The following is a 125,865-nucleotide window of genomic DNA, read 5'->3' on the forward strand; positions in this document are numbered from 1 at the left end:
TAAAAACCTATTTTTAAATCTTTTTATGATTCAGATTCATAGACTAGATCCAAATTACTGTTTATGAATTATAGTTTTCTATCTATTTTTTTCTTATTCATGTTTAGATTTTGATTATTTCTGGATTTATCAATTGATAATCAATTTCTTTTCTATTTCACCTTTAGTTTTTTAGAGCATATTATTTTAGGTATGTTTTGGCTTTTATTATTGAATAAAAAATTATAAACTTAAAAAAAATTTCTATAGTTTTGTTGTTATTCTTGTTTTCAGGGTGTTTAAAAACTAACAAACCCTATATGTTGTTATAACATGCATTATTTGTGGATCAATTATAGAATCTAGACTTGATTAGCATACTCCCACAAAGTCTTATGCTTATAATATATGCTATAGATAGCTAACAATTCAATTCTCCATGAACCTACCCTATATAATAAGAAAGATTATGGTTACATTTGAGGGGAAATTAATCTTCTAACTATATATCATAATCTAACTAAAAAGGTAACTATCTAATTAAACAATGATTCTAATAAATTAGTCTAACATAAATATTTTTTTACCAGGGATTTCTATCTACACCGGGTTACAACTAATATCTAACAATTCATCCCTTAAATTAGTATCTTTAAACTCTCAATTTAACAATGAAGGATTTCCATTTAACCTTGTCTTGAACATCCATTTTACACCAATAATCTTTCATCCTTTTAGAAGCTTCGTCAATTTTTTAGTATTGTTTTTCTTAATGACATCAATTTCATCATCCCTAAACCTTTGCCATTTTATTTTTTTAACAGGATCTTCAAAAGTTACATGATTACAATATGAGAATAGAGCAAAATGAGTAAGTAAATTATTAAATTTATTGATTCTAGTTACCTCATAATCATTCATCCATATAGGTATTTTTCTAACATGTGATCGTTGATCATTATTTATTGATGTTATTAATGGAATTTGATCACGTACTAATTGTGTTGAATTTCTTATAGACCTCTTCTGCTTCTCATCATTAAGTTTTCTTATATTTAAAGCAACTTGTTCCAAAAAAAATTTCCTCTAAGAGAAGCAATATGTTAAGCTCGCTTCTATTTCTAGCTCAAAATATTTCTCTTTATCCGTTAAATAGCCTCCAATCTCTTCACACCTTTTATCAATATTGTTATTCAATTCTTTTCCTTCTTCTTTTTTTTTTTTACATCTCATTGCCCAATAAGAAGTCTCCATGTTTCTTTTGAATCCTGTTAAACCATTCAAAGTGTTTTTGCACAATTTTATTCATGAAATATTCACGCTCATGATTGAATGACTCAACATCTTACTTATATTGATGTTGTATTGCTTTCTTCTCTAGTTTAAGGCTATCACTCTCATCTTTGAGTAACCTAAAAACACTCTCTCTCTTTCCAACTACACATTCGACTTCATACATTAGCTCTTTCAAATTCAAATTTGCCCTTCTCATTTTTCTTGTTCATATGACAAGTCATCAATAAAGACACTTCTTTTTTCTTATCTATAAAATTAGATTTTCCACCACCACTCCTATTCAAATTAGTTTGACATTTAGATTTATATCCAAACTTATGACAATTGAAGCATTCAACAGTAGATTTGTCCACTGGCTTTGGCTTGTAAAAAATTGAATGATTATTGTCATATCCTTAATTTTTTGATATGGTGAAAATCTATGATTATTGTTGTTTGTACTCCTTCCTCTTATTTGTCCACCTCTTTGTAAGGTAGAAAAATGATTATTAGATGAAAATTGTAAAACTTGCTCTTATTGTATTATCGACTTAACTTTTGCTTATGAATTAGCAAAGAACTTTGCAATTCATCAATATCTTTAATTTCCTTTATTGAACACATAAGAAAATTAAATTTTGGAGTCAATGATCAAAAACATTTCTTAATGATGGTAATATCCTTTATGTTAAATCTAAACAATCAGTTTGATAATTAAAATGAAGAGTCAAAGACCACAGCTTTATTGAATAGAAAGTTGGTTTACATAATAAACCATTACAACAAAAATGAGGGAAATAAGTAACCCATGTTTGGCACTCCTACAGACGTGGTAAATGAGCAAAGAATAAATCAAACCTAGGATATTATTAACTGACTTAGTTCCAACAATTCCTCCCTTAAATTGCATTACTGGTAGCAAACAATTTATTTGCTTGGCATCTCACATACGCCCAGCAAGCTTCTCAGTTTCTCAAATGTATATTCATATCTTTTGTCACAATATCAACAATTTGATCTCGTGTATTGCAGTGCTTCAACTCAATTACTCCTTCTTTGCAAAGTTCATGTAGAAAATGAAATCTAACATCTATATGTTTACTTCTGCCATGCATAACTAGATTCTTTGCTAATTTAATTGTGAAAATATTATCACAGTATATGATAGTATATGTACCTTATTTACAATTTAACATTTCAAGCACTCTTCTCATCCACACTGCTTGATATGCACAGTGAGGAGCATATATAAATTCTGCCTCAGTTGTTGACAAAGAGACCACCGATTGCTTCTTCGAGCTCCAAGCAACTACTCCTTCACTATGCATAAAAACATATCCAGAAGTACTCCTACGATCATCTTGATCCTCGGCATAGTCACTGTCGGAGTAAGACATTAACCTCTCATCACTTGCAGCTTCCTTTTTATAATAAATTTCCAAATTCATAGATCCCCTCACATATCTTAAAATTCTCTTAATAGCCTGCATATGTAGATTTGTAGGTTTCTCCATGTATCTACTAATTAGACCAACTACAAACATGATATCTGACCAAGTCACTGATAAGTACATAAGACTTCCTACCATTTGTTTGTATCAAGTCATATCCACTTGCTCTCCATCTTCATTTTTCATCAGTTTCATACCCGGTGTTGTAACCCATTTTCGGGTCCCCATAATTGAAATAAATTAAATAGCTGAAGGAGGTTAGAAAAATAACAGGAGGCAGAAGCGCTCAGCAAATGGTCAGAAAAATCGGTCAAGGAGGTTAAAAATACAAAGATGGATTTTTGACAATATATTCTTGAAGGATGAGAGCCTTGTTGAAAAGGAAAATTTGAATTTTTGGAGGAGAAAAGCCCAAATTTGGATGTTTATGGACTTAATTGGATTTTTATTTGAATTTATAGAGGATTTGATTGCAAGAAAAATCGATTTTTAAGTCAATTTGGGCTTTAATTAGAAGAAATTTAAGTTCTGGGGCCAAAATATATTTTTTAGAAAATTTATTGGGTCAAATCAGGGGCTTAATTGCATAAATATTGAAGTTTAAGGGTCAATTAGGGACTTAATTGTGAAAATCCGAAACCGGGGACCAATTTGGAGAAGGCGCAAAGATAGAGGGGGCTGTTTAGAATTGTTTCAGGGGCTTAATTGAAGAAATTGAAAGTTTATTAATCAATTGAGGGCTAAATTGCATAGATCAGAGGCCAAGGACCAAAGTGAAAAAGGCGGCCAACAAGAGGGACGGAGACCGAAGGTGAAATAATGGAGGACTGATCTGGATTTTGGCTCCTTTAAATGAAACGGCGCGTTTTATCCAAAACGACGCCGTTTCATATATATATTATTAAAAAAAAAAAAAAAAAAGGAAGCCCAGAACGGTGTCGTTTTGAACGACACTGTTCATCTTCCTCCTTCCCCCGAAGCAGAGCAGCAGAAGAAGAAAAACCATTTTTGTTTTTTTTTAAAAATCTTCCCGCCTCTCTCCCTTGCATCTCCATCGAACAACCCGAAGCCCCCACACCGTGGGACCACCGACCAAAGGCATTGGCCGACCACCGGCCGAAAGTAGAGAAACGGCCTTGCTGTCGCGGGTGGTGGCCGACCAGCCACCCGCGAAACCCGCTCCAAGGCACACTAACAATGGTCCCCCACACCGGTTCTGCCCCTATAAATAGAAGAGAAAAACCGAAGAAAAAAAAAAAAAAAAAGGAAGGAGGAGAGACCCCGAAGGGAGGAGAGAGAGAGGAGACCGAAGAGAGAGAGAACCAACAAGAGAGAGGGAAAGAGAAAGGAATAAACAGAAAAACAAAAAGAAAACAGAAAACAAAGAGAAAGGAAGGAAAAGAAAGAAAAACCGAAAAACAAAGAAGAGGGGAAGAGGAAGAAAATCTTTTCTCTCCGCCGCCATTCGAACCGCCACAGCACCGCCCGGAGTCGCCGTGCGCGAGCCACGCCACCGCAGTTCCACCAACGACCGCCTCCACGCCAGGTACCCGTTCCTTCTTCCCTGCATTCCTTTCGTGGCAGCCTTGCCTCCTGCATGTTGCATGCAGGAGGCGGGGGGGGGGGAAAATAATTCTCCCCCCCCCGGGCTGCTAACGCTGGGCCAGCCCGATGCTGGCCCAGCCCATGAACGTCTGGCCGTTTCTGGCCCAGACCGAAGAAGAATTTACGGTTGGGCCGAGTTCGGCCAACCTTTCCTTGTTGGGCTGAGTCCGGCCCGTTTATTTGGGCCGGCCCAGCCCGAATTGTTTTTTATATTATATATTATATAATATGTTATAATATATATGTGTGTATATATATAAAAAATATAATAATTAAAAAATATATATTTTGAAAAATCTTAAAAAAATATTGTTGATTTTGCTGCATATTTTTGTCAAAGTGGTTTAATGTTGGTTTGTATTTTTATACCGTAAAGATACAAAACCAGTGTTAAAAATACCCGGTTTTCGTCAAAATATCAAAGATTTTCAGAATAAAAAATGTTTTTGCTTTCAAAAAAATTCTAAAAAGTCCCTAAAAATGTTGTTGATTTTTCTGCATATTTTTATCAAAGTGGATTAATATTGGGTTGTATTTTTATATCGTAAGAATACAAACCCAATATTAAAATACCTAATTTTTGTTAAAACATCAAAAAATAAATATTTTCCAAAAAAGGTTTTGTTTTCATGCATACGGCCTAGTCTCTCCAATATATATATATAAATATTATAACATCATATTTTCACACAACAAAGGAAATTTTCAAAACAATATATGTATAATCATGCATTTTGGCTTTAATAACCAGTTTATTCAAGCCATGAGAACTAGGCCAATATTTTCAAAAATTCTAAAAAATCTTTTTGGTGCTATTAGTAGTATTTGGGATTACGAATTTATACGTAAAACGTATTCCTAAATATTATTAATAAAGTTTTGGTATAGACATTAGAACGGTTAGGATTTTACCCGATAAGATAAAGACCTTCTTACCGAGGAGGATTTTTCTTGAACCATAGACAGCCCAACAACTAGAAAAACACGAAAATACCTTAGATTTTATCAGACAATAAAACAATGCAGCTTACCTTAGGTAGGGCGTATTTGGGGTGCTAATACCTTCCCTTTACGCAACCAGTCCCCGTACCCGATCTTTGAGACCAGTTAGGGTTCCTAGTGACCAAAATACTAGGTGGCGACTCCCATTCCATTTTCCACCCACAAAAGACAATATTTTCTTGTATCCCCATAGATATAGATAGATTTACATTGTAGATAAGAAAATGGAACAAACAATACATTTTTCGCCGCGACGTCGCCACGTGCGACAGAATGGCGACTCCACTGGGGACCTTGTAGACTAAGCTTTTGTTTTTTGTCTGATTTGTTTGTGTTTTTTGTGTGTTTATTGTTAATATGCCTTTCCGTTTATTTGCATATTTGTTTTTTATTTTACGCATATTATTTATGCATTGTATAAAATTATCTCATGCATCACTTGCTTTTATTTTGAGAAGCACACACAAGCCTTAAGTTAAGTGGGGAATTAGCGATTTACCCTAAGACTATTGGTCAGGGTTTAAATGCGTGAAACACCCAACTCATATCTGAGTGCCTGCTTGGTAATGGTGGGCATACGTGTCTTAACTGTTCCTTGCAACGCCCCCATACTGTCTTTACGAAGAACGTCACTGGGCAGATATGAGACCCTTCAAGACTAGATAGAAAATCTACCCACTCTCACTTAATAAATAGAGCTTGTCCTTAGGTTATGTATCTTTTTTGCAATATTATACTCATCGCGCACCACTTATGCATCACATTTTTATCACGCATTTTATTTTTTAAATTATCATATGCATTCCAGATCGTGAAACATAGGTCCCACATCCAGAGTCCACCAAACCCGGTCCAGATCAAAAATGGAAAACGAAGAAGGAGCTCACTTAGAGTCGCACTACCAGACCGAGTTGGAATCTGTGAAAAATGAAGTTTCTCGACTGACCAATCTGCTTGAGCAACTTTTAAGAGCCAAGAACGGGGAGGGAACGTCTACCCAACCACCTATAGGAGCACCGTCAGTTCATGTCCCCGGGGTATCTCAGAACTTGGGGGCAGATTCAGTGACGGAACAGCACTTTGCACCTGCCAGTCCCATTCAGCCCCCTCGAGCTCACATCACTGTAGATTTAACAGCAGATGGGCCTTCCGATAATAGGTCCACTGGTTTTATGAACGATGACAAGATATCAGCCTTTGAAGAAAGGTTAAGAGCAGTCGAGGGAAATGACTGGTTTAACCCCATGCGAGCGTCTGAAATATGCTTGGTACCAAACATCACGGTACCAAAAGATTTTAGGATACCGGAGTTTATAAGGTACACTGGGTTGGAATGCCCAAACACTCACCTTCGATCTTATTGCAATAAGATGGCTGAGGTGATTCATGATGATAAGTTACTGATCTACTTTTTCCAAGACAGTCTATCAGGGTCGGCGCTAAGTTGGTACATGAGGTTGGAAAATGCCAGGATTAAGAAATGGAAGGATTTAGTGGAGGCTTTCCTTAAGCAATACAAGTACAATTTGGAAATTGCTCCAGATCGAACAAGCCTTATGTCAATGGAAAAGAGAAGCCAAGAGTCAGTAAGGGCTTATGCGCAAAGATGGAGGGACGAGGCCACACATGTGCAACCCCCTTTGATAGAAACGGAGATGGTGACTTTGTTCGCCAATACATTCAAGGCAACCCTACTATGAGCATTTAATGGGTAGCTCAGCTCAGCATTTCTATAATGCTGTACGCATAGCGGAAAGAATAGAGCAAGGGATTAAAGCTGGACGCATAGTTGAGCCATTGGAGACAAAGGGTTTTATTGGAAGAAAAATGGAAGGTCCCGTTAACAACTTTGAAGATGGGTCCAATGGCAAGATAACGGATTCATATAACCCACAAATACCTACCTCTCATGTGGCCCACATAAACTTTAACAAAACTTTTTCCCCTAATCGAGCAAATAACCAGTCCAACAACCAAAACCACCACCAAAGACCGAACACAAGATACATTTCAGAACAACTACCGCCATTACCCATGCCTTTGAAGGACATGTATGCCAAACTACTGAGCATTGGACAAATAGCTCCTATCCCCACATTACCACTACAACCACCATTCCCCATCTGGTACAAGCCCGAGTTGACTTGTGAGTACCATGCTGGTATCTCCGGGCATGGTCTTGAAACGTGCTATGCTTTCAAGAAAAGGTTGTTGGAGCTCATCAAGGTAGGATGGGTGTCATTTGAAGACCCACCCAACATCAATTCAAAACCATTGCCTAGTCATGACGCAAGTAATAGTGGATAAAGGGCTGGAAAACCTTGGTCAAGAATTGTCAATAATGAGAAGGTAAGATCGAAAGAGATGACAAGGAAACACACGTAGGAGAAGAAGATGAAGCGCTGCTACGGTTGATTGTCCACACACTAGAAGAAGTCTCTGCCAAGACCTTTTTACGCGAGTAGAGAAGTTTCAGAAGGGGGTGACCCAAGAAGTTCCTGTAGTTTTCAAAATGTTAACCGACTTTATTTGCCTTAGCATGCTTTTGTCATTGTTTTTTATTTGCTTTTATTTTCTCTAGTTGACAATCAGGGCTCATGATGTCAGCCAGATTTTGTATTTGTCTTTGAGCCCACCTTTTCTTTAAATAAATGATGAGATTATGCACCTTTTTAAACAAAGTTGAGTGGTTACAAAGAAAGTATCATAAATCGGTCAAAGATGAAATTTAAGAAAAGCTAACCCTAAAATACAACCCTATCTCTGATAGCATGGATAAATGTTTAAGTGGTCACTTTATAATCATCTGTAATTGTCTTTTAAAGAATAGAATTTGTCAACCATAACAATGTGCATTTTGAAATTTAAAAAAAAATCATTATCCCTTCACTCACTAAAAGGTTTATCACTAGCTGAATGAATTTCTTCTCTATATAAAAACCCAGACTAGGATCACACTCCATACTGGGGGCAATAAAAGATATTTCATGAAAAGTTTTACATATTTTTCAAAGCAAGATGAGAGCCCGTAGATTTGAAAAAATAAAGCATTTGACAAAAGCATGACAAAAAGGCAATGACAAGTCATACATTTTGAGAAAAGGACTACTTGAAGAAAGTCAAAGATTTCTTCTCCAAGAATATGATCAATAAAAAGAGGCAACACGAGAGATGAATCCAGCATACAACTTCAAAAGCAAGCTCGTGTTAAGAAAGAGCTTCATGAACTAGAAGAAGATGATGAGGCCTATGTTTCAAACCAGGTATGAATGCATGCATTGCATCTAATCATAAATCATTGCATGTTTGTTTTTTATCGTTACAGGAGGAGATCTTAGCGCATTCCAACAAGATTGTGGACGAAGAAAGAATCATTGAGTTGATTCTAGAACAACAAGAAGAGAAGATAATAGCTTCCAAACCCTGCCCGTAGGAAGAACGACATATATCAGCTTTGGTAATAAGGAATCGCCAGATGGGATTCCAAGCTGTTTGAGATCGCCAGAAGGGATCTCGTATTTCACTATTGTGGAGGTCGCCAGATGGGACCTCATATTTCGCGTTTGTTAAAAGGAATCGCCAGATGGGATTCTGAGTTGATTAAAGGAGATCGCCAGAAGGGATCTCGTGTTTCGCTATTTGGAGGTCGCCAGATGGGACCTCATATTTCATGTTGGTAATAAGGAATCGCCAGATGGGATTCCAAGCTGTTTGAGATCGCCAGAAGGGATCTCGTATTTCACTATTATGGAGGTTGCCAGATGGGACCTCATATTTCACGTTTGTTAAAAGGAATCGCCAGATGGGATTCCGAGTTCATTAAAGGAGATCGCCAGAAGGGATCTCGTGTTTCGCTATTTGGAGGTCGCCAGATGGGACCTCATAGTTCATGTTGGTAATAAGGAATCGCCAGATGGGATTCCAAGTTGTTTGAGATCGCCAGAAGGGATCTCGTATTTCACTATTGTGGAGGTTGCCAGATGGGACCTTATATGTCATGTTTGTTAAAAGGAATCGCCAGATGGGATTCCGAGATGATTAAAGGAGATCGCCAGAAGGGATCTCGTGTTTCACTATTTGGAGGTCGCCAGATGGGACCTCGTATTTCATGTTGGTTAAAAGGAATCGCCAGATGGGATTCCAAGTTGTTTGAGATCGCCAGAAGGGATCTCGTGTTTTCACTATTTAGAGGTCGCCAGATGGGACCTCATATCTCATATATTTCATATAGGAATCGCCAGATGGGGTTCCAAGTTGATTAAAGGAGATCGCCAGAAGGGATCTCGTATTTTGATAGTTGTCAAAGGAGGTCGCCGGAGGGGACCTCATATTTTTTCATTTTCAGGGAATCGCCAGATGGGATCCCAATGTTTTAGGCTGAAGAGGTTTGCTGTAAAGAAAGAGTTTCAGATCGATCAACCTTCGACCAGATCAGTTTCGAGAGTTCAAATTGGATTATCTTTATAAAACTTACTGCGCAAAACCCTTGCTCCGTAAGCATTATAAAGAGGGGGCATCTGTTGTAACCCATTTTCGGGTCCCCATAATTGAAATAAATTAAATAGCTGAAGGAGGTTAGAAAAAATAACAGGAGGCAGAAGCGCTCAGCAAATGGTCAGAAAAAATCGGTCAAGGAGGTTAAAAATACAAAGATGGATTTTTGACAATATATTCTTGAAGGATGAGAGCCTTGTTGAAAAGGAAAATTTGAATTTTGGAGGAGAAAAAGCCCAAATTTGGATGTTTATGGACTTAATTGGATTTTTATTTGAATTTATAGAGGATTTGATTGCAAGAAAAATCGATTTTTAAGTCAATTTGGGCTTTAATTAGAAGAAATTTAAGTTCTGGGGCCAAAATATATTTTTTAGAAATTTATTGGGTCAAATCAGGGGCTTAATTGCATAAATATTGAAGTTTAAGGGTCAATTAGGGACTTAATTGTGAAAATCCGAAACCGGGGACCAATTTGGAGAAGGCGCAAAGATAGAGGGGCTGTTTAGAATTGTTTCAGGGGCTTAATTGAAGAAATTGAAAGTTTATTAATCAATTGAGGGCTAAATTGCATAGATCAGAGGCCAAGGACCAAAGTGAAAAAGGCGGCCAACAAGAGGGACGGAGACCGAAGGTGAAATAATGGAGGACTGATCTGGATTTTGGCTCCTTTAAATGAAACGGCGCGTTTTATCCAAAACGACGCCGTTTCATATATATATTAAAAAAAAAAAAAAAAAAAAGGAAGCCCAGAACGGTGTCGTTTTGAACGACACTGTTCATCTTCCTCCTTCCCCCCGAAGCAGAGCAGCAGAAGAAGAAAACCATTTTTGTTTTTTTTTTAAATCTTCCCGCCTCTCTCCTTGCATCTCCATCGAACAACCCGAAGCCCCCACACCGTGGGACCACCGACCAAAGGCATTGGCCGACCACCGGCCGAAAGTAGAGAAACGGCCTTGCTGTCGCGGGTGGTGGCCGACCAGCCACCCGCGAAACCCGCTCCAAGGCACACTAACAATGGTCCCCCACACCGGTTCTGCCCCTATAAATAGAAGAGAAAACCGAAGAAAAAAAAAAAAAAAAAGGAAGGAGGAGAGACCCCGAAGGGAGGAGAGAGAGAGGAGACCGAAGAGAGAGAGAACCAACAAGAGAGAGGGAAAGAGAAAGGAATAAACAGAAAAACAAAAAGAAAACAGAAAACAAAGAGAAAGGAAGGAAAAGAAAGAAAAACCGAAAACAAAGAAGAGGGGAAGAGGAAGAAAATCTTTTCTCTCCGCCGCCATTCGAACCGCCACAGCACCGCCCGGAGTCGCCGTGCGCGAGCCACGCCACCGCAGTTCCACCAACGACCGCCTCCACGCCAGGTACCCGTTCCTTCTTCCCTGCATTCCTTTCGTGGCAGCCTTGCCTCCTGCATGTTGCATGCAGGAGGGGGGGGGGGGAAATAATTCTCCCCCCCCCCCGGGCTGCTAACGCTGGGCCAGCCCGATGCTGGCCCAGCCCATGAACGTCTGGGCCGTTTCTGGCCCAGACCGAAGAAGAATTTACGGTTGGGCCGAGTTCGGCCCAACCTTTCCTTGTTGGGCTGAGTCCGGCCCGTTTATTTGGGCCGGCCCAGCCCGAATTTTTTTATATTATATATTATATAATATGTTATAATATATATGTGTGTATATATATAAAAAAATATAATAATTAAAAAATATATATTTTGAAAAATCTTAAAAAATATTGTTGATTTTGCTGCATATTTTTGTCAAAGTGGTTTAATGTTGGTTTGTATTTTTATACCGTAAAGATACAAAACCAGTGTTAAAAATACCCGGTTTTCGTCAAAATATCAAAGATTTTCAGAATAAAAAATGTTTTTGCTTTCAAAAAAATTCTAAAAAGTCCCTAAAAATGTTGTTGATTTTTCTGCATATTTTTATCAAAGTGGATTAATATTGGGTTGTATTTTTATATCGTAAGAATACAAACCCAATATTAAAATACCTAATTTTTGTTAAAACATCAAAAAATAAATATTTTCCAAAAAGGTTTTGTTTTCATGCATACGGCCTAGTCTCTCCAATATATATATATAAATATTATAACATCATATTTTCACACAACAAAGGAAATTTTCAAAACAATATATGTATAATCATGCATTTTGGCTTTAATAACCAGTTTATTCAAGCCATGAGAACTAGGCCAATATTTCAAAAATTCTAAAAAATCTTTTTGGTGCTATTAGTAGTATTTGGGATTACGAATTTATACGTAAAACGTATTCCTAAATATTATTAATAAAGTTTTGGTATAGACATTAGAACGGTTAGGATTTTACCCGATAAGATAAAGACCTTCTTACCGAGGAGGATTTTTCTTGAACCATAGACAGCCCAACAACTAGAAAAACACGAAAATACCTTAGATTTTATCAGACAATAAAACAATGCAGCTTACCTTAGGTAGGGCGTATTTGGGGTGCTAATACCTTCCCTTTACGCAACCAGTCCCCGTACCCGATCTTTGAGACCAGTTAGGGTTCCTAGTGACCAAAATACTAGGTGGCGACTCCCATTCCATTTTCCACCCACAAAAGACAATATTTTCTTGTATCCCCATAGATATAGATAGATTTACATTGTAGATAAGAAAATGGAACAAACAATACATTTTTCGCCGCGACGTCGCCACGTGCGACACCCGGTACCATTGGATTGCGAATTGAATTCGCATTTTCTAAGCCAAATCTTTCTAGAATTTCAAGCGCATATTTTCTTTGGCTTAAATAAATTCCTTCATCATTCTACACAATTTCTACTCCAAGAAAGAACTTTATTTTACCTAAGTCAGTCATATCAAACTCTTGTTTCATAGAAGCTTTGAACTTAGCAAACATCCTTTCATCACTTCCAGTGAACACCGAGTCGTCTACATATATGCATATTATCAAAATTTTCTCTTCATGATTTTTGATGAATAAAGTATGCTCACTTGGACATCTAACAAAACCTTCCTTCAGAAAATATGATTCAATCCTGCTAAACCATGCCCTTGGTACTTGTTTCAAACCGTATAATGCTTTTTTCAATTTGAGAACTTTGTGTTCTTCTCCCTTCTTCTCATAACCAAGCAGTTGCTTTACGTATACATCTTCATTTAATTCTCCATGAAGGAATGCACTTTTTACATCCAGTTGATATACATTCCATTTTCTCTGCACTGCGATTGCTAGAACCATCCGGATTATGTCCCATCTTGCCACTGGTGCAAATACCTCGGTGTAGTCAATCTCATGTTGCTGTGCATATCCCTTTGCTACAAGTCTACCCTTGTATTTGTCAACTTTACCTTTTCATTTAGCTTTGTATTGTATATCCATTTTACTCCAATCTTCCTTGAATTAATCGGCAGTACAGTCAGCTCACATGTGTCATTCCTTTCTATTGCAGCAATTTCATTATCCATGGCTTCCCTCTATTTTTTTTTTTTTTTTGGCTTCTTCATAGGCATGTGGATCTCCAACAGCAATGTAGAAGACCATATTTTGTGTTTCCTTTTCTTCAGACAAACCTGCTCCTGTGACATAATCCTCCATCCAGTGTGGTGTCCTTTGATTTCTGACAACAGCAACTTGAATAAACTCATCAGGTTCTTCAACTTCATCTTTAGCATTAGCTTTGTTGTTACTCATTTTTGAACCCCCACGTGCTAGAGACGGTGTATACCTCTTTTGAATAAAGTGTAGGAGTTTAGCTCATGTTCGCTAAAAGATTGACAAAAGCACATAAGAAATATTTTTTTTCCAAAAAAAACTGATGTGAGCTATTTTCTGCTCTTTTTTAGCCTTTCCCTTTACTATCAAAATCATCAGGTTTTCTTAGGTTGATCAGGAGTCTTCAGAATGCTAAATTCATTCCTTCATTATCTTGCTTTTAAGGTTGAATAAATCCTTCAGAATTTGCACTAAAAAATGGTTATGCTGTTGTCGTAATTATTTGTTCCAACTTAGGCTCTGATTTTGACTCGGTTTCGTACGATATATGACCATCATAGGAATATTCTGTCACTTATTACATGTTGAAAAATTGACGTACACCTTTATTAAGTCCTAGGGATCATTGTTCTTAGAGCAGATTCTTAGTCAGATTTGGATGCTCAACATTGTCAGATCAAGAACCTTTTTGACCAACTAGATTACTACCAGATTTTGTTCTATAAAATGATTTTATTTCACTTCGACTCCTTCATTAAAGTTATAGTCCTAGATGTATAGATGAATTTGGGCTTTTTGATCGCTTGATTTCGATACCAGAAGCTTAAGATATTCCTGTTTGAATATCTAACGTGAAGGCAGAGAATTCTACTGCGAGAAGGATATTGACCTGAGTCTGCACTAAAAAAACTCTATTTTTGGCCTAGTTTTTGTGATTTTTGTTCTTAGTTCATACTTTCAGTTATATTAGGATGCTCGGCATTCATCAATTTTTGAGTTAGACCTAGAGATCCCTTTTGACCAACTAGATTACTGTCAGTTTCTATTCTATGAAATGATTTTATCTCACTTTGACTCCTTCATCAAAGTTGTAGTCCTAGACGCGTAGATGAATTTGGGTTTTTGAATCATTTGATTTCGATATCAGAAGCTCAAGATATTCCCATTTGAATATCTAACGTGAAGGCAGAAAATTCTGCCGCAAGAAGGATATAGCCCAAGTTTGCGAGGCTGATTCGAAGGATTTTTTGGACGAAGGACTGAATCGAAAATTGTGAAAATAAGGGAGTTGATTGAAGATAAAATTAGGAGAAATTTTACTGGGTGACGAAATTGAAGAACATGAATTAGATCAGAAAAGGAAAACAATGCCTCCTCATCCGCAATTCTTTCTTTCCTTTTTCTCTAAACAGCTACCCCGGTTATCTTCTTTCCTTTTATCTGCAAACCACGTTTTTATTGCTTCATTTTAAAGGGAGCAGCTGACTCTATGGAAGGAAAGATAAGAGTCGCACCATCCTCTAACTAGGAAAGAAATCACTGCTGATCACAGAATCAAAATCAAATATTCTGGTTTCCTATTTCTGCTCACTCGATATTACACCATAGAGTTAATGTAATATTTGTTTCCTCAATAAAGCCATGTATAGGCTATATAGAAGCCTTCAGCGTCTTTGCTTCGTCTGTCATTTTCTAGCAGCTAAGGAGGCATACAGAATAGGGGAGAAAGAGCTGGAACGGACGACAACACTGATCGTCTAATTAACCAGCAGCCTTCAACAGCGTTGCAGCTTTTTTGTCTGCCTCCAGCGTGGCCATTGTTTTTTTTGCGCCAGAATCAGTAGCCAGCGACCGGGTGCAGCAATTGTCATCTCCTTTGCCTGTTTCAACGCCAGCCTTCAACAGCGTTGCATCTCCTTCGTCTGCCTCCAGCGTGGCCATTGTTTTTTTTTTTTGCGCCAGAATCAGTAGCCAGTAACCGGGTGCAGCAATTGTCATCTCCTTCGCCTGTTTCAGCGCCAGGTAAGTCAAACATTCTCTTTGCTTTGCATTTTAATGATATATGTTACTTTGTAATCTTTTGTGGTTACTGTTCAAGTGAATTAAATTCACTTGAACAGTTTGTTTAAATTTTGTGTCCTTCTGGGTCCCCTGCTGAGGCATGTGACCCGGCCGGACCTAATTCTTTTTTAAAATATATATATAAAAGAAAGAGAGAGGTTTATTTTTTGGAATAATTATTTTAAAGACTGAATTTTTTTTCTCGTATTTAGAATACCTGGTTTTCGACGAAACTGCGGAAAATATACATATATATCAAAATTTGTTTTCTTGTGTGTTGCATACGGCCAATACCCTAACATGTTTTGAACGTTTTTTTATATACAAAAAAATATTGGAAGTTTTAAAAATGTGTTTTTGCATGGATTTCTTAAACATCAAAAAATTTGTTTTCTTTCATTTCTGGATTTTACAACATGTTTGTAAAACTCCAAAGGGTATTGGTCAATATTCCAAAAACTATAAAAATCTTATTTTGGGGGGAATTCATCTATTATTCACCGCTAATGTTTGGATAAAGAAATCCTTAAAGGACGAATATCCAAATTATTATTGGGAGTAATAAATCCGCACACATCCTTGAGAGAAGCCTTGATTATAATTGAGGACATTTCAAAATTTCAAAATTTGACTCCACGGTTTACGAGCCGTGAAAGTATGAAATACTAAGGCAAAAGGAGGCTTTTAAAGTGCTTTGCATTTCCTTAGATTTCTAAATCTTTGTCCTTCCTTCTTGCGATTTACGAGTCGCAAACTCTTAAAATACTAAGGGAAAGATGAGCTTTTACAGCACATGTAATCTCCTTGGATTTCTATCTTGATAAATTTAACTTGAATCAAACACAGATTTCAAGAGATCTGCATTGGTTCTCCTTGGTACTTTGTAGACATATCTAAGGGTGTGATCCACATTGACCAAGGGTTTTTTTTTTTTTTAGACTTTGAGTCCAAGTTTGTTCATCATAGCAAACCTATCATAGGAAAACTGATGGGATTAGAAAACACCAACACCATAGCAATTATAGAGCAAACCAAACACCAAGCAGCTTACCTTAGGTAGGGCGTACTAGGGGTGCTAATACCTTCCCTTTACGCAACCAGTCCCTTGCCTTAGAATCTCTGAAAGACCAATTAGGGTTCTTAGTGACCATAATACTAGGTGGCGACTCCAAAGAACCGAATCAAGCAAAAACGCATAACGAGAAAAATCACCATCGAAAGTTACGCAGGGTGACATGCGACAAGCTTCATTTTCAGTTTCCTCAATCTGCTCTTGTTCTCGCTCCCCACCTTCATTTCCTTCAAAGTCTTCTTCACTTGTACTGTTATCATCATCTCCCCAACGTAGCAGTATATTGGTACTGTCTTCTGCCCAGTTCCAAATTGTATTTTCTTCAAAAATCACATCGCGGCTAATTATCAATTTCTTTGTGACTGGATTATACATTTTGTAACCTTTTGTTTCTTCACTGATGCCTAATAGTATACATTTTGTGCTTCTTGGATCCAGTTTTGTTCTTTTCTCATATGGAACATATACATGACCAATACATCCAAACACACAAAAATATTCTGGGAATGCATTTTTCGGACAATATGCTTTTAACTAGATTCATGATCGTCCGATTTTTCCTCTCAGCAACGCCGTTTTGCTGAGGAGTATATGTTGCCGTTAATTGTCTCTTAATCCCATTCATACTGCAATACTCATTAAACTCTTTTGAAGTAAATTCTCCACCTCTATCAGTTCGTAAACATCCCACCAAAGAACCAGCCTCTTGTTCAACTAGATTCTTGAATTTTTTGAATATATTAAAAGCTTTTGATTTTTCTGAAATGAAGTAAACCCAACACTTTTTGCTAAAGTCATCAATGAAAGTGATTAATACCTTTTTCCACTGTTGGATTCTAGATTCACAAGTCCACAGATGTCCAAATGAATGAGCTACAATTTGGATGATGCTCTCCAGTGGCTTTTCTTTGAAATATTCTCTTTGTGTTGTTTGCCAACTAAGCAATCAGCACACACTTTAGTAGGAGCTTTAAGTGGTGGCAGCCCTTCAACCATCTTTTTGTAATACAACGTCCTCAATCCTTTGAAGCTAAGAAGAGCAAATCTATTGTGCCACAATCCTTTGAACCAGCCTGGAAGAAAGTTACTAATTCATTGAGAGGTAATGTTGCAAACATGATGAACATTCTGTTGACTGTCATAGCTATCTCCATGATGAGACCTCTAGTGGGATGAAATAGTTTTCATGCATTGTGTTGAATAAGTATTGCTAGTCCTTTCTCCTGTAGTTGCCCTATGCTGAGTAAATTGTTTTCCAGTTTCAGAATGTAGTAAACTCCATAAATCTTTTGTATTACTCCAGCTACATTCAATTTTACACATCCCTTTCCAATTACTGCCATTCTCGAATTGTTGCCTAGCTTGACAGAATGCCTAAATCCTTCATCTAATTCTGTAAACCACAATTTATTTCCATTTATATGATTGTTGCAACCGTAATCCAAAAACCATACCTCTTCTCTAGTTGAGTTATGAAGTTCCACATATGACATGAGCAACATTTCGTCTTCTTCATTCAATTCTGCATAATTAGCTGTTTTTTCCCAACCAGGACATTCATAAGAAAAATGTCCCGGTTTATGACATCGAAAGCACTCAATAATAGCTTTGTTAAAAGATTGTCTTCCCCGACTTCTGCCTCTACCTCTGAAGCTGCCTCTGAAGCATAGTTATTAAACCCGGCCCGGGGATTGACCCGGCTGAGGGGCCGGGTCTCGGGTTTTATGGGTCAACCCGGGTTAACCCGGGTCAACCCGAAAATTCACTATTTTTTTAAAAAAAAAAGCTGTTGATAACAGCTTAACACAAAAGTAACATTCCCACAATTTTATAATTTACCTTTCCTTGTCAAATAGCTCCAAAAAGCAAATGCTACGTGTAATGCCCCACATTGCAATGCTCCACACACAAAACCTAAACTTTTCACTCTCTGCCAAATAAAATAAGAAGCCGTCGCTCCCCTAGCTTTTAGATTTTCTCAAACCAGCCTCTCCCAAAACCAGCCAAAGCTTCCCTTCCCTTTTTGCTTGGCCAAAACAAATACCATGCCCGACTGCCTATCAAAAATTGGAAGATAAAAGACATTCTCTTCCCTTTTTTCTTCACTCTCGTTCTAGAAGGCATTCCATCAAGCAGCAGGAGACTAGAGAGCCATGACTTCCTTCATCCCTCTCTCCAACGAGAGAGCCCCTCCTTCTTCCCCAGCCGCCTCCGTCTCTTGGCCAAACCAGAACCGCCGCCCATCGACACAGGAGACCAGCCCGACCAGCCTCCAACGACAACGTCCCTCACTCTCCTTTCCTCTCTACTGCTGCTAATAGCAACTCAATGTAGAAAAGATGATGAAATAAGAAGGGAGACCGAAGGACAGAAACCACATTTGAAAAGGGGGAAAAAACCGGGTCTCGTCCGGGTTTGCCCGGGTCGTCCGGGTCATGGTTCGACCCGCCGGGTCGACCGGGTTTTGCCGGGTTGTTGCATCAGCCGGTCTTTTAACAAACCCGAACCGGCCCAGGTCCCGGGTCGGACGGGTCCCGGGTCGACCCACCGGGCCGGTCCGGGTTTAATAACTATGCTCTGAAGCCTCCACGACTTCTACCTCTTCCTCCAAATCGATCATCTTCTCTTGCTTCAGACATGACCTTAAGAACTTGCTCTTCCTCTTTGTGTCCCTTCATTCTCTGCTCATGCACAAGTAGACTACTTTGAAGTTCATTAATAGTCATTTCAGCTAGATTGTTTGATTCTTCGATAGAGCATACGACATAGTCGAATTTTGCTGTCATAGACCTCAGAATCTTCTCAATAATGACAATTTGTTCCATGCACTCACCATGTGACTTTATTTTGTTGGCAATGGTAAGAGTTCTCCCAAAATAATCATCAACATTCTCACCATCTTTCATTCCAAGCAGTTCAAATTCTCTCCGCAGTGCTTGTAGTTAAGCTTATTTCACCTTAGTAGACCTTTGATATTCTTGACGCATTGAATCCCATATTCCTTTTGCAGAGTCTCTGTTCAAGATTGTTTCCATAATAGTATGATCAATGGATTGAAAGAGATAATTTTTTACTTTCAAATCTTTCAATCTCATCTCCTCCGCGTTCCTTTGTTGAGCCTCTGTGTGTTCTATGCCAGTTGTATTTATAGGAACTCCAATCTCTATTAAACTCCAATATTCTTTGGAACGTAAGAAATTTTTCATTAGCATGGCCCAATGGTTATAGTAACCATCAAATCTAGGAATCACTAGTTGAACAAAATTTCCTTCAGCCATGAATTTGATCTCCTGAAAGTCTCACCTCTCCTCACTAGAACTCTCATTGTTTTCTTTTCACTCCTCTCGGGTTCACTAGAACTCTCACTATTCTCTCTTCACTCCTCTATGCTTTCTTGATGGTCTCACAAAAGAAAAAACTCTCAGTATTTCTCTCTTCACTCCTCTCTTCTCAAGAACTCTCACTTTTCTATCCTGATCAGGCTCTGTTAATGAAGCTCTGATACCAATTGTTAAATCTAAACAATTAGTTTGATAATTAAAATGAAGAGTCAAAGACCACAACTTTATTGAATAGAAAGTTGGTTTATATAATAAACCATTACAATAGAAATGAGGAAAATAAGCAACCCACGTTTGACACTCCTACAGACATGGTAAATGAGCAAAGAATAAATCAAACCTAATCTTGTAATTCTATAAGCCAGGATATTATTAACTGACTTAGTTCCAACACTTTATTCTATCACGGTAGATTCACATCTTGTTAATGATTGTCATTATTGATGAAAAATATTAGATAACAACTCTTATTCTTCTTTTCTACTGATAGATGATAAGAATTTATTATCTTTTCTTCTGATACCATTCCCAATCCAAGAGGATGATTTTCACAACACCATACATGTACGACAATAATTATCTTTACAGTTTAACCCTAATTTTAAGTTTGTGGAATATATTGTTTTTCTCTATACGCTACGTCAGTGATGATCTTCAAGTTTCCTCAACTCTGTTTACTAATATTTAAATCCAACTGACATTCATATTCTAGATTGCTCTGGAAGGCCAGGCCACCTTCTTCTTCTCTTTCCTGATAACACTTGAATAAAAGTCACCATTGGCACATATACAGATGGTCTGAATCCTACCATTTTGCTTGAGAATACGTAGTTGAAACTTTTATAGGAAGCATCAATTAGTGGCAAAATAACTGTTATGATTGTGGACTTCTAACACGCTATGATGAATGGCATATTGACTACATAAATTCCACCACCATTCACGAATTGAATGTGCTGCCCACTGATTATATATATATATATATATATATATATATATTTCAGGTCTCTACTCGATCGGTATCCATTCCATGCATGCAACTCTGAAATTAGTGTGCACATCAGTGCTTATTAGTGCTCATGCAACTAAAATCGCAAGATTTTCTAAGCTACATTTAAGAGAAGGAAAAAAGAAAATAAAATTCTTGACTCATAAAAAATATATAAAAAAGATAGAATATCTTCACCTAAAACTTATTTATTTTCTATGTATCATTTTCTTTCTTAAAAGTGAATTCTAATTAATAATTATTAATTACTCCCAAGTAAAACAAAATTTCTTTAAACAATGATTCATATTCCGCACTCGCTGGCAACAAAATTAAAATCAATAAAAAATTGCAAAGAATATCTCCTAGTAGATTTTGAGTAGGTGTGGATTGTTCTTCTAATATTTTTTTCTTCCTTTGATTAATAAATGACTTCTTAGTCCTTTTTTTTTTAGCCGTTATTTATGTGATATTATTGACACTCCACAAGACATTTTGCCAACACACACATACAAAATCTTATATAATTGTAACGTAATTAAGATCAATAAATAATTAGCAATTCAACAGTTAATTTCCAGTCAATAACATGAATCACAACTAATTTGGTCACGATGTCACAATCAGAAGCCGTATCCCATTCTAACAAGGACTAAAATGCTTGGCAAGTACAGGTTGGTGATATAAAGAATTCAATGAACCAGGAACAAGAACTATATATATATATATATATATATATATATATACATGCGCGCGCGCGAAGATTATTCAAAGATTCATAACACTATATTCTGGCTGTCTGCATTTTTCACATTATAACATGTATACGTCAATATGGAGCTCATGCTTACGCCTTCTACATGAGGATTTATTGTATCTCTTGAAACTTACTGAGATAACTAGAGAAACAAAACGTAACACAATAAGAGAACATGCATGATCTCGCTGCTTTTGTTTACAGAGGTTGACTGAAGGACACTGAAAAATATTAAACATATATATTTGAAGATAAAACAAAGAAGAAGAAAGAAAGACGGGGAGGGTTTTCCTTTGAATAATATTGTGGCAAGGAATCGCGTGTTCTAATGAGAAAGATCAACTGGTTTAACCGAAAGCTAAAGCCAATGTTGAAGGAGTCAAAAGCATTTCTAAATGAAATCCTTTCGGTAGGTAAAGCAAAGGCAAATTGCATATTCCTTCATCAAAATCCCAAACGTATCGACGACTCCATGTTCAATAGGAATTGGGATTTGTGTGTTTCCTTTAATGGATTGGATTCCATTAAAGGTCAAACTAATAGAATCATTATTACCTCTTTCTTTAATTTTATGTATTCTTTGTCGGTGAAAATATTGAGTTTTTTTTTTTTTTTTTGCTGATTAGTATTGAATTTCTTTTATATGATCTGGAGAATGTATTCCCATATTAATTAATTTAGTGCATTCGACAAAATTATTGGTTCTAAAATTCAAATTTGGAAAATTAAAGAAGAAAATAAGCTTCATTGACAAATTCTATCTAGTGGCTTTTCAACCTTATTATATTTATACCACTCGGTTGGTTGGTTTCATACTGGATTAGGCTCCTTCGCACCCAAACTCCCAAAGTCAAATCTTATTTCCCCTTGATTTTCTATTGGCTATCACTGGACTACATTTCCATGACAGCTAACAGTGATTGTAATGTTTTAATTGTTTTTATGGCAATTAAATGACAGGGATTTACCAAATACAGATACAATTTAATTTTTTTTGTGGCCATAGAATATGTAGTTTTAATTTCTTTTTAATATAAAATATATATTTTTTAGCCAAGATTGATATATCATGATTAAACCCATTTTAAATAGGTCATCCATAATTGAATTTAGAGCATTACCTGAAAATATGATCAATTTTAGCCTAGCTACCACAAATCACTCGAAATGATATTTCTTAGGGTTAGCTTATACGTGAGAGAAAAAAATTAATTAATCACCTATAGCTAGCCATAGTGATCATATGTGGTGTCTTTTTATCATTCTGAGAAATCATGAGCAATCTATTCACACTTTATTAAAGAGTTGTGAAAGTTGAATGGTAGGGTACCTCGAAGAACTGGCTTCAACTATGAATTTAATCTGACTAATCGGTGCAAGTAAGAATGAAAATATGGTCTTCCATATCATGTTATGGTCTTCCATATCATGTGTAATTGCCTGGGAAGTGGGCTCCATGATAGAAATTATTAAAGATAAATCTTTGAACCTGTCCTGCAGATTTCCAGTTATATGAAACCAAAACAGGAATTGACTACACACCATGACAATACGAGCACAAATTAGGGCTGCAAAGTCTACCCTGGACAGTGCTTGTACTTTATGTTAATATTTCTTGCTATGAGCAAAACCTATATATGTTTTACAAGTTGCATTGTTTCTCTACTTCATTTCACATGTCTTTCAAGGATGCAATTGTCAGTGGAAATATGAACATGGAGTTGCAATCAAACAAGAGTGCTACAAGAACACTCTCTTAAGTGACCAAAACATTGCCCATCAAATGATAGGATAGTCAGGAAGCTGGTCGATGTAATTAGGCAATCACCATACAATAATTTGTTTGAACTTGTTCCTGATTGAGGTTCGGACAGGATATTGATGCCTAACTTTTGCAGAAAGATGGTCAAAGGGGCCAAATACATGAGTGTGGAACGGGGGCATCAAATTGAACCAAGAAAAATACGCTTCTTTGATGCTAGGTCATAACAGCGAAAAGGGCATCCCAAATATTATCAAAGAAAAGTCATTATTGGTGTTAATTAAGAATTATTGCGACATGAAACTGAACTTGCCAGTAGCTTCCCACCACATTTATAAATCGGCTGCAAATTTACGATGAGTCTTTTGTCTTATCTTTTTTAATTAATATGAATATTCAAGTTAGTTTGCATGTATCTATCTAATCAATAAAAACTACTTATTTATATCCTGAAGGAAAGGGTTCTTGATGTGGGAAGAAATTATTAACGAAGTGTGAAGCCATGCTTATGCAGGCCATGATGTCAAGGATGGATATATATCAAGCCAAATACTGATTCTCATAAAAACCATGGTGTCCTCTAAGATGTCCTTCCGTCATGTTAAGTGGTCTCAAAATTAAAAATATATTTGGGATTATAATAATAGTTATAGTTCAAATTATTTTTAAAACAATATATGTATTAAAATTATTTTTTTTATTTTTTTTAAAATTATTTTTTAAATCAGTAATTTGAATATATATATATATATATATATATATATATATATATATATATATATATATATATTAAAAATTAAAAAAAAAAAAAAAAAGTGATTTCAATCACATTCCCCAACTGTCTCTTTAAGATGAATAGCATTAACAAGCAAACTCGGGGAAGGGTGGTCGGATAAATAGTAAGAATGATCATATATAGCATGGGCCATTCCGGTGTGGTTGTCCTCACCTTGGCCCATTTGATCCTTGTTGCTCCCAATACTTAACTTTGCTTATTTTGGATAACAAAAACAAGAAGAAGAAAGAAATAGACATCTATGACTGGACTTGACCCAATTATGTGGTAATAAGGGAATAAATGAAATAATGTCAAATTATCTTATATATGTTGAAATATAATATAAGCTCTATTTGCTTGCTGAAAAGTAGTTTTTTTTTTTGGAAAATAAATTCCGGGAAAGTGAATTATTTTTCCGATGTTTGGTAGTATAATGAAAAATAAGTTGAAAAATAATTTTCAGTGTTTGGTTATTTCATGGAAAATGAGCTAGAAAATAATTTATTAATTTTTTATTTTTCTTAAGTTTATTAAAATAATAAGGAACAAATCTTACAAATTAAAAAGTTGAATGAGAATGAAATTGAAAAAAAATATAATTTCATAAATTATCTTAAATAAAATAAATAATAATCAAAATAATAGAGATCAAATCTAAAAAATAAAAAATAAATAAAAGAAGAAGAAATTAAAATAATAGTAATTAACATTTTATAAATTATTTCAAATAAAATAAGTAACAATCAAAAGAATAAGGATCAAATTTCATAGATAAAAAATTTCAATAAAAAAATGATAAGGAAAAAGCAAATAACAATTATAAAAATAATGATCAAAATTAATATAAAAATTAAATTTTAAGAGATGAAATTGAAAAATAAATATTCAAAACTAAAATATATATAGCAATCAAAAGTTTGAGGACCAAATTTGATATAATCAGCAAATAATATGATATTTTTAAATTTTTCACAACTTCTGAAAAGTGTTTTCCACCTAACTTTTTCAGGAAAATACTTTCCTAGAGACTAAGCCAAATTTTTCTTTGACCGAAAAGTGTTTTCCATTGACCAACTTTTCTAACTGGCAAACAAAAACAGAAAAGTTTGGAAAGTGGTTTTCGGAAAACCACTTTCCAAGAAACAAACATAGCCCATAATGTTCAAGGATTTTGTCTCCGTTCTATCTTACTTTCTCACTAATACGCTCTTTTTCCTTGGTTTTTCATATGCTGGAGGGGGAAAAAAGAGATGATTTTTTTTTTATTTTCCTAAAAAATATATAGCAAAATAACATGATTTAAAAAAAACATAAAAATAATATATTTTATACATATCTTGATTGGAAAATATGAAATTTATGTTTATCGTTATTTAAAAACATGATATTTAAAAGAAATTATGAAATGGACTGTATAAATTATAGTTAAAAAAAAAGATGAAAAAATAAAAAAGGAGCTTGAAGGCATAATGAAACTCTTATTATGACATCATTGATACCATCACAAAATCTTGATGAAACGAATTTAACAATACCAAAAAAAATCACCAATGGTGACCCAAGTGTACTATATTTGTCATCTAAAAATGACAGGTAGCTCACTTGCATTTGGTTGTAAGTGTGTTTCACTTTATTCATCATTGATGACTTTTTTTTATATCATTGAATTTATCTCGTCAAGATATTTTTAATTGTAATGGTAGTGTCATCACTAGAGCTTTGATATGACTCCAGAGTCTTTTTTTCTTTTTTTCTTATTTTTCATCTCTCCTCTCTCTTCACAAAATATAATAATGAGAGAGGAATTAGAAAAAAAATAAAGAAAAAAACTCTAGAGACACACCAAAACTCCAATTATAATGCCACCAGTACCATTTAAAAAATCTCAAAGAGATGAATTCAACAACACCAATGAGGATTATCAACGATAAATATAATGATTCACACTTATCGTAAAAGGTAATTGTGACACACTTAGATTTTTATTGGTGATCTTCTTTGGTGTTATTAAATTAGTTTTATTGAGGGTTTTTTATGATACCAATGGTATCTTAATCAAAGCTTCAGTTTGCCTATGATATCTTTGTTTTTTTTTTGTTTCTCTCTTTGTTATAATATGTGCTAGCTCATTTCAAACTTTTTTGATATGACATGTTTTTTTAATATTGATAAGCTTGAATTTTGTATTTTTTAATTGCAATATGTATAAATTATGCTATTTTGTTAATTCTTTTTTAAATTGTATTATTTTACAAGTTGTTTCCTTAAAAAAAAAATCATGCTAATAAGCAGAATTAGCTATAATTTTTGTGAGAAAAATAATTCTTCACTCATAAAAAGAAAAGGGCATCCATCACTTTCTATTGATTAGCGTGTAAGAATTCTTGGTGAAATTTTGTTTTAACTCGAGTAGTCAAGATCACTGTCGAATATTAGATTGACACTTGAAACAATCCTCACACAATTTAGGTAAAAAAATTCTAATTAGAGTTTAAGGTACATTCAATTAAACTCTATGCTTTTTCTTTTACCTTTGTAAATTTATATTCTCATCCAAGCTGGTTTAGATTGTTTTTGTATTCATGTACATATAACTTTTTAAAAGAGTTTTTTCATCAGATCAAATTTATATAATTAAAAATTAATGAGGTCAATTATTTAGTTTAAAAATTAAAAAATATTAATTATATAACCATCAGTAATATTTTCTTCGAATCTTGGGGGTGTCAATTAACTCCATTCCCATACACGTAGATCCATCACTGAGTCCATATATATAAAACTAAAGATGCACAAAAAAAAAAAAAAAAAAAAAGCTTTAAAAAGCTCTAACGAGGCTACTTGTTAATGGCCCAACTGATGCATAAATTGGAAAGAAAGAAGACTGGAAGGAGAAAAGAACAATGAGATGTTGGGCTGAACAGTATGGACAGATGAGATTGTGGGCCCGAACACTACCAACAAAAACGAATCAATAGAAAATAGAAAATTTTAAGATGTATAACTTTATCATCAGATTATAAATTTATTTTTTATAAATCACTAGTTCAATTCTTATAAATTTTTAAAGATATTAAAAAATTATATAGTCATTAATTTTATATCTTCATTTTTAAAATTAATTAAGATATATTTAAGTTAGTTCAAATATCACATTAATAAAAAAAACAAAAACAAAAACAAATCAAAGAGACCACAATAGTAGTAGAATTTTGCTGGTAAATAGGATCCATTAATTGTGGAAAAGGAAAGGAAACAAATCTTAGATAAAAGCTTTATATCAAATTAAAAAAAAAATTAGAATAGTATTTATTATAAAATAGAAGGCTTAACAGCAATCCCCCTCTGTCTTTCTCTCTGTGTATATATATAGATATATTATTTACTATCAAAATAACTCTATATAAGACAATTACAATATTTACTATCAAAATATTTATATTTATCAATACAATTTTCTTTGTCGGTATTTATAATATTATTTCATTGATAATTAAATTACCAACAAAATTACATATAAGAATACTTCATCAACTCAATAGTTTTTTATCTGTCGATATACAGAATTGTTGATGGTAACCTAGAAGCTATTATTGTGAGCTTCATGTTTTAAAATTAAATGAAATCATCATCTGTTTTTATTAAACTCTTAATTAATGTCAGAATGGTAGCACCTACGATCGATTAAAAAACCCAAGAACACGAAATGCATCTCAACAGCTAACATCAAAATTTACTTAAAGAAATATCAATTATTCTGTCCCATTCTCCTAACTTTTTCCTCAAAGAATCCTCCAACTCCAGCCAAGAATATTTATACTATATTTGCCAGTTGTGTTTCTCAATGTCCACAAGGCATACATGGCATCTCCATTCTAGAACATTATTATTGTATACAAACCTCAAAGACAAGCCTGTTTAGCCTCTAGTTAAACCCTTTTAACAACTGTCAACCTCTTTAGCCAGGCGATAATTCCCTTTTTAAAAGAATGGATGCCTCTTTTATTTCTTAAAGGAAGGAGACGCGTCATCGAGCCCAAGGTTAAGCCACCAAGGAGTCCAAGCTCATGCGTTCCAGCCTGTAGAGTGCTAGATGGCTAATCGATGGTGTTGCCAGAGTCTTCACTTCTATGGAGCGGTTCTCTTGCATCTACATTGACACGAGATGATTCTGACGCTTCTAGATGTTCTCGGTATAAACTAACCCATACGTTAATTTGTATACAATTTTATTTTTTTGTACAAATGAAAATATTCAAGACGTTTTTGAAGGATGAAATTCAAAATTTCAAAAAAAAAAAAAAAAAAAAAACTAACCCATACTTTAATTTGTATACAAATTTTCTTTACCAACAGCACCATTGGAATCTCAGTTGATATACAATATAGCTCTATATAGGCTATGTTTGTTTTCATTGTAAGGTATGGCATGGCCTGTATTTTCTCTAAATTATGGATTTTAAAGTGTTTTATTAATTAATACATGTTATGATTTTATACGAGTTTCATTAAAAATTATTTTTTAAAATTTTAATTAAAAAACATTACTATTTATAATTTTTCTTAAATCTGCCTTTTAAAATGTAACTATAAAAATCATCACAATTCTAAATACATACTAAACTAAGCATGAACGTTGACCCTTTTAAAATACAAAAAAAAATTGTGCTAGATGAAGCCTAATGTTGGTCAAATTAAAAATCATAAAATGAATTAGTATAAAATTAAATTAAAAGTAATTATCTTTTATAGATAAATCATGTAAAATATCCAAGATCTTTGTGTCATCAAGATGGAGGCAGCTAAAATAATCTAATAAAATAATATAAATTTGCACAAAACGACTATCCAGAAGGAGAATATAAGACTAGTACAGGAATATAGCATTATAATTTGTTTGTAGCATATACGAAAATTAATTAAGAAACAGTCAACTGTGTCTTTCTTCACTGAAACCACGCTTCATTTATTTATATGGTCTGTTATGATGAGATCTGAATTTTACTTCAACTATAAATTTTAAAATATTTACTGTTATATATATATAAGTTCTTCAATGCTAAGATATTGGTGGTATAAAAGGTGAGTGAAACAAATGAAAAAAACAAGAAAAGGCATTATTTTGCCCACTTCTGTTTTTTGATCGCCGGGCACCACTACGCTTACTATTTATCCAGCTAGAACAGATCATCAGTTTATGCTCTGTTCTTTTTTTTCATTGAGTTTCTTCTCGGTTCTCTAATTACGGTTCTAGAAAGCTAAAGATTCTTTGCCTCTAATTTGGTCCTTCAATTTCTTTTAAGGGAAGCCCTCAATATATATTTACTCTCAATTGTATTTATCTAAATCGATCTATAAATTTTATCACTTATGTTCCAAAGATTCTCTACATTTCTTATTTTTGTCCCTTTGCCTCTTTCTTTTAGTATAATTATATATGTATATGTATTTCATGCACTAAAATAGTGCCAATTTGAAGAAAATTAATTGAAAAGTTCATGAATATTAGTATTTTTAGTATAATTAATGTGTTTATTATGCATCTAAACAACGATAATTAACCTTAAGAGGTATCGCTCAACTGATCAGATTCTAAGTTTATATTTTAAAAATTATCAATTTGAGTCCTATAAATTTTAGGATCATTGAAGGTTTATATAATCATTAATTTTAAGATATTTGAAATTAGTTAATGTATGTATAAACTAACTTGAATATACATATACAGATTAATAAAAAAAAATGACAATAATTTAAAAAACAAATGTTGATAAACATGAACGAAGATACCTGGAAAATTAATTGATAAAAAAAAAAAAAAAAAAAAAAACCCTTTTGAGATGATTTGGTAGCTGCCCCTCAACTTACATACGCCCTTTTCTGGCCTTTCGGAAAAGACAGCACTTCGACAAGTTCATTGAAATTGAGAGGCAGGTATTAATCATAAGGTGGCACGTCACTCTCTTTCGATTAATCATCTCCTAAGTTGTGTCCAAATGTCAAAATATTTCTGGGGACAGGACGTATTTCTTAGGTAACAATTGGGAAAAGCAAGTAATAATTAAATAAACAGGATAATTATGATTTTTGCTCTACCAATTATAAGTGATATAAAACGTATTGTTTGGAAAGATATAAATTAATTAATTAGATTTTAAATTTAATTTTTAAAAGTTATCAAGTCCTATAAATCTTAGAATTATTAAGAATTTATATAATCACTAATTTTAAAATATATAAAATTAGTCAAGTTCACACGCCTCCATTTATCTTAAAAAAAAAAAAAAAAGTGCAGTGTTAGGGCACCAACTCCCGCAGAAGTACCTTGATTTTGAAGCTACCTTGATATTAACATACTTTAGTTTAATATTTGAGATCACTCACATTAATTTATCTCATTGCCTGACTTTGAGTGAAGGCTAAAAAGACAAAATAAAAAGATATAATATGATATTATTAATTTGCTATTAGTTTTGATGTGATATAATTAAATGCTCATAATTAATATAAGAAAGCAAATGTGACATCACGTAAAAGTGATCTACATTCATTTTTAATTTTTAGTTATGAAGCTGATCCATTACCATTTCATTATTAAATAATTTTTTTTAATTTTTTATTTGATAATAAAACAGTAGTGTTTGACACTGCAATCGAACAAGTATTAAAAAAATAAAAAAAAATTTATTATTTTTATTTTATTTTAAATTAATATGTTTTTGATGTTTTGAGATCATTTTGATATGTTACTATTAAAAATTATTATTTTTTAATATTATTTTAATATATTTTAAAATAAAAACACTTTAAAAAACAATCACTATAACACTTCCAAACATCTACTAACTCTAAGATTTATATAAAGAAATCAGAAAAATAAAATAATAATATCTCTAAATTACATTATTAAACAATTAGAAACCACCTTGCTCTCTTTGATCAGCCATGACATCCATGCGATGCCACCCAATTTCTCTCGCGGCTCAGGCTTAGCTAGCAAGAGCCGTATAGCCAAGCCAAACACTTGGCTCCTCGTCAGTGACCTTTCAAACGATTAGCTCCATGCACACGGATTCATTCATATTGGACACGCGTCAGCATTGGAGCCGATTGTTTTGTTTCTTGGTGGCTAAGCTAAATCAAAAGCCAATGTTTCCGTGGACCCCATCAGCTTATGTCAGCTTCAATTTGCCTTTAAAAAAAGCAACAAAGTTTTGAACGCCATCATAGTGCCCGCTGACTGGAAAGCCAATCCCTGTACACATACGGTATTTTACACATAAACACATACGGTTATGGACGAATACACCCTTGAACAGGCATTTTCCATGCCCATGGTGGGTCCCACCAATTTTGCCATAAATATGAGCCCCCTACGCTGCAACTCTTCCGTTTCCTCCTCCTCCTTCCTTCCTCCCCTCTCTATCCAGCAATTTCTATAGCCATGCTGTCCACAGTTTCGGCCACTTACCCATTGGTTGAACCGATGCTCGACAACCCATTTCAGTTCTTTGAGAATGGTTTTACGCCTTGGGACTGTTTAGACGCCTTTCCAAGTGCTCCTCCATCACCAAAACCTTTTGGTTCGAGTTCCGGTTCGGATGAGTCCAACCGGTTGGGCCAGAACCCTGACAATTCAAACTCAAACTCCGGCTCCGATGAACCAAACCCTCCGGTTCCGGCCATAGATGAAAGGAAACGTAGGCGGATGGTATCAAACCGGGAGTCGGCAAGGCGGTCTCGGATGCGAAAACAGAAGCACATGGACAACCTAAGGAACCAGGTGAACCTGCTTAGGGTTGAGAACCGTGAACTGACGAACCGGTTGCGGATTGTTTTGTACCATTGCCACAGTGTACGAACAGAAAACGACTGGCTCCGGTCTGAATGTAGTATGCTCCTAAAAAAGCTGTCGGAAACGCGCCAAATCTTGATGATGAGGCACCTCCAACAATCCACGTCCGCATGGCCATGCAATAATATTATTTCTGCCACCGAACAAATACCTCCATCATTAATCACTTATTCATAAGCTATTTAATAAAAATAAATCATGAAATTATTCACAGTTAAAACAGGAAGGAAAAGAGGCTTTATTCGTAGTTGCTGCTATAAAGCAAAGAAAAAACATAATGGAGGGGCTTTCGGTGATTTTTGGTAAAGGGTACTGTTTTCCAGGGCAAAATACTTGGCTTGTTGTCTTGTAAAAAGGATAGTACTTAACTAGTGTTTGATTATTTTAAGCAATATCATGCTCTCTTTTGCTGTTGTTTTGAGTTTAAATTTAGCACTACTTTTTAAGCTCCACTTAATTAGATTATGAATGGCATCATATATATATATATATATATATATATATATAGAATATAATTGGCCGGCCATATGTGTAATGATGGCCAAGATCTAATGAGCTTGTTTTTTTATTATATAATTAGTTATTTGAGGGATAAGGTTCATTCCAATTTCTAATGAGCTTGTTTTTTTATTATATAAAGGATGAGAGGTATACATTCAAGATTCTTTAGAAAAGAGAGGAGATTAATTGGCTTCTTTTTTATACCCATTTTATTTAATCAATCATTGCTACGGTATGCCATAATTAATTAAAAACAGGTATAAATAGAAGCTTAACCTGATCATAAAACATTTTTTCCCTTTTAATTTTTGTTTCAGCAATCCCCTCCCCCTTTCCTCTCTCTCTCTTTCTCTCTAGTGACTCGTTTCTATCGTCTCTCTTTCCCTTCTTCTCTACTTCTCTTTGTTCTCTTGCAAAGTTAGAAAAGGTGCTTCTACATTACAAAGTCAAAAGGTGGGGGCACTGATTTACCCTTTTGTTTTAATAACAAAAAAAAATAAAATTTGGAAGAGATCTTATTAGAAGGGGGATGGATGCATGATTTATATTCAGGGCCCTGCATCTTGATTTTAAAACTTTAAATTAACAAACCATTAATTTGAAAGTGCTTCTGTTTCTAATGAATTTGTCTAGCTTGTGATTATTTAATATTTATTGTTAGATTTATGAGTATAAAATGTTGATTCTTTGGGTTTTGCTTGTGTCAATAACAGGAACTTTCAAGTAATCCAAAGCCTTATGTTGGTGTTTGTTTGATTTGCTCTACTGAACCAAGTTATCTGAAACTGAACGGAATCGCTATCACCAAGCACTCCTTCCAGAGCTACATCGAAGAAAGCAACTCTCGGCATTGAATCATGAGCGAAAAACCCATAATTAAACTCTCTTCAGAGAGCGGCATACAGAAAGCCTTTCTTTCTCTTTCCATACTATTGGATTTTTTTCCTTTTTTTCCCTTTTCTTAAAAAAAAAAAATGATAAAGTTATAAATTTTAATATATAGGTATTGAATATATAGTTTATAAAACTATGAGCACTCATATAAATTAATTTTGCTTAACTACATATATTAAGTTATAATAAAAGATATAAATGTATTTATTCCAATATTTAAACAAATACAAAGAAAATTATACTTGCTAATTTCATTGAAATTACAGTTTGCGAACTTCTCTTTCTAAAATCTACATTTTGCATTCCATCACTGTTTTTTTTTTAAGATTAATATGGGTGTTTTTTTAAAAAAATTACAGTTTACATCTATCTTGATTAATTTTAACCTGAAATTAAAGATCATTTAAGCCTCTAGCAGTCATAAGTTTTTGGAACTTAAACTGATAATTGGTAAAAAACAAACTTAAAAGTCTAATAAATTAATACCATCTCAAAATTAACTCGTCATCGTTTTTATTATATTATTATACAAGCAGTTTGCTTAGACCGACAAATAGCTATTTTACCTATGAAATTGGTATGGACTGAAACAAAAACGAAATATTACATATATATTTGTTCACGCCAAGAATAAAAACCTAATTAACAAAGTATCTTGAAGGCTGATAGCTGAGTTCAAAGTTAACATGAGGAATTTGAAAATTTATATACTCAAATCACAAAAACAGAAGTAATACACATAGATTAAAAAAATAAAAGTTTGCAAACTAAAATGATAATAGTTGTTTTTGAAAACAAATAATTTATTTAGAGTTTATCTTCAAGATTATCTAAAGATAAGATATATAAACTAGAATGAAGACATTTATTATATCATTAAATAAATAAAAAACTCTTAATAATCACCCATTTCAACAATTCAACAAATCTTCTGAACTTTGAAACAAACCTAGGAATGTGTAAGAAAAAATCCTATTAGTGGACGGTGTTCAATTCAAAAACTGAGTTCCAGTCCGGTTGCTCATCGTAGAAAATCAAAAGATTTTTTGCCAACCAAATAACCCACAAAATGCCTTGCTCCAAACCTTTTTATCTTCAAGTTGCTGATGCAATTCAACTCCTTCCAGATTTGAAAGAAGCAGCCAGACTTGATGTAGATCGATCAGAAGTTCTTAGTTTTCTTTCCCAATTAGTAAGATTCCAAGACCAAACTTCATTGGTCCAGCACCCCATTCAATAATTCTACATGAAGCCGACGGATTAGATATTTAAGAATGCCGCAATGCGGCCATCGGTCACTCCAAAAAACAGGTATCTTTCTCGTTGTCCATTTCGTATCTAATACTCTCTGATTGGAGCTGAACTGAATTCTACTGTATTGCTTACAAAATGAATACCTTGCCGAGTATCAGATAAAGGAAGATTGAAAGAGGGGAGCCAGTTCTCAAAGATCCGTCTATGCTTCCGGATTATGAAATCTTCCCAACCTTCCAATCTTTTATGCTTCTTGATTACGAAAGCCATTTGAAATATATAATTAGAAGGCACTAATGGCCTTGCAATTTAAAACGATGATATCAAGGGCCTAGAATTGTCGTCAAAGAGGTAATCCAGCAAATTTAAATAAATAAATAAAAAGGCTCTCGTCACTCTCCAACTTGGTTGCCTTTTCATTTTAAGGACAAATTAAAACTCTATTATATGCTGAATTTTCTAATCCTCTGGCTCTTGTTGTTTGTTGTTAATTGTTAATGGTTTGGTTAAGAAATCATGTTAGGGCGTCATGGATTCCGCTCATAATTCTTTAAGTAAATGGAGCACCGATCATACCTTTCTATCCCCCAATTAATTACTCCTATAACTTTTGTAAATGTATTTGCGTGCGTATCCTACTACTAAATTCTATAGTGCAAACGTTTTGGGATTGCAATCATAACATCAATGACTAATTAAACAGTGCTTCTCCTGAGTGCTAGGTGAAAAAAAAATTAAAATACTCAATAACCAATCATCATCAATACTTATTTAATTATAGATCCTTTTCAAAGAGAAACATGCATAAAGATGAAAGGGGAAATCATACGTACCCTAACTTATCAAAAATAATAAAAATATCTCGATTTAAGTATGAAAAATATACAGTTTTATTTTTTTCCTCCCTGCTACTTATTTTTATCTAACTTCTGTTGAATTAGTATTTGCAATTACTTTATTAATACCATAATAGTTTCTGGCATTTTCTCCATATTTTTCATCCGATATATCTTTAGGTTTGAATTAGATAAAGAGTTGCCTTCTCTTCCCAGTTTCTGACAAATAAACATGCGTGGGGGGTTATTATCAATGGGAAAAGGTACTGATTATAACCCGTCTCAAAAAAACCCTAAACGCCATACTTGAGGTTATGAAGGTTTGGCTCTGCTCGTCTCTTCTTTTCTTCACTGGTAAGTCGTAAAGACAAGCACATTGTAGCGTACTGGGGCATCTCATATTTGTCACGCTTTGCCTTGAAATATCATCTACTGATCGATTTTTCTTTCTTTTTAATAACACACTAGGGTTCGGGTGTTCCTAAATCAACAATTTAAAGAAATTTATGGAATAATTAACATCATGACCCAATCCAATGGAAAAGATGGATCTTTCTCTTCATTTGTTTGCTGCCATTTCTGCCATTCATCAAAAACAAATAGCTGATACCGAATTTGCATAATTGTCATTGTTTATTGGGTCTTGAAACTACGTGTCAGTAAATTTCGGATAGTCCATGGAGATAAGATGGACAGGCAGACAGAAAATATAGCCAGCACTGAGCTAATTATGGTGACAACCTAACCACCACCTTATGGCTTCCCTTCAAACTTTCGAACTCCATTTTATAGGGAGATTACCATCTCTATTCACTTATCTTGAGAGTACAAATTTATTAGCATTAAAAATAAAAATTTTTATTATCATTAGAATATGATTAATTGATATTTTTATTTTTATTTTTATTTTCATGGGATTTTTTTTTAATTTAAAAATTAAAACATGAACAAAATAAAATTTTGTATCAAAAACTAAAAAAGACATAAAACAAAGTTAAAGTAGAATATAAGGATTAAAAATCACTTTTCCAAATAAATTTAAGATAGGTCATTTAGGATTTTTTTAATTATTTTTTAATATTATAAATTTAAATCATATTTTATTAAATTAAACCGCAATCAAGTTCTAAATACCTTCACATTTCAAGGGAATGCAAAGAATAGAAACCGGTGGATTAACAAAAATATGAAATAATGAAATAAAAAAAAATAAAAAAATACTATTGAAATCCACAATTAGATACGAGAGGCATTACAATGAATATACTTCAATAAAATAAATAAGGTTTTGTGTATTGATAAGGGTGTTTTTACGATGGATTGATATTTTTGTGGTCTTGATTATTGTATATACATTATTATTTGCAATAAATATTTAGCTAAGAGTGAGGACAAAATCTCCAGTAAATCAGAAGATTAAGTACTGTGATCATGATGAATAACCCGAAAGTTATTGTTCTTGGTAGAAAATCTAATCTGATATCCAATCATCGCTGGAAGTCGAGAAATCTTGTTGTTATCTGCCATTAAACAAGAAGTTCGAAAAGGTCAAGTTATTCAACGTCCACGTTATCAAGAACAGGAAAGTTAAGCCTTTTATTTCCTTTTTCTGATAGGACTTGACAGAATTACGCTACCCAGATCATGATATTGAATGTCCATTCCCTTGACTTACCATGTTTTCCCTTGCAATCGACTCCAAAAAAGTTGCTTTCATTACTCTAGCCATCAACCAAGAAAATATTTAACAAATTTTGTGTGGTTAAGTGGTTGTAGTCATGCCCCCAATTCTGAATTCGGCGACTGCAAGTTTAGCACAGCCCTATCAGAAAATCTGGGCTATGCTTAGAAAATACAGATTGTTCTTTTCATAGTTTGATAAAAAAAAGCCTTTGACTTTCGAGAGTTCAATTATTTGATTTCTTGGTTTACAATCATAAACAAAAACATCGAAACTCCTCCATTCAGTAATTTGATTTCTCAAGCATTTTAGAAAAGTGGGGAAAATTAAGAAATTAAACGTTAACTTTGTGAGGGTAGAGCAGGAAGTGGTTAAAGGGTGGGATTTTTGGAGGTTGTGGAAAAACCCTCCAAAATCGATCTGTGTCTGTATTTAAGAAATTAAATGATGGGGGGTTTTATAATTTGTTTAAGTTTTAATAGCTAAGTTATTTTGATTTTTATTCATAAATATTTTATAAAATTATATTTCTTCTAAAAAAAACTGGTTTCTAATATTAAAATATAAAATATAAAAAAATATCATTTTAATATATTTTTAATTAAAAATTACTTAAAAAAGAATAAATCACCTGCGCTATAAATCAGACACTTAATCTCTTGACATTTAAGTGCCACTCTCAACCCCAAAGCAAATGCAAATACATCATAATTCGCAATACTCAAAAGACGAATCCTAACTCAGTTAAGAGCAAAACAAAAACTAGTTCCATATTTTTCAGGAGGCTCCCCCTGGCTGTTCCCGGCCGGTGCCGCACCTACCATTAATTCAATTCTTCAAGCTATGGCCGCCATTAAGTTTGTACATAAATTCTTTTATCTCCTTAGCTAAATTATGGCCACCAAATACCTATGAACCTGATTTTCCTTTTCTTCTCCTTCATCACCTAATTCTTTGAATTGGTTTAAAAGTTAATAGCAGCTTCCCTTTCACGTTTCCCTTGCTTGCCCTTTTGGTTTCTTTGCTGTTAGAGAGTGTAGAATGTATGATAATATCTCTTGTGACCCTCTCAATATAAGGACACCCTTTCTTCATTTATGAAAATATCCCTTCACAAACAATGAGCCATAGGAAGGTTTACTCACAAGGTAGCATACCCTTTTCATGGGAAGACTCACCTGGAGTCTCCAAGGTCATCCACAAAGAATACACAATAGATTTAGGGCTAAATGCCGTTAACACATCATCCCCTACATCCCCTATTTTGTTTCCTCGTGACTCCGATACCTCCTACAAGGTCTTAGGCAGTCATGGCATAAAAATTCCTCTCCCTCCATGCGTGAGCGCGAAGATAGAGCCTCCACGAAGAAGCAAATCAGTGAAAGGGTTCAGGTGGTGGCAAGAAGACCCTTTCCTTGCAGCTTACAAGGAATGCACGAAGAATGCGAGAAATGGCAAGTTGTTGAGTGAAAGCAAGAAAAATGTCAGGTCTAAACTAAGGAAGAGCAGACTTATCTTTTCGTGCAAGAATTCATGTGATGTTCAGGATGATAATCTGGTTATGTTAGCTAATCTTCCTGCTATCCCTAGAGATAGAGTTCGAGGAAGATGAAATATATTTGGATTGGACTAGGATTAGTTTCTCTAGTCAAATTAAATTCTTAAACTAATATATGAAACTGTATTATGTCTGCATTCTTACTTTAAAGAGATTTAAACCCATTGCATCTGTGATCCATCGATGATGTTGATAATATTCTACTCTTAAGTTACACTACTAGAAAATCAGACAATGCTTTCTCGACATTTAAAGAAAATTCTGTTGATATTATAAATTGTCAACGGAATATCATCGTTATAAACTCGCTCATCATGGTTTTTATTTTATCAATAATTTCATTAATATCAACGAAATATTCCATCAAAGTTTTCAAAAAATTTTCTTGTTATGATTCCCTACCCAACAATTACTCACAATAAATTCATAGCCACATCAAAAAAATTATTTGAACATCTAATTTTACTATCACTAATATTCATATAATTCTATTATTGTTCCTACAACAATTCTACAATCAAACTTCATATCATACTAACAAGAAATGTATTGTAAAAACAAAACCTTTTTAGCTTAATGAAACACTTTAAGACCTATGAGTTTAGTGCCGCACTAGCCTTTAAGATCTATGATGAACTTTTTATCTAAATAAACTATGTAGATTTATGAGTTTTCACAATTGAAAGATTAAGTGTCAAATTAATGTTAATATAAATATTGCATAACAATGACATAGGCAGAATTCCATACACAACTTTAAAAAATAGAAATAAACAATAGATTAAAATTCCATCAAGAAACCATTAAAATATAATCAAATAAATAATGTGAAGTATATATATCTTGCACTTCACATCGGAGGTGCCGGAGAATTTCATTGTTGGTAGTTAGTAGTTTTTACTAGAAAAATTGCACTGGTTTATTGATGATTTTGATTCTTTTTTTCTCTGTTTCTTTTCTCTTATAAAAATTCGCCAAGTTACCAAAAACTTTATATAGCTAATCTCTTTTAAAGATTTCTCTATTATGGAAGCCAACCTGCTCGCCGGACCCAAGATATTACCCAATCACAAATAATCACAACTTGTGGATCCAAATAAATACGTGGGCCGAGGTGATCAAAAGCCCAAAAACTAAGGATGGTAATGTAATTTCCAGCCCTCCATGATTGCTCTGTATATATAACGCTGTAGAGTTAGGGTTTGAAAGGCATGGAGGAGCGGCAGCTACCTCTATAGTCTGAAGTCTGAACTCTTTTAAAATCCAGGCGTCCCGATCTTCATTTATTTGTGCTCCTTAACTTGTATTTTCTAATCCTTTTCCCTTTAGTTTTTGCTGCCTGGTGGAACCTCGAGAATGATTGCTCATTTTTGTGTCTGATAAAACTTTGAGGCTGTGATGACTGATTACGTTTCTCGATCCTGAATATCATCATGTTAGCTCTTATGCGGACCAAATTGAGAGCTAGTTTTTCATTTGTTGACAGCATTTGTGCGTGTCTGAGCCTTTCTTCTGTTGATTTCAATTTATTTTTTCTATATTTTTATCGGTTTTGGATTTTGAAATTGTGAAGGCTGTTTGGTTTTGGGTTGCAATGATAATAAGATCAATTCCTCGTACTGAATGATGCTCAATTGGGCATGACAGACTCTTTGCACCCATAGAATCTGAGCTCCCATTTCCGTTCCTTCAAAATCAAAAAATTGTTTCTGTGTTGTTTTTGTTTTGGATCATGTACAGTATGGAGTTAGTGTTTGTGATTATGTTAATTGTTTTTTAAATGTTTTTTTATTTAAAAATATATTAATATAATATTTTTTATTTTTTTTAATTTATTGTTAACATAGTATATTAAAATAATTTAAAAATATTAGAAATTTAATTTATACAAAACTCAATCATAGTTTTAAAATCAGACAAAAAATCTAAAATCAGACATTAAATTCGGGCAATATGTAGGTCTACCCATTGCAAGGGCAAGGTAGGTTCTGGGCATGGAGAGTGACTCTAAAAACAATTTTTAAAAATTAAAAAGATGTTTTTTATGAAATTTTATTTTTAAAAAAAAAAAAATAACGGGCCGATTGTTGGTTTTGATCGTTAAGCTTGGATTGATTAGTTCCTTGATTCGACATGGTTTTTTATTGGAACTTATTTTCCTAGGAATTTGACAATGAGTTTCAATCTTTCTTTTTCTTTGTTAAAATTTTAAAAATAATAATAATTTTTTTTAGTTATTTTGCATCGATTTTGTGTTAATAAAAAAATTAAAAATTAAAAAATATTATTTTAATACTTTATATAAACAAAAATAATTTTAAAAAATAACTACTACTATATTTTTAAACACCTACCTTACCTAGAGTTTTTGTAACATTTCACATTGGCAAATAAGAATTTGAGAGCTATTTATTGATATTATTGGTTACGAACTTGTGAGAAATTTAAAACCTTGAGGGAGTTCCATGGGTGGAAGCCTTGAGAATGGGTGAATTGAAAAGTCCAGAGCGAACAGTATTTAATAGGTTTAGTGTGCTATATTATTTTGAAAAATATGTTTTAGGATCATGCATAAACATTAAAAAATAAATTTGTAAAAATCGATAAGGTCCAAAATAAATAATATCTAGCAGGTTGAGTCGGAGCTGTAAAAATTCTTGTACTTCATTTTTAAAATAAAGAGTAATTACTCTATAAAAAAATAAACAATGGGAACATTTTGGAATTATAAAGAGATAAATTTAATAGTCATGAGATGCTAATTAAGAACAACAATCTTTAATAGTAATTAATATATTCTTATATGATTTTATTTTTTCTATTGGAAAATACGAATCAATCGCAATTAATATCTTCTCGTATAATTGAGGAAAAAGTTATATTTTGCAGGGGATTTTTCAAGAAGAATTCTCCATCGATTAGCGGTCAGGTCATAACTCCTTAGGCATGTAATTTGCCTTGTAGACGAAGAGCTCTCTATCATATATTATTAGATGATAATTAAGAGTGCTGTCTATTAGTATTTTATAAAATAAACAAAATTAAATTGATTTAAATCAAATCCATTAAATCGACTGTTGTGTTTTTGATTTAGTTCCAGGTGTACTGAACTGATAAATAATTTCTTCCTTTTACATATCTGGATACAGCTAAGTTCATGTCCAATCAGTAATAATTTGGCAAGAAGGAGCCTCAACAAAGGTCCGGTCTCAACAATTTGTCACCAGAATCGGGGTCCCAGCCCTTCGAAAAATCTACACAGGCCAGTGGGGAGGCTAGGACCGAAATTGTGAAATTAGGCAGTGGCTGGGCCAGAGCTGCTGAGTTTACCTTGAAAAATAAATAAAAATAAAAATTTAAAATTTAAAAAGAAAAATCAGTTTTTATTAAACACCGCCCAAGGAACTTGCGGGGTCTGCCGGGTGGGCAGGCCACAAGAGTTGCTCCTGTCTGGGGTCCGGGGAACTCCATCTCAATGTTCAATAGTAATTTCTTTTACGTACATATCCTTGAAGCAACCTACCAACTGGGTCTGTAATGGATAGGACAGTGCATATCAGATACTGGCCTACAAAGAATCAATGATCGATATGTATTTTTGAAGTTCAAGTATTATTATATTTTGCTTTTGCTAGGGAAGATGATTCATCATCATCATCATTGACTCTTCTATCCCCACTGTTTTGATGTCTTGCCTGCATGTACCATTCCCGTGGTTTCCCTCTTCTCCATTATTTTTCTTCGATTCAACATCCTATCATTGAAACATGCATGTCCTGACCCAATCTTATAATGTATTGTAAGCTTGCGTGAATGATGGGGTATATTTATATACTTGTATATCGCAGAGATGCAGCAAATTTAGAAGGTTGACACCATGGGAAAATAAGACATTCAACTCAAACAAAGCAGGAGAAAAATTACTTTAATTCACACATTAGAGAGCCCTACAGATCCATATGTGCAAGAATGGCCGATACCTGTTCAATTGGAATCAGCCAAGCCTTTACATTCTAGATTTGAGGGGAAAAAACTAGCAACAAGGAGAAACAGTCTGCAGAAATTAATAAGATAAATAACTCCAAGCTTCTTCTTCACAAGTTTCATCCTAACCATTTTCTTGATTACAGGGATGGAATAGGGAATCACTTGCAATTATCGAACCAACCACATCCTCATACAGACTAGCACTTCCATTGTTTTTCTTGCTCTCTGCTCTTGGACTGCTACCTGAACTGCTATTTGAAAGTGAACCAAAAGTCGATTTCTGCAAGACTCCTGTTGGAGAAGATCCCAGCTGCGGGCTGCCATCCCAACCCTCTCTCAAAAGGTTAAGAGCTGATGAGCTTTTGCAGGAATCCGCATGGCTGGTGCTGGTGGTCAAGACCTCTCCTAAAGGGCCGCCAATTGAAGTCCCCCAAGATATAGGTATCCAGTTGGCTTGCTTCTGGCTTGATTCATTATGGTCACCGCTCACCCTTAAACCCATTTGTATAGGGTCAGACTCGCGAGATAACCTCAACGGTGAGAAGGCAAGTTTCTCTCGCAGAAGTGAGGATGATGACGACGAGAAGTCTGACGAGACCATTGAGATTGACATTGAGAGCTGGGTACAGTCAGATTTCAACTCTTCTGGCCAGCTAATGACAGGACGATTTGATTGGTCCTTCGGGCAGTCATCAATGAATTGACGAAGGGGATGCTGATCATGGCTTTCTTCATCACTAAAGTTTAGAAAAGACTCGTAGGGTTTAGAGTTAAAGTAAGAGCTCTTCTGCGATGGATTGAGGAGAGAATCATAGGAGACAAGTCCAAACTCTGTTTGAGAGCACTGTTCAAATAGGATATCTTGTCTCGGAATACAGAAAGTAGACTCGTCAGATTTCCGGTTGATAGTGGAAGACATCATAGAAACCCTCCGTGCATCTTGTGCTCTGCAAAAGACATTCACTTTTCTTAAGACCAAACCGATGAGTATAATTTACTAATTCGGTGAAACAATGAAAAACGTTTCTTACAGTCAAATGCATCAACAAGATGTAAACAGGAACCATAACCTCCACAAATACATATTTTTCTACAAAAGAGCCTTCAATCCAAATGTACAAAGCAACCACCAATGGGGAAGCTATAATGAAACCCATTGAAAAAGGAATCCTAAGTGTCAACTACCAGGACTAGTCACTGTCACCCAAGTAAAGATGAAATAATGGGGTCACCTTTATGGTAAAGTAAAAGGAAGAGAGTATGAATATACATGCTTTTAGAGAGAAATGCCATCTTATAAAACTTGAAATGGATAACAAAAGGCAAATAAAACAAACAAGCAAAAGGAAGCCCAAATGCACATTTTTTACCCGTTGACACGAGCATCTGCAGAAGAGTTGGAAGCAGCAGCCGGCTGCAAATTTTTTAACTGTTGCTGTGTGATCACTATGCTGTTCGAGGTAGCGCCACTGGTTGTAATCGAGGTTGACATGGAGTTGGACATTGGCACCACCTTTGAACTGGCAGTCCCGGTAGCAGCATGGCCAGTCTGGCCTTCCACAGGCTTTCTTGAACGATGGCGGCCTCTGTTTATGTGCCTTTCACAATATTTTTGGTCAGCTACAGCATCCCTTGAGCACCGCCATTTCTTGCCATCAGTCCGACGACACCTTCCAGGCTCCTGATCAGTGTTGTTGCCAGGGTAAGCAAGGTGGAAAGTGCCCCATCCCACTATGTAGATTGGGAAAGATGCATGAAAAAGGAAACAAAAGGAAATCAGAGAAATGAGATAAAGCAGCCAAAAAGAGGGGAGGAAGGGGGAAAAAAAGACTATTTCACTTCAAACAGAGTATTATTTTATATTTATAATTCGTGTGCATATACATTTGACATCATTTCAAAGATCATAATAAATTGAAAAAAGTAGGCTATTAGTTTCAGTACCAAACAAGAAAAATAAAACTCCAACACACAAAAGAAAAATTAAAAAAGGATACGCAGTGTTCATTCTTCTAACTATTTCAAAGGAATAGAAGAAGCTTACATGAACTGGGAGGGAATGATCCAGCAGATGAAAAAGGTAAGCCATAAGGGTTGAGAGATTTCTTGAGAGGAATGATTAAATTGGAAGGCACAGGCACACGTGCAGTGATGTATTTGTAGATCAAGGCCTGGTGTTCAAGCTCCATCCACTGAGATGGAGTAAATGGTCCTCTAACCCCAGTAAAAGGACCATGCATGCTTGCATTCAAGTTTCCAGTGCCATAACCTGCAACATTAGATTAAACATTTCTTGCCTGTAACATTCAAAGAAGCTATATGTATCCTTGATTATATTCCTATTTTGACATAGAGGAAAAGGATAAATTATTGCATAAGTTTTGTCTGTGTACTGTTGATTTTCCTAATTTTTCTAGCTCTTCCCCTCTTTTGTAACTAACATGTTCTAACACTGAAAATTAACCAAATCCAAAGCAAAAATACCTGGCTTATAAGGGTGGGGGAATCAACTTTTCCCTTTGACAAGACTCAAAATGTGAAATTTCTACTAAATGCCCATGAAAAGACCATCACCAGTACATGGAAACAAAGCCATACGAGGATAATAGCAAAATCAACCTTTTAGATATGAATGTAACTAAAATCTGTCATTTCCCAAAAACCCATTTCTTAAAATCAAACATCAAACAAAATCTTTATGCCAATTGTAACCAAAAGATGAAAACTTCAACCCCAACAAAAGAAAAACTTGTGTACTTACCTGCACTTCTGCTAGCGGAAAGAGGTGCGTGCTGGTAGTAAGGAAAACTCAAGGCAGTGTGGTTTTGTGTGTTTCTCTCAACCAACCCAGCATCTTTAACGAGAAATGGAGTAGCTTCTGGTTTTGGAGAAGAGAAGCTTAGCATGTGCTCTTGTTGGCGAGAATCATTAGAAAGCATGGAATTAGGAGCGGGTTGGTGCAGTGGCATTGTTTTGGTGGAAGAGAAATCATCAAGTTTTGGCATCTTTGAAGCCCTCCAGTAATCATCCTGAGCAGATGCAGATGAAGATGATCTTTCTTGCTTAGTTAACACAGATCCAAGAATCTTTGGTTTGGTCTCAGGAAGTGAGACATGAGAAGGAGCGTGACTACTACTTTCAGGACCCACAAGACCCTCCAAACCAAGAACCCCAAAGTCCATGGCAATAAGCTACAAAAACTGTAAAATTAAAGCAGGAGTTCATGGCAAGAAAGTGAGAGTAAAAGAAGAATAAACTTTCATGTCTTGAAACAAAGGGAAAGAAAAAGAGTGGCGCATCTTAAGGGTGGGTTTTGCACTGTCTAGAGAAAGACTTTAGATTTAAAAAGAAAAACAAAAATAAAGGATTGAGCTTTGAGAAGGAAAATAAATAATTGGAGAGAAGAGAGAGGGAGAAGGAGTTGAAACTTGAAACTGGGGAGCAGACAAGGCTTTAATAAGTACCAAACACTCTCCACTTCTCGGACATGCTACCATTCATTGTTTTATAGCTGAAATTGAAATTTTTTGGTCATCTTAAGGACACTTCAAGTTACCTAAATGTCCTTGTAATTGTAGTATTTGATTTATTTTATTATTTTATTTTTACAGGAATGAGATTTTTTTGGTCATCTTCATATTTTAAAAAGAATTTAACAAGTGAAGATAATTGAGTTCCATATGAGAGACCATAGCCTCCAATTTATGGCAACAAAAACCTTTTAGCAGGAGAGGGTTGAAATTAATTCGGGGTGTGATAGTAATTATTTTTTAAAATATTTTTATTTAAAATATATTTTTATTTTTAAAATTTTTTTATTAATATAATTAAAAAATAATTAAAAAATTATTAATAAATAATAATTTAAAATTAATAAAAACAAATTTATTTTAAAAAAATATATATTTTTTAAAAACATTTTAAAAAACAGTGAATATTTATATTTGCATGAAATTGTAGGAATTCAAATTCAGCTCAAGAGAGATTCATTTTTAGAAAAGGGTATCTAAAACTAATAGGAGCATCGTAGCTGCATCTTAACCTTGCCTTCCTGACATATACATTTCAAAGAATTAATATTAATACATGCGAAATGCTTATGTTCTTGCCTCAGATGCCAACAAGATTCATATAAGTATATATTTTTTATTTTAAAAATAATAGGCATAAACTTATAACATATCAACTTGAATTAGTCAATGATCGGGCTAAAATAATTTAGAAGATTATACGGCCCGAACTTTGTATCTAATAAAAAAAAAATTAAGCCAAGTCTTTTTTTAATGTAAAAAATGAATTGGCCATGTGAAAACTTAGCCAAGTGCATAACCTTGAAATCTTCCAAACCAATTTTTTATCTAACCTTAACTTTAAATTAGACAATATGAAAGTTATCATGATATTACCTAATCAATTTGACAAATTCAAGAGAAATTCAAATAAACAATAAAAACATGATTTGTTTTTTTAAAAAAATCAGGATAATATTAATTTTTTTATGTTGAGATGACAACTTGTTATATCGACTATAATCAACCTAAATTAATTAACTTTTCAAGTTCATAACTTGGGTCATTGTTGTGATCATAATGAGCTAACTCGATTGATCATTTGTCTTTTTTTCTCTTTCCCTCTTCTCATCTTGATAGGCCTTCATTAGATTTAGATGGAATGAAATTTAAGACAAAATTGAAAAGTTTTTAAATAATTAAAAATTAAACTAAATGAAGAGGACATAGAAGTGCTTGGTATGTGTACTACACACGACGCAAGCATATGAAAAGGAGTTGTTATATTGGAGAGGCACGTGTGTCCTTCTTCGAGCTTTGATGATGATTTTTATTGGAAGTGTCTTGGTCGAGGATTTCGCATTGTTGTGATACAGCTCCTGTGTGGTTTTAACGATCAATTCATCCTCTATTTTTTATTTTTTTTAATCTTAATCTTTGTTTCTTCTTGGATTTTACTCCCATTTCTTCTTTGTCCAAAAATAGGGTTTTTTTTTTCAATTTCAATTATAGTCCCTTGATTTTTAGTTTTTAGTAAAACAAAAATTTTGAATTATTTTTTATAAAATTGAGCGCCATTTTAACATCCAAGATATTTTTTTGACACTGCAAGAATCTTAATCAAAGCTCAGTGAATCAAAATATAGAGCCAAGGAACGGTGAAATGATTGAATTGAATAACAAAGAATTACGGTAATGGAAAAAATCGAAAGACCAAAAAAAACTGAAAGGATGAAGAAAAGAAAGTAAACAATAGTGCAAGCATCAAATCGAATATAACAGGACAAATAAACTGAAAGGGCAAACAGTGAATAAACAGTAAAAGAAAACGTGAAACACCAAGCCGAATTAGTTCTTCACTTAATTATTTATCGTATGTAAACCGTGTTTAATTAGGATGTAAAAGGGGTGACGTAGTAATAAGTGTCATATTTGCCTACAAGAGTATCTTAACTCTACAACCAGACAGGACCATTCTATCAAAGGAATGGATAGCACACAGCGGCCATATACCCAAAACCAGCACGATGATGGTAAGTAGATTTATTAGGAGCCTGAGTTCCTTTTCTTTTTTTCTTTTTTTTGAGAAAAGAAAGGGGAGAAAGAGAGGTTTTTCGTGGTGTTTGGTTAGAAAGGTCTCCTTCTAGCTTGGACACGAAAAGATGTTAATGTTGGTGAATCAATAAAATATGTATTGTATTCCTCTCAACATCAGGGACGACCAAATCCACAGAAGGAGACGAAAAAACAAACAAATCAGACAGACACACCATTACACTTTCACTTTCACAAGATTAGAATGTTCCTCCTCCTCCCTGTAGAGTTTGGAGAAATTTGCGGCAAGAACATGAAAAGAGAAGTCCATTACACTTTCACTTTATAAGCAAACGTCTTTGTAATTTCAGACAACAGCACCTCTTTATCCGAGTCTGAAATGAGTGTTTTGTGATGCTTGCCATTGTTTTTCAATGGAAGAATAGTCCTCTTTTGCTTCTTCTTGGCTTCCTCGTTTTTTGGGTCCAGCAGCCGTTGTTTAAGCCGATGTAACCTGAGGTAATTTTGTTGTTTGCTCTACGTTTCCGTTTAGAATGTTTGAGATTGTGATTACAGTAATGATTTAAAATTTTTTTATTTAAAAAATATTTTTTTATTTTTTAAAAATAATTTTTGAAATCAGAATATTAAAATAATAATAAAAAATATTAAAAATATTTATTTAAAAAAAATTAAAAATTTTTTAAATACCATTTGCACCACGTTTTCAAACACTCTCTTAGTATCGATTGAAGTGCGGTTGTACTGCATATTTCTAGATTTTTAATTAAAAAATAATAAAAATATTATTTTAATATATTTCTAAATATAAAACACTTTGAAAACATATAATTTGAATTTAGTTCATAACTTATTATAATATTTTATGTTAAAGTAAAATAAAAAAATAATTAATTGAATTGAAATATATTATTTTAAATAACTATAGAAATGAATTTCATTAATAATATTAATTATTTTATTCTTAAATCATTTCTTTTTAATTAAAAAAAAAAGTAGACATGCCTTATTGTTTTCTTTGATTCCTTTTTTCCCTTCATTTCTTTCCTTGCCCATGACATGATGAGTTCCTTTACCTCCATGTTGTCCTTCTTCTTTACCCCACGCATGGTGACAGGAAAAAAAAAAAAAAAAAGGAATTTTATAGCCGTGAAGGATGAATGAATTGTCAACAACATGTTTTATTTTATTTTGACACAATAATAACTTAACACACTGTACTTACTTTGGATATAAAAATGCAACCAAGCATCTTTCACCAAAAAAAGAAATAGAGAGAAATGTATTGTAAAGTGGTGAAACAGTTGAAGGAAGGAGATACAAACATTCAATTTTGAAGGCCGAAGAAGAAAAAGATTTCATGTGAACGGCACCTGCATATGAATTAGTCGATTTTAAGAGACGGGGAAGCATGTCTGACAAAGTGTTCGCACGCAAGTTTCAAAAGAAAATCATGTTAAAATTCCTGAACCAGGATGTAACAGCTTACAACAACATTAATGAATCTAAAAATGTCAGCAGGGCCTCAAGATTAGAAAAAAAAAAAGAAGGGAAAAGACAATGGAGGATTTAGTAAAAAATAAAGGTTGTGTTGTTAAGGGTATTTTTTAAATATTATTTCTAATGTTAATTCTAATAGAAATTAACTTAACAAATCAGAAAGTTCTCCAATCTGATTTGTTTTTGATAATTTTTTAACAATTGAATTCCATTTAAAATTCAAATCAATACTATTAAAAATGTTAAAAACTAAAAAAATAATTTAAATCTTGAAATTGAATTCAACTCCAAGCTTTCCAAACAGCCGTAAGAGATTTTAGATTTAGATTATTTTATTTTTTTGGCAGGGGAATGAAGCTTTTAACAATTCATAATATAATTAGCTAACAATTGGGGTCGCCACACACATGGCTATAGCTACGTACCATAAGGTAGATCTTCCTATAAAATGCATATGTTTTACTGTTGCATATAGATAGATTAATAATAAACAACTTGAACCTATAATTAAGTTCAAGAGAGGGGGGATCAACTCTTAAAAAGAAATATTGCAAGATGTCTAGGGGAAAAAAGAAAAAAATCACCCTACAATCGTGAATCCTAACTAGAAAAGTAGAGATGCAACGCGGAAAGTAGGAATCGGACTAGCTAGCCTATCGACTTGTTATAAATTTCCTGAAAAAAGAAACGTCCAAAGAGCATGAAAGTCCTCTCCAAGCTCTTCGACTGACCTTTCCAAAGGAGACCAGTAAAGAACTCTCATGCTCAAACCAATATTGAGCTCCAAATGTTCGTCCAAGACAAGCTGGATTGCATTCAATATCTCGGGCAGCAGGTGTGAAGATCATAGCTTGAAGATGACCATAAATGATCTTGATTCAAGCTCTTTGGTCTTAGTAAATGCAAGAGCAAGAGTCTAGGTTGTTTTGGGTGCTATAGGGCGTGGAAAACCAAAAGACTAGGCTTTATTAAAGTGGAGGAGGCACCCTTAGAGCTGCTCCGAGTAGATGATCAGGCGTGGGTGGGTCATTAATCTCCAACGAATGTGATGTTTGTCTCGTGTCCATTTCCTATAATCCTACTCTATTAATTGTGCATTAATGTGCCTTTGAAAATTCGTAACCTTCCAAGAAATGTTCTTCGTCTTCTTCTCCTTATTATTTTTTTAAAAAAAACGACCCTCCAAGAGAGAGCTCTCTCCTCTTTTCTGAATGAGAGGTAGGAGAGGCCGTGCTATTAATGTACAACCACAAAGAAACTTCAAATTTAAGTTTGTAGCTAGTTTACAATTAACAAATACACCATCTCCAAGAAAGATAGAAAAAATGATGAGCCAAGGAAAAATCCAAAAAAATCGATTCTGAGAAATTTAACAAGTTTCATCTTCACACCAAAGCTAGTCAATGACAGAAGATGTCTAGTGTGTACACAGGCCATGGAATTCATTTCCATCATCTCCAATGCTCTAGAAGCATACTCATGTATATCGTGTTAATTATGGAAGTGGAAATACCAACTCAGTAATTTACTTCTTTTATATACATACAACTAATTTGTCATGTATTGGATACATTTTTTTAGCAAAAAAAAATACAAGCTTTTCAAATGTGATTTTTTAAAATTTTAGTTATAAAAAATATCTATGCATGCATCTAATTATATACACCGAGAGCCATTTGCCTTAGTAAATACAAAAAATAAAATGTTAACACGACTATTTGACTCATCTCGCTGCGGGTTAAGTAATTGTTTTTCAATGCAAAATAATTAATATATAGGTGTTATTAGTATGTTATCGTGTAGAAAAATATAACTGTAAATCAAAAAGTCGATATTTACATATAATAAAATATAATAAATGTTATATGTTTTAATAAAAACATGTTAGATCTCAAGTTAATTTTTAACATAGCAGAAGAATAAAACAATGTTACAATTACTACAATAAAACAATATTTCATTAACTTATTTTCTCTAAATAAATACCTGAAATTAACAATTTTATTACCGCTACAATAAAAACAATTATCAAAATTTACAATTATATCATTTCTACATGAAAATACTATTTACTTGTAGTACATGTATAATATAACGTACAAGGAAGGATTGTAAACAAAATTACAACCTCCCAATCAAATATATTCTTTCGATGTGTTTCAAAATTGTTGTCTCTTATTTGAAAGTCAAATCATTAATTGTCTGGTTTTTTTATGTTCAACCACTCTCTCCTTCATTTATAATATCATATACTCCGAATCTATCGAATAAAAGATATAAAATTCCAAATAGTCATGCTGTGTTATTAAATTTAGACTGTCAAATTTATTTTAAAAAACAATAAAAAAAGTAAAGGACCTTATTTATTGCCAATTTCTTATAAGATATGTTAGCATCCATTTCCATCTCCCCAGCTCTCTCTTTTTATAAACTCTCAACTATAGAAATATCACTGGTCCAGTTTTTACATATCACTTTCATTTTCATATTGGGCTTGTGGGGGTCCAGCTCCTGCCCATGTGATAGAATCATCTAAAAGATTTTTTCACCATTCTATAATCACGAGAATGCTAAACAAGTGGGGGGTTGGGTTTCGTACCGTTTTTAACGGGAGAGATATAGTACAGTTTTTATTAAAAAATATAATTAAATAAGTTTTTTTAAAAAAAAAAACTAAAATCGGTTCAAACTGACCGGTTTCAGTTTGATTTGGCTTGATTTTTTTTAGTTTAGCTTGGTTTGGATCAATTTTTCCAGTTTGGCTCAGTTTGGATCAATTTTTCCAGTTTAACTCGATTTTTTCAGGTTTTTTCCGGTTTAGGTTCGGTTTGGTTTTTTCGGTTTCAAGCTTATAAAACCGAAACCAAACCGGTTGATTTTTTTAAAATTTTAATTTATTTTTTTTATAATTTGTTTTTTTCAATTGTTTTTTTTTCCAGTTTTATGAATTTAATCAGTTTTTTAATTTTTTTCTCACTCCTAGTTTTTAATACCTTTTGCTTCTAGTTGGCTGGGTTTTATTAGTGTTTTAGAGCAAAAATTAAAAAAATTAAGTTGGAGGTATATGAACAAAGATATAAAATAAATATATATTTGGAATAGTTTTTAAATTTTTTAGAAAATAGAATTGAAACCTATGTGAAAAAGAAGAGAATTTTAAGTCAAGGTTGTTTCCTAGAATTTATTCCGAATTAGCCCTTCTACCATTTGTTTTTTATATGAATAGGGACAGAATATTGTGTAACTAGGCTCATAAATAATTTATTCCATGCAGACGACAGTTCAATATACAATATATGGATTTTAAATTCACTTCCACCGTTTGCTATCTTGTTTTGTGCTGCGTTTTCAACTGTTGTTAGAATGTATTTTAAAAGCATGTTTCTTTTTTAAAAATAAATTAAATAAATGTTTTTTTATTATTTTTTTAATAATTAAAAAAAATTAAATTTCTTTAGTGTTCAATTTAATTGGGTCAACTTTTTATTTAATGAATAGAGGGAAAACTTGACTTGGGTTTCATTCATTTTAAATCATTAATAATTTATTTGACACTGTGATTGTGGTTGCTTTTCAAATAATTTTTCAAGCTAAAATACATGTCAATGATTTTTTTAAAAAAATTATTTTTGACATCAACACATCAAAATAACTTGAAAATACTAAAAATATATTAATTTAAAATTAATAAAAAATTAAAAATTTTTTAAAAATATTTTTAAAACACAGAAAATTAACCTCCCCTTCTTTCACGGAGATCATCATCCATCCCTCGCAAAAAAAAACAAAATAAAAAAACCAAGACACTTGTCTTGTAGGGGAAGGCGAGGGACGTGGAAATCTTCATTCCTTCGGCCATTAACTATTTCATAGGGGCTGATCCGATACGTTGCCCTCGAACATAAAGTTGTGGAGCCTGAAAAGGAAGTGCTTGAAAATCAAAGCAGTTAATTGCAGAATTTAGAAGTGAATACAGACTTTGAAGTCAATCTTGCCGTCTTTCCATAATAGCTAGCATGGAGAAAATAATACCAAAACATAGATAAAGCCTCCACGGACCAGGAAAACTTCTCAGCCTTTTTAGTGGAATCCAGTGCGTTTACCTTCTAGGACATGATCTTGACCCTTCAATTCGCCTTCATCCGTCTCGGTCTTTGGGGTAATTTGATTCATTTTGACAGCTGCAACAAGTTGGCTTTTATAGGGGTTTGGTTTTAGTGAATCTCAGGCACCACGCAGAGCCGTTTGCTTGGTGTATCTGTGTTGTTTTGAAGCGTTGGAGTTTGTACAATGGCTAGAGTTATTGTCTTTAATGGTGGCTGTAAAGGGGCTTGCTTCCGTTCGACACGTTCACAGCTATAAGTGGGTGCTTGGGAGTAGAGTAACGGTTGCTTTTCAAATAACTTTTCTTGTCAAAAAATATGCTAATAATGTTTTTTTATTTTTAAAAATTATTTTTGATATTAATACATCAAAACGATTCAAAAGATATAAACCACTCAATTTAATTTAAAAAAAAATTTAATTTTTAAAAAAAACAGATTTGATCGCAATGCCAAAGAAGCAAAGTTGAAGGGTGCAAGAGCGTGTGTAGTTCGTCTAGCTTACGCGGGTGTGGTTTTGTCTCACTTGTGTAAACAAGGGTTTAAGGGAAAGAGATTAGAGTTGGTGTTTTGTCCTGTTCTTGAAGAAAAGGAAACAATAGCGTTACAGGACATTGAAAGGTAATTTTTAAAAATTTATTTTTAAATTTTTTATAAGTAATAATATTTAATAATATTTTTAAAAAAATTTGAGTAGAAAATATTTTCTGAAAATTTAAAAAATTTAAAAATATCATAATATTTAATAATTATATCAAATTTGTTCTTTCAAACTTTTAATTGCTATATATATTTTGTTTTTAATATTTATTTTTCAATTTCATCTCTTAAAATTTAATCTTTATATTAACTTTGGTCCTTATTTTTATAATTGTTATTTGCTTTTTACTTGTCATTTTTTTATTGAAATTTTTTATCTATCAAATTTAGTACTCATTTTTTTCATTACTTATTTTATTTGAAATAATTTATGAAATGTTAATTATTATTATTTTAATTTTTTTATATTTTATTTTTTTTATTTTTTAAATTTGATCTTTATTATTTTAATTATTATTTATTTTATTTGAGATAATTTATAAAATTATATTTTTAGTAATAGTTTGGAAATGTAGAAGATGCAATCCCCTTTTCAAACCAAAAACAAGCATTGGTGTTTTTGATTTGAGAAACCAATCGTATTCCAAACAGGTTCTAAATAGGATAAAACATTTGGAGCAGAGCAGGAGGAGCTATCTCCCAAGTAAACGACTCTAGCGTCTGAAGTTTGTTTCTGAAGCCCAACATTGGGGCGAGGTTCATTTCTACTTGACAAAAGCCCGTCCAAGACAAAATTAAGCAAACTACTAGTGGTTCTAAACTTGATTGTTAGCTTAGCCCATGATTATATTTTGTCTTGTTTAATTTAGGAATTTTATAGCTTGTTTTTGTTGTTTCATAGATTTTTTATTTTATTTTTATCACAGAGATTTATCTGTAAAAACTAGATTGGGTTATTAAGATTGATACCTCTGTAGCAGCAATTGTTGTTTTCTTTCTGTTGTGGGATTATGCTTATTGGGGGTTTGGATAGTTTTAGACAAAAAAAAAAAAAGTGTTTACAATTGCCCCTCTTCGTAAATTTTCGTGGTAAAGAAAGTGTACAAAGAAGTTGCAATCAATTTTCCTAAAACGATCATGGAACATTTTCAATTAGATTGGACTTGAACACTGTCAATTTTCCTAAGAAATTTGATTCAGCTGGCGTCAAGCTAATTGCAATCGGTGTTGTTACTCCAGATAAAGCTGCTATGCTGGCCGACCGGTGTGTTTTAGATTGTGCACTTGATTTCAGTTCGTGTATGTCTTCAAGAATAATCATTTGGCAGGCAGCATTCATTAAGCTGCTGGTGTTTCTTTAAAGCATGTCTTCTTGAAAAATATTAAATATTCGAAGTAAACATTCTAATGGATTCTTCGACACTCGATGTTGCTCGATTTCGGATGCAGTAGTATTGTGTCATGATGATTTCTTGCAACAATGGCAAGAATCATAACACATGAAAAGAAAAATATCTGTGATTTTGTTGTTTGATTTGGCATGTTGCTTTCTGCTCCAGAGCTGCAGTAAATCATCTTCCGCAGCCATCTTTCCCAGGACTGGAGATGCTTACATTTCTTTGCTGTGCCATTTATCATCAAAGAACAGTTATTCAATAAACTAAGATTTTTTTTTTTTTTTATCTTAATTTACCTGTAGGTCTTTTCATTTTGATTTTAAGAGAAATGAGCAACTCATTAAAAGAATGAAATTCACGAATAAACAGAACGAAAAAACTTACATAAATGATTACAAATTACAGACATATTAACAGTACTAGGTTCCCTATCAACCTGTTCATGGACCTGTGAAGTCAACTTTGAGGAAATATGTGTTTGGCGAAGTGAATCGATGATATCCTGAAATCAGTCCGGAGCTTGGTTCGTTTATCAAATACACATGCTGCAAAGCCATCTGCCAATCCCAAGACTGAACTGCTTATGACTTGGTTCTTCTGCAGCACTATCTGCCCTCACTATAATTCCAGCAAGTTCTGCTCCGTTCTTCTCAGGGAGGAATGTTTGTCTTCAAAGGGAAGCAGTTGTTGTTCCAGTTGCATGAAGGTTCACTGCATAGCAAACACCAGTCTTTCTCTGGTTAGTTGCCCTGCTTTTGTTAATCTGCTACCATGGAATAATAGTGGCAAAAATACATTGGTCTTCAGTTGTAAATCAGGAAGCACTGGCTAATGCCTGTCGAATGTAGTTATCAGAGCTCGTCTGTATTTCACAATGTATATCTGCTTCAATGTGTTGATTTTCAAAAAAAAATGAAAATAAGGAAAGTTAAATCAGCTAGGTGGGTGTCCTAATCAATCAAGCTTTCTAAAGTAAAATACGTATGGCCCCTCTTTAGAAAAATACCCAAATGCCATGAGCAAACATCCCTCTCTGCTGTCATTCCTTGTGATGTTGCAAATAAATCCATATTTCCAGGGCCTTTGTCATCTTCAACACCTTGTTAGATATTCACTTCTTTTCCCTGCAGAACTTTCTCTGTTTGCACTCTTTTAACACAATGTAGGGGACACGGGAATGTGGGTAGCTCTGTCAATGGCATTCCGATGGCATCGGCAAGTGAATACTCAATGTAGGGCGGGACCATGGCTTGCTTTCCTTGCACATCTCCCTCAATCTTGTAGGGTCTCTCTTCTTGAGCAGCAGGGCTAGGATGATCACAAGAAAATATTCTACCATTTTGTCGAAAAATAACTTTTCCTTGGAGAAGCCTTCATTTATATCCATTCTTTATTATTGATTGCATCCAAAACTTATAAACTTGTGATGATCTAATGTGCATGCTACCACTAAATCGGTGTAAATTTAAAGAGTTAGCAAAAATGTTAAGGAACGTTAATAGAAAGACTTCATTGAGAACTTTCTGAAACATTTGGGATCAAATTTATAAGTTTTTTATTTAATTGAAAATAAGCATACATGTTTGAGACTAAATTGAGATTTTTTTAGAAGGCCAGTCTTTCTAAAAAAATTTTGATTTTTTTTAAATTATTTTTTAAATTTTTTTATTGTTTTAATGTCCTGATATTAAAAATAAATTTTAAAAAAATAAATAAATATATTATTTTAATATATTTCAAATAAAAAATATTTTAAAAAATAACAACTTCCATATATTCTAACACTGCTAAAATAAAACAAAATGCTAGCAAACACTAGCCTTAGATCCTGTTTGTTTCATAAAAAGTGGTTTCTTGAAAATTATATTTCAAACTTTTTTATTTTTGTTTGTCATTAAAAAAGTTGGTCAATGAAAAACATTTTCTAATAAAAAAAAAAATATGGCTTAGTTTTCAGGAAAATATTATTTTTTTTAAGCCGAAAACACTTTTTAGAAATGGTGAAAATTTTAGAAATGTCATGTTATTTGTTGATTATATAAAATTTATTCATCAAACTTTTGATTACTATATATATATATTATTATTTAGAATTTGATTTAATTTGATTTTTATATCAACTTTGGTTCTCGTTCTTTTGATTTTTATTTATTTTTTTTGAAATAATTTATAAAATTGTAATTATTATTATTTTTTAATTTCATCATCTTTCAATTTTGTTATTAGTTAGATTTGATCTTTATTATTTTAATTGTTATTTATTTATTTGAGATAATTTATTAAATCAGATTTTTTTTCATTTTTATTATCATTTAACTTTTTAATTTTTAAGATTTATTTCTTAATATTTTAATAAATTTTTTAAAAAATAAAGTTATTTTTCAGTTTATTTTTTCTTGATATAGCTAAACATTGAAAATATTTTTTAATTTATTTTTTATGGTATTACTAAGCATAAAAAATAATTTTTTTTTCATAAATTTTTTTTTTCAAAAACAAAATTACTTTCGAAGCAAACATACGGACATTAAAAAATGTGGGGAAAAGAGAGACAAAGAGGGTAACGACGTTAACTTTGGAGGCTATAAAGAGCAGGCAGGGATCGATGGAAATATCACTTTTTTCGGGAACAAGTAAATACAATTGCAATTTCTTTTTTTAAAAGTAGAAGCAGAGCCCCAAATACTCTTATGAATTTCCATGCATAATTGCATACATAAAGCAAATAAAATAAAATAAAATAAATCCATGCTCTACTTTATTTGTTCCGAGGGTTGACCTATTTTAGCTATATCTGCAATCCTCTTATTTCTACTCAAGTGTTAGTTCTAGTTACTGCATTCCAAAATTTTTTTTAAAAAAAAATTAGCTTATATATCTTAATTAATATCATAAATCTTGAAATTAATAATAATATAAGTCTCCAGTGACCCTAAAATTTATAAAATTTAAATTGGTGATTTTTATAAAACAAATCTAGAACCTAATCAGTTGAAATTACACCTCTCAAAATTAATTTTTTTCATGTCAAAGAAGATGCAAAATGAGGTTATATTTTGGAAGAGGAAAGTAATTAATCTCCATAGGATATTAACCAGTTATTAAATGTTCATCCACATATATTTAATCTAATCATTTTATTAGAATACGAGAGTAATTAATTTCCAAAAAACCACAAACCAATTCCCAAAGGTTTCTTAAATGGATAAACTCTAGGAGCCTGGTGAGATCTTTCTCAAAGCCTGGAAGGAGATTTGGTGTGGCAAGATGGGCTTCAGATGGCTTGCGCTTCTTAATGATATCTGGTTCCTGTCGTGTAAGTTACTGTGAGCTAATCCAGGCTTGAAAGAAGACGCGTAAGCTCTTTTTTTGCCATCATTTGGCTGATAAAGAACAATCTGATCTTTAGTAATAAAGATCCTCATTATGAAGTCATGTTCCTCGTTGTTTTCACCAGGCTGTCTCTGGATTAAAGCCATTCACCATGACTTCCCGTATTGTTTATAAAAAAAAAAAAAAAAAAGGGTTAGAATATCAAACCCGCAACTAAGAAATGAATGGTAGGGAAAGTTACAATGTCTATTGATGATTCAATGAACTCGGCAATTGAGTTTGCTAACAACTGAGTTTCCATTGCTGCTACTCTTTGTTCTCTAATAGCAGAAGTGAGTTCTGAGCATCAGATGGAAGCTACTGTGAATATTAACGTGTGATGAGAGATAAGATTTGGGGGCTCAACAAAGACAATACTCTTTGTTCTCTGATAACACCTGCATAAGTGAATTCTGAGTTTTAGTTGGAGGTTACTATAAAAACAATACTCTTTTAAAGTACAAAAATAACCAGATTATATGAATATTAATGTGTTTTAAGGGATAAAACTTGGGTTTCCCTTCAAAATCCCCTAGATTAGACACGGGCACTTACAGGATTGGACAAAGACGATATTCTCAGACTGACCTCCACACACACACCCTTTTTTTAGTGGGCTGGCCATGTCATTTCATTTTTGGGAGTCTGACTATGCATCCCTTTAAATAAGGCTTATAATCTAAAATGAAATTGCTATAACTAGATGATGCACTACTCCTAATTAAACTTGGTTTACTCACCACTGACTCCAAATATAAAATGTATATGTATTAAATGCTTACATGTTCTCCTCCCATAATAGAGTTGGATAATAATGGTGAGGCATGCTAATTACCAAACCAATCCCTCAGATTTGTGAATTCCTTTTAGATTGAAAATCCAAATAAATTGATCACAATGAACGAATTTTGCAATGTTTTAAAAAATTAACCAAAAATTTGGTGCTCACATGTCTTTTATGGCCTCGTCCGTATATGGGAGACATATTATACATTGGAAACAGTTAATACAAGATATAAGAAATGCAAAATTGACCAACTTTTTTACGCAAGGCCACAAGCTAATTCCAAGTGATGGGAAAACAATATGGAAATGCGCTCAGAACCATTTAAACACCTGCACTGAGTTCGGTACCCCATCTTTTTAGGGTACATGAATTGAAAAGGATGCTCCAAAAACTATGCAATGTCTTTTCATTTATATGCGAATGATTCGACACCAAATTTGTGCATGATTATGAGAGTATAATAATCTAATGACGCATCTGCTATATCAACAAGAAAATTCTAGGAGCATGACAATATCCAAACAAAATTACTAAATTAATCTGTGAAGATCCTAAGGATATTTCCGGATCATCAGATGCTGCATCCTTGTGATAACCCCCGGTTTGCCTTCTAAAAGCATCTGGTGAACTTAGCTCCTGCAAGTGACGCAGGCGCATAATGAGCTAGCTTGACCTCTTTGTCGTGGTTTGTGGGACATGTTGGTGCAAGAAGCTCAAGAGAGCTTGAACTCGTGGTCAATGGCTCTCGTGGGGACGAGAAGCATCAACATGTGTAGGTTAGCGGTTTGCGTTCATTCTAATATATGCTAGCACTACTGGCCCCGAAGGCCTGGGCAATAAGATCAAATTTTGGTTCTGCTAGCGTGGAGAGATTAGGAAATCATGACTGGAAGCTATACAAGGTCTTCAAAGAGGCTATCGTAGAACGAGCAAAGGCATCTCAAGGTGGCAAGGCAACGGATGCGACCATATTTGCAAGACATGTAGCTAAGAAAGTGTTGAGCCCTAGACCGCCAAGGCAAATTATGTTCGGTCATATGACTGGTTTGTTTGCCATGCTTTCTTGTTCTCCTCTTTGGGTTCGAGACCTTTTCTTTTCAACTCGATTTAACCTAATTAAAAAGGTGTAGTTGAGGGAGAAATTAGTTATCTTCCTCGGTCTATTTCACTACTCACAATTAATTTCAGTCTTTTTTTTACTTTCTCTTTTTTATTTTGACAAACTATTGTTGTCGTCTTTGGAAGGGGTCTTAACATTTTTTATTTTTATCGACTGTTTTGGTCTTTTTTTTTTTTTTTTTTTTAACAATAGACCTGTTTGTCTCTTTGGATTTTCTCAATACAACAACCTTAAGTGTTTTTCTTTCTTCAAGTTCTACAACTTATCATATTAGTTGTTGTTGAACTTTGCTTGTTAGAATTTAAATCAGTTATTAAATGAATTATCAAGATCTTATTGTAATATTTCACTAGGTATATTATCTTTGCATGTTGATCGACGATATATTCATAAGATATAGAAATAAACTGGCTATGTTGCCTATGTATTACCGTTGGCAGAATAATTTTTTTTAAATGTAAACGAAGTAATATTAAGAAAATTGCTCAAATGTTTTAATAAATAAAAAATTCAAAAATAATTTATCTGCGAGTCTATTTAGTATTGTGGTAGCAGTATTTTTTAAAATATTTTTCATTTAAAACTAAATTAAAATAATAATTTTTTATTTTTTGACATTAAAACGATTTAAAATTATTAAAAAAATTAATTTTAAATAAAAATATTTTTAAAAAACAATGTTTTGGTCACCATGCCACATGCCAAACTCCCTCTAATTCTTCATGCTATCAAATGGTTAAAAAGATACAGAAATAAAGTTATATTTTTAAAAAAAATCTGATTCAAAGTTTTTAGTTAATTTTTTTTTATTTCTCTTTCTTCAACTTTTAGTTAATTTTTTAAAATATATTCTTTCTTGTCAATTTTGATGTTTTATATTTTCGTAAGTGAAAAAAGACCATTCCCGGTATTTGAGTACACCGCATCCACAAGGAAATCCTCATGACGCCACCCTCCATGGAACACCCCAAGAGTTCGTTCCCTTTTCCTAATATAATTAGATTAGATTTAGACATTTTACATTGCTATCACGCATGGTGACCTCAAATAAACTTTTTCAAAACATGTCAGAATCACAACGCACAAAAAATCAAACCAGTTTTGAGCGAAGGAGGCCCTCTACTTGTTTGGTTCCATGCCATTTTGCTTGTAAGGTTATCCGGTCTCTTGTACCGATGACAACTTTTGTAGCAGGAGAGGAGACGACGGGACAAGGCAAGGACAGTCAAGAGTTTGACTTGGCAAAGCTTGATGGTCAGTAAAATACGGCGTCGTCTTCACTTCACCTGTCCTGCATGCAGTAACCCCACAGAGAGAGAGAGAGAGAGAGAGAGAGAGGTGGAAGAGAAGATGCCTCGTTCATGCCTCTTTATCTATCTACCTATCTATCTTCTATCCCTATGAGTTGGAAATAAAGTAGGGCCAGAGAGACTACATATTGAAATGACTTGATGGAGCGCTTTGTTTTTCTGCTCTGTGCTGTGAAATCTACTGGTGCCTGCTGGCCTGCTGCTGCTACTCACATTAAAGCAAAAGCAGTACCTGGTCTGGTTTTTGTTTTATCAAATATTATTACCTAAAAAAATATATATATTATTAGCTAGCGGTGATTAATAGAGTTCAAGGACACACTAAGATTTATATAATACTCCAAGCTATTCTTAAAATATTAATTGGGTGTGTGGTAACGAGATATAGATGTTTTAATAAAAATATGTTTAAATTTAAGATTTTTTCTCAGGTTTTTTTAATATTTTTATCACCATTATCATGTTCAAATGATATAAAAATATTTAAAAACTCAACCGTACTTTAGAAAGTATTTCTATTGAAAAATTCTCTCGAATGTATATCAATGATGTAAGACTATTTTCAAAATAATTTACATGTTAATCAAAATTGAATAATTAAAAAAAATGCATCCCTCACGTGAAGAAGATGTTTTCTGGAAAAATAGCCAGGCTTTCTCAATCAAGGTAGCAATCCTCGAAATTAATTGATGGGATTTGCTGGGTATTGAGCAGAAGTCGTACGTATCCACTTGAGAAAATGAGGTTTCTTTGCTACTAAAAATATCTTTGTCTTTGGTGTAACTGTAGGTTTTTCGTCCAGGATTTTTAATGGTATCTTGGGATGTTCGATGGGATGGTATTAATTAAAGTAAAGAAAAAGAAAGGCAACAAGGGGAGCGTAGGGTTAAAGTAAAAGAAGAGGTCTTTCTCATACACAGATCCCTATGGAATGCAGGCAGGATGCCCGGCATTGCTTGCTGGAGCTCATTCCTTTTGTTTTAGGTTAAAGGGTCTTGCTTTGTTCTCTTTAGAAATCTTTTCAGAGAGAGAGAGGGTATGGATTCAGTTGCAGGAGTTTGGATTTGTTTCAGGTCTTTAGATGAGTGGTTAGATTTGGTCCAAGCCCAATATATATCCACTTCTGCGACTAGCTAAAGGAAAAAAAAAAAAAAAAAAAAAAAACCCCTCTTAAAATATTAGTGGAAGGAAAAGGAGAGATACATACCATGTTGTTACTACATTCTTAGTAGTATATATGTCTTCACCAATCATTGTGTTTGCCCTTGCCCTTGCCTCTGCCCTTGTCTAAAAATTCTTTTCTGATTAAGTTAGAATTAAGTGACATCAGAAAGCACAAAAGAAATGAAGTCCATGAACAATGATGATGGTAACAATAACCATAATGCTGACTGGTTAGGCTTCTCTTTGTCCCCTCAAATGAACATGGAGGTTCCATCAGGTACTGATCATCATCAACAAACACGGTCTGCCTCTGCTGCTGTTCCTACTGCAATCCCAACAAACCTTTTCCACTCCCAATTACCACACCTTAACTGTGGTATTTACTACGGTGTTGAAGGTGAGAATGGTGGCTTTTACTCTCCTCTGCATGTTATGCCACTGAGGTCCGATGGGTCGCCTTGTATGATGGATGCTCTCACCAGGACACAGCCTCAAGGTTAGCCTACTTCAGCTGAAACATAACTTATTCTTTGCTTCTTGGCTTTGTTTTGTGCTTTTGGGTAAATGTTGATTATCAAACTTCTGGACACTTCTGTTTGACTTTCTATGTGAAGCAACAATGGTAACAACTTCAACACCAAAACTTGAGGACTTCTTTGTTGGTGCAACTATGGGGACCCATCACTACGAAAGCAATGATAGAGAAGCTATGGCTCTTAGCTTAGACAGTAGTAGTTCTATGTATTATCACCAAGACACAGACCATGAGCCCAACAACCAAATTTGTCTAAACCATCTTGAACAAAACCCCAGACAGCAACACCATCACCACATTCAAGTTCAACAGTACCCATATTACTCCAACTTTAGGGACAATGAGATGTCAGTAGGAGAGGATGCTAAGCAAATGACTCAGGCTTCAGATTGCAATCTTCTTCTTCATCCAAATATGGGAGATGATGGGATACCTGGCATGAAGAATTGGGTTTCGAGAAACCATCAAAGCAACCATGTCATGGAGCAGAAGATGCTTAGATGTGTGGTTGAAAATGGAGGTGAATCTGGGCCTAATATTAGTGCAATGACATACGGGGATTTGCAGTGTTTGAGCTTGTCAATGAGTCCTGGCTCCCAGTCAAGCTGTGTTACTGGTACTTCTCAGCAAATCTCACCTTCTGTGACTGACTATGCAGCCATAGAAACCAAGAAAAGAGGACCCGGGAAGGGGGATCAGAAGCAAATTGTTCATAGGAAGTCCATTGATACATTTGGGCAAAGAACTTCCCAATATAGAGGTGTTACAAGGTTACTACTTCTTTTATCCTTAATCCCTTTTCTATATCCTGCTCTTTTATTTAATGTGATTTTTCTTTTTTGAAACAAGTCTATTTTTCATAACCATAAAGTCTTTTTGCACTGCTCTTTCCTGTCTTGTCTGTGCCTCTGATCTCCCTTCTTTTATTTTGTTTTTCTCTCAATTTGCTTGCATTATATTCCTAAAAACAGATTATTTAATGGATTTTGTTTAATCAGGCATAGATGGACAGGGAGATATGAAGCCCATCTATGGGACAACAGTTGCAAGAAAGAAGGTCAAAGCAGAAAAGGAAGGCAAGGTTAGCAAATAAATGCATAATCAGCATTTGCTCTTTATGTTTTTCTTGCTTTGAATGCTTCAGCATTTTTTCATTCTTTTTTTTTCTCAATTGACCCGACTAATAAATTTATGTCACTGGTTTTTTGTTTTTGTTTTTTGCTTGCCATTTCAAACAAATGATGACTCTCAGTTTATCTGGGTAAGCCTTTTTCATGTACAATGATCAGAATTTTTAAAATTTTGTCATATACAGTCAAATTTATGAAGTAAATCCAAAATATAAATTTCAGGGGGTTACGATATGGAAGAAAAAGCTGCAAGAGCTTATGATCTAGCTGCACTCAAGTATTGGGGACCCTCTACTCATATCAATTCCCCTGTAATGATTTTGCCCTCTATTTTTATTTCATTCCAAATTTTTTTATCATCTGAAAGGGAATTTTGTTGTTGCTTTCTAGTTGGAAAACTATCAAAAAGAAATTGAAGAAATGAAGAACATGACCAGACAGGAATATGTTGCTCATTTGAGAAGGTTTTACATCTTTTGCCTTGGTGTGTATCCATGCATTCACATGGTTTCTCTTTTGGATCTAACTTTTGTATATTTTTTTTCCTCTTTATTTGATCAGAAAAAGTAGTGGGTTCTCCAGGGGAGCTTCAATTTACCGAGGAGTAACAAGGTCTTGATATCCTACATTAGTACTTAGCAACATGTGAATACTGCTCACTTGCATTTTATACAAAGAAAGTGATTGTTTGGCCCTGAAGTCTCTGTTCATGTTTTAATTTTTAGCAGACATCATCAACATGGAAGATGGCAAGCTCGGATTGGAAGGGTTGCCGGAAACAAGGATCTTTATCTAGGAACATTCAGTGAGTTCGTGGGCTAATTATGTTTCTGTTTATTGAATTTGTGTCTTAATGTTCTACGGTTGTGCTCATGTATTTATTTGCCTCTTGTTTCCACTAAAGTCTTAGTGCATGCTTATGCTTGTGCTTGTAAGATTGCCTTGCTTCTGCCAGTTCTGATCTTTATTCAAACCAAAACTTCAGGCACCCAAGAGGAAGCAGCTGAAGCCTATGATGTAGCAGCTATAAAATTTCGAGGAGTTAGTGCTGTAACCAACTTTGACATAACGAGGTATGATGTGGAACGAATCATGGCTAGCAATACGCTTCTTGCTGGAGAATTAGCCAGGCGAAACAAAGACATTGGACCTTGTAATGATGCAACTACCAATCACAATCCTTCTACTCATAAGAGTGAAAACGAATCGGATTGGAAAATGGTCTTCTGTCAGTCCTCCCAGCAACTGGATCACAAAGCCTCAAATGCTGTGGATAATTACAAAACTCAGGCTTTCTCGTTGTCCCCTGAAAATGTAATCGCAAATGACAGCATTTTCTCACTGCACCAGCAACAGGTAGAAGACTCGTCCAAGATGGGAACTCACATGTCAAATGCGTCGTCGCTGGTGACTAGTTTATGTAGCTCTAGAGAAGGAAGCCCTGATAGAGCAAACCTACCAGTGCTCTTTGGAATGCCTCCCTCAGCAACATCCAAGTTTTACACTAGTCCAATTTGTGATGTGAATTCTTGGATCCCAACAGCAGCAGCAGCACAGTTGAGGCCTGCTGCTGTCTCATTGCCTCACATGCCAGTTTTTGCTGCTTGGACAGATGCCTAGGGTTAGTGTTTTAGTAAAAGCGCGCTGCAGAGCAGCAGAAAACACGAGAAAGAAAGTTAGATTCGGTTTTTTTGTTTGGGATTTTCTTTAGTTAATGGAGAAAATTGAGGGGGTTACTGGACACACTTGGATGCATGCATATGGGACCATGTTCATGAACAAGAGCTTCAAATTTTAAAACTCATCCTTTTTTTGACCTCCTTGCGATGATCTTGAAAAGTAGTAATGGTGGGAGAGAGCTTTTAAAAACAATATGATTGAAGTCCGTGGAATGATTTTTGCAATATGGGATGGCCATTCTCATAATTAGGCTCAGCTTTTATCGCCTCTCTCAAGTACAGAACAGAGCACAAATATGGGATATGGCCATTCTCTCTTTTGCTTTGAGCCTTTGACCATAATGTTTCTGATCTCATCACCACTTATGGCTCTCCATGCACACAACACCATGATTACCACCCGCCTTTAACATCTAACCTTTCTCTAAAGATGACACCACAATCTACATTGCATGCCAATAATTCCAAAAGTTGAGAAAAAAAAGAAAAAGTGGGAGGGGATGTGAATTGTGATGGTGGAACTTGATTCTTATTTGAGGGTTTTAACTGGTTAGTTATGTCAGCTACGCAAAGGAAAAGCACTTGACACTAGAAAAAACCTCAAAGCTCTTTCGTTCAAAGCACATCTTACTCACCACTACAAGCTAATGATGATGACCATAAAAGCAATTCCATGTCCACATGTACGTAGATTTCAATGAACAGTCGGTGCTTCACATCGCGTGTGAGTTAACACACGTGCTTTCATGTTCATTATCTTCGTTCCTCGCATTTCTCAAACAGTTCTTGTATCATTATTATTTGACCTTTACATAAAAATAAAAAAAAAAAATCTGGTTCCAGGTTATGCTTAAGAAGACAGAGTCGAGATGGGATTTCAGTGTAGAAGCCGTGATATTTCTCTATTGTTTGTTCATGCATCAGCTTCTTGGTAATTAAGAGGTGGAAAAGCCAATATTTCCTTCGATTTTCAGAAGATATAAAACGAATATTTTGCTTCGAAAGTTTGGTGAAACAGGTTCTGCTACATGGTCAAGATTATATAGATCGCCAGCAACAAGCACATGACTAGATTATCTTGCAAAGAACACGATCGGTATGGATGGGCTATGAGTTGGCAAAGACTGTTCGTGGTCTTTGCTCTATAGTACAAAGACGCAGTTATTACTGATCTGTAAGTTGCTCTACAGCTTGGACGACATGAAGATTCATGTCAGCGTAATGATCAAAAGAAAAATCTCAACCACCAAGTTGGGCACACCCATTTTGACTTTTCTCGACACCCGTTTTCTTCTGGCAGAAGGAGCTGTATATTTATTATTATTATTATTATTATTATTATTAATATAAATATTCCAAACTAATTTATATATATTAACTAATCATAAAAACTTTAAAGTTAATAGTCAAGATAAATTACACAACTTTAGAAGAAATTGAGATTTGTAGAATTCAAATCAATAATTTTTTTTTTAAAAAAAACTAGAATTTAATCAATTAAATTAATTATTTTAATATTAAAAAAAAAACTGAATTAATTTTAATAATCAAAGTATTTTTTAAATTATTTCTTACAGGGAAAACAAAAAAAATGCAAAAAACATATTTTCTTGGATACAACTAAAGTGTATATTGTGCTATATTATTTTGAGAATAATTCTATAGATAAATCTCATACCCTATGTATTATACTTCATTAATATAATGTTTTTTACGATATCAAATGAAACCAACATAGTTTAAATGAATAACAATTGATGTATCTTATCGAAGAAAATGAGAAATCCAACTTTATTGTTCTTATTGTAAACTAACGCAAAGAATCTTGACAAATATCATGTGCCCTTTGGACAAAGATTCAGTAGCATTTATTTAGTAGCCAGCTAGTTTGATGGCTGTGGGTCCACTAATTTTTTTATTTTTCAATCCAAATTTTTTATTTGATTAATTCATCCTTATCTTTCCTTTAAATTCCCTTCACCCAATAATAATTCTTAAATAAAGAACTATAATAATTTAAAGAGAAGGTTTAAAAAAAAAAAAAAAAAAACGTTTTCATAAGAATGTATCGGAAAAATAAAGTAACAGTTAATTTAAAAATTATGTAACTAATAAAAAATATTAATTATTTATGAGATAAATGTTTTTGGAAAGTATGTACAAATGGTTTATATATTCGCTCACAAAATAATCAATGATATTAACAAAAAATATAATCTTACCTGAATAATATAATCATAGAATGATTTTTAAATTATTATTTTATTTGAAGAGAAATTGATTTAATAATATACAATAAATAGTAAGTTACTAGTGTTTTTAAAAAGTATGCACTTTAGAAATATATTAAAATAATATTTTTTTAAATTTTAAAAATTATTTTTAAGATCAGCACATTAAAAAATTTTAAAATAAAAAAAATAATTTTTAAAAAAATACAAATTAAACCACATTTCTAAAATTTCCATTGTTTTCCAATAAGACCCATGATTAATAAAATGATATCAATATTTTATTTTTAATAATAAAAAATCCCTGCTATGTATTTTAAAAGAAGGGAGTCCCCCTACTTCTAAAACAAAGCAGCATGCATGGTGATGGGTGATGTCAAAAGTAGTGGGCTAAGACCAAACTTGTGTAAACAATTGTCCTTAATGGCTTAAAGGCGTACGTCAAATTGTAATCAATGTCATGTCAAGGAAATACGCCATGATGGTGTCTGGCACTCATGCTCCCGGGGATCAACTAAGGTAAAATCACCGAATCATGTGAATTGTCAAATGTAATAAAGGACGTGTTTAGTGTGGTTGTAATTTTAGAAAAATTAATCTTTTTTATTTTAAAATTATTTTATTTTGCTAACATGAGAAACAAGTGCCTTTAAAAAAATATATATTGTTTTAATATATTTTTAAATAAAAAATACTTTAAAAATAATATATATCACACTCAAGTTAGCTAAGCTTGGTTTTATATATATATATTCAATAAATATAATTTAAATTTAAGATAAATTAATTATAAATTATGCAATATAAATACAATATCAAAAAAATATAATTTTAAATTGTAAAATATTTCTAAATGGTCAAGATTAAATAGATTTTTAACTTAAAATAATTCAACTTAAACAAAATATCAAAATATTATAAAATTAAAATATTTTAAAACAAATATTTTAAATATAAAGCTAGACCAATGTTGTAAAGGGTAATGAGATCTAAAACATCTCTTATCTTATTCAAATTCTTATAAAGTATAAACTTGAAAAAAAAAACATGAATATAAACCATATATATTAGTTATAAATCTAATTTTTAAAAATTAATATCATTGTTAATGAAAATAATAATAATAATTTTCAATATTATTATTAATATCATTGTTATTGAAAATAGTAATGAAAAAAAGCTTTTTATACTTGGGTGATTTAATTAATTAAATTGAACCATGTTCAATTTAATTCAATAGCTTTTCAAGACCGGAACAAAACACGCTGAATCGAAAACCGAAATATTCCGGATAAAATCAAGTTTGAAAAATCTGAAATATGTCGGATATTTAAGCCGAAAAATTCAAAAAGGCCGATATTTAAAATGAGATGAAAATTATTTTATTTTATTTTATTATTAAATTTATATAAAATATTTTGGTTATATTGAACAAAACAGAATAAAATTAACAACTTTTTTTCATGTTGAAAGATATCATGTATTGTTCACGTGATCGTTAATTCTCGATAAAAACAGTTGATAAATAAAGTATATTGCAGAATATAAATGGTTATTTGACGAGTGGGTTTACGCGCGCGCGCGAAGCACGAAACAAACAGCCGACTACTGCAAGGGCCGACGACATCATTAATTGGAGGAGCAATGGCCATGATTGATCAAACAAAGCAGAGCTCAAGATTGAGTGGCCAGACGCAATCTCCTTGAAAGATGATCATAGGAGTCACTTCATGACAGCATTACAGCCAATCAATACGGGCTGTTCGTTTCCCTAAGCCTTTAATAATAACGATATGTTGCCATGCACTGTGCATCCATAATTACAATCCGAGCTTCATATAATATCATTAGCCGACGACATCACACTATATATAATCATTCTATGATCACCTTACGGGAGAGAATGTGTTTGATCTGAGATCAGCCATATCTGCCTCCGTTCAAGATATCAAGACTCAACCGCCGCTGCCTTTCTTGGCAACAAATGTGTTTGGGAACAAATGTTTTAACTTTTCATGTTAAGCTATATGAGGTAGTGTTTGATTTGAGAGCATGCTCACGTTTTTTTAACACAACAGCTCTTTTTTAAGCTATATGAGCGTGTTTAATTAAATTTTGTTAACTAAATAAACCTTAGAGAAGTAATTTTTTGCCCTGAACTTCCAATTATACCAAACTAGCTGGGATGCGGGACATCAATGTTTTTATATGCTAGGCTTTTTGGACATTCTCTCATATCAGTACCACATTTTATTCCCAAAAATTGATATTTGTGTGTTAGGCTGATAAATCACAACCTAGAAAAAGATATGGTTTGCCACATTTTCCCACCAAAGTCTAAATCAGACCAAGTTGAACGAGCATGTGTCTGTTTGCCCCACCCTGCTTTCTACAAATCGTGGACATTGTTGTGCCAAGAACAAAGGGCCCGTTTTGCTGTCAAGGCTGGGCTTTGAATTCGATGGCTGCAACGAAGCAGCAGAGGTTAAAACATCCGGACCTGCTGGTTCGGAAAGGGAAAAGGAAGGCGGTGGATAGTTACCGGGATGATTTCATTGATAATGAAGCGACAGCTCTAGGCAAATAAAAGGGCATGAAATCCTAAATCACCACGAGTATTGAGATTTCAACAGTAATGTTTTCGTTTTTTAGCAAGGACTGTTGGATGAAACCTCTCAATCTAAAACTGTGTATTATATATGCGTTTGCGCTCACCAACGTAAGAGCCTAGGAGGTACAAAGAGATAATGTTGCAATAATTTAGGCTGACGAGGGTTCTTCATCTCCTAGCGAGAGCCAAAGAGCAAATGTCACATCCAGTTCTCGTGCGCAAAAGATATTGTTGTCCAGCACACATCCACGAGAGGTTGGACGCAAGCAATGAAAAGTTGGACCGATCGTAGAGAGGAGGACATGGTGCTGTCTGAGATAGGGACCATAACTGGGCTACAGATTGGAATAGTGAGAGGAGGCGGGAAAAGCCATGGAAGCAGAGGGCCTCGAGATTTGAGGTTTAAGGCCCTCGTTTTCACCTCACAAAATCTCCTGGACCCGTGTAGTCCCATGGTAAGACCTTTCACTTTCACTTCTTATCATGGTGTGCAAGTAGAAGATTGCCCTTCGAGGGCATGAGAGTGCAGCCCCAACAAGGTGTTGGTTTGTTGGCGCTCATGTTCTGTCTGATGTAACTTCAGCCTCGAAACCCAGAGGTAGATATTGGAGATTGGACCACTAGTTGAAAATGAAGCCCAGCAAAGTCCAGCTCCGGTGTTCATATAGAGAGGAAGCATTACATTTCAGGTGACAAGAACCCTTCTTCGTTCTGTCTTGAAGAGTTCTGGTTGGTGTCGTCAACAAATCTCACCACCAATTCAGATGAACTGTCGCCCAATTCAGACCACATGATTGATGGTACCGAGTGATAATTGTTTTAATCAATGAACAACGATGAATTATTGAATATATTAAGGTACTATATGTGTCTATCCCCTTGTAAATCACTTTAATAATCCACAACACCCTTGTTTTTCTATTATTGATTTTATTTTTCAATTTTTCAACATTGTGGAGTTTTGCTCATTTTTTTATTTATTTAATTTTAATTTTAATCTTCAACCTTTCATTAATTTTGAATTAAATTTCTTAATTTATTTTGATTCGCTTTCCACTAATTTATAGTTTACTCAGACAAACTTCATGATATTTAGTTGTGTTTAATTTTATAAATATTTTTTTTATTACCATATAATTAAGTTAAAAACAGCTTATAAGTTTTCTATATGTGTCTCTCTCCTTCTAAATCACTTTAATAATCCACAACACCTCTTTTTTTTTTTTTCAACATTAAAGTTTTCTTGATTTTATTTTAATTTCAATCTTCAATATTTAATTAATTTTAAATTGAATTACATAATTTATTTCGGTTTATTTTTGATAGGGTTATTTTTTACTCGAACAAACTACACGATATTTTGATTGTATTTAATTTTATAAATGTTTATTTTTATTATCATAAAAAATAACTTATAAGTTTTTTGTTTATTAAACCCAATAAAATTCAAGATCCAAGTCAAGGATTTGATGGGTAAGTTGAGGAACCCAAGCCGATGCATCGTCATCTCAATATTTAAGAAAAAAGATGTATCTTAATTTATTTTTTATAATGTCAAACCATGCTTTTATCAGTTATCTAGATTATTTTTAGACTTGTCAAATTAATTGAGTTATATCGAGTCACCTTACATATAATAAATTAATCTAAAGTTCGAGCTAGATAAGAAGTTGGTTCGAGAAATTTTAAAATTGACTCATTAGATAAAGTTTAATAACATAGTTAAATAATTTTTCATAACTTATTTTTTTTTTGTATTCAATTTTTTTTATTCAATCCACAGTATATCAACGATAGTTATTTAATGTTTATATATATTAATATTGGTGTCCGGATTAATTTATGCACATCTCAACTAATTATACAGGTCATAAAATTAACGATTATGTAAATTTTTAATAATTCTAAAATTTATGAAATTCAAACTAATCATTTCTAAAAAAAAGCTCACAAGTTATATATATATATATATATATATGCGCTTAAAAAAAACTTTCACGTGTGAACAAAATAACAGCTTTTAGAAAGTCTAGTCTTCGAAGCCAAAGAAGCTAGCAAAATATCGATCATACCTAATGTTTATAAAAGAAAACAGTTTTGTAATCTTGATCATCATGACTTGATTCTCTAGTTTTCAGATCTGTTTCCTTTTCAGGAAAGAAAAATTTGAGGGGAAAACACTCTCCGGAAGTTGTGAAAAATTTAGAAATGTCATTATTTGCTAATTATATCAAATTTGATCCTCAAACTTTTGATTGCTATATATATTTTGTTTTGAATATTTATTTTTCAATTTCATCTCTTATTTTTTTTTTTTATATTAACTTTGGTCCTTATTTTTATAATTGCTATTTGCTTTTTCCTTATCATTTTTTTATTGAAATTTTTTATTTATCAAATTTGATCCTCATTCTTTTGATTGCTATTTATTTTATTTGAAATAATTTATGAAATGTTGATTATTTATTATTTTAATTTCTTTATTTTTCATTTTTTTAAATTTTTTAGATTTGATCCCTATTATTTTTATTATTATTTGTTTTATTTGAGATAATTTATGAAATTATATTATTAATTCTCATTCAACTTTTTAATTTGTAAGATTTGTTCCTCATTATTTTAATAAACTTGAGAAAAATAAAATATTAATAAGTTATTTTCCAGCTCATTTTTCATGACATAACCAAACACTGGAAAGTGTTTTCCAGTTCATTTTCCATAACACTACCAAACATCGAAAAATACTTTTCCGGAATTCATTTTTCCCGGAATTCACTTTTTAAAAGGAATTTATTTTCCTCCTAAGTATTTGTACTGGGATAGGTGGACCTTTGCTTGTAGTGAAGCAACAACAGTTGGTGGCAATCAAATTATTGCCACTAAAACCAAATTAAGCTGCTGAAGTGGAGCCTTTGCCTTAGATTCCAATTTGTAGTGGGGAAGTCTACCTTGTACCGCTATGCCTGTGAATGAATGTTGACTTGTAGCTGCTAAAGGGGGTGTTTTTTATCACAACTTTTTTAAAAAAACACATTTAAAAGTATTTTTATTTTAAAAAACAAGAATAGATATTTTCTAGTATTTTTTTTATAATTTTAATATGATAATGTTAAAAATAATATATATATATATATATATATATGCATGTGTGTGTATTTTAAATATATTTTTAAATGAAAAGTTATTTTAAAAAATATACAATCTCAAATATCATCTAAACCTGATTAATATAAAAAATTTAGGATTAAAAGCCTGGTTTGAGGTTGGATTTTTAGTTCAATTAGATAAAATATTCATCCAATTAAACTTATTTAAACTAGATGGATTTTTAATGAGTTAATTAACTTGGGTAAATTTAATCCAAACATAAATTCATTAATATCTTAAAAGAAAAAAAACAAAGTGTTATCGTTTTGATAAATAAAATTGATTCGAGTTAATGTAATACTTGAGAGTTAATATAAAGATTCAATTGACGAAGGCGTGACGTAGTCCAAGGTTAATTACAAATAGAACAAATTGACGAAATCAAAAGGTTTGGAACTCAATTGATCATGAAATTATACATGAAGGACTAAATTGAGGTTTACTATTAACTTATATCCCGCTCTTGTGCATCGCCCATCATTCAAGAATCGGCAAAACGTGATGATGTTTGCGAAAGTATTTTCTCCTCAAGTCAGGTTTGTGTCAACGATTACTCTGTAACTTGGAATTTGTCTGTAAATGTGGTTTAAACGTAAAAAAAAATTTAAATTTTTTTATTTAAAATTATTGTCGTTATGTTTTTAATTGTTTCTGTGTGAATATAAAAAATAAATTTTAAAAAATAAAAAATATATTATTTTAATTTATTTATGAAAAAAAAAAAATTGACCATGTCCTTCAACTGTAGCACGAAAAGGGATGTAAAGCAAAATAATGAGGACACACCGCACCAACAACAATGTTCAAACTTGCTTTAGAATTCCCATTCCTTTTCAAATTTGCGGAATGTAATCAATCTCATGTGATGATTACTGAAACCAACATTAATCCCTTTCTTAAGCACGCCGTCTAAGGTATCTCAAACCAGGCATGCCATGTCTTCGTCTTGCATTCTTCGCTGGAAGATCAAAGTGCCTCTGCATTATTGAGACAGCCCACAAAAAGGAAGTCCTTTTGAGCACTGGTAGCTCATGAGCCTCCCGTCTCCAAGGATTTCTAAGCATTTGCACTGCCCGGACATGTGATCCCGATTCATTGCAGCATCCGCCTGCCCTGGACATGGACCCACTGCTATTCACCATGATTTCTCACAGAAAAAAAGGGTTCCTTTTTCTTATTTTTTTGATGAGTTAACAGTTTCTCCCATTCTTTAGACATTCATCTCTCATTACACTTTCAAATGAGTGGTCAAAGAAGCCAAAAATCAATCCCTGAAAACCATGATTACATCTCCTTCAATGGCTTCCGCACCAAAACACTGCCTGCAATCGAAGTCCCCACATGGTAACTTGAAGAAGAAATTCCACCATTGGTTCTGTTTTTTTCAAGAAAGAATGTTGACATTGGACAGCCATAGCTGCTTGTCTTGTGACCGGCTAATTGCTGTGACGAAAGGGAAACAGGAAAATGAAGAAGAAGAGGAGATACCAGAAGATTACAAGAAGAAGATCATGTGAATGGTGACGAGTGGTGTCAATTATTATAATAAATGACGGGAGAGAGTTATGCAAGATCAATGGCAGGGAGTCCTCTTTGTGTGTGGGAATGATGTGAGGGCATTAAAACTAGATCATAGATATTATTCCTCGGTCACGGATATATCCATAAACTCTTAAAAACTCACCTCTTCACAGGACAAGCATTTAAGTGATGTGATTGTATTTTTTAAATATTTTTAGATGATTTGGATATATTAAAATAAAAAAAAATTAAGAATATCTAAAAATTAATGCTAATAATTATACAAATTTTAGATTAATTCATGAATCAAACCGGGTTTCAATGCAATGCTAAAAACAAATTATATAATATTATCTTTCAATTAAAAAATAATCTTATAAAACCCTAATATCAAACACATATTCAATTCCAATTCCATGTCCTTTTTCATTTTTCCTTGAATGTATCGACGGATCGACAACAATGCTCCCTTCTGGTTCCCTAGGATTGGAGCCAAATGACCAAAACGACCTCAATGCTTCAAGAACGTGGTGTCACTATCTTGCACTTCGTACGTGCAGGTCACCACCCCACACAAAACCCCCACCTTAGCTTTCCTCTCTACCCTTTCATTCTCACCAAGCCCCATCGTCCCTCTCCTCCTCACTCTTCACTGCCAATGTCTTCCCCTCTCTTCCCTTAAGCCTCAAACCTAACCATTAACCAACAATTAAAAAAAAAAAAGTCCAACTACAAGAACAGGCCCTCCTTTTTTGTTATAAATAAAGGAGCACCCACTCATTCTCTGTCCTTTGAAACTAAGCCAAGAACTGAAGAAAAAGAATTGCAAGTAAAGTGTCTGCTTGTGTACGCCAAGAAAGAATCAAGTTCTCTGTCTCTGTCTCTCTATCGATCTCCAGATGGGTTTTTGGTCAGTGGTGTTGTTTACTTTGTTAGCCTGCGCATCTGTCTCAATATCAGATCCAAGTGATGAAGCGTGTTTAACCCACTTAACTCAATCCTTAAAAGACCCAACAAACTCACTTCAAAACTGGACAAAATCAAATTTTGCAAACCCATGTTCTGGTTTCACTTCTTATCTCCCTGGTGCTACTTGCAACAATGGTCGCATCTATAAGCTTTCTCTGACAAACCTTTCTCTTCAAGGCTCTATCTCTCCTTATTTAGCAAACTGTACCAATCTCCAGTCTCTTGACCTCTCCTCTAATCAAATTACAGGCGCTATCCCCGCAGATTTGCAATCCTTGGTCAATCTTGCTGTGCTCAATCTCTCCTCTAATCGACTCGATGGAGAGATCCCACCACAGATTACAATGTGTGCTTATTTAAATGTTATTGATTTGCATGATAATTTCCTCTCCGGTCAAATCCCACAACAGCTTGGTCTTCTAGTAAGGCTATCTGCTTTTGATGTGAGCAATAACAAGCTGTCTGGGCCAATACCTGTTTCATTAGGGAATAGGAGCGGTAATTTACCAAGATTCAATGCCTCTTCTTTTCTTGGAAATAAGGATCTTTATGGCTACCCTTTGCCTCCAATGAAGACCAAAGGTTTGTCAGTTTTGGCCATTGTTGGGATCGGTTTAGGAAGTGGGTTTGCAAGTTTGGTCCTCAGTTTTACTGGGGTTTGCATTTGGTTGAAGGTTACTGAACAAAAGATGGCACTCGAAGACGGCAAGATTAGCCAGCTCATGCCTGATTATTGATATTAATCAGGTTTGTTTAGGTTACTACAATTCAAGATTATTACTAAGGTTGGGCTAACTGATGTTCTTAATTTTATTTCCTTTTTTTTCTAAAGTTAGCAGTTGTATTTTACTAATGTTTAGAGGGCTTTTGTTCTGTCCCCCCCCCCCCCCCATCCACTCTCTCTTTTTCTCCTGAAACCTTTTGGTACCTTTTTTCTTTACATTTCCCTTATAGTAGTAAGTATTTATTTTTGTCCAAAATGAACAATGTATAAATTAATTCAAAGGAGAAATACTGCAGTTTCTTTCAGTTGTTTAATCTGAATTGGGAAGTATCGATGCAATGTAGGTATGTGTGAATGTGTCTGTGCACCTTGAAATTTCGTCTGCAGTGGGCTCAAAATTACGCAGAAAAAGAAGATAGCAGCGGGCAACTTCTCTGTACATGATGTTCGGTATTTTGATAATGGATGTTTTTTAAAAAATATTTATAAAATATACTGAAATGATAATTTTTTTTTTTATTTTTTAAAATTTATTTTTAATGGTAATATATTAAAGAATTTAAAAATAAAAAAATAAAATTATTTTTTAAAAAAATATATAAAAATAAATATGGGACGGGAGACCTGGGGCTGGTCTCTGCATTTATAAGAAAATGGGCTTTTATCTACTTCTCAGCTTTTAGTGCTCTGTTATCGTGAGCTGAGAGGAGACCAGCCCCTCCACATGGATTGCAGAATGTGATTGTCTGGTTGAATGATCAATATTTTATTTAAAAAGTATTTGATATTAAAGTATTAGTTTTTTTATAAAAAAAATTATTAAATTTATGTTTCCTTTTTAATTTATTTTTTTATATTAGCATATCAAATTAATTCAAAATCATAAAAAATAATTTGAAGAAAAAATCAAAAAAATTTAAAATTGTTTTTTGAACTTAAAAACAAATAAATTCTTATAAAGTGTTTGGAAGTGTGGTAGTAATTAATTTTCAAAATATTTTTTTAGTAGAAAATATATCAAAATAATATTTATTTTATTTTTAAAAAATTATTTTTAATATAAGTATAAATAAAAAATTTTATTTTATTTTTTAAAAAATATTTTTAAAATATAAAAATAAATGGACTCTCAAATGATATTGAAAGACTTATCAAAGTCGAGGTTGCAATGGGTTAGTGTTTTGAATACCTATTTGGGGAGTGTTGTCATAACTTTTATTTTTGAGTATTTTTAAAAAATATATTTGTTTTTTAAAAAATTAAATTAATATTTTTTTAGTATTTTTTATAATTTTAATGAGTTAATGTTAATAATAAATAGAAATATAAAAAAAAATATATGTATTTTTAGTTGAAAAGTATTTCAAAAAAAATATAATGTATCACAATACTAAATAGGCACTAAAATAAAAATAATTGATAAGAAAAATTAAAAAATATTTAATTAAAAAAATAAAGTCAATGATATAAAATAACTATTTTAATGATGATTTCTATGTTTTATCATTAAAAAAGATAGCTTTCATTATCTTCATCTTTTGTGTTCAATATACTAACCACGCGCTATTTTATACTTAAATAATCTTGTTTCCACCTAATTATTGTTGATGTAGTCGATGATTTTGATAGGCTTCTTCTTGGCCAACATTCTGCTCAGTTTTTCTGGTGATCACTTACCATTTACTTTGGATTATTTAATTTTATTAAATTAAATTAAAGAGGCAAAATTATAATTAACTATTAACTTTTTATTTGGTAGGTTCGTTTTAAATTTAGGCAAGTGCTAGAACTAGCCATGGATTTTTTTCAAGTTCTTTATAAGTTAACTTTGATTTCAAGATCATATGCAAATTTGGATGATTTCTTTTTTAATTGTCATTGACATGAGATAAAAGGGTGATATTGTCTGATTTTAATTATGTTCGGGGCATAGTTGATATATTTAAAATGTTTGGGACTCAATTGATAATAAACGCAAAACATTAAGGATTAAATTGAGATTTTCCAACAACAATTGTCGAAACACAACGAATTCTTGAAGAGTAGTCATACGCAAAAGTGCAATCCAACATTTATATGAAAGGTAAAGTTGCCACAGCCTGCCTGGAATTGATAGCCACTTGGACTGGGACTTTCTCAGGGATGAAGGGAGGAGAGTCTCAGGCGCATCCTGTTCTAACAGTCGCTGCTGCCGCCATGCTTCAATTCTACTGCTCCAAGTTCTTAAGCTTTGGGAAGGTAATGGCTGAGCATGCTGACCACTCAAGGCCCACAGCACAAGCATCCTCTGTCTCATCGGAGTTTGTTAGTAATAGAATCCAATGGCTGTGATTGCAAATAGTCAAACTCAAACCGAAAGTAAAAGATGGTCAAATGAGCTCTCATTCCCCTAGAAATGGGATGCATGTCATCATGCTTGGTCCCTCCACCCCCAGGCCCCAAGATCATGTTATTATTATAAATAAATAAATAAAAAGTCGATGGCTGGTCGAAAATCAAAACAAGTTCTTAAGTTAATTTTTTAGCGGTTTAACATGCGACTTTCTTTAGAGTGTGTTTGTCCGGTGATAACCGAGTAAAAGTGTTAAATGATGGTTTTTAATGGTTGAAAACTAACAAATTCTTATTATGTTTGTGACGAACATTGATATATCTTTATATGTTTACCAATAAATATTGGATTAAAAAACATCTGGGTATAATTTTCTTGAATTCTTAATTGCGTTGGGCTAACTCATGTCAACACCTAACACATTCTAATGGAGGCATGCTAGGTTTGATGTTAGCTAGACCCAATCCTAGGTGAGATTGGTAGTGTGCCAAACCCAGCTAATCTAGGGTTTAACAATATGTGAATAACATAATGTGAAGCTCAACCCTAAGTGAGCTTAGGAGAGTGTTAAGCCCAGCCATGCATGGGTTTAAGGCCTCATTTGTTTATCGAAAAGTAGTTTTTTTTCAATTTCAATCATAATTTTAACCAAACATGTATAAAATACCAAACCAACCTTAACTAAAATTATTTTTTATAAAAATAATTTTTTTCAAACCACAATCACAAAAGTTACCACAATATCAAACACACTTTGTCATATGATCTATAAGGTGTCCACGACTTTGTGTTTGTCATGCTAGCTTACCATTTATCTATAGAACTTATATATGGTACAATTAACTAGTTCACCATCTGTTGTTTGGTTTTTTAAGATTTCTGTTTGAGATTATGATAATTGTTATAGTTTAAAATGTTTTTTTAAAATATATTAAAATAATTTTTTTAATTTTTAAAAATTATTCTTGATATCAGTACATCAAAATAATCTAAAACCATAAAAAAATATTTTTTTAGCAAAAAGAAATTTCAAAATTTAAGAAAATACGTTGCGGAACAGGCTTTAAAAATCTTAGGATATAGGTCTATTATGATAATATAATTTACTAGAGGTCTTACTTACTTGATTTGAACAAGAAGTGTTTCATGGTGTTTTGGAGCTAAATTTTCAAGGTTGTTTCTTAGGATAGGAAGTTGATTTCAAGGGCTAGATTTTATTTGTTTTTGCAGCAAAAACCCTGTATATTTAAAAAATTAAAAATATTTTTTGTTTATAGTTATTTTTTTAGTTTTTTTTATTGTTTTAATGGACTAATATTAAAAATTAATTTTAATATATATATATATATATATATATATATATATATATATATATATATATTCAAGCGAAAAATAATCATTATTAAAAAACTCTAAAACGCGTAGGATTTTCACTGTAGCAGCAGTTGTTTTTTTTTTGTAGCAGGTTTTTTTTTTACATGTTTTTTCTTACTCAAAATACTGTAGCATTTTTCTTCTTCTTCGTATTTTTTCTGTAGCAGTTTTTTTTTTCCGCTTTTGTTTCTTTTTTTTTTTTTACATGTTTTTTTTTTCTTTTTTTTTTACCCAAAATTGACTTCTTCTTCTTCTTCTTCTTCTTCTTCTTATTTTTTTTCAAAATTATCTTTGCTAATTTTTTAAAATATTGAGCTGGTTGAAAATTTAACTATGTAAGTTTTTTTTCTTTAAAACATTGTGGATTGCTATAATATTCTCATACATTGTTTTTTTTTTCTTTTTATGATTTATTTATTCCTTTTTTCTTTTCAAAATGGTCTTTATAGATTTTATTTTTTTTATATTAAGTTGGTTGAGAATTTAGCCTTTGTATTTTTTTTTAAATATGGATTGCTATAGTGTTTCCCTTACATAATTTTTGTTTTGCTACAGTATTTCTTCACATATTTTTTTAAAAAAATTATCTTTATCGAATTTATTTTTTCTATATTGAGCTTGATAATCTAGCTTTAACTTTCCCCACATGTTTTTTTATTTGTTTTTTTTTTTTTCAAAATTTTCATTTTTTACATATTTTTTTTTTGTTTTTTCATAATTATTTTTGTTGATTTTATTTTTTTATTATTAAGCTGGTTGAATTTTAGTTTTTTTAGTTTTTTTCTTTAAAACACTGTAGCTTTTCCTATGTGTTTTTTTTTCGCTTCTGTTTCCTTTTTTTTTTTACATTTTTTTTCATTTATTTTACCCAAAATTGACTTCTTTTTTTTTTTAAAAAAAAAAAATAGTCTTTTTGTCGGTTTTTTTTTTATATATATATTGAGCTGGTTGAGAACTTAGCTTTATATCTTTTTTTTTTTTAAAAAAAAACACTATGGATTACTACAGTATTAGCTTTTTTTTTCTTTTTAATTTTTTTTTAATGATTTAGTTTGTTAATGTTAATTTTTTTTTATTTAGTTATCAGATTTTCATGATATAGATCTCGGGTTTGATGGGTTAACCTGCTTTGACGAGTTATTTTTTTCATTTAGTTTTGTTTGTTAAAGTCAATTTTCTTTCTATTTAATTATCAAATTTTCAAACTTTCATACTTTTATGACACGTATCCTGGGCTTGACGGGTTAACTTAGTTTAATGGGTTAACCCAGTTAGTTTTGGGTAAACCCGTCATTTTTTTTCTATTTAGTTATTAAACTTTCATGACACGAATCCCAAGCTTTATAGAATAACCTGGTTTAAAGAGTTAACTCAGTTAATTCAATTTTTTTTTCTTTTTCTTCATTAGTTTTTTTTCCTTCTTGTTGATTTTTTTCTTTGTTTTTTTTAATTAATCTATTTAATTATCACACTTTTATGACACGACCTTATATCCAGGCCCACATCCAATATTCTTGGAATCCGGTGTTGCAGTCAGGCTCACTTAAACTTGGGTCATGCAAGTTTAATTTTATTATTAATATTATAAATATTACTCTTAGATCAGACATTACAGCCACATCCAAGATTTTTGGGTATGGCTTTGCAGAAAAATCCAAGATTTTTAAATTTTTATTTTTTTTAAATATTTTTTATATAAAAAAAATGACTCGTAACATCGCGCGGGTCATGTATCTAGTTATAATATATAATACGCCGGTATATTAGTTCGTCAAAATTATTGAGTTACATTAAGAAACGAAGACTAATTTTGAAGCAAAATTCCTATCAGTGTAAATATGAGATTCACGCATCTTCAAGACTTCAGAGATCTTTGAAGTAATATAAATGATAATAAAACCTATATCATCACAAACTCCGTAAAAAAGTAACAATTAATTAATTATTTATTAGATTCATTTAATGGTTATAGCAACTCCAATGAATCTGCTAAATGGATAGTCAAAAAAAAAAAAAAAAACTTGTTTTTTATTTTTCAAGAAAAAAGTTAAACAAAATATTAAAATGCTTTTTTTTTCTTATAAATACTATTTCTATGTATATTTTAAAAGGATCAAAACTAACAAAGTGAAGCCAACAAAAAAATAAACCAGTTAAATCTAACCTTGTGGGAAAAAAAATAACATCAAAATCATTAAAAAAAATAAAATATTTATTTATTCTACTCTAATAGAATTGGTTTTTTAAATAATTTTTTTTCCATTGATATATATAATAATAATAATAATAATAATAAAAACTATATTTATACTATACAAAAAACTATTTTATTAATTTGCCTCCAAGCTGAGCACCTGTATTTAGGCGGTGCTGAGAAGTAGTATCAAATTTAAAGGGCTGCCTGCCATCACCGGACTAATTAATAGATCATTTAATGCACTTCTCGAGTTGTTGAGAAACTTGTTGCAATGACAAGCAAGCTTTACCTTACAACTTTTATGATGCAAGTAATTACATCTCAGAGTTAGATCTTCGTTAAATGAAGCAACCCTATTTCATCATGTTTTTCCTTGAACCATGATCATATAATTCTGGAACACGAATACACATGTTTTTTTAAGAAGACCTTCTTGAAGAGATGAAAGAGTTTTTCCTTACATGCTACCATCTCATGGACAGTAAACGGTTTTCTGACATCTGGGAACTTGTCTGGGTGGTCGATAGAGGGTCTATGGAACGCCCTTCATGTAATAAGGACATAATTGGGAGACTGTATATGCGTTTGTTTTCAATATAATATACAATGTGGGTATGATATTATAATAGAATCATTGAATCCACAATAAAACAAAATAGGAATCGAGTATAAAGTTAAATATTAAAGACTGAAAGTGAAGGAAAAAAAACAAAAAAAATAACTTGAGTAAACGTAATTCAATTTTATTTTATTTTTCAGAAAAATCTAGGCACCACTCCCTAACACTTCCGCACGTGAGACAAGGACAATTTTCAACTCACATAAAAGTGCCAGAGGCCGACCACATGCTAGAGAAAAAGTCATGGTTTATAAGTGTCCACGACTTTGTGTTTGACATGTAGCTTGTCATCTATCTTTAGAACTTATATCCGGTACAATTAACTAGTCCACCATCTGTCGTTTACTAAAAGAATATTTGGAAACACAGTATTTTTAAAAAATTTAAATTTTTTTATTTAAAATATTTTTTTTATATTTTTAAATTATTTTGATGTGTTGATATTAAAAATAATTTTTTAAAAATAAAAAAATTTATTTTTAATAATTTATAAACAAAAAATACTTTAAATCGTTATTATTATTATAATCCTAAACATGCCCTAAAAATCCTAGAATCTGCGTCTACTATGATTATATGATTTACTAGAGGTCTTATACTTTCTTGATTTGAACACGAAGTGTTTCATGGCATTTTGGAGCTAAATTTTCGAAGTTGTTTCCCAGGATAGGAAGTTGATTTCAACAGCTAGTCTTTATATTGTTTTTACGGTTGAAATATTGTTTTTTCTTTAAAATAAAATAGTTTTTGTTTAAAGTTATTTATTTTAGTATTTTGTATTGTTTTAATGAGCTGACATTAAAAATTAATTTAAAATATTAAAAAAATTATTTTAATATATTTTTAAATAAAAAATACTTTAAAAAATAATCACCATTACAGTGTCTTAGTGTTCATAAATCAAGGCAAAAAAGAGAAATGAAAAGGGGGTAAAATTAACACCAAATTGGATAAAATTATCATATAACAAATAAGTAGAAAGAAAACACCAAGACACATCAAATAATATAACAAGGTAAATTTTTTCGCCATTAAAGTTAGTCATATGGGGCAATCAAAGGTGATAAAGTAGCTAAACTGACAATAAATGACACACATGTATTATTATGAGCTTTTCATATGTTTTTTTAATTTTATGTATGAAAAGATAACATTGTTTTCAAGAAAAAAATTATTATTATGAAAACATTATTATGAAATGATGAATTAACCCTTATAAATATGCTTTAAGAATTTTAATTTTAAGAGTGATAAAATCATTATACTATGCTTTTTATATATAAAAAAAAAGGTTCTAGGAAAGGACAACGATACCCCGTAACAATTCTTCAATGATAAATAAAACATATAAAAATAAGAATCTACCCATTAGACCAGTTCAATTTTTTTTTTTTAAAGAGTAAATACATGAATCCACTGTTATAATCATTATAGAGGACTTTAGGCACGAGGTTGAGAGGCTGTGTTAATAACAAGCACCCCAAAAGAAGAGTCTGAGAGGGGACAAAAAGGTCACAGGGATCATTTGAATAGGAAAAAATAGAGGAGCACAAAGTGATTCCTTTGCCGTTTGGGGGTGAACAGAGAAATCTCTCAAAGGTTTCCACCAAAGAGTCGAAGAAGTAAAACAATCCAGCAAATCACCATTAATAACCCCACAATAAAAGTTATGAGTTTGGAGCTCACCAGGGTACCACGACAACTCCCACTCCACCACAACCACACGTTAAAAGTCTCTCTCCATAAAGGGAAACCTTCCCCTAAAATCTCTATCTACCTTGCCTTCTCCGTATCCTCTTCAAGAAGCAGCAAACTACAAACACCCCACAGGAGAAGAGAACCTAAAGAACCAATCTTTGTTTTCTCTTCTTCTTCTTCTGTGCATCAGTGTCATAATTATCATATAAAGAAGATGACGGTGGTGATTGATAAGCACAATGTCCTTGTGGGCACTTTCTTTGCCTTTCTTATCTTGTACATTTTGCGCCAAAATATCTGGAAAAGAGAAAAGAACAGTAAGAGAATAACATTGAAGATCCAAAACGATAGTGCTGTGTCTGTCTTGAGGCATGAAAATGGAGGAGGCTTCTCCTCTGCTGATGACGTCATTGTTGTTGGTGCTGGTGTTGCTGGTGCTGCCTTGGCTTATACTCTTGGCAAGGTGCTCATAACTCTTAATTTCATGGCTTCGGTTGCTTTTTAAAAGTTGGTAATGATGGAGCCTGCATCTGGGATTTTTTTTTGTTTTTTTGTTTCTTCTTTACTGAACTTTTAGCATTTGCTTTTATTACGGGATTTTAGTAATTTATTACCTCATACAAAGAGGTGAAGACTGAAAAATGTTTTTAGTTCTTGAGAATTTCACTCGCCTTACTTTTCTTTTGTGTGTGTGTGTGTGTACGTCATCGTGTGCTCGGTGCTTTGCTTGTCTTATGGTCATGCTAACTTGTTGGGTTGGAGTAAGATTAACTTTCTGTTTTGTAGTGTGATGACGCACTCTCTGTGAAAAGCAGTTGTGGGTTAGATTAGTTTATGGAATACATGGTTACTTCTTGATGATAGTGATGGTTTTGAAAATCTTTAATTGTAATAAAAAAGTTACGCTCACATTAAAGTTGACCGATATCAATTCTATGGATGCAGCTGAGATGGTCTAGTGGATTTGCAACTCAACTTTAATAATAAGTATAGACTTTATTTCTGAGATGGTTAAGTTTCAAACTAGTTTGATTGCTGGTTTGACATTTTCAGTTGAAGTTGTTGCTCAAGTAATTCTGTTTAATAGAAATTGAAATAAAACCCCACGACCATTCAATTAGACTTTGATTTGCCTTAATTTTGCAACATTTTCTGAGACTATATATATATACTGCTATCAGGGCAAAGACCTTGAACTAAAAGCTCAATTCCAACACTACAGGATGGAAGACGTGTTCATGTGATAGAAAGAGACTTGAAAGAGCCTGACAGAATTGTCGGTGAACTGCTCCAACCTGGGGGATATATCAAATTAATCGAATTAGGCCTTCAGGGTATGATTCTTAAAGTATATATAAAAACTTCAATCTCTGTGTTATCTTTGTATGGTGTGTAAAAAGAAAAGAAAATAGAGATTATTTCGGATGTTGCAAGCTATCTGCTATGCAATACAGAATTAGCTGGATTTGGGTTAAAAGGTTCTAGTTTTTGAAATTTATATTTGGTGTTACAATGTAAAGCATTCTCTCTGAATGCAGATTGTGTGGAGGAAATTGATGCCCAACGAGTGCTTGGATATGCTCTCTTCAAGGATGGGAAGAATACTAAATTGTCATACCCTTTGGAAAAATTCCACACAGATGTTTCTGGAAGAAGCTTCCATAATGGACGTTTCATTCAGAGGATGAGAGAAAAGGCTGCTACCCTGCCCAAGTATAGTTTTTTTGTCAGTCATATGAATGCTTTCCTGGTTTATACGATGTTTGAAGTTGTCCTTGTGGATGTTCCAGATTTTTCATTCATTCAATCATTCTGCAACTCTTACATTTCACTTAACAGTTAATGAATGATTTTGTATGTTTCTTTTCACTGTCATTCAGTGTAAGACTAGAACAAGGAACAGTCACATCTCTGCTTGAAGAAGATGGGACTGTTAAGGGTGTTCAATACAAAACGAAGGATGGTCAAGAACTTAAAGCTTATGCTCCTCTTACAATTGTGTGTGATGGCTGCTTCTCAAATCTGCGTCGCTCTCTATGCAACCCTAAGGTGAAGACACCATCTCATGAATGCCAAATTTGAATGTGATCCTATTTAGTTTGAATGAAGTATGTGTTGAATAATCATTAAGGATGAAGCAAATCATAGAATTTTTACTTTGAATAAAAAATTATAGCCTCTCAATCTGGCATCAGCTTTTCTTGCTTCAAACTTCTCTAGTAAGACCAACACATAATCATTTTGACTCATTTGCAGGTTGATGTGCCTTCATGTTTCGTGGGTTTGATCCTGGAGAACTGCCAGCTTCCATTTGAAAATCATGGGCATGTCATTCTAGCAGATCCATCACCAATTTTGTTTTATCCAATTAGCAGCACAGAGGTTCGCTGTTTGGTTGATGTACCAGGTCAAAAGGTGCCTTCCATTGCTAATGGTGAAATGGCTAATTATTTAAAGAACATGGTTGCACCACAGGTATATATTTTTTTCATTTTTAACGGTCAAGGTAAGAAGTTTGATACCAGTTGATGTCATTGCATGATTTTGAATCATCAAATATGATTAGCAACCATATTGTATTAGCGTACTAAGAGGTATTCCTTGAGTTCCCTACATTATCCTTGTTATACATTTTTGTTTGAAGAAAACATGTTTTGCCCGTTAGCCTTTGTCTGTGTTTAACTAAGAGACTCTATTTCAGATTCCATCTGAGCTTCGCAATGCCTTCATATCTGCTATAGATAAAGGTAATATCAGGACCATGCCAAATAGAAGCATGCCAGCGGAAGCACATCCTACTCCTGGAGCGCTTCTGATGGGTGATGCTTTCAACATGCGTCATCCATTAACTGGTGGTGGGATGACTGTGGCATTGTCTGATATTGTTGTACTTCGTGATCTTCTTAAACCACTTCGTGACCTTAATGATGCAGCTTCATTGACCAAATATCTTGAATCCTTTTACACCTTGCGCAAGGTAAGCTAAATATGTCTACCATAAATATCATTATAGCCAAGAATAGTGTCCAATTAACGTTCTTTTTAGTCATCTGAAGTTATGTCTAAGCTTTGCATCATGAATGGAAGTAATGAAGAAAAAATGTTATGCTGTGACGACTCATTCCTTGAAATTTCATGCTGTAATAATTTGCACATTAAAGGGGCAGTTATCCTCATAATTTAAAAAGGTCTTTGTTATTTTTTTCTCAGACATGAAGTAATAGGCTTGAACATGAGAGAAGTGAAAATATGATCAGTGAAAAGTATATTTTAACCTGTAATGTTAAATGGTTGTTTCTTGCAGCCAGTTGCATCTACGATAAATACTCTAGCAGGTGCTTTGTATAAAGTGTTCTCTGCTTCCTCTGATGATGCAAGGAAGGAAATGCGTGAAGCATGTTTTGACTATTTAAGCCTTGGGGGTAATTTCTCAGCAGGACCTGTGGCATTACTGTCTGGTCTAAACCCTCGTCCACTGAGTTTGGTCCTTCATTTCTTTGCGGTTGCCGTATATGGTGTTGGTCGTTTGCTACTTCCATTTCCATCGCCTAAAGGCATGTGGATTGGAGTGAGATTAATTTCGGTGCGTATTCTCTACTTTTTCGCTATTGCTGATCATGGTGTTTTTTATTTATAAAAAAAAAAGAGCAAAGGATTTGCAAGTTTAGTGATGAACTCTTGCAGTCGAGATAATATAGGTGCTTTTCATATTCCCTGAATCCATACCGAAGGTTGCAGCATGCTACTGAAATCTCACTCTGTTTTCATATTGTTTTTGGAACATAACTGAGCACAACAAAAAAATGCAGCAGGTCATCCTATTCTGGAATGTGATTTCTAATTAAATTCTTAATGGCTTTCTCCCATTTTCATGGAATTTTTTAACAGAGTGCATCAGGCATTATTTTCCCAATTATCAAAGCAGAGGGAGTGAGGCAAATGTTTTTCCCTGCCACTATTCCTGCTGTTTATAGAGCTCCTCCTGTTGATTGATACATCAGATGTGCCAAAATCAAAGAGGCTTTATCACTGTCAGCAAAAGCCAGTTCGTTTCTGCAATTTCACTTTTCATAAATGTTTGGGGCTTGTTTGGATAAATATATATATAAAGAACTATAAGGGCATGCTATATGCAAACTAGTGTGTGGACGACAATTGATCTTATGTATCAAGAAGTTGCATGAACTTCTTGAATAAATGTCTTCCGAAGTTGAGTTGATGTGATGTCAATATGAACACCAAACTTTTATTCCTTTTTATTGTTTAAATGCCTTAGAAAGCTGCAGAAGACCAGGAAGCTGAGCTGCTGCATGTTGATTAAGTTTCGTCAATAAGGATCTTTGCTGAAGACCAAGATTTTAGGAATAAATAACTGATCATATCTGATCAATAGTTATCAATAGTTATGCATTTGAATTTTGAATTGTTTTTGTTTCCATGTAAAACTCTAACTCTATTTAAAGAGTATTCTGAGATCAATGAAAGTATCTTCTTCTATAAATTCTATTATGCTGTAGCTTTGCACTAACGTGTGTCCTGTAAACTAAAGAATATAACCAACAAATTGGTATCAGAGCTATAGATCTTTCTTGAGGGACTTGTGAGTTGAGAGAAACAAAAACACAAAACCAAATCAAGCCACAAACACAACCAAAAAACACAAAATGGATTCTGAAACAATCATCTCGCATGGTTCACCGCCAATGTTCAATGGTGAAAACTATGAAACATGGGCCATCAGAATGACAGTGCATCTGGAGGCGCTAGATCTCTGGGAAGCTATAGAAGAAAACTATGTTGTTCCTGATTTGCCTGCAAATCCAACAATAGCCCAGCTAAAGATTAACAAGGAGAAGAAGACAAGAAAATCCAAGGCCAAAGCTTGCTTATATGCTACAGTATCGAATACAGTATTCACAAGAATCATGAATGTGGATTCGGCAAAAGGTATTTGGGATTATCTTAAAAAGGAATATCAAGGCAATGAAAGAACCAAAAATATGCAGGTTCTTAATTTAATTAGAGAATTTGAAATGCAAAAGATGAAGGAAACCGAAAACATCAAAGATTATGCTGACAGATTGCTAAGCATAATAAACAAAGTAAGATTGCTTGGAAAAGAATTTTCTGATGATAGAATTGTGCAGAAAATACTGGTTACTATGCCAGAAAAATATGAGTCTAAGATCTCTTCATTAGAAGAGTCTAAAGACTTAACCAGCATCTCTCTTGGAGAGTTGACAAATGCATTGTAGGCACAAGAACAGAAAAGATCAATAAGACTTGAAGAATCAGTGCAGGGAGCTTTTCAAGCAAGAACTCAATATCAAGGAGGAAGCAAAAACAAGAGATTCATCAAGAAGAACAAATTTCAAACTTACAGAAACAAGGTGGAAACATTTCCACCATGTACCTACTATAAAAGACAAATCATCAGCCGATCAAATGATGGTGGAGACCAGATATCAAATGCAGAAAGTGTGGACAGACTGGACATGTTGAACGAATCTGCAGGACACAACATCTTGAAGAAAAGGCAAATCCTGTTGCATAACAATATAAAGAGGAGCAGCTGTTTGTTGCATCATGTTTTTCAACAGGAAATAGTTCGAATGATTCCTGGTTGATTGATAGTGGATGCACAAACCACATGACAAACAATCAAGATTTGTTCAAAGAGCTTGACAGAACATCTATTTCCAAAGTTAAAATTGGAAATGGTGATCACATTGATGTCAAAGGCAAAGGAACTGTTGTCTTAAATAGTCTGTCAGGTTTGAAGTATATTTCAGATGTTTTATATGTGTCTGACATTGATCAAAACTTGCTTAGTGTTGGACAGCTCATTGAGAAAGGGTTCAAAGTAATGTTTGAAGATCAATGGTGTCTGATCAAAGACAACTTGGGCAACAATGTGTTCAGGGTAAAAATGAAATCAAAAGGTTTTATTTTAAACCTTATGGAGAAGGAGCAGAGTGTGTTTTCTGCAAGAATATGCAGTGATGAACTATGGCATAAAAGGGTTGGACACTTTCATCATGCAGGGCTTATCTACATGCAAACTCATACTCTTGTAAAAGGAGTACCACAACTGGAGAACGGATCAATAAACTGTGCAGCATGTCAATATGGAAAGCAGGTCATAAAACCTTTCCCTCATGCAACCTGGAGAGCAACACGAAAACTTTAGCTGATACATACAGATGGTGGAGGTCCTCTGAGTACAGCTTCACTGAATGACAACAAATATTATATCATCTTCATTGATGATTATTCCAGGTTCTGTTGGATTTACTTTCTTAAATTCAAGTCAGAAGTTGCTAATGTGTTCTGGAAATATAAAGCATGGGTAGAGAATCAAAGTGGGTGCAGGATTCAAACATTAAGATCAGACAATGGAAAGGAGTATACCTGTGGGAGATTCCAACAATTCGGTGATGAATCCGGAATTGAACATTAACTTACTGCACCTTACACACCTCAACAGAATGGTGCGAGTGAAAGAAAAAACAGGAGTATTATGGAAATGGCCAGATGTATGCTGTACGAAAAAGAATTGCCAAAGAAATTATGGGCTGAAGTTGCAAATACCTCAGTATATCTGCTGAACAGAATGCCAACCAGAGCTTTGCAGAAAAAAAACTCCTTTTGAAGCTTGGTTTGGATACAAACCAGACCTGCAACATTTGAAAATTTTTGGTTGTATTTGTTTCAGTCATGTACCACAGGTGAAAAGAGATAAGCTGGACAAGAAGTCAGAACCAGAAGTCTTCATTGGATACAGCAGTCCATCAAAAGCTTACAGAATTTTCCAACCTCAAAATGGAAAAATTCTGGTAAGTAGAGATGTCAATTTTATGGAAGATAAGCAATGGAAGTGGGAGCAACTAGAAGAACAGCTGGGATCATCAACAGAGCAGCAAGAGCAGCAAGAATCTCCAGTCTTGGAGATTGTTGATGACAACTGTCGCACCCCAAAAAAAATAATCAGCGCGCGGCGTCGGCTGGCGATTTTTCATCGTTTGTTGCGTTTGCTTTGAATTCGTTCGTGGGAGTCGCCACCTAGTAATTTATTGAGGGCTACTAGGAAACCTGATGTACTGGTCTTGTCAGAGATCATGGGTAAGGGACTGGTTGTGGTTAGGGAAGGTATTAGCACCCCTAACACACCCTACCTGAGATAAGCTGCTTCGTGTTTTGATGTGATTTGAAAATTTAAAATATTAATTAAATTCTTAGGCTTGAATAAATCAGTTATTAAATCCCCGAATATATGTAGAAACTTGTCCTCATATTTTCATGGAAAATACAACTTGATTTTATTTGTCCTTGAGATATTTAACCATATTTAAATTAACAAATAATTCTTTGTTTTTTATTTTATTTTTATAATTTAATGACATAAATAAAAATGCAAACACAAACATTCACTTTTCACTATTTTTTTTTTGTTTCTTTTCTTTCCCTTTTCTTTTCTTTTTCTTTTACATCACATTACAACTTACAATAAAAAAAAATCAAATGCTAAATAATAATAAAAAATCAAACAATTTTAAATTTACAAAAACAGCCCCCCCAAAGCCTCCTGGAATTGCTGGGAACGACACTGTGAAGAATCATGGGCAGCAGGCCACTGGCGGCGCGTCTTCCCACGCGCCACCGCCACTGGCGGCGCGTGGGTTCACGCGCCGCCGCAGTAAAAAGCACAGCAACAGGGGGGGTCCAAAACGGCTACCTTCCCCGCTCCTCTTCCTCTCCGGCAGTGATCTGTAAACAAGAAAAGAGAACACACGCAACAGTTGATTTTATTCCATTTTATGTCTAGATCTGTGCTGATTTTCCCCTTTTTTAGATCTATTCTTTTCTGTCTTCTTTGTTCTTCGTGCGTCTGTTCTTTCCTTCTTCAGCAGGTGGCCGGTCTGGCGGTGTTGAAGAGGAGGGCTGTTAGGAGGCAGCGGTGGTGGTGGTTTCGAGGAGCGACGAGAGTGTTGCCCCGGCGCTGCTGTTCGGCCGCCGCTGGGAGAGGAAACCGAAGGGGAAACAGCCGTTGCTGATGGGAAGGCTGCGGTGGCTGGCTGATGATGGAGACCGAAGTCGAAGGGAACCGATCTGCGGTTTTGTTGTGCCGCTGGGGGAGGAGCTGGAGCTGCTGTGGAGATATCACCGGAGAAGGCCGGTCTGTGGTTCTGGTGATGACGGGGACGACTCTGTGGGCGCTGCTGCGGTGGCCACTGCGGGGCAGTTCTGGAGGTGGGCCTGTGGGCGCCGTGTGTCGGCTGCTACTGGAGGAATCTCCGGTGTTGATGGAGAGGAAGAGATCGGGGAAGATAGGGAAGCAGCTGCTCTGTCGGTGCTGCTTCGCCGTTGCTGGTTTGCCCAAATGATGGGCGGTTGGAAACGATGGAAATCATGGCCGAGAGAGAGAGATCATTCTGATGCTCTCCTGTTTGTTTAGCAAAGCCAAGGGAAAAAATAAGTGGTCGGCTCACTGGTCTGCGGGGGAAAGATGAGGGTTTTGTGGTTCTGAGATGAAGAAGGGGCTGTCGGGTTGAAGAAAAAATTCAAACCGACTGGGGGCTGCTGTTTTTGAAAGTGGAAAGGGAGGAATAAGCCGGCTCTGGTTTCTGAAGGATGAGTCGCCGAAGGAGAAGAAAGGGAGAAACAGCCGAGAGGGGGATGAGAAATGGTGGGGGTCCTTGGCTCTCTGGTTCTGGGAGAGGAAAATCCAAGGACCCCGGGGAATAAAAATTCAAAACCAGTAGGGGAGGCGCCGCCGGCTTGAGAAAAAATGGTGGAGAAGATAGGTTTAGGGTTTTTTTCTTTTTGTATTTATCTGATGTTTCCAAAATTAACCCCCTTGCAAAAATGAACCCCCTCCTCCCTTGTAAGTGTTGGAAACCAGTATTTATAGGCAAAAAAATTTGCCAAGTTTTCAAAATTGGTCCCTTAACTTTCTTTTTTTGTAAAATTTGATTTTTCTTGTTTTTTTTGTATTTTTTGAAAACGAGCAATATCAACGTCGACTCAATGAGGAAAATCAATGATTTTAAAAACGACGCGTGAAAAGTCGAACGCGTTTGAAAATCTTTTGAAAAATTAAATTCTTTTTAGACGACGTTGAAAATGCTAAAATGACGAAAATATATTAAAAAAACATATTTTTTGGATTTTCTTTGTTTTTCTCTATTTTTGATTTTTTGAAAATATATAAAAAACATGGGTCAAAAATTGGGTAACAACAGATGCCCCCTCTTTACAATGCTTACGAAGCGAAAATCCTCAAAATTTTGCATAGTAAGCTTTGTAAAGAAAATAAAAGGAAAATGATTTCATTATCTTGGGCGACCTGCCCACACACTCACACTGATTTATTTTCACGGGCGACCTGCCCACACATACTCACCCTAGTCTATTTTCACGGGCGACCGACCCACACATACTCACCCTAGTCTATTTTCACGGGCGACCGACCCACACTCTCCCAATAGTCTATTTTCACGGGCGACCTGCCCACACATTGGGTTTACCTGAGATCCCATCTGGCGACCTCATTCAACTGGAACGAAAATATTGCGTAACTCGGTTAACCTGAAATCCCATCTGGCGATTCCCTTTAACCAAAGCTACATGAGATCCCATCTGGCGACCTCATTCAACTGGAACTAAACTGTGTAACTCGGTTAACCTGAAATCCCTGAAATCCCATCTGGCGATTCCCTTTAACCAAAGCTACATGAGATCCCATCTGGCGACCTCATTTAACCAAAACAAAAGAATGTGTAAAAAATGGTCTCATTGTACGGGTGACTAACCCTAGAAAAAAGCTGGTCTCATTGTACGGGTGACGAACCCTAGAAAAAAGCTGGTCTCATTGTACGGGTGACGAACCCTAGTGCTGTGCTGGTCTCATTGTACGGGTGACGAACCCTAGAAAAATGTTGGTCTCATTGTACGGGTGACGAACCCTAGAAAAATGGTGAAGTGTGGTCTCATTGTAATGGGTGACCTACCCAGATAGAAAGAATGTGAGGTGTGGTCTCATTGTAATGGGCGACCTACCCAAAAAATGGAAAAAATATGAAGTGTGGTCTCATTGTAATGGGTGACCTACCCAGATGGAAAAAAATATGATGAAGTGGTCTCGTTGTGATGGGCGACCTACCCAAATAGAAAGAATATGAAATGCGGTCTCATTGTAATGGGTGACCTACCCAGATGGAAAAAATGTGATATGACAAGTGTGAAAAATAGGACTTACCTGGCGAAGTCCTGAGGGGATGACAGAAGAAGGGCTGGAAAACTTGGTGCTTCCTGATAAGTCCCGATCATAGGATTTGAAAACTCGGTGTTTCCTGACTGCAAGGGTTGAAAACTCGAGGCTTCCCGATTGCAAGGTTGATCTTTTCATTTCTTTGGGATTTTCCTAATGGTAGGGTTCATCCCATCGTCCTTTTATTCCATGATCAAAACCGATTCTTTATTATCACCACCACCATGCTTCTTTCTTTTTCCACCATCTTGCTAGACCTCCTTAAGGATTTTCCTGTAACAATTCAAAAATATGTGCAAATTTTTTTTTTTTTAGGTTAGATGATATGCATGCATCCTTACCTGATTTGAAATATAGGTCCCCCCCTCCTTGATGCTCCATCATCATAGGGTGCCCTTGTTTATATCCAAAGCTTTCTTTGTTCTTCCGAGGCATTGGCTCATTCATGTGCTAGTCATCCACTCAGCTGTAAATGTAGTGCCCATCCCGGGCTGTCTTCGATAATTACCGCTTGCATCGTTCATCAAGCTTGACCCTGCCCCCAAGTGTGGTGCTGCTTGATTCATTATGAAGGATTTTCTCTCTTGGATTCTTCTGAGAATTATCCTTTGATTGATTGTGTGCATCATGCCAATACCCATCAAAATTGTTAATCAGTCATGAACTTGCCTCTATTTGAAACAGTACTCTTCAAGTACATGTTATCATCAGCCTTCTTGGAACTCATTCAGTCATCCAATCATGCATCTCATAGCTTGCAGTACAAAGGCTCATGGTTGTATGCTCAGTGCTCTTCTCATGGACTCCTTTCAACTCTTCTAATCAGATTGTGAAAAGAAATGCCTCGGCCTCATCAATGATGCTACTTCTATCACCCATACTCATGCGGTGAAGTGCTCATCTGGCTTAAAACAAATTGTCCCACACAGTCAGTCTTCGGGGTGGGTGCCTTTCTGACATTCATTCAATGCAGTTGCGTGGTAACGTCTGTCGATAACCATGTTTCAAAGGATGACAATATGAGATTGTCCTTCAAGTGCAGCATTGTTCCACAGTCAGTCTTGGTGGTGTGCATATGTTCGATGTTCATTCAAATGCACTCACCCGATAACATCTGTCAGGAGTCATAGCCATGTTTCAGAGGGTGACCCAAGATGAAGATATGAAAATATCCTTCAAGTGCAGTGTTGCTCATCAATTGCTGCTGAAGTTCACTAAATCATGGATTGTCTTTGAACAACATTGCCCCTAGTTGATCTGAACATGCTCATTCTTCTGTTTACAACCAAATGACTTTTGTGAATGTCAGGAATGACTTTGATGGACTTTGATGACTCATCATGTGATTCTTTCTTTGCCCCTAGTTGATCTGGATACTGTTTGTTTTCCTTCTTAAGGTCCACTGTATTGCCCCCAGCTGCTCAACTTTTCAAGGAGTGTCGAGGACTTCAATGTCATTTCTATCAACGATTTTGCATACTCAATCAATGTTCTTCTGTGTTTGATAATCTTCCTTGTTCTGGAATCAACTCTCATATTTCAAAGATCATGTCTATTCAAAGTCTAGTTTGTTGAAATGAAATCAGAGATGTCCTTTTTTGGAAATCTTTTGAAAATCAAGCTTTTTGATCAAAGACCCAACACACGTTATTCGAAATACACAGTCCTTTGATTGTCTTGTATTTTGAAAACAGAAATCGACCCGTTGTAGGATTAAAATGGCTTTTTCCATGGTTCTTTGTATCAATTTGAATCCTTGATATTGGGTATATCATTTTATAGTCTATGATGAGGTGACCGTTGTATGAATTTCAAAAGAAACAAAAAATGCTCAAGTCAAAACTCAGGCTTTATCAAGAAAGGTTGTTTCTTTTCTTAGCATTTATTTTATCAACATGCATAATAACCAGTAGTTTAATTCATGAAGCCACGACTCTTATGGAAAGACTCTTCAAGTTTTGAGAGCGCCATTTATCGGTTCAAGTTGCTTGCTTGATTAAAAAGGGCTTTTAAAAGCACGTAATGCAGGCTATGGTTCATGGCTATGAAAGAAAAGAATCTCATAGGCTCAAAAGGTGTTTGAGGGTTTCAAAGACCTAGGATCAACATCAATTATTCATCAATTCTCTTTCTCTTGTTGTCTTTGTAGAGGAAACGACATATAACCTTGTTAACCTCAAAGATCAGACTTCTCTTAACATAAGTCATAATGCAAATCCACTTTTCCTTGATGAATAACCAACCTTAATCATCTGATAACATCAGAGGCTTTATAATGGACACCGAAAGTCACGTTTATAACTTAGTCTTTTTTCTGGTATTGACTTTTGTTGTGCCTTTCCTTGATTGAAATTTCTTTTGCTCTTCATAGACTTGATAGGCGTTCTCCTTCCTTTACCTTTGACTTGTATTTAAGTGAAGGTAATTTCAACTTCCCTTTTTTTTTTTGTTCTTTTTTTTTTCATAGCCTTCCTCAAAACTTTCTTATATGCCCCCAATCTATGTGTTTACTTTAAGCTCTCTCTCAATCATTGCACTTTTGTTTTAAGCCTTCGCCTTTATCCATTAATCATATCAGTGTCTCCAACATATCTATCATTTGCCCCCAGTGTGGGGTGTGATCCTAGTCAGGGTTTTCATGAAAAGATATTTTATCCAGCTCAAAATGGGACTACAAGGGATATAATCTTTAGAAAGTGAAGGGAATATCAAAGATGGCCTTTTCTCATTTCAAGCGAGGTCGGTTAGAACTGATAAATTTTGATCTCATCCAATGTAATGATTGGGACTTGTAAGAATCATGATTCACGAGTCCATAACTACCGAATCCACTACATGTCATTATGCATACTGTTAAAACTTAGCTATATGATGTGTGGTTCAATTTCAAGAGGTATGAGTTCAAAATTGTTTAGTCACCTCATGTCATTTTCAAGCATCGAGTCATTTCTGTAATCAAAACACTTTTAATCTTCCAGATTGATTAACCTTTATCGCATGTTGGAGTTTGATCAAAATATTTTGTCAGAATAAAATGTTAAACATCTATTGATTTCAAAACAACAAAAAGATACAAGCAAGGCATGTCTCGTTGAAGGATGAGATGTGATCCCAAAACAAAATGCATAATTCCAAAACAATATGATTGATTGTTCATCACCATTCTTGAATCAGCTTTTCTGGCAATATCTGCGTTTTGCCAAGCACTTTCGATCAACATGTCATTCTGAAGATGTTCGGGGGACAATATAGCCAATGACACCCTCCTTCACCGACTCCACTTGTCTCTTGCTCACCAACTTTCAGACTCAATTCTTGCAATTCTTGAAACTGTTCACTTGAAATGGTTGAGGACCCCACCATGACATCACATCTCTTATCTGGATTATACCACCGAGAAATTGGTGGTTGCATGGGATTTGTCGGAGTCAAGCAAAATTCTGGAATCTGGCAGATGCTGGTCGACAAACTTAAACGGCATAGGAATGTCCCATCTTGGCAAAGACATTTGATCAATTGATGCTTGAGCAAGGCTTGACTAGGCAAAATAACTGAGGTTTCTCAATCGAGAGTCATCTTCTGATTCAACTCTCTTCACGGTTCTGGAATCCATAACAAAAACTTCAATCTTTCCCATCTTGATAGCTTGTTCAATTTTTGGCAATCCACAACTTCATGTCAATCTTCCAATGTTATTGTTGTTGTTCTAGGATTGTTGGAAACCTCTTAATATCTTGGTAATCCTGGTAGCGCCTAGAGACTTGTAGTATCGCCACTACCGACGTGTGGAATCACACATTGTCTTTATTGGAAGAGCACCTGATGAATCTAAAACTCCTTTGTCCCCTCTTCGATTTCTCACTGACAGTGCAGCAAACAAACACCTATAGAGGAAGTCCTGCTCTGTTGAAGTTTCAGTATTCTTCATGTTTTTCAGTCTAGGCATGTCTCTTCTCTCTACTTTTGCATTTTAATACTGACACTGTTGGAGGAAAATCATAGATGATTTGAAACTACTATATTCCTTCTTGGACTTCCCACTTACAGATCCACAAATAGATTCCTGCCGAGAGATCTCTGCAACGTTGAAGTTTGATGTCTGCTCCATGTTTTTCAAACCAGGTCTGACTCTTCTGCCTACTACAATGCTTTGCCGGTGCCACTGGTGGGAAAACATTTCAAAGCATATGAAATTAATACATTCCCTTTTGCATTTCCCATTGGCAGATCCTCAAATAAATCTCTACAGAGAGAGCTCTACCACGTAGAAGTGCAGTGTCTGATCATGGTTTTTCAGACCATCTTGTGCTGCTGAACTGGAATTGAGCTCATAATCGGGGGTAACTTCAAAGCAAGCTAATGCACCATGTACAGGAGGCTAGTAGTCGTTTGGTTTCATTAAATGATGTGGAGGCGATGAACACTTAACAGTGCAACTGGACAAGAATCAGAGTTGTCATTAGTTGATGACTGAAGGCGTTGTTGTTTGTTCATGACTGAAAATGAGAGATATAGCTTCAATTGGATGTGAACAAGCAGTGTTCCTATAGAAGACTATGCAGACATTCTCTTTCCATTTGATGCTCAACACTTGTTCGAGTAGATCTGAGTCCAACTACTTCACCTTCGATGCTCTCAACCTTAATCTGATAATGAGCCTCTATCTGACACCTTTCTTCACTTTCATCATCTTTCTTCAATCACGTGCAGCACAACTTGTGCGGGGGAACCTACTTGTCAACCCGGTACATGCATGATAAATGTATGAATATGTAATCTATATGACGAACTCACCCTTCGAGGGGTGACAATATGGTCGTAACTCTTGTATGATGGAACAAGAATCATGATTTTTTGCCCAAACTCTCCAATGAAAATTTTCGGAGTGACGGCCAATGCTTCAAGAAGGGTTTGCTCGGATGCAAAACAAATATTTATGGAGCATACATCCTACAGGCAGGTTCTATTCATTTTACGTGAGACAGGGTAGGTTTGCTACTTGGTCTCTACAAGGGGTCTCTTGTTGTCCCATGTGATTGCCCTCGTAAAGGCAATATAGGGGCCCAGCAGGTAATTGGTTGGCACGTGTCCAACTATTACCAGTCTAAGCACTCAACGAAGAGTTGGGGTTTACACAAACTTCAACCTTGACTCAAGTCATAAGGTAAGCTGCTAGTCCCCCACCTAACTTAAAGCAGGTGTGTGCTTAACAAAAATTAAAATTGTGATGCATGAGAGAATTATATACAATGCATGAATAAAACACAAATAAATAAAACAAAGTACAAAAAAAAACTTAAACACATCAAAACACAAAGCTTAGTCCGATAAAGTTGAAAAACAATACCTTCCCCAGCGGAGTCGCCATTCTGTCGCACCCCAAAAAAAAATCAATCAGTCAGGCGCGCGGCGTCGGCTGGCGATTTTTCATCGTTTGTTGCGTTTGCTTTGAATTCGTTCGTGGGAGTCGCCACCTAGTAATTTATTGAGGGCTACTAGGAAACCTGATGTACTGGTCTTGTCAGAGATCATGGGTAAGGGACTGGTTGTGGTTAGGGAAGGTATTAGCACCCCTAACACACCCTACCTGAGATAAGCTGCTTCGTGTTTTGATGTGATTTGAAAATTTAAAATATTAATTAAATTCTTAGGCTTGAATAAATCAGTTATTAAATCCCCGAATATATGTAGAAACTTGTCCTCATATTTTCATGGAAAATACAACTTGATTTTATTTGTCCTTGAGATATTTAACCATATTTAAATTAACAAATAATTCTTTGTTTTTTATTTTATTTTTATAATTTAATGACATAAATAAAAATGCAAACACAAACATTCACTTTTCACTATTTTTTTTTTGTTTCTTTTCTTTCCCTTTTCTTTTCTTTTTCTTTTACATCACATTACAACTTACAATAAAAAAAAATCAAATGCTAAATAATAATAAAAAATCAAACAATTTTAAATTTACAAAAACAGCCCCCCAAAGCCTCCTGGAATTGCTGGGGAACGACACTGTGAAGAATCATGGGCAGCAGGCCACTGGCGGCGCGTCTTCCCACGCGCCACCGCCACTGGCGGCGCGTGGGTTCACGCGCCGCCGCAGTAAAAAGCACAGCAACAGGGGGGTCCAAAACGGCTACCTTCCCCGCTCCTCTTCCTCTCCGGCAGTGATCTGTAAACAAGAAAAGAGAACACACGCAACAGTTGATTTTATTCCATTTTATGTCTAGATCTGTGCTGATTTTCCCCTTTTTTAGATCTATTCTTTTCTGTCTTCTTTGTTCTTCGTGCGTCTGTTCTTTCCTTCTTCAGCAGGTGGCCGGTCTGGCGGTGTTGAAGAGGAGGGCTGTTAGGAGGCAGCGGTGGTGGTGGTTTCGAGGAGCGACGAGAGTGTTGCCCCGGCGCTGCTGTTCGGGCCGCCGCTGGGAGAGGAAACCGAAGGGAAACAGCCGTTGCTGATGGGAAGGCTGCGGTGGCTGGCTGATGATGGAGACCGAAGTCGAAGGGAACCGATCTGCGGTTTTGTTGTGCCGCTGGGGGAGGAGCTGGAGCTGCTGTGGAGATATCACCGGAGAAGGCCGGTCTGTGGTTCTGGTGATGACGGGGACGACTCTGTGGGCGCTGCTGCGGTGGCCACTGCGGGGCAGTTCTGGAGGTGGGCCTGTGGGCGCCGTGTGTCGGCTGCTACTGGAGGAATCTCCGGTGTTGATGGAGAGGAAGAGATCGGGGAAGATAGGGAAGCTGCTGCTTCTGTCGGTGCTGCTTCGCCGTTGCTGGTTTGCCCAAATGATGGGCGGTTGGAAACGATGGAAATCATGGCCGAGAGAGAGAGATCATTCTGATGCTCTCCTGTTTGTTTAGCAAAGCCAAGGGAAAAAATAAGTGGTCGGCTCACTGGTCTGCGGGGGAAAGATGAGGGTTTTGTGGTTCTGAGATGAAGAAGGGGCTGTCGGGTTGAAGAAAAAATTCAAACCGACTGGGGGCTGCTGTTTTTGAAAGTGGAAAGGGAGGAATAAGCCGGCTCTGGTTTCTGAAGGATGAGTCGCCGAAGGAGAAGAAAGGGAGAAACAGCCGAGAGGGGGATGAGAAATGGTGGGGGTCCTTGGCTCTCTGGTTCTGGGAGAGGAAAATCCAAGGACCCCGGGGAATAAAAATTCAAAACCAGTAGGGGAGGCGCCGCCGGCTTGAGAAAAAATGGTGGAGAAGATAGGTTTAGGGTTTTTTTCTTTTTGTATTTATCTGATGTTTCCAAAATTAACCCCCTTGCAAAAATGAACCCCCTCCTCCCTTGTAAGTGTTGGAAACCAGTATTTATAGGCAAAAAAATTTGCCAAGTTTTCAAAATTGGTCCCTTAACTTTCTTTTTTTGTAAAATTTGATTTTTCTTGTTTTTTTTGTATTTTTTGAAAACGAGCAATATCAACGTCGACTCAATGAGGAAAATCAATGATTTTAAAAACGACGCGTGAAAAGTCGAACGCGTTTGAAAATCTTTTGAAAAATTAAATTCTTTTTAGACGACGTTGAAAATGCTAAAATGACGAAAATATATTAAAAAAACATATTTTTTGGATTTTCTTTGTTTTTCTCTATTTTTGATTTTTTGAAAATATATAAAAAACATGGGTCAAAAATTGGTAACAACAGATGCCCCCTCTTTACAATGCTTACGAAGCGAAAATCCTCAAAATTTTGCATAGTAAGCTTTGTAAAGAAAATAAAAGGAAAATGATTTCATTATCTTGGGCGACCTGCCCACACACTCACTGATTTATTTTCACGGGCACTGCCCACACATACTCACCCTAGTCTATTTTCACGGGCGACCGACCCACACATACTCACCCTAGTCTATTTTCACGGCGACCGACCCACACTCTCCCAATAGTCTATTTTCACGGCGACCTGCCCACACATTGGGTTTACCTGAGATCCATCTGGCGACCTCATTCAACTGGAACGAAAATATTGCGTAACTCGGTTAACCTGAAATCCCATCTGGCGATTCCCTTTAACCAAAGCTACATGAGATCCCATCTGGCGACCTCATTCAACTGGAACTAAACTGTGTAACTCGGTTAACCTGAAATCCCTGAAATCCCATCTGGCGATTCCCTTTAACCAAAGCTACATGAGATCCCATCTGGCGACCTCATTTAACCAAAACAAAAGAATGTGTAAAAAATGGTCTCATTGTACGGGTGACTAACCCTAGAAAAAAGCTGGTCTCATTGTACGGGTGACGAACCCTAGAAAAAAGCTGGTCTCATTGTACGGGTGACGAACCCTAGTGCTGTGCTGGTCTCATTGTACGGGTGACGAACCCTAGAAAAATGTGGTCTCATTGTACGGGTGACGAACCCTAGAAAAATGGTGAAGTGTGGTCTCATTGTAATGGGTGACGAACCCAGATAGAAAAATGTGAGGTGTGGTCTCATTGTACGGGTGACGAACCCTAAAAAATGGAAAAATATGAAGTGTGGTCTCATTGTAATGGGTGACCTACCCAGATGGAAAAAAATATGATGAAGTGGTCTCGTTGTGATGGGCGACCTACCCAAATAGAAAGAATATGAAATGCGGTCTCATTGTAATGGGTGACCTACCCAGATGGAAAAAATGTGATATGACAAGTGTGAAAAATAGGACTTACCTGGCGAAGTCCTGAGGGGATGACAGAAGAAGGGCTGGAAAACTTGGTGCTTCCTGATAAGTCCCGATCATAGGATTTGAAAACTCGGTGTTTCCTGACTGCAAGGGTTGAAAACTCGAGGCTTCCCGATTGCAAGGTTGATCTTTTCATTTCTTTGGGATTTTCCTAATGGTAGGGTTCATCCCATCGTCCTTTTATTCCATGATCAAAACCGATTCTTTATTATCATCACCACCATGCTTCTTTCTTTTTCCACCATCTTGCTGGACCTCCTTAAGGATTTTCCTGTAACAATTCAAAAATATGTGCAAAATTTTTTTTTTTTTTTTTTAGGTTAGATGATATGCATGCATCCTTACCTGATTTGAAATATAGGTCCCCCCCTCTTGATGCTCCATCATCATAGGGTGCTTTGTTTTCATTCCAAAGCTTTTCTTTGCTCTTTCGATGGCGTTGGCTCATTCATGTGCAAGTCATCCACTCAGCTGTAAATGTAGTGCCCAACCCGGGCTGTCTTCGACAATTACTGCTTGCATCGTTCATCAAGCTTGACCCTGCCCCCAAGTGTGGTGCTGCTTGATTCATTCATGAAGGATTTTCTCCTGGATTCTTCTGAGAATTATCCTCTGATTGATTGTGTGCATCATGCCAATACCCATCAAAATTGTTAATCAGTCATGAACTTGCCTCTATTTGAAACAGTACTCTTCAAGTACATGTTATCATCAGCCTTCTTGGAACTCATTCAGTCATCCAATCATGCATCTCATAGCTTGCAGTACAAAGGCTCATGGTTGTATGCTCAGTGCTCTTCTCATGGACTCCTTTCAACTCTTCTAATCAGATTGTGAAAAGAAATGCCTCGGCCTCATCAATGATGCTACTTCTATCACCCATACTCATGCGGTGAAGTGTTCATCTGGCTTAAAACAAATTGTCCCACACAGTCAGTCTTCGGGGTGGGTGCCTTTCTGACATTCATTCAATGCAGTTGCGGTAACGTCTGTCGATAACCATGTTTTCAAAAGGATGACAATATGAGATTGTCCTTCAAGTGCAGCATTGTTCCACAGTCAGTCTTGGTGGTGTGCATATGTTCGATGTTCATTCAAATGCACTCACCCGATAACATCTGTTAGGAGTCATAGCCATGTTTCAGAGGGTGACCCAAGATGGAGATATGAAAATATCCTTCAAGTGCAGCGTTGCTCATCAATTGCTGCTGAAGTTCACTGAATCATGGATTGTCTTTGAACAACATTGCCCCAGCAATGATATGAATGCTCGTTCATCAGTTTTACTCAATGATGTTTTCCTTTTGTCAATGTCAGAATGACTTTCCGGGACTTTGATGACTCATCATCTGATTCTTTCTTTGCCCCCAGTTGATCTGGATACTGTTTGTTTTCCTTCTTAAGGTCCACTGTATTGCCCCCAGCTGCTCAACTTTTCAAGGAGTGTCGAGGACTTCAATGTCATTTCTATCAACGATTTTGCATACTCAATCAATGTTCTTCTGTGTTTGATAATCTTCCTTGTTCTGGAATCAACTCTCATATTTCAAAGATCATGTCTATTCAAAGTCTAGTTTGTTGAAATGAAATCAGAGATGTCCTTTTTTGGAAATCTTTTGAAAATCAAGCTTTTTGATCAAAGACCCAACACACGTTATTCGAAATACACAGTCCTTTGATTGTCTTGTATTTTGAAAACAGAAATCGACCCGTTGTAGGATTAAAATGGCTTTTTCCATGGTTCTTTGTATCAATTTGAATCCTTGATATTGGATATATCATTTGATGGTCTGTGATGAGGTGACATTTTTGTGAATTTCAAAAACAAGATGCTCAGGCTTTATCAAGAAAAGTTGTTTCTTTTCTTAGCATTTATTTTATCAGCATGCATAATAACCAGTAGCTTAATTCATGAAGTCACGACCCTTATGGAAAAGCTCTTTAAGTTTTGAGAGCGCCATTTATCGGTTCAAATTTCTTGCTTGATTAAAAAGGGCTTTTAAAAGCACGTAATGCAGGCTATGGTTCATGGCTATGAAAGAAAGGAATTTCACAGGCTCAAAAGGTGTTTGAGGGTTTCAAAGACCTAGGATCAACATCAACTATTCATCAACTCTTTTCTATTGTTGTCTTTGTAGAGGAAACGACATATAACCTTGTTAACCTCAAAGTTTAGACTTTTCTTAACATAAGTCATAATGCAAATCCACATTTCCTTGATGAATAACCAACCTTAATCATCTGATAACATCAGAGGCTTTATAATGGACACCAAAAGTCACGTTTATAGCTTAGTCTTTTTTTCTGGTATTGACTTTTGTTGTGCCTTTCCTTGATTGAAATTTCTTTTGCTCTTCATAGACTTGATAGGCGTTCTCCTTCCTTTATCTTTGACTTGTATTTAAGTGAAGGCAAATTCAACTTCCTTTTTTCATTCTCTTTTTTTTTTTTTTTTTCATAGCCTTCCTCAAAACTTTCTTATATGCCCCCAGTCTATGTGTCTTCTTCTAGCTCTCTCTCAATCATTGGACTTTTGTTCTAAGCCTTTCCCTTTATCCATTAATTATATCAATGTCTCCAACATATCTCTCATTTGCCCCCAGTGTGGGGTGTGATCCTAGTTAGGGTTTTTATGAAAAAACAAAATATTCTATCCAGCTCAAAATGGGACTACAAGGGAGATAATTTTTAGAAAGTGACAGGATATCAAAGATGGCCTTTTCTCATTTCAAGCAAGGTCGGTTAGAACCGATAAATTTTGATCTCATCCAGTGTAATGATTTAGACTTGTAAGAGTCACTGATTCACGAGTCCATAACTACCGAATCCACTACATGTCATTATGCATACTGCTAAAACTTAGCTATATGATGTGTGGTTTAGTTTCATGTAAGGGCTCAAAATTTGTTTGGTCACCTCATGTCATTTCAACAAGAATCGAGTCATTTCTGCAATCAAAACACTTTTAATCTTCAGGATTGATTATCCTTTATCGCATGTTGGAGTTTGATCAAAATATTTTATCAAAATAAAATGTTAAACATCTGTTGATTTCAAAACAACAAAGAGACAAAGCAAGACATGTTTCGTTGAAGGTTGAGATGTGATCCCAAAACAAAATGCAGAATTCCAAAACAATATGATTGACTGTTCATCACCATTCTTGAATCAACTTTTCTGGCAATATTTGCGTTTTGCCAAGCGCTTTCGATCAACATGTCATTCTGAAGATGTTCGGGGGACAATATAGCCAATGACACCCTCCTTCACCGACTCCACTTGTCTCTTGCTCACCAACTTTCAGACTCAATTCTTGCAATTCTTGAAACTGTTCACTTGAAATGGTTGAGGACCCCACCATGACATCACATCTCTTATCTGGATTATACCACCGAGAAATTGGTGGTTGCATGGGATTTGTCGGAGTCAAGCAAAATTCTGGAATCTGGCAGATGCTGGTCGACAAACTTAAACGGCATAGGAATGTCCCATCTTGGCAAAGACATTTGATCAATTGATGCTTGAGCAAGGCTTGACTAGGCAAAATAACTGAGGTTTCTCAATCGAGAGTCATCTTCTGATTCAACTCTCTTCACGGTTCTGGAATCCATAACAAAAACTTCAATCTTTCCCATCTTGATAGCTTGTTCAATTTTTGGCAATCCACAACTTCATGTCAATCTTCCAATGTTATTGTTGTTGTTCTAGGATTGTTGGAAACCTCTTAATATCTTGGTAATCCTGGCAGCGCCTAGAGACTTGTAGTATCGCCACTACCGACGTGTGGAATCACACATTGTCTCTATTGGAAGAGCACCTGATGAATCTAAAACTCCTTTGTCCCCTCTTCGATTTCTCACTGACAGTGCAGCAAACAAACACCTATAGAGGAAGTCCTGCTCTGTTGAAGTTTCAGTATTCTTCATGTTTTTCAGTCTAGACATGTCTCTTCTCTCTACTTTTGCATTTTAATACTGACACTGTTGGAGGAAAATCATAGATGATTTGAAACTACTATATTCCTTCTTGGACTTCCCACTTACAGATCCACAAATAGATTCCTGCCGAGAGATCTCTGCAACGTTGAAGTTTGACGTCTGCTCCATGTTTTTCAAACCAGGTCTGACTCTTCTGCCTACTACAATGCTTTGTTGGTGCCACTGGTAGGAAAAAATTTCAAAGCATATGAAATTAATACATTCCCTTTTGCATTTCCCATTGGCAGATCCTCAAATAAATCTCTACAGAGAGAGCTCTACCACGTAGAAGTGCAGTGTCTGATCATGGTTTTTCAGACCATCTTGTGCTGCTGAACTGGAATTGAGCTCATAATCGGGGGTAACTTCAAAGCAAGCTAATGCACCATGTACAGGAGGTTAGTAGTCGTTTGGTTTCATTAAATGTTGTGGAGGTGATGAACACTTAACAGTGCAACTGGACAAGAATCAGAGTTGTCATTAGTTGATGACTGAAGGCGTTGTTGTTTGTTCATGACTGAAAATGAGAGATATAGCTTCAATTCAATGTGAACAAGCAGTGTTCCTATAGAAGACTATGCAGACACTCTCTTTCCATTTCATGCTCAACACTTGTTCGAGCAGATCTGAGTCCAGCTACTTCACCTTCGATGCTCTCAACCTTAATCTGATAATGAGCCTCTATCTGACACCTTTCTTCACTTTCATCATCTTCCTTCAATCACGTGCAGCACAGCTTGTGCGGGGGAACCTACTTTTCAACCCGGTACATGCATGATAAATGTATGAATATGTAATCTATATGACGAACTCACCCTTCGAGGGGTGACAATATGGTCGTAACTCTTGTATGATGGAACAAGAATCATGATTTTTGCCCAAACTCTCAAATGAAAATTTTCGGAGTGACGGCCAATGCTTCAAGAAGGGTTTGCTCGGATGCAAAACAAATATTTATGGAGCATACATCCTACAGGCAGGTTCTATTCATTTTACGTGAGACAGGGTAGGTTTGCTACTTGGTCTCTACAAGGGGTCTCTTGTTGTCCCAGTGATTGCCCTCGTAAAGGCAATATAGGGGCCCAGCAGGTAATTGGTTGGCACGTGTCCAACTATTACCAGTCTAAGCACTCAACGAAGAGTTGGGGTTTACACAAACTTCAACCTTGACTCAAGTCATAAGGTAAGCTGCTAGTCCCCCACCTAACTTAAAGCAGGTGTGTGCTTAACAAAAATTAAAACTTGTGATGCATGAGAGAATTATATACAATGCATGAATAAAACACAAATAAATAAAACAAAGCACCAAAGAAAAAATAAAATTGAACACATCAAAACACAAAGCTTAGTCCGATAAAGTTGAAAACAATACCTTCCCCAGTGGAGTCGCCATTCTGTCGCACCCCAAAAAAAATTTCCGGCGCGCGGCGTCGGCTGGCGATTTTTCATCGTTTGTTGCGTTTGCTTTGAATTCGTTCGTGGGAGTCGCCACCTAGTAATTTATTGAGGGCTACTAGGAAACCTGATGTACTGGTCTTGTCAGAGATCATGGGTAAGGGACTGGTTGTGGTTAGGGAAGGTATTAGCACCCCTAACACACCCTACCTGAGATAAGCTGCTTCGTGTTTTGATGTGATTTGAAAATTTAAAATATTAATTAAATTCTTAGGCTTGAATAAATCAGTTATTAAATCCCCGAATATATGTAGAAACTTGTCCTCATATTTTCATGGAAAATACAACTTGATTTTATTTGTCCTTGAGATATTTAACCATATTTAAATTAACAAATAATTCTTTGTTTTTTATTTTATTTTTATAATTCAATGACATAAATAAAAATGCAAACACAAACATTCACTTTTCACTATTTTTTTTTTGTTTCTTTTCTTTCCCTTTTCTTTTCTTTTTCTTTTACATCACATTACAACTTACAATAAAAAAAATCAAATGCTAAATAATAATAAAAAAATCAAACAATTTTAAATTTACAAAAACAGCCCCCCCAAAGCCTCCTGGAATTGCTGGGAACGACACTGTGAAGAATCATGGGCAGCAGGCCACTGGCGGCGCGTCTTCCCACGCGCCACCGCCACTGGCGGCGCGTCTTCCCACGCGCCACCGCCACTGGCGGCGCGTGGGTTCACGCGCCGCCGCAGTAAAAAGCACAGCAACAGGGGGGTCCAAAACGGCTACCTTCCCCGCTCCTCTTCCTCTCCGGCAGTGATCTGTAAACAAGAAAAGAGAACACACGCAACAGTTGATTTTATTCCATTTTATGTCTAGATCTGTGCTGATTTTCCCCTTTTTTAGATCTATTCTTTTCTGTCTTCTTTGTTCTTCGTGCGTCTGTTCTTTCCTTCTTCAGCAGGTGGCCGGTCTGGCGGTGTTGAAGAGGAGGGCTGTTAGGAGGCAGCGGTGGTGGTGGTTTCGAGGAGCGACGAGAGTGTTGCCCCGGCGCTGCTGTTCGGCCGCCGCTGGGAGAGGAAACCGAAGGGGAAACAGCCGTTGCTGATGGGAAGGCTGCGGTGGCTGGCTGATGATGGAGACCGAAGTCGAAGGGAACCGATCTGCGGTTTTGTTGTGCCGCTAGGGGAGGAGCTGGAGCTGTTGTGGAGATATCACCGGAGAAGGCCGGTCTGTGGTTCTGGTGATGACGGGGACGACTCTGTGGGCGCTGCTGCGGTGGCCACTGCGGGGCAGTTCTGGAGGTGGGCCTGTGGGCGCCGTGTGTCGGCTGCTACTGGAGGAATCTCCGGTGTTGATGGAGAGGAAGAGATCGGGGAAGATAGGGAAGCAGCTGCTCTGTCGGTGTTGCTTCGCCGTTGCTGGTGGCCGTCTGCTGAGGGAGAAGAAGATGCTGTTGATGGCTTGGAGGAGCGACGAAAATGGTCCGGAGGAGGAGGAGAATGTTGCCCCGGCGCTGCTGTTCGGCCGCCGCTGGGAGAAGGAGCTGGGTCTGCGGAGACGCCGCTGGTTTGCCCAAATGATGGGCGGTTGGAAACGATGGAAATCATGGCCGAGAGAGAGAGATCATTCCGATGCTCTCCTGTTTGTTTAGCAAAGCCAAGGGAAAAAAATAAGTGGTCGGCTCACTGGTCTGCGGGGGAAAGATGAGGGTTTTGTGGTTCTGAGATGAAGAAGGGGCTGTCGGGTTGAAGAAAAAATTCAAACCGACTGGGGGCTGCTGCTTTTGAAAGTGGAAAGGGAGGAATAAGCCGGCTCTGGTTTCTGAAGGATGAGTCGCCGAAGGAGAAGAAAGGGAGAAACAGCCGAGAGGGGGATGAGAAATGGTGGGGGTCCTTGGCTCTCTGGTTCTGGGAGAGGAAAATCCAAGGACCCCGGGGAATAAAAATTCAAAACCAGTAGGGGAGGCGCCGCCGGCTTGAGAAAAAATGGGGGAGAAGATAGGTTTAGGGTTTTTTCTTTTTGTATTTTTCTCTTCAAAATATCAAAATTGCCCCCCCCCTATTGTAAGTGTTGGAAACCAGTATTTATAGGCAAAAAATATTGCCAAGTTTTCAAAATTGGTCCCTTAACTTTCTTTTTTTGTAAAATTTGATTTTTCTTGTTTTTTTGTATTTTTTGAAAACGAGCAATATCAACGTCGACTCGATGAGGAAAATCAATGATTTTAAAAACGACGCGTGAAAAGTCGAACGCGTTTGAAAATCCTTTGAAAAATTAAATTCTTTTTAGACGACGTTGAAAATGCTAAAATGACGAAAATATATTAAAAAACATATTTTTTGGATTTTCTTTGTTTTTCTCTATTTTTGGATTTTTTGAAAATATATAAAAAAAACATGGGTCAAAAATTGGGTAGCAACACTGTGGTGTGATTTGTATTCTGTGTTTAACCGTGCCTAGATAATGGGGGATAGATAGTATGATAAAAATGGTAATCTAATACCGCTAATTGTTAAGGAATTCGTTGGAGGCTTGAAGAGGATGCTTGAATAATTCCGATAGAAGCGAAACGCAGTTTGTTTCTCCTAATCAAGTTGAAGTTTCCGCGAGGATAAACTTTCTTGGAAAATAAATTCCAGACAGTTGTAAAATTGAATTCCAGGCTGATGACTAGTTGATGGCTTCAAAGCAAATGAATTCCAGGTTGATGACTAGTTGATCGTTTCAAAGCATTGCTTGCACGATTTGGAGATGGGTTGTCAGTTTGGGATTGAAGAAATGTCATCTTAGAGATTGATCGTAATTGGTTACTCTCCTGGGCTTTTGGTTAAAGATCATGTATTGTGCTTGACTTGGCTAATTCAGCGTAAAGAATTTAAAATTGTTTCATGCAAAATTTCTAGCTCAGAATATACTTCATGTCTGAATGCGAAAGGTCCACATGCCATTTAAAAACTCTTCTTGGGCTGGAAACCCGTCAACTTTCGCTTGGCTTCATTGCCATCAGACAAGAAAATTAAAGTCGTTGAAAATTCTTATGTTGACGATCCGGTTGCTGAATTTTCTCTGCATGCTTCCAGCACAATTGCTAGGCTTCACGGTGCAATTTAGAGCACGGAATCTTAAGTTTGGTGCTTGTTTCAACACAATGAATTCCTCAAATGACAAATATCCTTATCCAATTAGAAGTTCCAAATTGAATTTTCATTGATCGGTCAATCGAAACAAACAGTAATAATTGACCACAATTATCCTTCTTGGTTGTTGAGAATAACCTTTCAAAATGATGCCTATAAATAGGCTCTGGCATGTCGATGTTCTTACAAAATCCATACTTCATACGTTCATTTATTTATTTTTTCACTGCTATCTCACTATACATTCTTTATTCTGATCACCCAACACTCTTTAGCTCTGCTCAAGCTCTTATTGCTCTTCTGCAAGGCTGTTCAACAAAGACTTAGTGTATATCATGGGAAGTATTGCCAAGTTGAGTCGTAATTCTTTCCCAGATGGTTTCCTTTTTGGATCTTCTTCATCAGCTTACCAGGTACAAACATTGCTTCAAGTACTCTGGTCGAAGAGAGAAACGCCTCAATTGATTGCTCTCTGATAACGTTTAAATTATATGCAGTTTGAAGGTGAAACAAACAGGAGAGGTAAAGGGCCGAATATATGGGACACCTTCATCGAGGAGCATCCAGGTATCTCTTTATTCAATGCAGGAGTTCGTTACAATGCTTTCCTAACTAAAACAACGAATATAAATCTCTCAAGGAGTCACCTGCCAGCATGTTGATGGCCTGCCTAAAACCATAGTGTATTTTGTCTATTAAATCCAAAAGAAGAGAGGAAAGGGAAAGAAAGAAGGTGACTTTTTGGGGTTAGGGGGCGAAAGTGCGTGCAAATTAAAGATGTAAAATATGATTTTTATCAAATAATATATATTCAAAGGAATTTAAGAACAGATTCTGAAAAATTGCAGAGAGGATAAGCGACCATAGCAATGCAAAGGTGGCAGTTGATTTCTATAATCGCTACAAGGTACGATGTTCATCTTATTTTTCTTTTGGTTGCCTCTTGTCGATCTGATCACCATTACACTTGTTGATATATTTTACACACAAAATGTTAACAGGAAGATGTGCAAAAGAATGAGGGAATGGGAATGGATGCTTTCAGATTCTCTATTTCTTGGTCTAGGGTATTACCACGTAAGTGTGTTCTTTTTGTTTTTACCCTACTTCTCGTTCCTTTTTAATTCACCAGGATGGGACGCGACTTGACATTCGAAGTCCCACATTTTTCCTTACTTTGACTTTTCAATCATCGAATTGAATTCATCAGATGGCAGACTAAGTGCTGGAATAAACGAAGAAGGGATCCAGTTTACAACAATCTCATCGATGAGCTCATAAAAAATGGTTTATAACCCTTTCCTTTTCCTCGATCACTGTGTTTCATAATAATGTTACCGACTAAATAAGCATCTTGAAGTGGCCATGGTAAATGCAGGGGCAATCTTACTTTGCTTGAATTTCGAAGATTTGAAAAGCATTTTCCAAACTTTCATACAAAACGTTTCACACTTTAGTTTTCTCATATTATTTTTGCTCTGAAATGTACAGGTATACAGCCTTATGTAACTCTCTTTCATTGGGACACTCCACAAGCAATTGAGGACAAATATGGTGGTTTCTTGAGCCCTGATATTTTGTAAGTAATCGTTTTTTATATTCATATTATATAAACATCCCACTTTAATTTAAATCCTCCATGCTTGAATCTAATCATTTCAAAACTCGTATAGAAACGATTTCCGAGACTTTGTGGAGCTTTGCTTTCAAAGATTTGGAGACCGAGTGAAGCACTGGATCACTTTAAATGAGCCTTTTATGTTTTAGCGTCAATGGTTATGACACGGGCAGCATGGCACCCGGCAGAATTTCAACTTTGGAGAATTATCCAGGCCAGCCCAAAATCTCTGGTGCCACCGAGGTTTACATTGTAACCCATCATCTATTGCTTGCTCATGCAACGGCTGTGAAAGTATACAAGGAAAAGTATCAGGTTTGCAAAAGCTAAAGCTATAATTTAATTTGTGGTTCGTTCATAAACATGTTTCACCAAAGTTTTCAGTGTGACTGTGCTAATTTTATCATTGACAAAATCTCGTCAGACGCGTCAAGGAGGAAAAATTGGGATAACCCTCGTCTCTCATTGGTTTGAACCTTACTCAACTAGTGAAAGTGATCGGATGGCAACTAAACGAAGCCTTGATTTTATGCTTGGATGGTAAGCATTTTGCTAGCTGATTTGGATATATAATAATTTGAAACATTAATTAGGATTCTTAAATTCTATGGAGAAGAAACCAGGATCGCCGGTTAATCTAGTGTATCCTTGTATGTCTTTGGCAGGTACATGGATCCTCTAACTAAAGGTGAGTATCCACAGAATATGCACGACTACGTCGGAGGAAGATTGCCTAGATTCAGTGAGGAGGAATCCAAGATGCTGAGAGGATCTTATGACTTCATCGGGATCAATTACTACACTACATATTATGCTCAGAACGTTGAGGATGTTAACTATAAAAATATTGGGTTCATGGAAGATGCTCGTGTTAAACTGGCCAGGTGAATTTATTTACTTGTTAATTAAATGATAAAAAAAAAAAAAAAAAAAAAAAAACCTCTCAGAATAAGAAGAATACAAGGTCTAAAATTCTACGCTTTCTCACTTGTGTTGATGTTATTTTACAGGGGAGAGAAATGGAATACCAATAGGCCCACAGGTGAATGTGATTCTTCATTCTTGTTTCAACAAATTAGTAATTGATGTGTAGAATCTTTCTCTTTTCCCCTTGGTATTGAGATATATAAATCAAATTCGCAGGCGGGTTCAAGTTGGCTTTATATTTATCCCGAAGGTATTCGTCATCTTTTTGAATTACGTAAAGGACGCGTATGAAAATCCAACAATATATATCACTGAAAATGGTAAGAACAGAGCTAACAGCCCTCATGTGTTTTATGGTTATAGCTGTCAAGAAGCTTCTGATTTACTGATTTGTTGGTTTTTTTTTTATTAGGAGTTGATGACGTGAGTTCCTCGTCACTAGAGGAAGCCCTGAATGATCCCATAAGAGAGCAATATTATAAAGACATTTTCCACAATGTTCTGAAATCTATCAAGTGAGTTTGTGCTTTCCAAATTCATGTTCTCGCTTCCTTTTTCAAATAAAAGGAATTTCTTTCTCAGTCTGTTCTGCTCTAAAAGCTTGACTTTTGCAGTGACCATGGTGTCGATGTCAAGGGGTTTTTTGCTTGGTCATTCTTGGATGATTTTGAATGGGGATCCGGCTATGGTTCAAGGTTTGGTCTCTTCTACATTGACTACGAAAACAACTTGAAACGATGATATGCCAAAAATTCTGTGAAGTGGTTTGAAGCAATTTCTGAAGAAGGACGAAAGTACTAAACTCAACGATAACATGTGAGGACTCTTTTCATCTCCTCTTATTATTATCAGAAAAATCTCTCAACATTTCTCATAGCACAAATGATTGCAATAACAGAGAATCAAAATCTCGAGTGGAGGAGGGATCGGCTCGTAGCCGTAAGAAGTCGAGAATTGAATAAACAATGGCACGAAATATATAAGGTATTATTGTATATCATCTTCCATAAATACTAATTTTATTGTATTCATTTTTCATGCTTAACAAACTAATAATTTTATTAACAATGCAGGAGCCCTTTTCGTATGATCAAGACCTTCCAAACGCTGGAGTCATACTTTGTTGCAGCAAGTTAGGTTTCCACGTCTGATAAATTCTATTCCATGTTTACGGACATCTGTGGATCTTTGTCTTCGAATTCTCACATTTTCGTCTAGGATGCTGTTCTTGCTGTCATAATAACATTTATTTGTATTTTTTATTTTTTTATTGTTTACGTGTATTGATTGGTTATTAATCGAATTCGATATTAAATAATAACTTGCTCCGCGCAATTTCTTTTTCCAGTAATATTTTGAAGGATACTTCTATCCATGCATTAACCTTTTCACTAGAATTCGAGGAATGCATTGTCAGACTGAAATTTATCAAGACCAAGTGAAAAATAAATAGATAATACCCATGGAACTTAATTAATTCCTGAGGATGCAAAATGTAGGGTCTCTTTGAAATAATCCTTAAATTCAAGGGGATCAGGGGGTGTAAGCAATTTTGGCGCTTATAGTGCTAAAGTGGCCCGAATTTGCCGGTTAAGAACCTCATTTCTCTCCATCTCATTGGATTCCCCGCGGCGGCTTTTTTGTCAAGGTATTACACGTGTTAGTTGTTTCTAGATGGATTATCGCTCACAGCATTTTATTTTATTTTCGTTTCTCTCTTCACATTCGTACTACTCATTTAAAGATTTCTGGGGTAATATCTGAGTTGCTGTTATTTGAGTGACTGTCAACGTTTTTTTTATTTGTAATTTTGTTGTAGGTTTTTGTTTTATCTTTTAATTTAAATTTATTAATTTTTGTTTCTCAATCTTGGTCCTCTTTCCTTTTGTTTTTTAATTTTGATTTATTAAAATTTAATTGGGCTTTGTGGTTTTTTAGGTTTGGTACTTCTAGTTAAGTTAATTCAGAGATTGATTTCATATGAATTGTAATGGTGCTGGACCATAAGAGCAACCATACTTTTTGTATTTATATTTTTAGTTTATGCACACACACAAAGAGTAGAATATACTACACATAATAAATAAACATATATAAGGTATTTATATATATAAAAAATCTCTTTCCATAATACTTTTGATCAAATAACATGGTCACGAGTTGACATTGCTTTTTTAACTTATATTTTTTTTATCCCATTACTCGACATTTGTTATTTTTTTATGAAATAGACTTCATGGTTTTTCTTTGTGTTTTTTTTCTACTGGGATTATCCTGATCTCATGACTTAACTCGTGGGTTTTGTCAGTTAACCTAGGTGGGCCCGCACCCTTTTTTCGGCTTTTAATTACTCTTTATTGTTTTGGATCCTTTTGTATGGCTAACTTTTTTTTAGCTTTACCCTTCAATATTTTGTTTGTTAAGAACTGAGTTTCGTGATTTTTTATATTTGATGCTTTTAGTCAAGCAGCCCATGTCACGAGTTTTGAAATAAACTACCGATGGATTTGGCGGGTTGACTCAAGTGAATTAAAGTGTAAAAACCCTAATTTTCTACATTCTTTTTGGTGATACATTGGAAATTTTCAATGTATTTTTTTTTATACAAGTTCCACTGAAATTTGTACCAAGATTTTCAGCGGAGTCTCCTCTATATCAGAAGGTCCCCAGTTATCGAAAAAATCATATTATATTTCCAATTTCATTTCACAACTTGATCCAATCATCCTAGATCTAAATCCAACTCGTCATCATCAACACAACACATCTTATTCAATAACATCATACAATTTCAAGTTCATAAAACAACAATGCATAATTAGATTGTTACATAATATCATATAAACTATATTGTGCATAATAACACCATATAATGTAACTTAAGTGAAGGATTCACTATTCTACTATAAATATGCACCGTGGCTTAAATTAGATACCTTAGTTACAAAATTATATCAAAGTCATACATCCTCCAAAAAAAAAAAATACTTTTAGCTTGGTTTGAATAATTACATTTCAAGTTTATGGAGATAAGTCTCTTAATTTTCAAAATAATTACATGGCCAAAATACCAAAAAATAACTAAAACTAAATCACTCATGACCATGACCTATGAGACCTGACAAAAAATTAATATAATTAGACATATACACATATAGTAAGAAATAATAACAACGACAAGTTTAATAATTCCATGGACCAAAAACAAAAAATGCATAAAAAAATCATATTTACTACATAAATATAAAAGTATAAATCTCTACAATATATATTTTTTTCATCATTTCTAATATCCAAATCTATACTAATTCCCAATCCATTTATCTGAGAATAATTTTATCTTGGAAAATCTCAACATTTTAATAATCTTCGAAACACCACTCTTTAATGAATCAATTCTCATTTAATACGCAAGATATTCCTCTCATGATTATACCATTATTTTATCTCATTATTTTTGAAATAATTAATCTCATATACTTTCTCTTCCATTTTTTCAGAATGGTAATTGTTGATAACGATGATTCTCGGCAAGTGTAGCTCAACTTTGATGATGTTGTAAGTTCTGTTTCTTAGAGGTCACCAGTTTGTAGTACCTTATAGATCAATCAGAAGCCATTGGAGACTTGCATGATCTTTAACTTATAATGGCATGTTTGAATTAATCGAAGTATATTACAAGTTAGTCCGGACAACCCACACTAATTAAAAAAAATACACGTAAAATAAGATTAGATTAAGATAATATTAGTAATAATATTTGTTCAAATCAATTACTATGCCTATAAATTTGATTAGAGTTAGACATATAGAAAATTAATTTTATTAAATTAGTTTATGATGTCACCATGCCTTCAAAAATTATGTTCAGGTTTGGAAACAAATCCTCCTCATTTTTGTCTCCCCGATTCCAACAAGCCAACATTGACTTAAGAATCAGATACACTACATTAACATACAGTTGTAAAAACCACCAGATCAAACTTTGCCACGACTTTAGAAGAAGGGCTCGTTAGTAACTTACTTAATAATGTCTCCTTGATAATGACAAATTACCCCTCATTAACATCATACTTTTCCATCTGATTTGCCTGGAATAGATTTATAATTAAAACCTGCAGTTAGGCAATCTTATTTCTTCAACCAATCGATCACTTGTAACTGAGCCGAAAACAAAACACCTAATTTTATTGAACCAACAACACCAATGTAGTGAAATTAAGTAACAAGAAGGTGGTGTTAAAGGGGCATGACAAACAGTTCATCGTCATCATAAAAAGAACGGTCCAAGATCATTCCTGTCTTTGAAACTATAGTTGTTCAGCTATAACCATATTCCTTACTCATCTTTTCTTCTGATGATCAGAGTGACACAGCTAAATCATGCGTCGCCATTGCACTACAGAAAAGCAGTCGATGTACCTGTCATCACCACACATCGTCAGTTATCAAATTATAGAATCTTATGTTTTAATTCATCTATGAGCAATAACCCCAACCGCTAACTGATTCTCCGATCGCTCTCGACCTCTCTCGTTCCCGCCTTCTGCCTTCGCTAACTCAATTCCCCTCAGACTGATCAATACCAACCTAGTACACTACTACTAAGCTGTCATCTGGCTTACCAACTACTTTTTCTCTGTCTTATGTCTCCCAAATTCACTCCTATTTTTGGACTCTACAACCACTGACTCTTCGATTCAATGAAACCATGTTTTTCCGCACTATGATCCGCCAGCCTCTACTCCTCGCCACTATCTCCATTCGTGCTCATGAATCCCTGGATCTCTGATGCTGAGTTTTTCAAGCCCTAATCCCTCCCCCCAAATCTTGACAAAGATTTGATCTTTTCTGATATGCATGCTTAATTACGCGGGCTCTATAGCCTTCCATCATCATGATCGAATCTGATTTTTTTTTTTTTGTTTTAATTATCTCTGACTCTTCTTTGATACAGCCTATCCAAGTTATATTACTGCATACATAGTGGATCCGTTAAACTGCCTAATTGAGCCCAGAAAGGTAAAACTTGTTTTTATGAAAGCGATGCCTAAACATTGAAACCCTCTTCATTAATTTACAATCACCATAAAAGTGCTCTCGCGTGTTTTCTAGTCACTCTAATATGATTGGTTTTTTTTTTAGTGTGGAAAGGATTTGTTAGGTTGTACAATTTTATTGCAGTTTGTTGCGAAAAAAAAAAGCTCAAAATTGTTTGTTCTTCAACTGTACTTTTTCAACTTAACCAAATTCTTGTAACTCCTGTCTTTGTGATCTGCTGCTCGTGTTTACTATTTAGCTCGTGAGTAATTTTGGCTACGATCTGGGTTTGATTGTAGTACAATTGACGCATCCTGTGTATTCTTTTGGTTTCCCAGTCTTATACATTTATTAATAGATTCCTAGAAAGCGTGCAATCAATTTGTTTTCTTAGAAAGCAGGTTCTTTTGGAACCCTGTCAAAAGCTCTGTTTTCTATGACTGGTTGAGTGTTGATAGGAGATGTTAGTGTCAGATTTTATTGCTAATAGTGATATGACAGGTTGCTTATTCCTCTTAAACTTAACATGATCTTACTAATAAAGAAACCAAAGGCTGTTTTTTTATCCCAGCCTGCTATTAAACTTTGTTGTTTTAACTTTTATCTCAATTGGGTGTTGTGTCGATGGTCGTGAATTTTGGGTGGTTTATGTTAATGTATTTGGTTTTGAGTGCATGCTTGATCGTGTTGTTTAAATCATTATACTTGACCCAATAATAAACTAGGAATCATGAGGCCATTGCTGTGTAGTTCTGTTACTTTCTTTGTGTTATCGTACATGGGTCTGGCACAGATTTTGAATAAGAAGCTCAAAGATGTTGAGATTAGCCTTCCAATAGTCCTTACGGCAACATAGCATTCTGGCTTGGCAAAAAGGCAAACGAGTAAGTTGTTAAATAACTCTTCCGGATAATGGCCCATTCTTTGTCTGTTGTGTGCTTGATCATGATTTCAATATTCTGTTAATCAGGTATCAATCTCATAAGTGGCACTGTATATGTACGTGGTGCACCAAATGAGGATCTGTGTGTAGTAATAAAACGAGCTGTTTTTTCAGCTTCATTCTAGCTTCAATAATCCTACAAGAGTCATCGAGGCCACCACCTTTTGAGTTATCAGAAGCAGGCTCGGGGGTGAATTGAGATTGCCATTACTCTGTATTTCCACAGTGATGTCTTGTGATAAGCCTTTGAACTTGTGAGTTCCTTCGTCTTCTATTATGTGGTTCTGATTTCTGTGTAAAAATGTTTTCAGAACCTAGTGACCTGGCCAGATTGATTTTGTAACAAGAATTTCTGTGTGTCATTGGTAACTCGTATCTTCTTGCCGACATTTTCCTGGCACTTCTGTCCTAACGCGCCGTTAGACCAGTCAGTTTTACCTTGCCAGCTCCGCACCAGTCCAGCGACATACAATCTAAAAATGAACTGCTGTAAAAATTATGGGAAATGTTATGATAGAGCCCATATATAATGTAAATTAACTCCCACTCAGCTTCATATTTGGCACCTCCCTTTTTCACCATAGCATAATTTATGTGTGTGTGTGTTGTGTGTAGAGAGAGAGAGAGAGGAGGACCATTGCCATATGAGGTGGAGATTGCTCAGTTACATGTCAAAAGATATGGGAGTTTCTCGACCAATCGCAGTTCAGATTGAAATGTGGGAATTTAGAACGAAAGTGTGTACTTGTGTTTGTCTCCTTGGACATGGTCGATTGATCAGCTGCAAGGTATTAGTGTCATGTAGCTTAAACCAAATGTTCCTTTGTCCAATCACGTGTTTGGGAATAATCAAAATAGTGTTGATCCGAACATCTTAAACTGAACTTGATTTCCAGTTTAATGACTGTGATTGCGCTGCTGAGAGTGGGAAATATGTGGTATGAACAGTGTATTGTGGTCGGTGATTCAATTGAATGAATTCTAGTCAGTTAGAACCAAAAAATATTGTGCTTTCTAATATAATGAAAAGTTTAAAATTGGTTTCAAATTTTAGAATTGCATTGTTGAAGGCCTTAAGGTTTTTACAGATATCATCACTTGAAGTTGTACCCCAGAAGATGAATCTGGCTCCTTGTCAATGAAGAAGAACCAGTTGTTGTAGAATCATACGATGAGATTTACTATTCCCTGAGCCTTCAGAAGGTTTCTTAGCTCGCATACAGAGCCCCATCCAGAACAATCCGTAAACTTGCCCAGATTACCTGCTGGTTTTACTTTTGCCTCCTCCTGGTCTTATTTTAGCTGTCTTACTGACCAGTAAATGCTCTTCACCTTGCTTTGGATGAATAAATTAACTTTCTGTTTTCTTACAGTGGCCAGTTGAAGATACAAGTAAAAGGAAGAGGTTGGGGTGACACTAAAGATCATCCTCTATCTCCCTGTGTTTATATTTCTTCTGAAGCCAGTACGAGCTACTTACAGCTTTGCCGCCAGCTCGTCAGCAGGTCAGAAAAGAATTTCTTTCTTTCTCTCTTTTCTTATAGACAAAAAATAATTAGAGGAAAGCATAGAATATAATAAAGCAAGCAGGGGTATGTGAACTAGCTTCCGGGCTGTTATGTCGATGAATTAAAAAATGTACGCTTGGTGGTGATATTTGCGAAGTATCACTTCCTTTTGATGCTTGTTCAACAGTGGCTTGGAGTAAAAGACATGCCATAGTAATGGACTAGCTTGTTTGAAGGATTTGAACTTGTAAAAAAACGTCAGGGCTGGCTGGGATAGTAGGAATTGAAAAAAAAAAAAAAAAACAGTACAAGGGCACTAATTTCCTGCGAAATAATGGCTCTCTCTACTACAGAGTAAATACATTGAACTCCCGGTACATCAATACCTCATGGAAATTTTGATCTTGTAGGAGCTGGGAATTAGTGGGGAAAAGAAAGCATAATTCAGATATATGGTTATCTTAGAAGTCTAACAATTTCCTGAACTTCTAAGTAGTTGGCGAGCAATAGTAAATTTATTTTTGATAACCTCTATAGTTTCTCAGTCACAGACAATTTTCACTAAGCTAATTAATAACCTTTTTTCTGCGGATCAGAAACTTAGTCCTTGAAGCAAACATATAGAGAATATTTCTTGCCATCCATTGCTTTCTTACTCTAACAATTTCTTATTCAGATTGTGCTGAACTGCTGTCCTTTTTTGTTTATTTAAAATTGAATTGAAAAAATAAATTGGAATTGATTGAACCCCAACTTTTTCCATCATTGATGGATGGGTTATTTTATGTTTGAACATTTAAGAGCTGTTGGAATTCTATGTTCTTTAAGCATTTTAGCCAGCGTGTTTTTTAATTCACTAATTCCCATGAGTCACATTTTGCATGGGAAAACTGTAAAGCTATTCTTTGACAGTTTGGATTCAATGTGTTAGGTGCAAGCTCATATAGGCAAAAACTCCGACGACAGATAAGCTTGATAGATGGGCAGAATCAACAGTTGAAATCTCCCTAAATCCGACCGGTGAATGCACTTTACTTATGCAGAGTTTTGAGATTTTCTACTTCGCCATGGCTTAGGCTGCCACACTAAGCATCTACATCGTGGACCATAGGAATATGTAGCAATGACATTCTTATTCTTACTTATTTCATAACGAGTCGCCCACGCCAGTCACCCAGACAAGCGAAAGGGCCAGAGGCCTCTCAATATGGGTCAAGGTTTGAACACACATCCCCCTCGCCCCTTTCTTTCTTTTGTATTTTTCTTACCATCTTCCCCTCCCCTTTTTGTGGCTGCTTATATCATTACCGTATACATGAAAAGCTCTAGTTCGGTTTCAATTAACATAAAAATGATCTGTGTATCAATTGATTAAATTTTTATTAAGAATTAAAGTTTACACTCCTGATATCTGTTGTCTCGGCATTTATATTTGCTTTCACCCGTAAGTGCTTTTAGATATCTGTCCAGTCCTTCCGCTTCCGTTATCGGTAGCTCTTATACACATTGCACTAGTTGCCTTTATTTGTTTCCAAGCAAATATGCAGGATACTCAACACAGGCCGATGACAACCTTCTTCTGCTTTTTTTCAGATTTGAGAATCATAGCTCCGATTTTATAGATGCCTTTTGATCATCAATGATTTGTGTGCACAGAAGGCATATTATAGGAATTATAGCAAATTCTATGGATTTTAATACATATGCTAGGCAATCACCACATTGGCGATATAATATTACTAGCTGTAATGATGCATACACAATTCATTTTTCTTATCATTTCTTAAATTAATTTATAGAGAAAAGAAAACTTTTGCTTGGTTTGTGAACAGCTTTAGATTATTCCTTGCAATGTTGATTTCCTTTCTTATACTGTCAGATTTTGTGCTCGGTAACAGCAAGAGTATGCTGATTAGGTGTCTCTGGCCTTGCTACTTTTTGTTATTAAATTATCAGCTCCGATTTACTTTTAGCCACTGTTCTTATTTTTGATTTGTGTTTGTATCACACTGATTCTTGGATGTTTTTACCTTTGGAATACATCAACCCTAAATAGCCAACAAGTCCAACCACTCAACTCTCCCACCGAGTTGCTTGTCTCCTGATATATCTCTCTGAGG

General features: G+C 34.7%; 6 protein-coding genes, 2 non-coding genes and 1 pseudogene across 9 annotated transcripts; 7 read left to right on the forward strand and 2 right to left on the reverse strand.

Moving 5' to 3' along the window:
- Positions 1 to 18,996: 18,996 nt before the first annotated feature.
- LOC118050559 (uncharacterized) lies at positions 18,997 to 19,332 on the reverse strand. The gene has a single exon (XM_035060950.1). It carries the CDS (start codon positions 19,330 to 19,332, stop codon positions 18,997 to 18,999), a length of 336 nt encoding a protein of 111 aa, XP_034916841.1.
- Positions 19,333 to 31,496: 12,164 nt separating this feature from the next.
- LOC118050494 (uncharacterized) lies at positions 31,497 to 32,032 on the forward strand. The gene is made up of 2 exons (XM_073410524.1): positions 31,497 to 31,835; positions 31,946 to 32,032. Exons 1-2 carry the CDS (start codon positions 31,497 to 31,499, stop codon positions 32,030 to 32,032), a joined length of 426 nt encoding a protein of 141 aa, XP_073266625.1.
- Positions 32,033 to 40,021: 7,989 nt separating this feature from the next.
- Positions 40,022 to 40,139, forward strand: LOC118050566 (small nucleolar RNA snoR126). Its single transcript, XR_004687895.1, has one exon. It is a non-coding gene; the product is annotated as a small nucleolar RNA snoR126 (small nucleolar RNA).
- Positions 40,140 to 40,216: 77 nt separating this feature from the next.
- On the forward strand, positions 40,217 to 40,307 carry LOC118050565 (small nucleolar RNA snoR8a). The gene has a single exon (XR_004687894.1). It is a non-coding gene; the product is annotated as a small nucleolar RNA snoR8a (small nucleolar RNA).
- A 2,232-nt stretch (positions 40,308 to 42,539) lies between these two features.
- Positions 42,540 to 46,103, reverse strand: LOC118050493 (growth-regulating factor 1). Its single transcript, XM_035060854.2, has 4 exons — positions 45,380 to 46,103; positions 44,663 to 44,887; positions 43,989 to 44,349; positions 42,540 to 43,565 (listed from the first exon to the last, which is right to left on the reverse strand). The coding sequence occupies exons 1-4, from the start codon at positions 45,798 to 45,800 to the stop codon at positions 42,740 to 42,742; spliced, it is 1,833 nt and encodes a 610-aa protein (XP_034916745.1). The 5' UTR covers positions 45,801 to 46,103; the 3' UTR covers positions 42,540 to 42,739.
- A 17,033-nt stretch (positions 46,104 to 63,136) lies between these two features.
- Positions 63,137 to 66,885, forward strand: LOC118050557 (AP2-like ethylene-responsive transcription factor ANT). Of its 2 annotated transcripts, none has more exons than XM_073410299.1 (9): positions 63,137 to 63,971; positions 64,090 to 64,780; positions 65,009 to 65,091; positions 65,263 to 65,271; positions 65,363 to 65,451; positions 65,531 to 65,604; positions 65,702 to 65,752; positions 65,866 to 65,945; positions 66,126 to 66,885. In XM_073410299.1, exons 1-9 carry the CDS (start codon positions 63,656 to 63,658, stop codon positions 66,758 to 66,760), a joined length of 2,028 nt encoding a protein of 675 aa, XP_073266400.1. In that variant the 5' UTR covers positions 63,137 to 63,655; the 3' UTR covers positions 66,761 to 66,885. The 2 variants fall into 2 exon arrangements, with proteins under 2 accessions (XP_073266400.1, XP_034916839.1); XM_035060948.2 differs by having other exon boundaries at positions 63,141 to 63,971; positions 65,869 to 65,945.
- Positions 66,886 to 76,882: 9,997 nt separating this feature from the next.
- On the forward strand, positions 76,883 to 78,327 carry LOC118050558 (receptor-like protein 44). The gene has a single exon (XM_035060949.2). The coding sequence runs from the start codon at positions 77,229 to 77,231 to the stop codon at positions 78,033 to 78,035; it is 807 nt and encodes a 268-aa protein (XP_034916840.1). The 5' UTR covers positions 76,883 to 77,228; the 3' UTR covers positions 78,036 to 78,327.
- A 7,722-nt stretch (positions 78,328 to 86,049) lies between these two features.
- LOC118050555 (squalene epoxidase 3) lies at positions 86,050 to 90,499 on the forward strand. Its single transcript, XM_035060947.2, has 8 exons — positions 86,050 to 86,705; positions 87,465 to 87,576; positions 87,781 to 87,955; positions 88,123 to 88,291; positions 88,499 to 88,717; positions 88,944 to 89,219; positions 89,547 to 89,825; positions 90,131 to 90,499. Exons 1-8 carry the CDS (start codon positions 86,214 to 86,216, stop codon positions 90,233 to 90,235), a joined length of 1,827 nt encoding a protein of 608 aa, XP_034916838.1. The 5' UTR covers positions 86,050 to 86,213; the 3' UTR covers positions 90,236 to 90,499.
- Positions 90,500 to 113,902: 23,403 nt separating this feature from the next.
- On the forward strand, positions 113,903 to 117,601 carry LOC118050556 (beta-glucosidase 12-like; annotated as a pseudogene).
- The last annotated feature ends 8,264 nt before the right edge of the window (positions 117,602 to 125,865 follow it).

This window comes from Populus alba, chromosome 7 (assembly GCF_005239225.2).
Source record: "Populus alba chromosome 7, ASM523922v2, whole genome shotgun sequence".
Classification (NCBI taxonomy): domain Eukaryota; kingdom Viridiplantae; phylum Streptophyta; class Magnoliopsida; order Malpighiales; family Salicaceae; genus Populus; species Populus alba.

Coding starts and splice junctions, on each gene's coding strand:
- LOC118050559 (XM_035060950.1), bottom strand. CDS start 19,332: ATGAAAGATGGTGAGAATGTTGATGATTATTTTGGGAGAACTCTTACC.
- LOC118050494 (XM_073410524.1), top strand. CDS start 31,497: ATGCTGTCCACAGTTTCGGCCACTTACCCATTGGTTGAACCGATGCTC. Junction 31,836..31,945: donor TGGACAACCTAAGGAACCAG/GTGAACCTGCTT, acceptor GTCTGAATGTAG/TATGCTCCTAAAAAAGCTGT.
- LOC118050493 (XM_035060854.2), bottom strand. CDS start 45,800: ATGGACTTTGGGGTTCTTGGTTTGGAGGGTCTTGTGGGTCCTGAAAGT. Junction 44,888..45,379: donor TTCCGCTAGCAGAAGTGCAG/GTAAGTACACAA, acceptor CTAATGTTGCAG/GTTATGGCACTGGAAACTTG. Junction 43,566..43,988: donor GCAGATGCTCGTGTCAACGG/GTAAAAAATGTG, acceptor TGTCTTTTGCAG/AGCACAAGATGCACGGAGGG.
- LOC118050557 (XM_073410299.1), top strand. CDS start 63,656: ATGAAGTCCATGAACAATGATGATGGTAACAATAACCATAATGCTGAC. Junction 63,972..64,089: donor CACCAGGACACAGCCTCAAG/GTTAGCCTACTT, acceptor TTCTATGTGAAG/CAACAATGGTAACAACTTCA. Junction 65,605..65,701: donor TATGTTGCTCATTTGAGAAG/GTTTTACATCTT, acceptor TTATTTGATCAG/AAAAAGTAGTGGGTTCTCCA.
- LOC118050558 (XM_035060949.2), top strand. CDS start 77,229: ATGGGTTTTTGGTCAGTGGTGTTGTTTACTTTGTTAGCCTGCGCATCT.
- LOC118050555 (XM_035060947.2), top strand. CDS start 86,214: ATGAGTTTGGAGCTCACCAGGGTACCACGACAACTCCCACTCCACCAC. Junction 87,956..88,122: donor AAGGCTGCTACCCTGCCCAA/GTATAGTTTTTT, acceptor ACTGTCATTCAG/TGTAAGACTAGAACAAGGAA. Junction 89,220..89,546: donor CCTTTTACACCTTGCGCAAG/GTAAGCTAAATA, acceptor TGTTTCTTGCAG/CCAGTTGCATCTACGATAAA.